The 143,567-nt window shown below is 36.9% G+C and overlaps 1 protein-coding gene, 1 long non-coding RNA gene and 1 pseudogene across 3 annotated transcripts; 2 read left to right on the top strand and 1 right to left on the bottom strand.

The window, feature by feature from the left end:
* Positions 1-69,940: 69,940 nt before the first annotated feature.
* On the bottom strand, positions 69,941-76,660 carry LOC115899565. The gene is made up of 3 exons (XR_004059205.1): positions 76,502-76,660; positions 70,727-70,821; positions 69,941-70,059 (listed from the first exon to the last, which is right to left on the bottom strand). It is a non-coding gene; the product is annotated as an uncharacterized LOC115899565 (long non-coding RNA).
* Positions 76,661-81,897: 5,237 nt separating this feature from the next.
* On the top strand, positions 81,898-132,659 carry VGLL3 (vestigial like family member 3). Of its 2 annotated transcripts, none has more exons than XM_030939712.1 (4): positions 81,898-82,525; positions 94,752-95,031; positions 104,411-104,941; positions 126,190-132,659. In XM_030939712.1, exons 1-4 carry the CDS (start codon positions 82,400-82,402, stop codon positions 126,231-126,233), a joined length of 981 nt encoding a protein of 326 aa, XP_030795572.1. In that variant the 5' UTR covers positions 81,898-82,399; the 3' UTR covers positions 126,234-132,659. The 2 variants fall into 2 exon arrangements, with proteins under 2 accessions (XP_030795572.1, XP_030795575.1); XM_030939715.1 differs by having other exon boundaries at positions 81,997-82,525; positions 94,914-95,031.
* Positions 127,186-135,232, top strand: LOC104677666 (annotated as a pseudogene).
* Positions 135,233-143,567: the final 8,335 nt, after the last annotated feature.

The raw sequence follows: 143,567 nt of genomic DNA, 5'->3' as shown, positions 1-143,567 counted from the left end.
ATTCTTCTTTGGAAGAAAGGCAAAAAAAAAAAAAATTGCTGTGTTTCTGAGCCACAGAAGAGTCTTGCGAAGTATCAATCCAAAAATAGTATAATTACACGATCTAAAATTAAAATAAAATAGAAATAATTTACAATCAGATTCACATATATTTATGCATTATAGATTTACATTTATAATATAAATATAAAATATGCATACATTAATAAAGTACTATGCTAATAATGATAACTTTTAAAATTTCCATTTGATTTATCATATAATCTCTTTAACAGTGGTCCTTCATATTGCAAAATAGAAAAACATTAAAATTGTTTTAGAAGATTTTTTAAAAAACCCACTTGCTGTAGACTCATTGAGTAGACTAGTTGAGGATTAGCATCTCCATTTCGTTTGGGAGAGTTAAATCAAAAGAAGGTCCCCAGCAAATGCTAGTACAAGGAGCATCATGATGTACTCTGTCTTTCCTTGTGGAGCACCTGCTGCATCTCCTTCTCCTAGCGTTCTAACCCTGGCGGGGGCGGCATCTGATCTTTAATAGCCCCTAGACCCTCATTTTCTACACCATCACAGCTTTGTGTATTCCTTCCTTGGGATCTAGAGAACATTCCCTGGTGGGCTTCTCGGGCCTCTGCCAAATGTCCAATTTAGAACACCAGGGATATCAAGATACTTCTCAAAATGTTCATATTCAATTCTAACTCAAAAATTTACGTCTAAAGTTGCCATTTTTCCTTCCTGAACTCATCAGTTCCTCTCCATGATCAGTATTCCCAACCTGCTAGCATAAGCTTTGCTCTCATGGGAAACACGCTGATGTTGATACTTGCCAGTGATCATTTCTGCTTTTTCCTGAATGATTTTGCCGGATCTAACTCTTAACATGAAAGGCTGTTTTTTTTTTTTCAATTGCTTTGGTAAGACTATTCTTTATTTTTTGTGGTAAATTTACTCTAAATTTTGTATTTCATGAAAATCTATTTGTTTTCTTGATGTAGTTGAAGAAGGACATGAAAGATCTTCTGGAACTATTGCTTTTTACTTTCTGACCATGATTTCCTGGTTGCAGCAAATCCACTCAGTTTAATACTTTTAATATAATCTTTAGGTACATTGGTTATTTTATCTTCTTCAGTTATTTTAATGTACATTTCATGTATTTCTTCTCTTTTAAAATTAGTGTATGAATTTTCTATGCCTGCTATAACAAATTACCACAAACAGTGGCTTAAAACAACATGAATTTATTATCTTGCATTCTGGACATCAGCAGTCTGGAATCAGTTTCACTGGGGTAAAATCAGTCTATCAACAGGACTGCAGTTCTTTGGGCGGCACTACTGGAGAATCCATCCCTTCTCTCTCACAGCTTCTGGAGGTGGCCTACATTGCTTGATTCACGATCACATCTCTTCAACCTCTGCTTTCATTACATCATTTCCTTCCCAAACTTGGATCTTTCTGTCTCCCTTTTATAAGAACTTATGTGTTTAATTTGGAGCTCACCCGGGTTACCCAGGGTACTCTCCTCATCTCAAGATCCTTAAATTAATTTTATCTGTGCAGTCTCTTTTGACACATAAGTGAATAGAATACATTTACATTTTTGTTCTGGGGCTTAGGACATGGACACCTTTGCCAGGGAGGGTGCGGGACATTATTCAGCACTCCACAGTAAGTTTTACTAGATCACATCAATACATTTCTTCAAAACTTCTAAGAAATCTCCATTTCCTGAAACATTTGTTTTAGGAAATTCCAAGTTCCCACCATCCATGTCGTTTTCTCCAATAACAGCAGTCAGGTCACTGAGCTTCAGCAAGGGTTCACCTAGAAATTTGATCTGATTTTTACTTTTAGAATTGTTCCATACCACTTTAGAGTTTTGTAACATTGCATTTCATTTAGTGTTCACTAACTCTTCTTTCCCATCTTTCTGCTTATAAAAAAGTCTTCATACTTTCCTCATAATTAGAATTTTTATCAAAGCATTTTAATGTCTGAAGTTGTGCTTCATTTTGCTGATGTATAATGAAGAGTGTTTCAGTTGCAGCTACTTGAAATTTTAAATGTTTTGATGCACCATTTGCCATTAAAACACTGAATCTTTCTCATTACATTTGTTATCAGCCCAGTTTGTTCTAAACATTGAGATTTCTCTTTTTTCAGTCTTTTTTCTAGGTAACTTTTTAAAAGCCAATGTAAAGAATTGGAGATTTCCAGGTCTTTGTATTTCTGTTAAAGTGTTCTCAAGTCTGGCTTTCATTGAAGTTACTTCAATTCCTAAAAATTCCTTTTTATGAACTTCAAGCATCTCAAAGATGTGCTCTCTTTCCTTCATAAGGGCAGAAATTTCGATGGCCAGTCAAGGGTGCCACCAGGATGGACCAGGGTGATGTAGAGTTTCAGGGTCATCAGTGGATCTGCAGCTGAGCCCTATCATGCTGCCAGAGTGGAGAACTCTATGAACACTCTGTCTGGAACCATACCAGTGTCTGGCAAATAGGGTAGACCTTAGTGGAGGTAGGAGAGAAGGAATAACTATTGTAGCAAAAACCTTCCAACCTTCCTCAAGCGGTGACAAACATAGGTGGGATAATATCACATTACCCTGGGAGATATGGGCTGGGCCTCTAGAGGCACATGATCATGGCTGGGGGCTCCGAACACGCTAGCCCTGCCATTGGTGCCCCCAAAGGCTCAGGGAATCTGTCTTGTCTCATGTGTAAATCATTTAGAATCACTGGTTGAGATCTCCACGAGTTGCAGAGCACTAGTTGAGAGCATTTACAGGCTGCTAAACCTGGCCAATATTTCATTTCCCTTAAACTTTTCATTCTGTGATCCTTCTAAGATTGCCAGATTTAGCAAGTGAAAATATATGTGTTTAGTTAAATGTGAATCTCAAAAAAAATTAATATAAAGACGTACCGTGTAATAGTTGTGATAGATTTATAATAAAAAATTGCCATTTTGTTTGGTAATTTTTTTTACCTGGGGATTCTGTATTTGTCCAGCCACTCCACTTCCTGGAGGCATCGTTCTCTCCATAATGATGACAGAAAACTCACCGCTCTCAGTGCTCCTGCTCATTTGTTTGTTTGACTAGCTTTGAATATGTATCAAGGAGAGGGTTGTGAAGGGACCCCAAAAAGGGTTTCAACCAGTAGTGTGCTGGAACCAGATTGCACCCACTGGCTAGAGCTGATGGTAAGCAGTTTTTTCCAACCCTGTGTTCAGGAATGTCTCATTGACATGGCTTGAAATGCCATGGTTGGCATTTACACCAAAGACATTTTGCACTCAGCACATAAGTGAATTCTAGAGATGAAGGTTTCTTCTGCCTTTTGCCTCTCCATCCCCCACCCCCAAAAAGCATGTTAAACATTTACTTACACATGACCGATTATGGCCAATTCTCTTGAACTATAAACTTTGCCAGTCTTAGAATGTGGAAAGCAATCTTGGAAGCCAGTTTTCTCCCCTTTGGAGTAAGGGTGAATGAGAAATACCATTGCCACCAGAGGTCGCTCTTAACCTCTTGAATTCAAAAGCACTCAAGCTACATGGAATCACCTCTTGACACAGAATTAGGAAGGGCATTTTCCATACCGTAAAGTAGGTGACTTAAAATTAAATCTACATTTTAACCTGTCTAACTCTATGGAGTTTCCATAGAACATAAACATAGAATATAAAATAGTTAAAACACTAGTAATATAGGTATTGTTTATCACTTTTCTATTAATTGCCAAGCACATAAACTTATTTTATTCAGTGAAGATCTCCTTACTTCAGTGCTATCAAAATAAATATAGAATACTAAGAGATGGAGGAAATGGTACTTTATTAAGTTTTAGCTTTGCATACACATTCTTGGACATAGAGTAAGTTCAAAGAACTAAGAAAATTTCAGTAAAAGTAAAACACCTTGAAGACCACGTGATCAGCGAGAGGTAATTATTCATATAATTTGGCTTAAGAGAGAGCTCTGCTTAAAACATAGTTGTGTTCAACTATTTTTTTTAAAGATGTAATAAAACTACAAATATTTAGTGGACAGTGTCTATACAGTATATGAAATGAGTAGAATATCACTATTCTTTAAGATAAGGGTCTAATGGAATAATTTATATGTATATATAAAATATTAGATATATATATTTCAAAATAGCAAATTATATAGTGGAATTTTCAACAAGTTGCTATGAGAACTTAGAAAAACACAGCTAGTCTTTTAAAATGCTTCTTTTCTCTTAAATTTATTGGCTGATTTATGGCCTAGATGTTCCCTTGGTGGTAGACAAGAAGCTTACATTCTATTAAAGAAATGTTTTAAGGTAAAGAAACAAATAAATAAATTATAAAATTATTTCAAATGGCCTTAAGCTTTATGAAGAACATAATAGAAGATGATGAAATATGGGAAAACTGGGGTGCAGCTGGCATGGTCCGATGAGTTTCTGCTGGGGGAAACTGAACTGAGTCCTGAATGAGGAGTTGGCCTTATGAGATTTAAAGAGAGAATATTCCAGGCAGAAGAATGGAAATTCTAAAAGGCCCATGTGATGAGGATTCTGAAACTCTTACAGACATATAAATGAACAGAGTCAGAACAGTAGTTAAAACACAGGATTTGTTGGTAGGCTTGCCTGAAGGAACATCTTTTCACATATAATGGATGGACCTATTGAACGATCCATCCCTTTTGCAATCTGGACTGCACAGACTATTTGGTTGCTAGGTACAGCCAATCTCCTGCAGGCGCTGAGAGGGGAGTTCAAATGTGCCCCTGAAAGGAAATGTAGAGACACCCTTGTAAGAGAGCAGCTTGCTCCAAAGCACGCCAACCACGAGATCTCAGCATGGAAGACTTATTGCTTTTTAAACAACATGTGGAGGGCTGGGTGTGGTGGCTTACACTTGTAATCCCAGCACTTTGGGAGGCCGAGGCTGGAGGTCTGCTTGGAGCCAGGAGTTCAAGACCAGCCTCGGCAATATAAGAACCTGTTTCTACCCAAATTTTTAAAAATTAGCCAGGTGTGGTGGTGCGCACTTGTCCCAGCTACTCGGGAGGCTGAGGCAGGAGAATCACTTGAACTCAGAAGTTTGAGGCTACAGTGAGCTATAATTACACTACTGCCTCCGCTTCCCAGGTTCAAGCCATTCTTCTGCCGCAGCCTCCTGAGTAGCTGGGATTACAGGCATGCGCCAACATGCCTGGCTAATTTTTGTGTTTTTAGTAGAGATGAGGTTTCACCATGTTAGGCAGGATGGTCTCGAACACCTGACCTCATGATCGGCCTGCCTCAGCCTTCCAAAGTGCTGGGATTACAGGTGTGAGCCACCGAGCCTGGCCTAGATTATTTTTTAAAGACGTATAAAAATGAATTGCTTACTTGATTACAGCTGATGGGGCATTTTTTAAAAACCAGGAAACAATACAATTTGTTTTTTGTTTAGACTAGATTTCATGAATACATTTCTGGAAACAAACTTTTTCTTTGCACTTCCATGCGATGTGTGGTGCAAGTCATTCTTTCCATCTTTCCTGGTCCAGGATGGCTAGAATGTGAGTAAAAGAGACTTCACACACGAAAAGCACATACCTAGAAGTCAGAGAACAGGATCCTTTGTAGGATCTGGCTGTCTCTTCCTCTGTCGTGTGGGCTTACCTTGATTGAATAACCCATTTGTTTCATTCATTCATTCATTCATTCATTCATTCACTTTTGACATCAGACTAACATGAGCTCATATTTATCATATGATGCAACACAAGCTATTTAACTCTAAAATTCAGCAATATCAACAGTAAAATGAAGATAATAAATGATTTAATGGTTACTGAGGTTAAATAAGATTGTGCAATTGCTAACACATGCCATGGACCAGTGGTTTCAGTAAATGATGGACTTGCTATTACTGTTGTTTTTATTGTTCATTTACTAATTCAGAAAACTATTTATTAGCTAAGTTCTTTATTATGAGAACTGTGTTCGATTCTGGGGATAAGGACAATAAATAATTGAGTTTATTTGTCTACTATATACATATATGTGTCTGATATTTGTCTAACGTATTATGCATACATACATATATTATTACTAATCACATGCTATGTAGAAATGTATTCAAAGCAATAGCTATAATATTGATGTCTATCATGAGCAAGCTGAGACTCAGAGAGGGTAATGACTTTCTCAAGATGGCACAGCTCATATCAGAGCTAGAGTTTGATGGTGGTTCACCAGCCCCTTTCTGTTCCTTTAACAACTAGCACCGAAGTGCCTGTCACCTTGGCACAATAAAGAGTGGTTCGTTTTTTTGTAAGGTAACTGTTATTGGGTGTTAGAGAAGGCTCCAAAGAATGGTGTGCTTTAAGTTGGCTTTGGAAAGAAAAGTATGTGTTTATCAGATGGGGAATGGGGAAGAAACATTGGGAGAATAAGTAGCAGAAAGGGGGATTAGCATTTGTTGTTGTTGTTTTTTCCAAGAAGTGAAAAACAAAAAGCTTAGTTCCAGTAGCAACCATGGCATATAATGATATACTAATGTCTTTTTAACTGAAGAAAAGCAGAACTCTATTAAACTATAAAAATCAGTTATAAAGTTATCTTTTACACTCTTGTTAAAAATCTTGTAGAAAAGCACACAGTAAATTCTTATAATAAAAAACAAACTCATGATTTTTAAGAGTGTGGAAAAATAAAAAGGAGATTTTTTTAAAAATTAGAGTTTGTTTTACTGAATGGTTAATAAGGATGAAAATAGAGCTCATATTTCATCCATTCTTAGTGTGTGCATTTTTTGTTTGTTTGGTGGGGCTGCAAAACGACAACTTGCTGACTGGTAGTTCAGTGTCATATGTTATTTACCTTTTACATTCTGAATTCTAATAGGTTATATGAGAACTCTGTGGAGGAAAAATCGTTGTTGCTGTTGGTGAAGAGTTTTAAATCATTCGTTTAAACAATAAGTTTGCTTTAGCATACTGCAGAGCTAAAGCAAAAACGTAAAATGGTTTGACAGAAATATCTTTCGGATAAAGATTATTCCCTTCGTGTTTCTGTAACCTGTCAGTTCTTCAGACTTTTACTTGATTCCTACCCAACTGAGAATCCATGGTCAACTATTCCAACATTGTCTGCTCTTATGTCCTCTTTGATTTTTCTGTGAATATCTTGAAAATATCCTGTCTGAATAGCCGCCCCGCCATTATTCTGCCCTTTAGAGAAGAATTGTTACCATAGCATATTAATATAGCCCCCCAAATAGATCCACTGGAATCTCATATTCTCAGATCACAGATGGGTTCTCTTTATCAGTATGGCCCATTTATTTCTGTCTAACTCCAATCTATTACCCAAACTAATCTTTGCCAGATGTGTTCATTGAACCCAAGTCCCTTACTCTTTTCTTTCCATTTCTGCTTCTGTTACACCTCTCACTCCATTGGTTTTTACATTTTTATCAGAAATCTTTGAGGGTATGTTTCACTATCAACCATTTTCTCTTTAATAAGTATAATTTGGTTTCCACATATTTCATGGCAAGTGGGAGGCAGCATAAGATAGAAACTTTACCTGCATATTAACCACAGCCCACCCTTTCTGGCTCAGGCTTTTGGGCCCTAAATCATCTCATGTATGGAATAACAGTAGTAAAAATGCACTTCATGGTTTGTTGTGAGAGTGAAATCAGATATAGCATGTAAAGAATCCATCATATGGCTGATAGGCACAAGGTGTACAATAAATATTAAATTATTTCTTTTTCCCTTGTTGGGTAGTACATGTTTTGCTTCTTTTCTCACTAGTCTAAGCTTGTATCTCCTTTGTGGATTTTCTCTCTCACCTCGATGTTTTCCTTATAATCTTCATCTCTTCATTGTTTTCTATAATAATTTTACTTGTTAAAACTTCACACCTCATTTTATGCATATCTACCCAATTATATATTTTTGATTTATCAAACTTTGGGTTTGAAAGTAGCCTTATTGACCACCTGATTAAACTTTAGTATTTTGATGAGAGACCCAAGTCTAAGAAACATTAAGGTACTTTCCAGAAACACAAGAATCAGTGACAATAGAACCTCTGTCTTCTGACTTTTGGACAACTGATCTGCCAGTCCTTTCTCCAAAGCTCAATGTTTCATTTGAATCAAGGGTTCATACTGCAGGAATCTTAAATTTTTCACAATTTTCAAAGAGTTTTTCACACCTATTATCTCAGCATCTCCAGTTTTCACTTGAGCATACTGAAGCTCAGTAAATGTAAATACTTTCTCAGGTTGTATGATTAGTTGTGACAGAGCAAGGATTAGATTCCAGTCTTTGACTTTGTTTCTATAAAGTTCAGGTACTTCATTTGCAAGAACTTAAGCCTAAGATCTCCGCTTCGTACTTGTCACGCCTTTTATATGGTTTAGTCATTGTTCTCAACACTGAGAAAATGATTTCTTACTATTACTCTGCTTGGTTGTAAATTTAAAAGATTACACCAAAATCACATGTAAATGTGTTATTAAAATACTTTAAGAGGTTTCTGATTATAATGCATTATTCTCTATACATAAGCACAAGTACACTATTTTTTTGTTTCATTAGTAATCACTTTGTATAATATATACCAGTCAATTTATTCTAAGTCAAAGGAAGCATGTTATTCTTTCTTTTTTTTTTTTTTTTTTCTTTTTCCAGGATTCCTTTGCAGGCAAGGTAAACAATGAGTTGCTATGTGGTAAATCTTCTCAGGGATGACTTAGCTACCCAATTCCCAGACACTCTCATGTAGCACTCAGATATATCGTAATGTGAAGCAATGGCAAAGATAGCTCTACACAGGCTGTTATAAGGTGGCACGAACGAAATATAGCTAACCATAGGGAGTGTATTGGGATGGTTTATGACTAGAAGGAGATTGTAAAAATTATAAGTAGTAGAACTTGTTTGCATTGGAATAGACAAGCCAGCTTCAACAAAAAAAGTCTTTAATATTAATATACCTAAGAGTAATATGACATTCACTAGCATCGTATTCTCCAAATACACCTGTTATTATGTTCAGAGTGAAAGCTTAGAGTCATTTTATTTGAAAATATTTTTATTCTCTCCAAACTAAAGTTGTATGTATTATATTCTCTATCATTTACATTTCACTAAACATGATAAAATTTTATGTAACTTGAGATCATTTTCTCAGGTAGATTATTATACATATGCACATAAAATAATATATGATAATAAATATAATTTTGTGATTAATGTATTACTTATCATTTTAATGAAACAATTTATATATTTGACATATAATTTATTTAATTTACTCCAAATAAGTATTGATTCATTATTAACATATTTAATATATACTTTATTATGTATTAATTTATGTATTTATGAAATATATAACCTGACTAGTTACAATCAGGAAAATTATTCTAACATGGACTGTGGGATTTTTCAAGAAAGTAATAGCATTCAGTTTCAAATTACACAGGCACCTACATAATGTGTTACACTTGCTGGTGAAGCAAACATGATAAACCACATTAATAAATGCATTCAAAGTTTTAAATAAGGTAGGCAATAGTGTCACTCTATACAGCACATAGATCATGTCTAGGTGGTATTGTCTCCAGGAACTACAGTTTTAAAGAAACATTGGGCAAATTGTAATAACTTCTGGTAAAATCTATGAGAATAAGATATTTTTTTATTAGAAATGATGGATGGAATAGAAAATATTAAGCATAAGAAAAAATTGATGCTAAGGTGGGTGGGCAGGGAGGAGACAGGATTGAGAACATACTGGCTATAGTTAGCTTCAGAGATATTAAAGGCATAACATGAAAAGGGAAATTAACCTTGTTTGTATAGCACTAGAAGACAGATTAAGATCACAGGAGTTTTTGGATCATCTTAGGAAGTCAGACTTCAGCTCAATCATATAAAGAAGTTTTTGACAATTAGTGATGCCTAAAAAAGAATAGGCTCCATATAAAATTACTAGTTTTTTTAATTGTTGATTGTTTTAGGTAGAGTTTTTTATACAACATGGACTATTGTGCAGGAGAGGATCAGCATGTACTGGATTTAAATTTAGTGTAATGAACTTTTAAAGAAGGCGATCATATGTCTTATAATCCCAGTAGGACACATTTAAGAATGAAGAGGACAATAATAATAGGTAATAGGTTGGAGCTGGGAGTAGTGGCTCACGCCTGTAATCCCAGCGGTTTGGAAGGCTGAGGCAGGCTGATTGCTTGAGCTCAGGAGTTTGACACCAGCCTGGGCAACATGGTAACACCCTCTCTCTACAAAAATAAAAATAAAAATAATTAAAAAAATTAGTCAAGCATGGTGGTGAGCACCGAGCATGGTCCCAGCTACTCTGGAGGCTGAGGGCTACTCTGGAGGCTGAGGGCTACTCTGGAGGCTGAGGGCTACTCTGGAGGCTGAGGCGAGAGGATCACTTAAGTCCCAGAGGCAGAGGTTGCAATGGGTCAAGACTGTGCCCTTGCACTCCAGCTTGGGCGAAAGAATGAGACCCTGTCTCAATAATAATAGTAATTAACAATAATAATGAAGTAGGTTGGGACAAGACTCCTAAACAGTAACTATCTCTGAAAAACTGGTACTCTGAGGCAAATTCTGAATCAATGATTCCATAAATCATGGAATTCATAATCTTGATAATGATGATGATGATGATGATAAAAACACTTTAATAGCACTTCTTATATGTCAGAAAATGTATTACATTGTTTACATGTAACATAAGGAGTATTATTATCTATGTTTTGCAGATAAGGACAACTGCAGTTCAATTTCCTGGGTTTATCCAAGGTCATACGGCTGGTAAGAAATGAAACCAACTGGTAAAAGGTAAAGCCAGGTTTCCAATCCAGGCAATCTGTTTCTAGAGCTCATGAACTCAACTACTACACTACACTACACTACACTACACTACACTACACTACACTACACTACACCAATTATAGTTTTAAAACTTTATTTTGAATATTATTATTTTGAAATAATAATTGTAGATTTATGAGAAGTTACAAAAGTAGTACAGAGAGGTCTCGTGTTGCCTTCTACCAATTTTCCCCCATGGTTACATCCTACAGAAGCAGAGTAGATATAAGCCAGGAAACTGACATTGTACTATGTGTGTGTGTGGTTCCTATGCTGTTTTATCATATGTGTAGATTCAGATAACCACAACTGCAATCACGATACAGATCCAGTCAATCACCACAAAGACTTTCTTCATGATTAGCCCTTTATAGTCACACATGTCCTCCTTCCCTCACCGTTCCTAACACCTGGCAACTACTGGCCTGTTCATTTCTATAATTTTGTCATTTTGAGAACGTTTTATAAATGTAATCATAAGGTAAGAGGCCTTTGAGATTGACATTTAAAATTTAGCCTGATGCTGAATAGAAATTTAAACATATCGATTGTATAATTTCTATGCACACAATTCCATTTGATTTCATAATAAAACATTTTAATACATAACATAATGCAGGAAATGTATGAGAATTTATAACATTTTTAGAATAAATATATTAAGAACATTGGATAAAAAATAAACATTCACATTGGGTTTACTGTATAAGAATTGACATTTTGGTTGTGCTTATGATTTTTTTAATGATTGGCTGTTTACTTTGAACATCTTAAATGACCTGCTTTGTTGCCTATAAACAGGGAAACAACTTGATACGCTGATGGGGAAGAATATAATTTAGCAATCAACATTCACATTTATTTTAAATTGCATTCCCAGACATAGGGAAATATTAAAAAGGAATTAAGAATTTTTCTCTATTAGAGTTTTAGTTAGAACCACTTCATTAAATGGGAACTTCAAAGTAAATAGGCAGGCAATTATGTATCTTCACTAATCACACTGGCTGGTAAAATTGTTTCCCCCTTCTCATTTCCAATTAGCTCCACGAAATAATGTTATTTATAACATAATGCTTTTGACTGAAGAAAATAAGAAAGGCAAATTAGCGAACCTAATTGCTAATAACATTTACATCTAAAACATTCTGTTACAAAACAGCTTAAAAATTCAACAGCTAACAAGATGAACACTGATTTTTGGAACCATTTTCCTAGTTATTTATTTATTTTTAGTGAAAGAATATGCTAATGCACTCTAAGCTCTCACGCACATATGTGTAAAAATCAATTGACTGTCCTCCAGAAATGCAGTCAAGCAGACGCTGTCATCTGCATGATGCCCCACAGCATGGCACGCTGCTGGCCACATAACCTGTGTTCAGGAGGTGTTTGGACAACAAAATAGAGAAAACAAAGAAAAACTACAATCGAAATTTTTACTAATTTTTTCATCTAAATCCCATCAATGAAAATTTATGTATTTCTCCACATAGAAGATATGCATGAATTGTACAGAAAACTAATGGCAAAGATAATGAATATAAATATTTGTTTTCCGAAGAGTTCATTATGGACAGACAGTCCCACAGAAGTCAAATTCTCTAATTTTTTTATTTTTCAAAATATAATTAAGCTACCTTATCTTGTATATAGAAAAATACCTAAAACACACATATAAATGCTTTATGGGATAACATAAAAATTAAGCCAATGAATGACCAACGTGAACACGAGATCTCTTTTCATACTTATATTTCAATATGAACAAAGAAAGAAAAAAAACCAAAATAAGCAAACAAAAAACAACCAGCAACAAAAAACAAACTCCCCATTCACAAATGTAGTCGCTTTCAACTTTGTACACAGATGTTTTTGTGTCTGTCTACAATTCTTAAAACAAAATCTATCTAGAAAAGGAGTTTTTCCCTTAAATTGGACTGAATATTATCCTGTTAACAAATATGAATTATTCCCTCATATACAGACCAACATTATATAGTTATATGTAATCATTTGTTATTCAACAAGTATTCATTAAGTCTTTAATTATACACAGGCATTGGGAACATAAAAATATTATTTGATTTGCCCTCTAGAATATAATAGATACATACATAAAAAATTAACTCTAATATGTAAGTGCTAGAAATAGAGTCCTTTTGAGCCTTTGAAGTTAGAGTAAAGCTGTTATTACAGAGTGAGGAAGAATGACAGAAAACACAATATGATCCTCTAAGGTTAGTATCAAAAGTGGCTACCCAAATAGTTAAGTCCAAATGTCTAATTTTACTGATAGGGAAACAGCTTTGAAAGCATGCCACAGTGAGTTAGACTATATCTTGACTAGATGCCAGATTTTTAAATATCTTGACTGCTGACTTTACAAGGTTATTGTGAAGAATAAATGAAGTGTAATATATGGAGTCTTTGGCATATAGCAAGGCCTCAAAAAACATCTGGGAAGAAGTCTGCTGCAGTGAAAACAGCATGGACTTGGAATAAAGTATACTTGGACTAAAATTCCATTTCTTCCTAATGTGGCATTTAACTTACCATTGCTTGATCCAATATTACTCTTCTTTAAAATAGAAAAAAGACAAAGATAGTCATTCCAATATTTCATGCTCATTTAGCTAAGTGAGCATTTATTAAGTTTATCATTCAATAAATTTATCATATCATTAATCATTTAATGGCTGATAGATTTTTAAAGAAGAGATTTTTGGCCGGGCGCGGTGGCTCAAGCCTGTAATCCCAGCACTTTGGGAGGCCGAGACGGGCGGATCACGAGGTCAGGAGATGAAGATCATCCTGGCTAACCCGGTGAAACCCCGTCTCTACTGAAAAAATACAAAAAATTAGACGGGCGAGGTGGCAGGCGCCTGTAGTCCCAGCTACTCCGGAGGCTGAGGCAGGAGAATGGCGGGAACCCGGGAGGCGGAGCTTGCAGTGAGCTGAGATCCGGCCACTGCACTCCAGCCTGGGCCACAGAGTGAGACTCCGTCTCAACAACAACAACAACAACAACAACAAAAAAAAAAAAAAAAAAGAGATTTTTTCTTTGGAGGAAGATAAAAACTTGATAAATATTTTGAATTTGAAGATGGTATTCCTAGTAATGCAGCTAAAAGAGAGTTAAGTTGTACAGCATAAGAAAATGTGATGTTTTGATTGTGTTTTGATATTCTGCTCTCTGAATGGAAATTGACCAAGGAGAAGGAGGTAACCACCAGCACACACCCTTTTCATGGCTGCCCTAGTCCAATCAAGAGCATCTCATTCTTGTAACTCTTGTTACAATTACTACACTGTAATTTTTCAATACACGAATTGAAGGACCATTGATGGCCTTATTAAAAATCTCATGAGAGAAATTACAGTGGGATTTGCAGTTGTTTTGCTGTTACGTGACTTTTTCTATATTCCTAAACACTTTGTATGGAGCATGACATATGTAAATAGTTCTGTTTCCTTGAAAATTAAATAAGGGATTGAGCTTTACAGCTGGGTTAGAGTTGAATGGAGCAGAGACACATGTATGGAAACAGGACCCTGTAGATGGAGAATATAAGCCTCTTAAGAATTTACTGACATTTTAGGGAAGAAAACCTTGAACCTCCACAGAGCATGTAATTGGAGCTCCAAGTTAATCATACTTGTAACACAAAGGGTGAGAAGTTCTCAGTTAATACCTTGGTTGCATTTTATGTGAAGCTTTAATGAGATAATGAATATAACTACCTGGGTGTTGAGATAAATAGACAATGATGACCCCTTTTCCTCTTTGACTTCTAGCATTGATTAGTAGCACCCTGGCCCCTGCTAATCAGATTGGAGTTAGAGTCTGATGCCAGCAGGAACACTCAGATATGCTTTCCTAAGAATTTGCAATTGGAACTAAGAGTGTATATATATACACATATACATGATAGCTTGATATATGGATAAGAAGGAAGAAAAGGCAGGCAACAGAGCTGAGATGAAGCATACTCACACAAAAGTACCAATTCTATTTCCATTAAAACATTGTTGTATTTCCTAATGGAAGCATTATTTTCTTGGTAATTAGTTACACTAAGATATCAGCATCCAAATTTCTGGGGACAAGATAAATTTTTTAAGAGACTTAGTAGGGGTGCTAGAGATAGAAGCCACTCCTACCATCTTCCACTCCTTGGTTCCAAGATCCTTTTATTTTAGCTTTAACATATACAACTCCTTTCATTGTTTACAGTATCAAAATAATATTCAAAGCTTATTTTGCATTTGTAGGACAGCCCCCTAGAGACACAGTGTTCTTTCAACTGGCCCCATATCTGAATCTTGGAACAGGACTTCTGACACTGTATAAGGCAGACTATTTCTGGATGAAGGAATACATGTTAGAATTGGAAAGCATTTTCCTCATTTATTTTGCAAGAAAGAATTGAGCTCTTCAGACAGAAACAATATTGTGTAAATTACCATAATCATGAATAAGAGAATGGATAATGATGCTAGAAGAAGCACTGTGGACAAGACAGGCATATCCACACCCAGAATAAGTATGTCTTACAGTGAAGAGAAAATTTGCTCCCTCTATGGTATAAGGATTCCAATTTAATTGTCCTGCCCCTAGGTGACTGGTCAGTCCTTTAGGTAATTGAATTATATTAGAAACTTAGCCTTGATCTCTGCTGTTGGCAGGTTGGGAATACAGCAGGGACAGGAATCAAATAAGGCTTGTTAAAAGGAATGTCATATTGCTAAACCTATACATAACTTTAGCAATCTTGCCAATATAGGTGATTTTTTCATGAACTATAGAAGGAGATTGAGTGATAACACTCAAAACTGATTATATTGTCTACCTGATTATTAAGAACCTCCTCTCCAGTAGGGAAATTTGTTGGATATTGGTTGATGTGGATGAAGATTTTTTTTTTCCTTAACATTCAGTGATCATGGGGACTTACAAAAAGGTGTCCTTTGAGAGTGATGGGATAATGCAGAAGAAACAGGTGCCACAAGACTCTGAACCAAATATATATGAAACTTTCTTATGCTGTCAGACACTGTTAAAGCCTTATCTAACTCCTCTTGAGAATGGAGTGTTGCGATGGACACGCAACTTTATGATTTGGTGGATCAGATAACAATGAGTTCATAGACGGGCAGATTACTTTCAGATGCACCTGCCATTTCACGATAGGAATGCCAGGAACCCAGGCTTTACCAGATCCTAGGAACATGCCCAGGAACTGATTTTCAAAATGTAAATAAGTTATCTGTGTTAAGAAGGCATAGCTGCAATCAAAAGCTGTAGGAGTCTGCATCATGATTCTCCTATCAGGATTCCCAGAGAGCCCATCGCATTTCTATCTGCAATAGACATTTGGAGCACTTTTGAATCTGCTGGGTTTTAAAGCCCAAGCAGGAAAGCAGCTGCACTATACCTGCTCCAGCTTTAGAACCTATTCTTGTTGTGGCCCTGTATTAGTTTTCTATTGTTTTGTAGCATATTACTACAAAGTTGGGGACTAAAACAACAGAAAATGAATTTTATCTTACAATTCCGTAAGTCAGAAATTCAAGATGGTCTTATTGCGCTACAACCAAGGTTTGGCAGAGTTTCATTCCTTTCCGGAGGTTCTAGTTGAGAATCATTTCCTTGCTTTTCCAGCTATTAGAGGGTGCCAACATTCCCTGCTTTATGACCTTCCCTGATTTTCTATCTTCAAATCAAGCCTTGCTACGTCTCTGACTATTCTTCATAGTTACATCTCCTTTTTTTGCAACAGAAAGAAATAGTCTCTGTTTTTTTTTTTTTTTTTTTTTTTTTTTTTTTTTTTTTGAGACAGAGTCTCGCTCTGTCGCCCGGGCTGGAGTGCAGTGGCCAGATCTCAGCTCACTGCAAGCTCCGCCTCCCAGGTTTACGCCATTCTCCTGCCTCAGCCTCCCGAGTAGCTGGGACTACAGGCGCCCGCCACCTTGCCCGGCTAGTTTTTTTTTTTTTTTTTAGAGACGGGGTTTCACTGTGTTAGCCAGAATGGTCTCGATCTCCTGACCTCGTGATCCGTCCGTCTTGGCCTCCCAAAGTGCTGGGATTACAGGCTTGAGCCACCGAGCCCGGCCAGGAAATAGTCTCTGTTTTTAAGAACCCGTTTGCTTATATTGAGTCCACCTAGATAATCCAGCATAATCTCCCCTAACTCAAGGTCCTTAACTTAATCATATTTGCATAATCCCTTTTGCCAGGTAATGCAGCATATGCACAGCTTCCAGAGGACCTGGACATCTATGAAGGGTCATTATCGTGCCTAATGTCAAAACTTCCCGTTACCTGATTCAGAACAGCATATTTTCTGAAGTGCACACTGCCTGCAAGATCTAAAGAAGCTCATTAATCACCTCTTTCTGTGTCATAGAGATGCAAGGCAAAGCACCTTTCTGTTCACTTTGAGAGAAATATCTGGGAATTCCTCAATTCTACTGGATTTCTAGAACCTCGTGAAGATTACAGGTCTCTGAGGTTTCACAGGATTTATTTCTTCCCTCAGGCATGGATATATCTTATCAATACATTTAGGGTATTTGCTGCTTCCTGCTTACCAGGTCTGACCAGAATGATGTCATAAATGTATTGGGCCAGTATAATATCCTGTGGGATGGTGTATGATCAAGTACCCTGAATATTAGAGTATGAAAGACAGTCAGAAAATGGACACATTCCCAAAATAATAGAATAAAGTTTTACTGCTGCCAGCATGGTCTAATAATTACAATCCTGGTGAGGTGCCACTTGCCAGACTAAAAGCTGCACATCTAATGAGAATGGGTGTGTTAATTTGCTCTAGCAAAGAGATCACACTTGGAACACCAGTTGCAATTGGTGTCACTACCTACTCAGCGTCGTTTGCTATTTTTTTCTATGACCTACCTATCTTGTCACAGACTAAAGAGGAAAGTATATAAAGATGTTTCTTTCAATAATTTGATATTATTTTCCCAGTTTGAAGCAAGGAAAAAACAATTAGATCCATTATAATGGATAGGGCCAAGTATAAGAATCTGGAATTTTTTGTCCCTATCAAAATAATAAAAACAAATGTAACACCACATCTCTGGGAAAAACACAGATTAATGCTACCTTTAAAGACTTGGAAGAGAGAGACTGGCAGATCATCTGGATCCACCTCTGATGGATTTGAGCTAAATCTTTATCACATGACTCCTGGAAATACCCTTTTTGACTGGTAGACCATAGAGGCAGTTTCAGTTCCTTGGAAATAGTGTCAACTGAGATTAAACGTCCAATAATCTTTCGAAAGCTTGAGTATTTCCTCCTCCTCAGTGCACAGTGACCATGGCAAATGTCTATAGGTCCCTTTGGGGAAGGTTAGAAAGATGATTTTCAATAAATACTTTTGGCAAATTCTTACAGTTCATTCAAAGGGCTTCAGTTGTTTGAACTGGTTGAGGTATGGAATGTAAGTCAAAGGCGGAGAACTCGCATTTGACAGCTCAGGTTCTGTGCAATGAGTTTTCTTTCAGGTACATTGTGTGTTTTGATCCTAAGCCATGTTCCAGTTATGGTTCTAGAGACAATGAGAGGTGATGAGTGGATGTTGAAGAGATTGGCCGTTCTGTGGGATAACTGCTTCAGATGAGATCAGAAAGGATTTGTCCCCTGACTCAAGGAAGAAGGGACTGCTTCCTCCAGGACACACAGTGGAACTTAGAGGTTCCAATTTAACAGACTTATCTGTCAGCTCAAATGTCCCACATCCAGCTCCCTGTGTCTTATTCCCTTTACTCAATGCAAAATTTTCAAATAAGAGGCCTGTTAATACTCTGAATTAAATTTACATGGTAATTTTTCAAACTCATAGAGTTAAATTTTGGATCTGATTTTTGCCATATTGGCCATCCTATCTCTTGTAAATAAGAGATAAGAGATTATTTTAGGGTGGTAATTGAAATACTCCAGTTCTCTGCTCGTAACTTGACAAGAAGAATTTAAAGCACTGAATGCAAAATTTTCTTTATGTCATTTTCCAGTGTAGCCAGACTCCACCACAGAGCCCTGGCCGTCATTCACTCAATGGTACTTTGTCTAAATGCGATGTATGACTGACAACCCGTTTTACATATATTGGAGTCGAGGTCATAATTCCGATCACACCCATCCAGGACAGAAAATCTCTCCCAGGTTCCCATCTTTGCAGGACAACTTCTTGGAACTACTACTGGACAAAGAAAAATACTGTGTTAGTCAGAGTTCAGTCAGGGAAAAAAAAAATCTATCTATATATTTCAAACAGATTTAATCCAAGATCAGTTATTTGAAATAATGTTGGTGAGGGCAGAGAAGTCACTGTAAGGACTGGGGATGCTACCAAGAAATTACAAAACTGCAAGAAGTCGATGCCAAAATTTCACCCACAAAGCAGGGCATGGCCACTGGAGCTTGGATTTTAAGAAGCGTTCCACTGCCAGCACTCCAGGAGTCTGAGCTGCTGCACTATTGCAGGAGAAATAATGGATTTTAACTCTTTTTCTTCTGAATCTTTGTCAGTGCCTGCAATAGGCAGAGTCTAAAGCGCAGACTTGCTGGTGAGGGGCTTGGGGATAAACCACAGTACAGGGAAGATGGCAGAAGGAAGAGGAAATAACACATCAAAAGATAACCACCAGCCTTTTCATGGCTGCCCAAGTCCAGTCAAGAGCATCTCATTCTTGTACTGTTGTAGCTTCTTAGCAGAACCTTCTTTTGACCACTCATAAGTCATATCCAAAGCAGGAAGCATCATATTTTAAAAATATAGGCCTCAACTCGACATTTTATCCTTATTTGAAACTTTCTGGATACCTTTCATTGTGATAGAAATAAAATCCAAACCCTTACTGTGCCTACAAACCTGTGTATTTTTGGCTTTTGTTGGGCCTCTAACTTTGAAACCTATCACTTTCTACCACACCTACTGCACTTCTCACTCATCAGGGATAACTTCCTAATGTTTCTCAAACACACCAAGCCCATTCCTGCCTATTGCTTCGCACTTGCTATTCCTTCAGCTTGGAAGGATCTTTTCTCACATACTCCTCTATTTGACTACTGTTCATCACTTATATTTCAGCTTAAAGGGCACGTTCAGACCTTATAACTCTTCTACTCTATTATTATTATTATTATTATTATTTTGAGACTGTGTCTCACTCTGTCACCTAGGCTGAAGTGCAGTGGAGCAATTTCAGCTCACTGCAACCTCCACCTCCTGGGTTCAAGTGATTCTTGTGCCTCCCGGGTAGCTGGGATTACAGGCATCCACCACCATGCCCAGCTAATTTTTGTATTTTCAGTAGAGATAGAGTTTTTCCACATTGGCCAGGCTAATCTCGAATTCCTGGCCTCAAGTGATCCACCCACCTTGGGCTCCCAAAGTGCTGAGATTACAGGAGTGAACACCCCACCTGGCCTCTTCTACTCTATACTTAGATAGTAAAATGGTAGAGCAAATGGGGCCCCATCATTTTCATTTTTAATGTTATTGTAATGATTCTTACACAGACAGCTAACCATAGATTTATTGTATTTTACTTATTTTGTGTTTTATGTATTTTTGGAACCACTAGGCAGAAAATTATAATATTTCTATAAAAATAAGATGTCTCTAAGAAAAAAAAAATGAACCTATCATCAAAAATATCTCATGAATCTAGTAAAACTGGCCATCACTAAGAATTTAAGCATATCTTATTGTAAGACTTTTAAAGGAAGGAAAAATACCATCTGAATACAAACTACCAGTAATTAAATAAAGTATACTTTGTTTATAGACTGGCTAACTGTTTAGCATCCTGTAATTGGTCTAATGTTGGACAATTTATGGTTTGTTTTCTTCTTTTGATAGGGTTTCCATCTCACTTACAAAAACGACAACAAGAAGCAACTATCACTTTAGATTAAAAAAAAAAATTGCAATACCGCAGGACTTTTCACAGGGCTCAAATAAGTCATGACAATCATACAGAAACCTGGAGTTATCTCATGACCTTAGCTATTCAGTTAAGGGTATGTGTTAAGCTCTTCTACTCCATTATAAGATGAAAGCTCCATGGATTTTTTTTCCTGTACCTTGTGATGTATCTGCCCCAGAAAGAGTAATGGAACTGAAGAAGAGATAAATGACAGTTCTGTACAAAGAATTCTGACCCTTTCATGAATATACCAAAGTATAACCCAGTTGTGCCCTCTGGCCTTCGGTGGGAGCAAATTTTTCTTTAATTCTTTAATAAAATAATTTGAATTCCAATCTCACTTTAGACTAAAAGAAATTTAGATTCTTCCCAAATATTTCTGCGAATTCTTGGAGATTGTGCTTATATATCTCGGTTGTTAACTTTTCAGCTCCACTGCCAAATTCCTGGTTTTGGCTGGTTTCTCCCTGACCATTCTGGCTACCGCTCCACCACTCTACATGTTCCTCCAGCTTTTCTGGTCGGCCTCACCTCAAATTGTAAATATAGACTTTAGTCTCCAAAGCAAAGGGAGGAGACAGCCATTATTAAGTTAGTAGTTGATAAAGCTGTATTAAAGATTTGGGATTAGGGAAATTACAGCATAGAATAGGAAATTGCTCTTTCTAGATTTACTAATCATTCGCTGTCTCAGGGAATTTTAAAATAATATTGTAGCTATGTTTTTCCTTTGAACTTGATCTGTACCCATGTTGCTGGGACCCATTCTGTCTTTGCAAATTCTTCTCTCCTAGTTATTTTATACTATCCATCCATAACGACCTCATTCCTTCTCCATCCTCCACCACCATTGCTGACCCCACACCCAGCAAAGCTCCAGAAAAGGGGAGAAGAAACTCCCCCGCAGCAAAACAACAATAAAAAACAAACTGCAAAACAAACAATCCAAACACACACACATACACGCATGGACGCACGCACACATACAATCCTGCATTTGGAGCCACCTGCTGAAAGCTGAAATTACTATACCTTAAAGTAATCTCTATGCCAGCAAGAACAAATATGAACTTTATTATGCAAAGCATTTAATTATGGTTAAATGTTTTCTCATTCAGTCTTACACCTTGCCTTTCATAATGAAAAAAAAAAAAATCTTTTCTAAAAGAAAACAAGCCTTTTTCTACCTAAGAGGAATTATACAGGTCCCCCAAATATAGAAAAGTGTGCAATATTTTTCTTTATTTTAAAATAGCCGTATTTCCTTATAGCCATAAATGAACAGTGCATGCTTTTTCTTTTAACTCCGAATGTGCCAGGAGTTATGCATAGACTGACACAGAAAGTGAACACAGCACATTAACTGAGTCAATGACTGAATCCTTCACGTATTTTCAGAACTCAGAGGAATTCTCAACATTAGATATTTCTTAGAACCACCTGGGGAGCTTTAAAAAATTCCAGTGCTGAGGTCCCACAGCAGACCTATAAATCTGACTCTCTGGGGCTAAGACCCAGGCATCAGTAGTTTTACAAGGTCCCCAAGTGATTCCAATAGGCAAAGTTGAGAATGACAGAGAAGCAAAATTTGATACAAGCGTGAGTAGCCAGTGGCCAAGCGTGATCTTGTCAACAAAGCCTTCGAAACTCTTTCAAAAGTAATTTGTTGGGTGAAAAGTTGGAGGAGCTTTCTCATCCATGTTCTTTAGGAAGAGGAGAAATTATTTCTTTAAAAATCCCTACTTATCTATGGACTTTGTAATATAAACGACTAGTAACTAAGGAAGCCATAAAAGACGGGTGGCAGAGGTTCAGAGCTGGGTGAGAGGGAGTTTGTAGTTGCTTTTTAAGTGATTCTCTTTTTCTAAACCATGTCAACTTTATAATACCATTTGAATAATACCTTGTTATTTTTTGCTTTTTCTGGAGTCAAAATCATATGATGCTAGTTATCAATTCTGGAAGACAGACCACCACTACAACTTGTTACTTCATTCACTTTGTAATAATATGGAAAAATATAATTCTAGCATAGGAATGAGCCTCTATACTAAAATTCAACATTCCCATTTAACAGATGAACAAAGTAACTTTGCCACACAAGTGAGAAATGGAAATGAAATTAGACCCAGATTCATTGTCTTTAGTATGTGTGCTACAACATATACCTCACTTGTTCTCTAAGTAACTTTTTTCTGTTTCTAAAACTTGAGCAGCCTGTATAAATATCTAGTGAATTAATATTGAAGGCCTCTAAAATCATCTTTCAACCCTGGCTTAATAATTTCCCATTATGATTATTATATAGAAATAGAAAAAATATAAAGAGAGACTGACAAGATTAATGCATTACAAGGTCTTAGTCTCACTGCCCGGATGAAAAAGTATTAATTAAATCATTGGGAACCAGAGTTATTCTCACATTTTACTATGAATATAAAATGAAAAGTAATGTTAAAAAGGAAAATGGATGTGTTGAGTCAATTATTATTGTATTTAATGTTCTTCTTAGTCAATGTTTGTTGCAGGACTAAGGTGGTATCCAAAATCTATGTTCAATATCTGCAAATGGTAGAACTGTTGACATTCTGTGGGGATAGGCTTGGAATGAAGGGCAAGGTTTTGGAGGGTTTTTTCGTGTGTGTGGCAGGTGAAGAAGTGAATCACAGAAAGTGCTATTCGACTCTGATTGATAAAAGAAGAAATAGGATCATGAGCGGTGATAGACAGAAGAGTAACTAACTGAAAGATTGTGGCAGTATAGAATCATGACTGATATTCTGTAAAATAGCTTTGGGTCAAGAGTATTGGGGTTTGAATTGGCGGTCTGTCACTTATTATTTCTATAACTTAGGACAGATTCTTTACCCTCACTGTACCTCAGTTTCTTCCTCTGTAAAATGGAGGTATATTAAACTTCACTTTATAAGGGTTAATGTGATGTTTAAATAAGTTTATATCTAAAGATCAATCTACTTTTATCTATCTATCTATCTATCATCTATCTATCTAATAAACTTACATCTATGCTTACTAAACTCTCAATATTAGCTATTATTGTAGGGCAATGCATTTATAGTTAGAATGATGTATGCTCTTTTTAGTATGAGAAGTATTTAAGAATGTAGAGAAGTGATCTTTTCCATATCAATAAAAAGTTTATAATTTGGGTAATAAAATGTGATATACTGTATATTAAATTTGAAATTAAGATATGACAAACTGCAGGGGTTATCATTTTGTTACAGTCTGATTTTCAGGTACATTTCAAATGGTATTTGCATTCCTGGTTTCTCTCTGTCTCTTAGACTTTCACTTTGGGGGTGAATAATTTGTATGTGGAAGTAAAGTTTATTATTGTCTTCATGCAACATATCTAAGGAATCAGATAGAGTCAGATGCCAGGACCACTCAAGGTTTGTAGGTAATAACAGGAAATAAGGATGACTGGTTGAACTGTGCTTCTCAGTTTTAAATCATCCCAAAGTATAAGTCTCCAGGGAAATGATTATTTGGCAACCTTTATCGGAAAGCCCCTTTGAGATTGCCTATACCTATGTGACTGAAAGAATAAATCAAAATTATTGTTCCAACCAGAAAATAACTGCAAGCTTGAGTATCACTGGCAAAGAATTTAGGGTTGTGATTCCGTTAGCACAGTTGTCTCCAAGCTTCTCTTTCTGTAACATGAATATGTAGCCCCACGTGGCTCTCATTCTAACAACAGGCAGGCTTGAAAGGCCATAATCTGGAAACTGAGAATGAAGAAGAATAAAATGTGCCAACTACAATAATGATAAATACTGAATCTACGATGAGAAAAGTACAATGCAAACTATGGGAAATATTTGCAAAACAAACCAGATTTTCAAAGTAAAAATTCACAATATTCTAATATAAACATATTTTCTTAACTGCAAAACTAAAAAAATTCTTTTGCACATGAGTGTAAGTAAAGGACAATCTGATACCCTCATGTCTTAATCTCAAATTTTCTGCTAGTCACTGCTCAAATGTCAACCTAACATATAAATCTTCCCTGATTCCCATATCTAAAATAACTCCCCAATTGCTTTTTATTTCTTTACCCTGCTTTACTTTTCTTCATATCTTTTAGCACTACTTGACATATAAATGTATTTATTTTTAATACTTTAGCTTTTCTGTCATTAACAATTCTTGGAATATTCCAACTTCTTAAAATTAAATCAGATAATTTTGAGTTAATTTATTTTAAAACTATATCAACTAGTAGTTATTAACAGGATTGAAGTGAGTAAATAGGTCAAGGATGACATGAGTATGCAATACTTTGAAATGATTTTGTAGTTTGACACAATAATAAAAATTATAAATAATAGGCCATGCCTTAAGCATTTTAATAATGTTTATCTCAGTTTTTCCTTTTATTTTCTTAGGTTCATTCGTTCATTCAGATAACATGTATTGTGTATTTATTAATTAAATAGAAAATACACCTGGCACTGTGCTACAGCTGAAAACAAGATAATCCTGTACTGCTCTCAAGTTGCTTACAATCTAGTAGGATAGACAAAGTTTAAACTAGTAATTTTATTTATTTATTTATTTATTTATTTAGAGACAGAGTCTTGCTCTGTAGCCCAGGCTGCAGTGCAGTGGCACGATCTCGGCTCACTGCAACCTCCACCTCCAGGGTTCATGCCATTCTCCTGCCTCGGCCTCCCTGAGTAGCTGGGACTACAGGTGCCTGCCACCACGCCTGGCTAATTTTTTGTATTTTTTAGTAGAGATGGGATTTCACCATGTTAGCCAGGATGGTCTTGATCTCCTGACCTTGTGATCCACCAGTCTTGGCCTCCCAAAGTGCTGGGATTACAGGCGTGAGCCACCATGCCTGGCCTTTTAAAATATTTTTTAGACGGAGTTTTGCTCTTGTTACCCAGGCTGGAGTGCAATGATGTGATCTCAGCTTCCTGCAATCTCCGCTTCACAAGTTCAAGTGATTCTCCTGCCTCAGCCTCCCAAGTAGGTGGGATTACAGGGGCCAGCCACCATGCCCAGCTAATTTTTGTCGTTTTTGTAGAGACAGGGTTTTGCCATGTTGGCCAAGCTGGTCCCCAGTTCCTGACCTCGTGATCCACTCGCCTCGGCTTCCCAAAGTGCTGGGATTACAGGCATGAGCCACTGCACTGGCTGTAATTATTAAAACAGGTTTAATTCCAATTAATAATCAGAAAAGAAATAGAGAATTTTGGTGAGTGAGTGTAGGGAGATCAAATCTTGTTTGGGAGATTAGGAAAGGCTTCTCTGAGAACCTGACATTTAGAAAGAGACTTGAAATTTAAATTGGGAAGGCAAAAAGGAATCTGGAGGAGGCCGAGGGAGGAGCATGCCTGGTAGATCAAATAGCAGGCATGAGGACTGGATACTGAAGGAAAAAAAAAAAACAATCTAAACTTGCTCAGTGACCTAAAGAAGGCCACTGGCGTGGTTTGGCTCTGTGTCCTCACCCAATCTCATCTTGAATTGTAACTCTCACAATTCCCATGTGTTGTGGGAGGAACCTGGTGAAAGGTGATTGAATTATGGGGGTGGGTCTTTCCTGTGCTGTTCCTGTGATAGTGCATGATTCTCACAAGATCTGATTTAAAAGAAACAAACTAACAAACAAAAAACAGGAGTTTGCCTACACAAGCTCTCTTTCCCTGCTGCCGTGCATGAGACTCGCTCTTTCTTGCCTTCCAGGGTGATTGTGCGGCTTCTCCAGCCATGTGGAACTGTGAGTTGTCCATTAAACCTCTTTCCTTTGGAAATGGCCCAGTCTTTATTAGCAGTATGAAAACAGACTAATACAGTAAATTGGTATCTGTAGAGTGAAGAACTGCTGAAAAGACACCTGAAAATGTGGAAGTGACTTTAGAACTGCATAACAGGCAGAAGTTGGAAAGGTGTGGAGGGTTCAGAAGACAGGAAAATGTGGGGAAGTTTGGAACTTCCTAGAGACTGGTTGAATGGCTTTTACTAAAAGCCTGATTGTGATATGGGCAATAAGGTCTAGGCTGAGGTGGTCTCATGTGGAGATTAGGGACTTGTTGGGAACTGTAGCAAAGGTGACTCTTGTTATGTGTTAGCGAAGAGACTGGCAGCATTTTGTCCCTGCCCTAGAGATTTGTGGAACTTAGAACTTGAGAGAGATGATTTAGGGTATCTGGCGGAAGGAATTTCTAAGCAGCAAAGCATTCAAGGGGTGACTTGGGTGTTGTTAAAAGCATTCAGTGTTATAAGAGAAGTAGAGTATAGAAGTTTGGACAAGTTGCAGCCTGACAATGTGATAGAAAAGAAAAACTCATTTTCTGAGGAGAAATTCAATCCAGTTGCAGAAATTTGCATAAGTAACGAGAAGTCCAATGTTAATCACCAAGACAATGGGGAACTGTCTCCAGGGCATATCAGAGGTCTTCATGGCAGCTTCTCCCATCACAGGCCAAGAGGCCTAGGAGAAAATGGTTTCATGGGCCAGGCCCAGGATTCCTGTGCTGTGTTCAGACTAGGGACTTGGTGCCCCGTGTCCCACTTGCTCCAGTCATGGCTGAAAGGGGCCAATGTCGAGCTCAGGCCATGGCTTAGAGGGTACAAGCCCCAAGGCTCGGTAGCTTCCATGTGGTTTTGAGCCTGCAGGTGCACCGAAGTCAAGAATTGGGGTTTGGGAACATCTGCCTAGATTTCAGATGTATGGAAATGCCTGGATGCCTAGGCAGAAGTTTTTTGTAGGAGTGGGGTGCTCATGGAGAACCTCTGCTAGGGCAGGGAAGAAGGGAAATGTGGGGTTGGAGCCCCGACTCAGAGTCCCTACTGGGGCACCACCTAGTGGAGCTGTGAGAAGAAGGCCGCCATCCTCCAGACCCCAGAATGCTAGATACACTGAGAGCTTGCACTATTCACCTGGAAAAGCCACAGACAATGCAAACCCATGAAAGCAGCCAGGAGGGAGGCTGTACCCTGCAAAGCCACAGGGGTGGAGCTACCCAAGAGCATTGGAACCCAGCTTTTGCATCAGCATGACCTGGATACGAGACATAGAAAGAATGGAGATCGTTTTGGAGCTTTACGATTTGACTGCCTTGCTGGAGTTTGGACTTGCATGAGACCTGTGGCCCCTTTGTTTTGGCCAATTTCTCCCATTTTGAATGGCTGTATCTACCCATTGTCTGTACCCCATTGTATCTAGGAAGTAACTAACTTGTATTTGATTTCACAGGCTCATAGGCCAAAGGGACTTGCCTTGTCTCACATGAGACATTGGACTGTGGACTTTTGATTTAATGTTGAAATGAGTTAAGACGTTGGGAAGGTATAATTGGTTTTGAAATGTGAGGACATGAGATTTTGGAGTGGCCAAGGGCAGAATGTTATGGTTTGGCTTTGTGTCCCTACACAAATCTCATCTTGAATTACAACTCCCACAATTCTCATGTGTCTTGGGAGGAACCTGGTGAGAGGTGATTGAATTATGGGGGCAGGTCTTTCCTGGGCTGCTCTTGTGGTAGTGAATGAGTCTCATGAGATCTGATGGTTTAAAAAAAAAAACAAAAACGGGAGTGTGTCTACGCAAGCTCTCTTTGCCTGCCGCCATCCGTGTAATGTGTGACTCTCTCCTGCTTGACTTCTGCCATAATTGTGAGGCTTCCCTAGCCATGTGGAACTGTGACTTTTTCATTAAGCCTCTTGCTTTGTAAATTGCCCAGTCTCAGATATGTCTTTTTCAGCAGAGTGAAAACGGACTAATACAGCAACTGTGTAGGGTTGCAGAGAAAATATAAGACTTTCAGTTAAGTTTGAATTCCAGATACACAATGCACTTTTAAAAATATAGGTATTTCTCCCAAGTAATAGGTGTATTTTTATTTGTTTATTCTGGCAACCATAGATTAAAGCACAATGAGTAACAGAAAATGGAATAATAGACAAGAGAAGGCAATAACTAGGTCTCAAAAAGTCTTGGAAAATTATGTTATTATTATTTTTTCAGTGCCTAAGAAATTAGGAGGTGATTCAAGGCCTTTAAACAAAGACTAATCTAATTTCTATTTTCCAGATAATAATTTTGTTTGTAGAGTGGAAAAAAGAAATCCAGTTTTAAAAACTGAGTAAAAATGGAAGAATAGACATATAATAGGAAATTTTGTTTTACTGATAAAATTCAGAAAGTTATGAAAAACTGTGAAGGAGATAATAAGCAACAAAATTTTAAAAACTGTGAAGCAGTTGAAAAAGTGGAAACTGACTAACTGGAAAGAAGAATGCTGAATCCTAAACCAGCAGTTAAGATAAGTTAGGAACTGAACAGATTCATACCACAGTTTCTCAGAGTCCAGGAATCAGGCTTTCTAGGTTCTATGGAAGTAGGAATAAAGGAGGAGAACCTAAATATCTCTTCCCATAACAGCAGAAGGATAGAAGTTTATATATTCTGGAGAAATAAACCCAAAATATCTGTACAAAAAAAAAGTCATGCACAGTTGCAAGTATGAATGGAGGTGGTAGAGTCAATACAAAAAAGAAAGTAGTAAAACCAACAAAAACAGATTAGATGTTGAAAATCTCAGCCTTTTTTTTCAACTTGGGTTTTAGTATTCTGTTAGGCTGCTTCTAGCTAAGCACTGAGCATGGGAAATTGTCCTTGGGCAGTATGATAAAACCCAAAGTAAGGACCTAAAAATAGTGCTGTGGGATGCTCCAACAGTATGGTGCAGATTTCTCTACTGAACTACATTGACAATGTCCAACCTGTACACTCTCAGACCTTCCTTTCAGTTTTAGTCTCCATTAGAAGTAAATAAAGAAGTATCAGATATCCGAGGAAAATCCTTACTTAAAAAGAAAAGTCCAAAACAAAGAAATTTAAAAAGCAAACTGAAGAAAATAAAACTATGTAGAAAAAAATAAAGCAATAAAAGCTACGATTAAGAACTTGAGAGATAAAAAAGATGAAGAAACATGAAATAGGAAGAAGATACTCTTAAAGAAAAAGATTAAGATTAATATTTAGAATACAAAAAGTTCTAGTGACATTAAAAATAAAAACATAGAAGAAATAAAAAACAAAATACTAGGCTTGAAATTCAGAGGAGGGTATATATTTCAGATAATAGAGCAAAAACACAAAGTGGGAATATATTCCAGATAATAGAGCAAAAATGTGAAATTAAGGGATAACATAAGAAAATGTGGTGATCAGTCCACAAGAGCCAATATCTAAATAATAGGAGTTTAGCTAGAGAGAATAGGAGAAATGGAGGAAGGAAACCATTAATCGAAGAATTTAAGGGAATTCCAAAGACAGAGAAACATAAATTTACAGATTAAAAAGGTCCACTACATGCCCCCCAAAGTACCACATCATGAAATTTTAGACGGCCAAAATTAAGAAACAACAAACTTCCAGAGAGAAATAGAAAGCAATATTATACAATGACACATTGCCTTCTAATCCTAAAAGACAATCATTTTTCAGCCTAGAATGCTATAGTCAGACACTGGCAATAAATTGCTAAAGTAGAACCCAAAATATTGTGACATGCGAGGTACAAAAACTCACCTCCCAGACACAGTTCCTAAAGAGGCTGTTGCAGGAGATACACTACTAAAACAAAGAAAGGAACCATGGAATTGTTCATTATAAAGAGAAAGTTATGAATATAGCAAACAGGACATAAAGAGACAAGTGAAAGAAGTGCCCAGGAGGGCTTAGAAGGGAGAAGCAAGCCAGTCATGGAAGTCAAGCAGACTAGAACAAGACAATAGGCTGTGTGAGAGGTTTTTCAAAATGCAGAAACTGAAAGAATATCTGATGTATCCGACAACTGGACATTTAGACAACTGGCAAAGAATTTGTGATACATGCAAAAGTAAGCATACTAAAAGAAAAAATTCTAGACAACTAGAGAAAATCTAGCAATACAAAATGTGCAAAAAATTAATGTTCCATTCTGATTCAAGAAACAACAATATTATTTATTTGTGGAGCTGTAGAGGTAAATGCCAAAATCATTAGCTAATAGAATTGAAAATGGTTCACTTGGAGCTGGAAGATGAGAATGTCAGTGTACTCCGGGTGTGTAGCAAGCCTTGAACAAATTTTGTAGAACTATTTGACTTTTTAATCCATGTAGAATTCAGGCATGAATGTAGAATTCTGATAAAAAATAATAAAATAAGTTTAAAAACCAACCCATGGATATTGAAATCATCCAGACAAGAAATCCTAATAACTTGGACTAAGGTAATGAGAGGAGAGATAGTGGAGAATGCATGGATTTGATATAGAAGGTGAGGAATAATGAGTTGTTAAGGGTAGTTTTTAGATCTCTTCACGAGCAACAATGAATTAAATAACATTAGAGTAAGAAAAACAGAAGTATACCAGTTTTCCTTTATAAATGCTTAGCTGGCAATAACATGGATAAATTGAGTAATAACTGTAAAACATTCTGAAACTTAAAGGAAAACCTAGGCTGGCGACAAAAACTAGGAGTCCTCAGTACTGATGTAACTCATTAATTATGACTTCAGCATTTGGAATGATGCACATGTAAAGTCAATTACCGGAAAAAAAACAGCAAATTGACAGTCTTTCCATTAGCTGCTCACGAATATATGTATAGTTTTCTTCCATTCTTTCCCTTCCATGCACATTCTTCCTAGTCTTCCTAAACCTTTGGCCTCTTCTGCACGGTCTAGTTGTTTATGGTCCTGAAAGTCATAAAAATGGTCATTCTTGGCAACATCATGATACAATCTTACTATCCACGCTAAAAGAGGACATTCCAGTGTTTAAACTTCAGTTTGGAGAGTAAGTCAATAGCATTTACTCATGGCCTTGACGACCTCGATGCATTATGGGTTTAATAAATTATCATTTCGGCTGGGCGGGCGCGGTGGCTTGGGCCTGTAATCCCGGCACTTTGGGAGGCCAAGGTGGGCGGGTCACGAGGTCCGGAGATCGAAACCATCCTGGCTAACATGATGAAACCCCGTTTCTACTAAAAATACAAAAAAAGTAAAATAAAATAAAATAAAAAGTAGTCAGGCGTGGTGGCAGGCGCAAACCTGGGAGGTAGAGCTTGCATTGAGCCAGGACAGCGCCACTGCACTCCAGCCTGGGCGACAGTGGGAGACTCCATCTCAAAAAAAAAAAAAAAAAAAAAAAAAAAAAAGGGTATCTTTTCTCTTCTACTCAATTATACTAGATTCCCTTCCCACCAGTAGCAAGAATGTAAAAAAAAAAAAAAAAAAAAAAATACTTGTGGGATGGGATAGTGGGAACTAACTATCTGTTAAATGACACTAAAGGCTGCAAGTTATCCTAGGATGAAAATTTACTTTAAGAACAAAAGAGGTTATGAAGACAAGGCCTGTAAAACTACAACGTTTAAATTTTGGATCGAGGAGAAGCAGACAAATTGTGAAATTGCGACCAAAGAAAGAGAGAAGGAAAGCTGTGAAGATTTAGTGTTGCTGAAACCAAAGTAAGAGAGAGTTTCTAAGATGGAGAAATCAACTATTTGGAAAGTGATAGGAGGCTGTTTGTAAAGTGAATCACTAAGAAGGGAAGTTAGATTTGGCAAAATTGTTTTAGTTGATAATTTTCCAGCACAGGTTAAGTGGAATAGTACAAGCATTAGTGAGCTCGTAGCGTTATTTTGATGGCATCTCTGTCTTCTCACTCTCTCTTTAGACATTTTAAAGTCTTGTGTAATAATTAGTCAAGGCTCAGCCTATCCAGAGGTCATAGTTAGTATTGAGTTTAAAATCAAACGCATTAAACTCTACATTTGAGTTTTCCCCTTTTGTAATTGAAGATAAATAGCTTAAACTGTGTCTTCTTTTTAAATATACAGACATGCAGACACACAAACATGATGGCCAATAACTGAATAAAATATTTTTTAAACAAACAAAAAGCTGTGTTTTTCTGTATTTAACCAAATAAGTTTGCTTCATTTACATCTTACTAATGAAATGCTTGCTTTGCTGTGTGGCACTAACTGTAACACAGACAATACAATTTTAGAGCAATATATTTTGGTATAAGAAACAAAATTGAACATTACTTAAAATCATAGTATCTTACCATTTATCAAGCCCTTATGTAACATCCATTAATTACTATTATTAAGCCCTTACTTAATGTCCATTAATTGTGAAAACATGTAAGGCCAAAAATCTATCCTGAATTCAGAAGAACCTTGACTTTCAATTGTCTGATTTCATATGTATAGTAATCCTACATGTACAAAATAAAAACTTATTGATGAATAGAATTGTAGGGAAATTGAGTGGAATTGTTTTTGAATTTGGAAAGGCTGCTAATAACATTTTTATTTTTTAAACTGACAATGGCAAACTCATTCCTATGAGGGTCTAGAAGCATTCAGGTCACATTGCCTTCGGAATGGTTTGAGATCTTTCTATTTGAACAGTCTTGGTGAGAGTTAGAAGTCTTTAGTTTCCTTCTGTTTGCTTTAGAAGGATGCTTAGCAACCTTGTGGTTGTAATATTTCTGAATCTGTTGGATCACTTTCAGTAAGTATCAGTTCAAACAACACTAGACTTGAGAAGGTTGATTTACATCTTTGCCTTTAGAATGAGACTAGCACACTCCTCCTTTCTGGGCTCAGGAAAGTCATCTTAATTCCTTCTCTCTCTTCCTTACCATATTTCCTTCTGCAAACTCTGGGATCTTGGAGCAAAGATAAGAAGCCCTAAAGTGTCAAACTTTCTTAAGGGCCTTGTATGCTATTCTATTTGGAGCCTCCCTGGAGATGTTTTATCCAGTCCTTTCAGCTAATTCAGAAGGGTCAAGAAGCCTATGCAGGGTCCTCACTTGACCACTGCCAATTCAGGCTTTACTATCTTAGCATAAACTGAACAAAATGAACTTAGAAAAGAGAGAGAGCGATAGTACCAAAATTTTATTTGTTTCTGACCAAAAGTATGGAGAGTGGGTAATTTTTTTACTTACAGAGTATATGGAAAAAGCAAGTTATAATGAGGTTAGGCCAGTTATAATCATTGTGCAGATGCTTCTAGATCTTTATTTAAATCTGTGCTAAGGGGAAGGGATGGTAATAGAGAAGCAAAAGCAACATGAGATAATCTAAAGAATATAAAATCAGCCCAGATCTTCCATGACCTTGGTTGGCCCTTGGATAAATCACTTCACTGGTATGAGTTTTCTTCATCAACAAAATGAGAAGGTCCAACTAAATCGCTCCAGCAGATCCATTCAGCTTTTATATTCAAATATTCTTTTCAGCCTTAGAAGTAAGCTCTGAATATCTATTTGGTGAGAATATTTATCACAATAATTATGATGACTCATCTATGTAAGCCTAAAAATACAGATTTTCAAAAACCATGGTATTCCAATACAGCATTATCCTCTTGACCTCAAATATTTCCTAACTGAATGCCTGTATAGTTATGCAGCAAGATAGGGTATTTTGTTTTACCTTCTTGGATATAATAGTTTCAATTACTTGCTGCATATCTAATATTAAAGGACACTTACTTGCCGCCCCCACAGCACCATGTCATTCATCTTTCTGGCAAATGTCATTGAATTTTGATAGTAGGAAGTAAAAAAAGATACTCTCCTTTTTTAAATATTAAGGGTTTGGGATGAAACAAATAAATGTTTAAGTAAAAAAATGCATTTTTTAATTATGGTAAGTATATATGCAAAGCATAGGAAATTTTTTTTAAATGAAACACAGAATGGATGAGTTTCTTATTTGCAATATGCTAATGTTATGTAAGACACATCCAAATAGTTATCTAGCAAAAATGTGTACACTGTGATTTTTGTATAAGTTTAAATTAACAAAATGCATTTAATTGGTTTCATAAAATCTATCTGTATACGTATATGTTCAACCTGCATATTAATGCAGCATTCTTTCTTTAGGCACGTAAAAAGGTGATGGGCTGTAGCTATTGAAATGTGTTACATTTGCTCCACAACATTCTCTGCTAAAAAGCTGTTGTCTTGAGAGCTCTCATGCTGTGTTGTTAATAACAGTAGGATCTTAAATGAAGCTATTTCCTCCGCTCTATAAATCACAATTGTTTTTAATCAAAGAACATTAAAATGAGCTAGTTGCCACCGAGGGGTTATTCAGTTTAAAAAAGGAACTTTACGCAGTTAGATTTAGAAGAAACATATACAGGCACTTTAAGGACTCATTGCTTTTTGTAGGTAAAGATACGGATCATAAGTCAAGTTGGGGGAAAGTAACTCTACTAGCAAAAGTAAAAGGGCATGATGCAACATTTATAGAAGAGGAGAGGACACAATCTGGGGCAAAATGTAAGTCCTGTCACTGCACTTCTACCATGAGCATGTGTTTTACAAAGTCCTGTTCTGTTGCCCAGAATCCTGGGACCACATGGGAAATAAGAGTTCTGGGGATAGAAATAATATTGCCACATTACTAACCCTACCTTTGGAGATTTGCAGTAGTTGCTAAACTTTTCAACTACCTTTTTTTAAAAGAAAGATAATCTCATATTTAATAAACTCTAATATGATAGTAATTGTATGTTTAATGTCCATTAATTGTGAAAACACATAAGGCCAAAAATCTATCCTGAATTCAGAAACTCTTTAAAAAGTTATCTTAAATCAAAATAGCATTTACACACTCAAATATTATAAAATCTGTGAGATTTATGTGTGACTAATAGTTTATTTTATCTCTAGGCAATTCCTGGTGCATTTATGGATTTGCATGTATCAGGGATGCATAGCCCTCAGGTTCCTTAAGTCAGTAAATCCCGTGCTTTCTACATGGTAGTAGATACAGTGGATGAGTTCCTGTTTACCATGTGCTGTGTAACATTAGACATATCAGATATGTTTTAGGTGATTCATTTTAAAAGCAGTTAATTATTACAGCAATGATAAAAAATAGCTATTTAAATACTTCACTAATATTGCGGGCTATGCACAATTTTTAGATAAGTAGCTGTAATTCTATCCCTTTTCCCTGGCTGAGGAAAGCATCTAATAATGCAGCATAATGAAACTGATTCATTCTTTAGCATCTTTAATCTGCTATAATTTTAGGGATTAATAATACATTTTGTCTTTTTTTATTTTGAAACACAACTTGAAATACTTCACAAATGTAGCTATGTTCCATTTAAAAACCACTAATAAATGACAGGTTTGCTTTTGATGATATAGATATCTACACATTCAGCTGCATGGAACCTGGGCCAAGTTGCACCCCAAATTTCCTACAATAGTCCTGAATCTGCTGAAATTCTCTTAAGCAAAATATAGACGACTCTTTCTAACTACATGGATAAAATTCTAATATTCAGCGAAGATACAAAAGATTCAGTTACGTCTGGTTGACCTAAGTTAAACACATTGGCATGAAGTGCAAAGATACGCTCGTTGATCAGCTATTGCTCAGAGGGCATATAGGAAAAGACATATGCTCATGGAGGGCCAGTTCAATTCTCCGCGTGCTGCCGTAATTACATGCTTCAGTGTGTGCGCTTAATGACAAGAGAAAGAAAACCAGAACTGCCTCAGAGAACACAAGGGTACTGGCTCAACCATCCCCACGTTCTTAGGTGCTAAAGTTTTGATCCTTTTCAGGAGAAAATGGTGCCTTTCAAAAAGATGTTCTTATAAGTGAAATCCCTCTGTCATATCTTACGATAGTCTTTATTGGTTAAAAATCCGTATCTATTTATTTTCATAATATATTTCAGCAAGTTATTTGCCTACTTAATTTAGGGCCTCAGGATTCTAGGTTGACAGGTGGCTGGATAATATCATCTTCTGCACGGGATCAATAATGATGAGGCCTTCAAAGGAAAGGGGTGAAGATTTAACTGTGAGATAGGTAGAGTCTGTCACTGGTAACACAGTCCCTTCCATCAATTCCCACTGTTTGACTGTTTAACATGTTATGGAAATCTCATTGCTCATACAAATTCAGGTATTCTAAGCCTTGAGGTCATCTATCTTTTGTTTCATGAATGATCTTAGTGAAACAAGAGAAATTCATCCTCTTTTTTGATACTGAGGTGAATTTACTGTCAAGCTCCTTACAGCTTAGCTTCAGATCCCATCTCTTGCATGCCTCCTTTTGAAGTCTTTTACCTACTTTTCATCCATGATTGTGCAGTGTTGTTTATTGTAAGGAGAATTGCAGGATCTACAAAACCCAAATCAGACCCCACTCGCATAGTTTAGCATGGCAGTTGTCCCAAAGATGCTGCCCTTGAACAGCACCAAAGCCTTAGGAGAAAAAGTTGCAATTATCAAGACTGAATTTCAGGTACGTGGCAATGAGTAGCAAGAAACCTTTCCTATGTCTGAAATCAAGTTTTCCTGCCACTATATATTGATATTTCAGTGGACTTAATTTACATGGGAGTCTTCTGAGTTTCTTGAATTTTCTGTGGCATGTCCAGACTTCTTATATTTGCAAAAAAATTGGCAAACAACAACAATAGCAATGGTGACAATAATAATTAGACCAGGGGTGTCCAAGGGTTCTCTTTCTGGTTGGGCCAGTAAAGCCCCTTTCTCATCCCTCTTTTCCACTTATCACTAAAGATGGAAACTAAAAGCGATGGCTTCAGGCTGCTAAAAGCCTAAAACAAAACAAAATAGAACAACAACAGCAAAATAAGGCAGGTTAGACCTCATTGACCACTGAATGAATGACAGGATCTTTGCTAAATTGTGACTTCCACTACAAAAGTTAAGTATACTTACTGAAGATGTTATCTGAAGTCAGATATAAATCAGAATGTAAAGAAGAATTCAGGTTTTTAAGGTAGCTTTCAGGTTTAGAAAAATGTAAAAATACAGATTTTTTTATAAATATTGAAAAAAATAGTCAATATTTTGAGCCAAATGAAAAAATAATATTTTAAATAACGAAAATATTATCTTTTAATCCCCTACATTTCATAACAGAACAATATCAGAGCAATAAGACCTTTAAATTGGAAGTCATCTTGGGTCACCATTTTCAGTTTCTCATCCATTGCAAAAATCCTCCTTACCATCTTAACAGAGAGCCTATTTTACTTCAGTTACATTGCTGTGAACATCATTGCTTTCAGCTGAAATTGGCCTTAGTGCCAAATGCTGCTTTGCATCCCATTTTTCTATGACTTGCAAACTAAGAATAGATTTTACATTTTTAAATGGTTTTTAAGATTTAACAAAAGCAGAGTATGTCATAATACATGACAATTATATGAAACTCATATTTTAGTTTCTATAAATAAAGTTTTATTGGGGCACAGCCATGGTTATTATTTATGTATTGGTGATGGCTGCTTTCATGCTACGATGGCAGAGATGAGTAGTTTCAAGAGACAGAAAGGCCCACAAGCCTATAATATTTACTGTCTTGCCCTTTATAGAAGTTTCCTGATTACTCAAGAAACACACAATATAAATTTCTTTCTTATTTTCCTTAAGAGAATGGCAAATAGTTTAGGTTCTTCTCTCTCTCTCTTTCTCTTTCTTTTTAAGTTGGTGATTATCATTATTTTGCCTTCACATTTTTTTCTTAATTGGGATAATTATAGATTCACAAGCAGTTGTAAGAAATAATCAGAGATTACATCTACATTTAACCTAGTTTCCATAAATAACATTTTGCAAAACTATAGTAGGAGAATAACCAAGATATTGACAGTGATCTTATCAATCTTACTCAAGTTTCCCATTTCACTTGTACTCATTTGTACATATGTGCATGTTTGTGTGCATGCGTATTAGTTTCTTTTTCTTTTTTTTTTTTTTTTTTTTTTTTTTTTTTGAGATGGAGTTTTGCTTTTGTCGCCCAGACTGGAATGAAATGGCACAATCTCAGCTCACTGCAACCTCCACCTCCCGGGTTCAAGCAATTCTCCTACCTCAGCCTCCCAAGTAGCTGGGATTGCAGACATGTACCACCACACCTGGCTAATTTTTGCATTTTGAGTAGAGATGGGGTTTCCCCATGTTGGTCAGACAGGTCTCAAACTCCTGACCTCACGTGATCTGTCCACCTCGGTCTCCCAAAGGGCTGAACTTACAGGTGTGAGCCACCGCGCCTGCCTGTTTATAAGTTCTCTACAGATTTTATCACTTGTGTACATTTGTGTATCTTCCACCATACTAAAGATATTAAACAGATTTCCCTCTTTTATTCTTAAATCCTTTCATACTTTTATCATTCTCATCAGACATATTTTGAACACTTCTGTCCACCTTTTGTTAACTTCTGATAGCCTTGCAGCTTATTGATATCTCATTTGAAGTGTCTGTTTGTACTCCCAGTTATGTTGCGTACAGGGAGTTGCAAAATCTTAGAAGATAACAAAGAACTTTAAAGTAAGATAAGAAACATATTTCTGGCAACCTCAGAAAGTAGTACAGTCTTACTAAGTAACAAACAATTATGATGTGTTAAAGCAAAATTGAAAAGTAATGCAATAGCCAAATTAAAATCTGCCTCTAACACAGTAAAAGCCAGAAGGCAAGCAATCTGAATCAGTAATAAAGTATAAAAATTTATCAAACTCTCTGAAATTCAGAAGGACAAATACTGATACAATAAAAAAAAGAAGAGAGAGAAACAGAGACAGAAACAAGAAAGGGATACTGTCAGCGAAAGTGCTAGGGATGGGAGAGGAGGAGGGAGAGGAAGAGGAAGGTGGGGCAAAGGTGTAGGGGAGGAAAAGAGGAGGAGGGATAGGAAGAGGAAGGTGGGGCAAAGGTGTAGGGGAGGAAAAGAGAAGGAGGGAGAAAAAGAAGGAAGAGAGAATGGAAAGAAGGAAGAGAGTTGTACCATAATCAAAATCAGGAAATTAATATTTGTACTTAACAGTCAAGTAAATTCCACACATTATTCAGATTTCACCAGTTGTTCAATTAAGTTTTTCTTTTGTTCCAGATTTGGATTCTGGCTCCAGCATTGCATTTTTTTAATTTGTTTTAGTCTCTTCCAGTGAGTAACAGTTGTAACAGTCGGTCTTTTTTTGCTGTTATTGTTGTTGTTTTTTGCAACTTTTTAGCACTTTTGAAGAACATTGGTTAGGTATTCCTTCTAACTTCAACAGGTAACTCTGTGAGATCAATCAGAATGAATACAGAAAAATAGAAGTCTTGTTTTGAAAAATATGAAAGTGAGACCCATCTAGTGGACAAAATATTGCATCACACAATAACCAAATGCCACTCTCTCTCTATGTGTATAGAAATATATATGTAGGACAAATATAATTTAAAATGTCAATGAAATATTGTCTTCTTTGAATTTTCTCCTGTAACAAAAATTGTAGTAACCAATGTTAAAAGCCAATATCAGCAATCTTATAAAACCAAGTACACATCCAGAAAACTCTAATGCTTGTTTTGAAAATATGAATCTCAATTTAAAGCAACATAAATCCAGTATTTACTTATCTATGTGTGTTCCTAGTATCTTCCAGGTAATGCCTAGTCAGTTTTGGAAATTAAACTGAGTAGGACCCTGGCAGTTTACATATTATTTGACAACTTTGTATCACCCTGTGGCAAATCTAATCTTCTTGCTGGTTGGCCAGGGTCAAACAATAAGGGAAACCTACCAGGATAAGGCAACCTGTTTTTACTCCAGATAACTAGCCTTCTGAATGAAATGGTACCTACTCATAAATTTGTTTGGTAAGTGATTTGAACTCCTCTGTTGAAGGTGGGAAATAGAGCATGTTAATATTTTTACTAAGTGTGGAAGCTGTATGAGAACCAATGTATGTTTCTGTCTTTTGAGTGGAACAGCTTCGACTGAGCAAGTGGCGAATCAGGGGAAGAAAATATTTAAGTCCACAAACACTGGACTCAATGTAACATTCAAAAACTTTTCAATAGTCACAGTACCTGAACTATGGATTAAGAGAAAGGAATCATGAAGCACAGACAAAGAAGGCAAATGGAAGTGGAAGACATTCAAGTCAAAATTAGATGACTTAAAAAAAAAAAGAATTTTGTAAATGAAACTTCCCCTTCAGCTAAACTCTGAAGTGCAAAGTGTACCTTCTGTTTTCATTTACATCCAAATTTACCAAAAGTAGTTTTCTATCAGAAAATACAATATTTTTCCTTTCAGTGAAATCTTTAAAGTGTACACTGTTAGATATCTGTAGGCTCTTCTAGAATGCACAGCTGAAAAAACAAGATATTTAAACCCTCAAATGGTTTGGGTCTATTTCAAGGTTTTGTTCTTGGCCTTATTATGCAGAATACAAAAAGTTGCCCTTGGCCTCTAAATTTCGGAATGACAATTTAAAATGTTTAAATACCAAAGTATTTTATTGGTGGAAATTATATATAGTCTTTATTCGTTTTTAAGAACACTTAATATTTAGCAACTTTAATAAAGGACTAGAAATATTAATATATACTTTGCTGAATATTCATAATATTTAGTTTCTTTTCCTATGGAAGTAAAATTTTGTCCTAAGTCTGGACATTGCTTACAATTGCATCTTTAGGCACATAATTTTGTCAGAAAATTGATAATTTTCAGTTTACTATTTCCCCATGTACTTAAAAAAATAATGTTTTGATATATTTAAAATGTATCATTTTACCAAGATAGTACAAAAAAGATTTATGCATAAACATTCATATGGTAATAATTTTTAAAATGATATTATCTTCTGTAACTATGTAAATCAAACCTGGCAGCTGATGCTTGGCAGTTGAAGAAGACCCACAAAATTATTCTTGCAAATTATGATGAGTAACTGAACCTAAAGCGACCCCTGGCACAACTGGATAACGAATTAGTCAAAGAATTACTAGCAATTATATTTTCTGATTGCCTACAAGCAGACAACAAAATTTGGTATAGTCTCATGTATGTCTGTTTTCTTAGCTAGCTTCTTGGTCTGGTCCCTGAAAGCATCATAGACAAAAGAAACAGATCTTTTTTTTTTTTTTTTTTTTTTTTTTTTTTTTTGATAATCAGAATGTATGTTTGCCTTAAAATATCTCCCTACCCCCTTCCATTTTAGCATATGACTATAAGTTCTGTAATGTATATGAGATTAACATACAAAACTCAACTGTTTTAAACATACTACTCTCAGAATTATTTATTAATAGTAAATAACTGCTAAGTGAACCTTTCTTGATAACATATTTTGATGGATTAAGGAGGAAATGAGTGAACCAAAATGAGAAGAGAGAAAATTGGAAAGATATGATGTCTAAAGACTAACTTCTTCTACGTTGCAAATTGCCTTAACAACAGCCACAGCAGAAATTAGTGTTTTTGGACTCTGTCTTTGGCTCCTATGCCAGTTGTGGTATGGGAGAGGATAATACAGTAAAGATATATTTCCATTTGTCTTTCCCATCTGGATTTATTCTCTCTTTTTCTCCCCGCTCCTGTGGATAGACTGCTATGTTCACTACTTACAAAGGGAAAAGTTAAAATAGAAACACAATGACCACAATAGCCCCAATAACAATAGAAACAATAACCAAAAAAAAAAAAAAAAAAAAAAGAAAAAGCTGGAATTTTACTGTGGCTTTGCTTTTTAGATACTTAAGGCCTTGAGGGAATGAAGAAGAGTTGAAATGCAGACTGAAAATACATGAAATGAAAATGACCTCATTTCCTACTAATCCTCCCAACCGGCGGGTGGGTATAGAGGGAGAAGACAGAGGAATTATGGGAGTATTAAGGAGTTAGCCTGGGTAGGCATTATAAAGCCAGTACACAGACAGTACCACAGCCCTGCAGACCTGTGCAGATGCCTATGGAGAATGAAGGTAGATTACCAGGAATTGAATAAGATGGTCCTCCCCAATGTATGCAGCTGCACCCAATATTGCCTCCCTTCTGATGAAGATAGGAGTAGGAGAGGTCTGGCCACCTACTCTTTTATTATGGATTTAGCCAATGCTTTCTTCAGCATCTCCTCTGCCCCATGGAGTCAAGGTCAATTTGCACTGGACCTTTACTTTCTTGCCCTGTGGATACCACCCGGGGGAGTTGCATGTTTTCGATCACATTGATGATATCATGCCAACTTCAGAGTCCAGCTTACAAACTGCAACCCCCACCCAGCTGCCCCAACAGAGGATAGGTGGTCATCACAGACAAAGTCCAAGGTCCAGGCTTGGGGGCACATACTTGGGTGTCATCTGGTCAGGTAACAGCAAAGTCTTTCAGTCTATCATTATGGGTAAGGTTCAGGCCTTCCCATGTCCTACCACACCAAAGCAGTTGCGAGTTTTCTTAGGCCTTTTAAGGTATTGGCATCCTCCTATTCCCCATTTGGCCCAATTCCTTAGGCCCCCATAGCACTTAGTCAGGAAGTGGCCCACTGAGATGGGTCCACAAAGGAGGATGAGGTCTTCAAACAAGCTATAAGTCGCAGTGAAACAAATAAAAGCCTCGAGGGTTCCAGTGCAGGGACAGTTTTGTGAATTAGGCATAGCCCAAGCCCCTGAGAGGTTTGGGTGGGGCCTGTGGCAAGGACATAAATGGGTGAATTCAGGATTCAGCTCCCTACTATGGAAGGGGGCTGAAGGTGGATTATGGTGCCATGGAGCAAGAACTCTGAGCTGCATATTGTGCTTTGCAGCAGGTAGAGGACACTGTAGAGGGGGTCCTGGTGCTAGTGCATAGCCAGTACTCCATGACAGGTTGACTCAAGAATGCTTTCCCAGAGACTGAGGTCTGGGAATTCTCAGACACAGACTGTGGCCAGAGGGCATGCATGCCTGCAACAGAGGAGCACATTGACTGGTAGCCCCTTGAACACAAAGCTCCATTGGATGCTTGACCCTGTCACCTATATGACAACTGAAGGACAGTCTTTGATGGAGGCCACTAGACCTCTGTGGATTCCTTCCTTCATATAGGAGGGACTGGGTCCCATTCCTGACTCACCTTTGCCCTACCCTGGGACTCAAGGTAACCTACTATTGCCCTTGCCACAGGAGCGACCCACCACGGAACCCATCATTACATGGTCCTGGAAGTGGCAAATCAGCCATGGTTTGTTTTTTCTGCTCCATAGGGAAAAGGCCTAGAACAGGGTATACACGTCACAGTTGTTTTGCACCCTACTTCCCCTCGTACTTCTAGGATGGTGGGTCCTGGTCCTCTCTTGTGCAGGGGGATGATCGTTCTCTTGTTCTGGAAAAATCATCCTCTTATTGTGGAACATTGTGGTGCCCCTAGTGTCTTACTCTGGCCTCCTGCAGTGCAGAGGGGGGCTAATCCATTTGGTATCATAAACCAGGTACAAGTCCTCTGCCAGAAGTGGTGCTCTCAGAATGACACAACTTCCTGTATCTTGATTGCTCATGAGTACCCTTTCTTATACCACTAAACATCTCACCTTCCACCCACAGATGGTGTACAGCAAACCTCTTTACCAACTGGGCACAACTGGTGGCCTTTCTGTAGAACAAGGTAGACTGTTGGGCCTGCAGAGAGCTTCCCCTGTCCTCCACCACAGGCCTGCTGTGGCGCATCCAGGATCAACTTCCAAGCATTTGGAAGAGCTTTATGATTATCATTATATTTGTTGTTGTAGTTTATATTGTTGCTGGTATCTACTGCGATGCTCCTTTGCATACCTGGCCCCAGGGAAAATCACAGACCACAGGCGTGATAAGAATGTGAGGGTCATTCAAGGGTATGCTGGAGTGGAGGGTAGGGCAAATGAACCTGAGAGCAAAAAGTTAAACATACCCTTAGGATGGCCCTGTATGGCAGACACACCCGAATGTATAGAGTGGTCAACCCAGAGATTCATTCCTTGTCTATGAGGAACGTCTGAGTCTCTGTCTCATCCAGTGGAACACAGGCCACACAGAGGATTGAAGCCCTGAGTTTTGGGTTGGATGAAGGTTGCCAGGTGGGATCGTCAAAGAGAGAGTGTTAAGTAAAAATGCTATATAAACTACACGTTGTTGCCATTTTCCTGCCCAGCCTGCCGCTGTGGCCACTGGGCCCTGTGGTTATCTTGTCTAGCCCACCTCCACTGGATGGTATGTAAGGCAGATATCTTGTCTGGCCTGCTGCCACAGGACGATTTCTATATGTAAGCCTGGTTCTCCTGTTCTGCCTACTGCCATTGGACTCTCTACCCTGTTTGTAACCCCCTAAAAAAACCCCACGACTTGTTTTCTGACTCTGCATCTCTTCTTCCACTCTTGAACCTGGTACCTTCCCTATTGAGGTTAATAGGGATTCATTACAACACCTGTCCCTAAGTACTGGAATTATTTGAGTCTCCTAGAATTGAAACCCAGCCTCAGAAAAAAAAGCAGGAGGCCCAAATTAATTTAGGACAATTTTCTGCTACAATGGCAAAATGAGAGCTGAAAGTAAAATTAATTTGTGTCACAGAAAAAGAAAGAATGTTTCTCCCACAAGTTCTTGCACACTTATTGAGCTTCATACCCGCTATGAACACACACATGCAGCAAATACTTTGCAGTAAGAAAAAGCTTCACGTTATTTGTCAATATGATAATATTTAAGCAAAGTTTGAAGGATGAACAAGAATATGTCAGGTGAATAATAGATGAGGTGCATTTAGGGAAATGAAGAGTATATGCAAAGATATGGAAGCATGAAAAGTAACTCTGTGCTTGGGTAGGATCTAGAGATAATTCACAGATGACTGGCACTTAAGAATTAGTAAACAGAGCCACGACAATGGAAAAAGCAGATCTAGCTAGAACATAAAAGTCTTTGCTAAGAAATGTTGGTTTTGTTCTATAGTTGAAAAAGATCTATCAAAATATTTTAAACATAAGAATGGCAGGAGCAAATTCAAACTACTATCAAGATGATTTAGGCAGAGTGTATAGGATGAGTTGAAACATGGTGACAATAGAAGCAGACAGACCGTTTAGGAAGCTAGTGAGAAATTATTAGGGTCTAAACCATGGGGGTGGAGACAGAAGACTAATTGAGGCTTACTTGACATGTAGAATTGATGGGATTTGGCCAGTTAGATATTAGCTATGAGGGAGAGGTTGATGATTGTTTCCAGTTTCTGTGTGGAATGTTAGTATCATTAATCAAGCAAGATAAGGACTATGGGGAGGAGATATGAAGAGATGACCAGTTGACTATTAGAAAGAGGTACTTGAATCTCTGGAGAGATTTCTGGACTAAAAGTAGATTAGGGAAATTCCATAACCTCAAACTCATAATGATGGTTTGGGGAAATTTATATAGACTTCCATATGTTCAGTCTCTCCCATGAATTGTCTCCTTCTCTGTCATCTTCCGCCTTCGACCTTGGATCAAGCAGCATAATCTGATATCATCAATGCTGCTCAAATTTGACATCATTTGTGACTCTGACTTTATATTTGGTCCCAGGTTGCCTTTTATTGCAGTAGCCCCCTCTATTGATTTAATTTTGGAATCTTGAACTTAGTTCCCTTGACTCTTGCCTCAGAATGATTTGAAATGACCCCCTGTCCTTCTTTATAGTGGGCAATAGGTCGTGAGTTATACAGCAAAACAGGAAAATAATAGAGCAGGGGGCAATGTATTTCCATACAGTGTAGAGAGAAAATCACTTGGCCAATAGACCAAGCTGCCATTCATGTATTAACATAGCAGGTGGCAGCTATGCAGGAATTACATAAGAGTTACCGATTAATGGCCAGGTGCGGTGACTCATGCCTGTAATCCTAGCACTTTGGGAGACCGAGGCGGGCAGATCACCTGAGGTCGGGAGTTTGAGACCACCCTGACCAACATGGAGAAAACCCATCTCTACTAAAAATACAAAATTAGCTGGGTGTGGTGGTGCATGCCTGTAATCCCAGCTACTCGGGAGGCTGAGGCAGGAGAATCGCTTGAACCTGGGAGGCAGAGGTTGCAATGAGCCAAGATCACGCCACTGCACTCTAGCCTGGGCAACAAAAGCAAAAAACTCCATCTCGAAAAATACAAAAAACAAAACAAAACAAAACAAAACACAAACAAACAAGAGTTACTGATTAACTCTCAGATATGCCAGTTGCTCCAATGCTAAACATAATGCATAATACATATACAGTGATTCTTCATTTAAGGCTCATATTTATGTTTTACACATATTAGTTAATTTAATCCTTGCCTCAACCCTCTGAAATAATTACCATTATTATTCCTATTCTACTGATGAAGAAACTGAGACAGAAAAATTAAATTGAACAATATCACACAGAGATGTGGATTCAAACCCAAACAATCTAGCTCCAGAGATTTCTCTCTTATTTAATTTGTAAACCCATTTGCATTAGTTTCCCGTTGATGCTGTATCTAATTACTACCAACTTAAGGACTTAAAAACAACACAAATTTATTATCTCATAGCTCTGGAGGTCAGAAGTCTGAAAGGGTCTTATGGGCTAAAAGCAAGGGCTACACTCCTTCTGGACTGTAGAGACTAATCTCTTCCTGGTTTCTTTCCATTTCTAGAGGCAATCTGCATTCCTTGTCTTGTAGCCTTTTCATCTTTGAAGTCAGCAATGTAGCATCTTCAAATCTCTCTGACACTGCTTTCATCCTCACATCTCCTTCTCTGACTCTGATTATCCTGAATTCTTCTTATAAGGACAGGTGTGATTACACTGGACCCATCCAGATAACCAAGGTTAATCTCCCTAGGTCAAGATCCTTAACTTAGTCATGTTTGCAAAATACCTTTTGCCACATAAGATAACATATTCGCAGGTTTCAGAGATTAACATATGGACATCTTTGGAAAGCATTGTTTTATTCTATTATATTATTCTTGATATTTTCATAGATAGAGGAGATATATTTTACCTGGAAAATCTCAATATTAACTTTCTACTTTGTCTGCAATTATTTCCTCTAAAAATAACACACATAAAGACATGAAGACACTTGCCCACTTTTACAGCATACTTTTTCAGTGTGCAAAAGAAGTTTGCATTAAACACTTGAAACAACATTGATGATGAGACCTGTACCCCCTAATGATCAAGACCTATACTCTTTCCTAGATACTCAAAGAGTACCAGAAAATTCAGTTTGCAACCAGTGTGGAGGACCAATTTCATCAATTGTTACTCCGCATGTATTTATCACGCCAGATCCCTTGCAAATTATTTTGGTTTATTTATATATTTTACCCTATTCTGCTTTCCAATGAATTTAAAATGTTGAATCACTACTGAAGCTAGTTAAGAATTAAATTTTTCCGTGCTATTATAGTCTTCCTCAACATGTAGGAGTATACCAAATAAGTAATGATTTGGAGTTGTCCGTGATTGATTCAAGGCTCCTTATAGTTGAGTCAAAGGTAAAAAGATACGTCAGGAATCACCCCATAGCTCTTTCATATGGCATAAAGTTATAGTATCTAGCTGAGGAAGTGTTGGTAAGAGACCAAGGTCATGGATTCCACGGCCTTTGTTTTATGATAGGTAGCGCTTAGCTGCCATTTGCTTTAATAAGTTTCTCACAGGTTTATTGCATTCCCAGATGAAACACAGCATAGAATTATATGTTTAAATCAAGTAGTAAAATCTCAAATGTTTTAGTAGTAATCATTGTTTTAAGTATTTCCCTTACTTGGGAATATTTACAGAAGATTGAAGTTCTAGATCTTTTCATCTTTTTCATTTAAATAAGTTGAAATGAATCTACATTGAACCATTATTTTGGTTGGGTACAGTCTTGGGTTATGACTCTCTTTGAATGGGCTCAGACCTGAGCTTTATGTTTATCCATCTATAGAATTTTCCTTTTTATATATACATATTACATTCAGCCCCCACTACCAAGTGAAAAGAGTCTCCTTTTGCTCTTAGTACTGTTAGAAAAATATAGGGGGTTTTTGGACATGAATGTATCTTATTCATGTCCATTAATCTGGCAAATTGGTACAATTCCATGTTATTTTTAACTCCCCTTCCTAGAATCTACTTATCTATTTTGAAACATTTAGACAATTTTTCTTTCTTTATGGATTGACAATTCTTGTACATATTCACTTGCTAAATACTTGGGAAAACAAAATGTCAGATTAGAATCTTTCGCATTGCTGGGGTACAGCTGGTTTTCTACATTCATGGAGAAAACAGGTAGCACTTGTTAACTAAAAGAAGGCTAAATTCTTTGACTTTCAGTTTTAAAAAAAAACAATTGGGAAATAGGCAAAGCAAGTTATCTATTTTTTCTCCAAACTGCTTAGATTTAAACGTATGTCCTAAATCCAGGTTTAAAAAACATCTTTTAAGTTACTTTGGAGAACAAGAAGGTACTAGGCCAATACAAGACCATATTGACTCTATGAAGTGTGGATTTAGAGATTAAGGCAAGTTATTGGATATTAAGATTGGCAGAGATGATTCTCTTATGTCTTGCTCTACTTCCAGGAGGTAACAAAATCTAGTACTAAGAATACAACATACTTGTTTTAGCTGATGGGATGGATGGAGATTTCCTGGCCTTTTATAAACTTCCTCACACAACTTACCCAAATTCAGATGTTTGAGCAGGAAATATTGTGAGCATTGCAAATTAGTGCACATATGGACCAGACTCTCATTACACACTTGTTGACTGAGTTGCTAGCTGGAGGAAGAACTGACATTCGAAATATGGCCTGGGAAAAGACTTGAGGAAACTGGTTAAGGAAGAAAAGCAGGGAGCTGTTGGAAAGTATGTTTCTTAGAGCAGAATAAAGCTTCAGACTGAGTATGGATTTGTGGTCTAAGTGAGAGGAAGAGCGAAAAGGAGTTTTTTGGTTTGTTTAAAGTCTTTTTTTAAAGAATTTCTCTTTGCAAAATTGGGCCACAACTGGCACTAGACTTGAGCCACAAGATAATTGGATTTTTACAAATTTGAAAGCAGCTGAGTTGTAACCTGGAGCAATCTGATTCACCAGCACTGAGTCCAGCTCTTAGCTTTTTATGACTCCACAGGCTGGTGTATTTCTCCGGAAGAACACCCCAAGCCCTCAGGGTGGCTGTCTCTCTGAGAATAAGCAGCTGGCACTGAAAATCTCTGGGCATCAAACTTTTCATCAAAACAAAAAGGTTGAAATTGATATGATCTAAAGTTATTCACAAATTGTTTGACGTAAAAATGAATAAATATCAATGAATCCTGAAATTCTGCTTAATCAATTAGTCAGGTGATATGTGTTCTTTCATTCAGTCATTCATTCTTCAAATATTCATTAAGTGCCTACTATGTGCCAGATATTTTGGCAGCAGTGAAAATATATTTATGGGTCATAAACAAAAGGCTCCTTTCATTTATTATACAAATAAAAGTATTTATTATATGAATATGCTTTGGTAGGGCCTCTGAGAAGAATTTTGATTCTTCCTTCTGCTTCAGACAGCCAGAATCCAGACACCATCCTCATCCTGAAGAGCTACTTTAATGCGTTTGAGCCAGGTAACCAAGAACAATAAACGAAGAAATAACTTAGAAGTGTGGATCTGTTAAAAACATTTCTATGCTCTTCCCTAAAGGAATTTTGGACGAGAATAACCTGAGATCCTTCATTCTTCTTACCTGTAAGTCTCCAGTGTGTTGCTGGGGAGTTTTGCTAGTTTACTTACAGAAAAAAAATATGTTTCTTCAACTGACTTGGAAACATCTTTTTGTAGTACTAGCCAAGTTAGCTGGTGCAAAAAGTTCTGAAAACTTGTAATTAGAGTTTGCTTCATTGAACAGTGAAACAAAGATACCCAGGTATGACAACACTGGTAAATACAACTGGAATAGCATAAAATGATAAAATTCAAGCATACAAATAAATGTGGATCATTTGTAAATATATGTAGGGTGACAACAAATGCATACATTGTCTGGTTTCTTTACCATTTTTCTTCTCAATATTTCTAAGCAGTTTTACTAATCATTTTGGGCTTGGGCATGGGGGAGCATAGCGTAGCTACAGGTTTTTGGATTTGTCTTGCATCATGAAGAGTTGCCTTTGCTCTGCTATCCTCATTTAGCATGAACCAGGAGGGAATTTCAAAGTTCTGCTCATTACTTTCTTGGCTCATCACAGTACTTCATAGGGAATAGCAAAATTCCTGAGCCAAGCAACTCAGTCTACAGAAGAGGTCAACTTCAGGAGGGGTGTGTTATTCAGTGTTTAAGTATTTATAGTCCACACGTGAAATGGCCAACACCATGAGGTAAAGAACATGTGTGGCTATGTGCTGATGCTTTTTCCATAGTGTGATCTTGTCAAACTCTCCTCTAGTCTCTAGAAGGATGCTTCTAAGAGGAGAGAGAAAGAAACAGAGAGAGAGAGAGAGAGAGAGAGAGAGAGAAATAGAGAGAGAGTGGTGTGGGTCACAGGAAGAAAATAAATCTGTAGATTATGTTTCTAAAAGCATCATATACAGAATATATTATCAATACTTACATTTTAATTTAAATCAATAAATAGACATATCTAAAGTAATGTAAATCCTGAAAGTAAAGATGATAACAGTCTTTGTGGACTGACATAGAATACAGAAAATAATGAATGGCTTTTCTTGAGAGTTCTATCGGGGTTTTCTTTACAACAGTCTGTGATCTTAGGCCCTAGCAATATGGTTTACCAAAAATATACCAATTGACATATAGATAAATAGATAGATAGACCTAGCAATACGATTTATCAAAAATACAAAAATTGACATATATATATATATATATATATATATATAGAGAGAGAGAGAGAGAGAGAGAGAGAGAGAGAGAGATGGAAAGAGATGGGTCTCACTCTGTCACACAGGCTGGAGTGCAGTGGCATGATCACAGCTCACTGAAGTCTCAACTGCCTGGGTTTGAGTGATCCTCCCACCTCAGCCTCCTGAGTAGCTGAAACCACAGGTGCACACCGCCACGCCTGGATAATTTTTTTATTATATTTATTTGTAGAGACACAGTCTCACTGTTTTCCAGGCTGGAAATATTTTTTATGAAAGTGTCAAACTATAAAATCTTGGGAGAATTTAAAAGTAAATATTGTATCACAACATAGTCATAATTATAGCTATCACTTGTAGAGCTTATCCAATATTTTAAATACTATAAAAAGTTTTATTCAAGCATTGATCCATTATTAACTCCTTTGATTCAAATGAGTATACAGTCATTGACTCAACACATATCATACAAGGGTTCCTCTATATGAGATACGGTGAATACTGGGACTACAGAAGGAACCAAGCAACACACCTTTATAGAACTTATAGTTCTGGAGTTAAATGACACATCCCAAATGCATGAGGCAGATAATTATCAGTACTCATATTTGTAAAAATGGAACCTAAGGCTTCCAGGGAGCAAGTAATTCTCCAAGGATACTTGACTGGTTGGCGGAACCCATGAAGTTTGAAGTCAGCTTGTTAGCTCAAAGAGCCGTCTTCATGGTCTATGCCTCCTTAAACCTTAGTACACAAAGAAGCAGTGCAATTCAGATTCTAGAATAAAAATAGAAGTGCTTTATTAATGGTTAGCTTAAAAAGAAGTGAGAATCTGAAATGTCTTGGATAAATGTTGACAGTCAAAACATAATAGCAATTTCATTCTTGGCTATCAGAGTCTGGGTTAGAAAAAGGAAAAGTTTTACAACCAGTGGAAAGCAAGATCTATTTCACTGATAACCCTAAGAAAGATCTCCCCAAATGAATTTATTTTCAAATAAAACTTAAAAGAAGTTAAAAATCAATATGTCATTATAAAAATTGCTGAATAAAATAGAAAAAATATAAGTGTTCTTTTGGCTGTTCAGTCTATTCAATGATTAGCCTCTAAAATTAGAAACACATGGAAGTCTAAGTTTTTAAAAAATTTTTACTTGGATTTTTTGACATTGGTATAACTTTTTGGTGATAGTTTTGAAGTTAGAGGAAATATATTTTTAAATTCCTTTTATATTTAAAACATCACCATATAACACATGAAATCATGAAAATGTAGTCAAAAAGGGAAAACTTAGCCATATTTCTTGGAAAAAGGAATGACTTGGAAAATAATATAAACAAACACTGCATTTTTAGTAAAATTGAGTCCATGTGCGACATTGTTTTCCAAAAGATAGAAACTAAACCATCTTTTCTGGATATAAATTAAATGCAGAAGAGGAAAATATTCTCTATTATACCCCATTTCTCTTTATGGTTTATATAAAACTAATTTTGAAGTCTTTCTATTTTATTGTAATTGCCTGACATTAAATGGAAGCATACTTGTGCTTCAAGTGTTGTTGATTGTTTTAAAAATAACCCTTCTATCGGGCATATTAATGTAATCGATTTTTGGAAACCATACTTTTATGGCCTGATATTAGACTTGTAATGGACGTGTGTTTTCTCCTAAATAAAATAGAATTATGAAATGTATGTGTTGAACTTAGTCAGCCGAGGCTATGCTACCCTGTGTTAACAAATAACCCCCAAATCGGCCAGGCGCGGTGGCTCACGCCTGTAATCCCAGCACTTTGGGAAACCGAGGAGGGAGGATCCCGAGGTCAGGAGATCAAGACCTTCCTGGCTAACATGGTGAAACCTCATCTCTGCTAAAAATACAAAAAACTAGCCAGGCGAGGTGGCGGCGCCTGTAGTCCCAGCTACTCGGGTGGCTGAGGCAGGAGAATGGCGGGAACCCGGGAGGCGGAGCTTGCAGTGAGCCGAGATCTCGCCACTCACTCCAGCCTGGGGGACAGAGCGAGATTCTGTCTCAAAAAAACAGCAAAAAACAAAACAAAACAAAAACCCCAAATCTGAAAAACAACAAACATTTTCACTCATGCTGTTTGTCCGACACAGTCCATTGTGGTTCATTGCTCCACCTCAATCCCTTCCTCCAGTCACCACAAGGGAGGGAGAAAGAAGGAAAGAGTGAACATTGCAGTATCTTACATTGACAAGGGGCATATGTCACCTCTGCTAAAGTCACATGATCGTGCCACACTTCAGACTAATATGGGCCTGGTAGGTGGAGCACCACAATATTTATGAACAAGGCTAATGGCTACCATAAAAGAAATTGTTGAGATCCTCTTGTTCATACTCATTTTACAGATGTGAAAACTTACTCCTAGCAGAAGGAAAAAGTTTGCTTAAATCATACATCAAATTAACTTAAAATAGTGGTCTTAACCAAGAGTTTCCTTGGTTCATTTGGAAGGTTTGTATTAAATAGCTTTTATATAGCAGCTCTGGCTTAGGATCTTGAAATTAAGAAAGAAGAGCCTCAGAGAGACTGGAGGGTATGGACACGCTATCAACGGAAAACAAGATAAAATGAGACTACAGGGAGAAGTACAACCTGTATATAGTTATTGAAGCAACTTTCGCAGAAGAGGTGACTTGAGAGTGACAGTTTGAAGGAAAAATGAAGGTTCAGAGAAATACAAAAACAAACAAATGAAAAAACTAGGAGTGAAAGAGAATGTTTACGTAGGCAGAAGTGAATCAGAAAACAAGCATGAAATAGCAGCGTGTTTTCACTGAGCCACACATAGTTTAGTATGGATGACTGCCAAGGTATAAATGAGACTCTGGTCAGTTAGAAGGAAGAAGGACTCTCATATGAGGGAAATGCTAGGAGCTTGAATGCATTTGGTGATCTACTGGTAGGGAGGGTCCTTCTGACTTCCAATCCGACACTACTTTAAAACTTCATGTTACTACCAAATGTAGGTTAATGACCTGATTTTTTCCTAAGGCAGAAGGCTATTTCGGGGACTCTATTCTAGTGTCATTTGCATCTGGTTGATACAAGAGAGGTAGGGTTGAATCCATCTTCTGTAACTAGATTTTTTTGGTGTTTCACAGGCTGCAAGAGTTAATCAGTGATTCAAAAGGTCAACTGGCATAGGCCCAGACTCACAGTCCCTAAACAGGGTTCCACAGAGTGGGAATGGACACCCCTGAGATTATGCATTATGCCACAGGCTTTGCCGGCTCTTCTGCATTTCAGAACCAGAGAAAAGCCATGCATCCACTTCATATGTATTTAGGAGGTTTCCCTCTTCGAATTGCATGCTCCTTGCTTGATGAAAAAAGGGCTTGATGTTTTCCTCAGCAGGGCCTGGACCCAGCTTGATTAAAGAACTCGGTGGCTCATTTAAAGGAAGCTCTCTGCATTTTGCCTTGTATTTCATCCAAACCACATGCTGGGAGGGTATCATTGATTTTCTTGAAAAACAGGGGAAATATGTACGCAGAAAAATGCTAATGTCAGAGAAGCAGAAAAACTGGCTCAAAATATAGTTGTCATGAAACTGACTCTCTATGGACTTTAATATTTGGAAAAGTACGACTCCTGTTTTTTTTTTTTTTTTTTTTTTTTTTTTTTTTTTTTTTTTTTTCAGACCTGAAACTTTCTTTGTGGTAGGCAGTTTTATACATTTGATAATATATTATTAACAAACATGGTTGAAACTTTAAAACAACAGAACAAAACAAAGCCCCAAAGAAACCTTTCTGCAGCAGTCCAAATACCCCAGACTGCAACAAACTTTAACTCTGACCACATGCAAAGCATGTTGCCTGGAAACCCACAGCAAAGAAGTTGCCCAGCAACTTTAGATCCCACCAGCTGCCCTGGTGATGAAACTGATGTTGGTCACCACAACATTAAAACTAGGTATAAATTGAAGTCATCTGAAGAGGATAATAAAAGTAACATAAGCAGGTCTAAACAATTTAGCTTTTGTTTGATGTTTAAGAAATGATACAAAATCTGAAGCCCTGACTTCAGTGTTTGGGTGTAAGATCAAATTCATACTGCTTATGAGGGTTACAATCTGTTATGGCTTTCGGCCTCCCTGGTCAGAAACTGTTCACTCTTGACACTAATTTTAAATAGTCAAATTGGGGGTATATTTAAGTATTTTTTGTCTCACATAGTCTCACAATCCTATACGGTACTACATGTGGTTATAAACGTCCCTGTGACTTCCTATTAGGAATAACCGTAACCCAGATGTAATAATCAAAGGTTATAGGTTATGTGGAGTGAAGCCATCTCTTAGCCAGATTATCACAGTAGTTCCATCTATTTGATGGTGGTCTGTCCAGTCCTCAGGTCACAGTTTACATTAATAGTAGAGAAAACTTTCTAAAATGCAAATCTGATCTTGTCACTTAGCTACCTGGAAATTGCTGTTGGTTCACCCATTAAAACACAATCAAATCTAAACTCTTTAATATAGCATACAAAATGCTGCTATTGCTTCTCAATAATCCCTCCTAGTTTCACTGCCCTGTGAACATGCAATGTCCTTTCAAATGTCCATATATTTTTTCCAAGCTGTTTTATAGCCCTGGAATGTCTCTCCCCCTGCTCTCAGACTGATGAGCACCTACTCACACTAAAACCCAAGTAAAATATTATTCCTTTGGGGAAAGGCTTCCTGATTTTCCCCAGAGAAACACAGTGTTACCACAAACACAAAACACCTTGGATATGGCCCAATGGAGGAGCTTAATAAAATGTATTAGCTTGTGAGCGAGATTCCTTTTCCATCACACATTTGACTTTCAGATATCGGTAATCTTTCAGTCATAATGGTAACTTCATTACATGTGTTACAGTCTGGAAATAGCTGTAGTTAAAGAAAGTTAACCGGGCATCACTGTATCAAATAATATCTTCTCATTGACTTACACTTAAATTTTGAAACTGTGATCCTTCCAAAGGAGTTATGACCTACTCCCAAATTGATAAAGATAGTACAATATTGTTAAATACATTCTTTTCTTCAAGTAGCTTTCTGGCTTAATCCAGGTATAATATCGATCACTCCCATTGTCTTTAATTATTTATATGTTTGGTTAATTAAATAAACACATATTAAAAATCAATTTTTATTTATGAAGATTTAGACCATGTGATTATCTGGTCATTCTTATTTTATTTGACGTGAGAATTCTGGGTCTTTATATTTCATTGATTTACCCTCATTCTGCATCCAGTCCATCAGACACTCTCATAGAACCAACTGACTTCTTCATAGAGTTATACAAATAAAATGATAATTATTTATTTGATATGGATTTTTTTTCCTTTAAAATACACAATACATAAATACTGTGACCTGGATATGATATCTTGCTCCACAGTCTAGCCTTAGTAATTTATCCACAGTGAGAAGCACATGAGTCGCTTAACAAATGTTTATTGAAGGAATGAAAACAAGGATTGGATGCTTAACACATGTATTCAATTTTCCTTTCTTGAAAATATTAAGCACAGAGTTTTAGCATAAAGGACATTGTGAATATTTACTTTAATTGACACAGTATAACTTGCTAATAATCCCACCCTCTCAAATATTATTAATTGATTTTTCCAAACAGATAGTTTCAAGTACTTATTATTTATTAAGAACAGCATTTATAATAAAGACTAGACCAAATAGAGACGATAATACCATCACCATAAGCAGCAATTTCAGCGATTTGTGAGCCTGCAATGAATTTTGCAGATGATGAATGCTTTAAAAGTTTCTTTTGTGGCAAACTCTCTGCTGCTAAAAGCACTGGGAGGTTTTTTCTTTTCAGACATGTGAAACTTTACTAAATGAATGGGCAAATATGGACTTTCACAATCTCTGTTGGTGTAGGAGATAAATGGATGCTTAAACATGAGGAAAAGTTAACTAAATCCACTGTTGCAAATACTACCAGGAAGAAAAGATTAGGTTTTTGTTTAGGAAGAGAGTGGTGTGTTGAAGGCAATGAGGTCTAAAAACAGAGGGTAGAGGGACTGAGTCTGAAAGAGAGGCCAAGCGGGTGGTTGGAGGGTTGAAGAGAGAAAGAAAGGGTAAGAGAGAGAAAGGGAGAGGCAGAGAGAGAAAAAGAGAAAGAGAGATCAAGACAGTTTTGATCTGAGTAATTATATTTCAAACATGGTGTATTTTTTTATGAAAGTATTAATGGATGGGAAATTTTTCATCAAGCTGAAAAAATAAAGAAAACACGGGAGAGGTGGTGTGGGGGGCATTCAATAAGAAAAAAGAACATCAATATATTTGTAATTAGAGAGCACTAAGATTCCACATACTTTGAAAAAAACCAGTGGTAATGCTTTTAGCAGAATAAGAGATATTTGCTCTGATTCTGTCTTCTAAATCAAGGAAGCATTTTATTCAGAAAGAATGTACCTTTAGTAATTTAGTAGTTGAAGAGTCTAACATGTAAGGAATGGCTGGATGTGAACATGATCAGCAATGTGTTCTGCACTGCATTTTTCCCTGCTACTATAAACTTGAATAGCTTTTGTGTATTGCATTTTTAAGGCTAAAAACGTATTTACATTAAATGCAACTTATTAATAGGAAAATTGACGGGGAAATTAGAGTGTAGTCTAACAGGAAAGTAAAAACTGAGGCTTTTTTTTTTTCTTTCATGTTTACAATGGCATATTCTGCACATGTTTTCTAACATGAAATGCTAGTAATACTGATTAGTTAACATTTTGGTTAAATAAACAGCCCTAGGTTACACAGCTAAGAAATAAAGTTGGGATTTGAACTCAAGTTGGTCTGACTCGAGAGCTTGCACTGTTGACTTTGTGACATTGTCACCACATAAGTAAAATGAGGCAGCTTGTCCCTAGGTGTGCTGAGTGACCAGATCCCAGGGGAGTGATGTGAAGATGGCGAGAAAAAGCAAGAGAGCTAAGTTAAGTGAACCAAGGAGAGAACATGGATGGACTCAGTGTGGAATAGAGCCGTTTTATGTCTGTGTCTAAGTTCCCCACTTAGTGAAAGTTACATAATGATGAAGGAGCAGAGGTTTACTTTGCATGAAACCCAATAGTCACATTTTCCTTGAAGGAAGACTGTAAAGAAATGATGGAATGCACAACACCTTGAAAGCCCAACATTCTTGACATATGATATACTTTAAATTTTTTCTTTACCATCTTTCAAGCTGATATTTAAACTCTGCACAAGAATCACTTAATCCATTACTATGCCCAAGCTGCCTTTTGCATAGAACTCAGGGATTAAGTCACCTAACAATTTAATTTAAAGAGAGGAAATTTAAAGTTAATACTTATGCAAAGTAATAACTCATTCACATAATGTTTATGTGGTTACAGTGGAAAGCACTGGGTGGTCTGATAATATTGAAAGTTACCATTGGAATAAAATGGCAAGTATAGTGCAAACCTTTATAAATCCTCAAAGAAAATATGGTTTTGGAGATATTTCTGTCGCTGGCAAGGTATCCATTAAATTCATCTAAGGACATGAAAGCTGTATCTAGATTTTTTAATGTCATAGAAAATTCTCAAACAGTTAACTCATGAGCAACTAAACACAACATTATAACTTACACAAATAGTGATACTCTAACACCCTTATGTCAATTCAGAACCCCTACAGTTGATAAACTACCTGAAACTTCCTAAGGAGTGTCAGAAACACATTTGCAGTTTTACAAATCTGATGCTGGGTTTTACATTAGGATCTCTGGATGATTACAGTTAAAAGATACTTGAAACACTTGATGACAAAAGTCCCCCTGTTGATTTCACTGTTGCTGAGGGTATGCGCAGTAGCTTAGACTGTGTTAGATGAGGTGGTATTTTATAATGGTTAGTAGTGCAGGCTCTAAGTTCTTGTACATCTCAAGACATAAACCAGAGTTGTCACTTGATAGTTTTGTGACTCTGAGCAAGTTCTTTAATTTGTGCCTTAGTTTTTTCATGTGCCCAAAGTAAATATTCATAGACCCCTCATCAGTAGACAACACTTGGTACCATATGTGACTGACAGTCAGTGCTCAGTGAAGAACAACCGTTATCATTTCAGTGAGTATCAGAGTTATAGTTGCAAGATTTAGTCAATAAAAATAAAAGATTCCCAGTTAAACTTGAATTTCAGAGAAACAAGTCATAAATTTACTATAATTGTGTCCTAGGCTATACAGAAAGCATACACTGAAAAATTATTCATGGCTGAGATTTTATCTGGCAATCCTAATCATAGTGCTGGGGATGGTAAGTGCTCAGGAGTTTTTGCTTGAATAGTTTTGTTTATATAAATGATACTATGGACTAAATTTTTTAAAATAGCAAGATGTTGATGAATTTTAATATATAAATCTGGCTGCATCTACTAACCTTCAGTTGGTGAGTACTCTTATTCACTAGTAGCCAGAAAGTATGCATTTATTCAACTAATAACTTAGGACCCTTGGATGTATTTGTTGGTATAGCAGTGATGCAAACAAAAAAATTAGCAAGGAGGAGTGACAAAGGCTTAAATTACAAATCAATACAAGACTGTCAGTCGGTATGATAATGCCTAACAAATGAAAGATAAAGACAGAAGGAAGGGCCCAGGCATCATGGAATTCAAATTTTTGAGTAACTGTCAACAAATATTTATTGAGGGTATACAGCATGCCGGATACTGTTTCGTGGGTAGGGCAGGTCTATATTGCTGAAGTCCAAGCAGGTAGATAATGTAATAATTAAAAAATAAATACAAAATTACAGCAATACTGCGTACTCTGAAGGAGGAGTTGATAAATCATGCTATAAAGGCATGATCCAAATAAAAAGTTTGGACCTGCACAGGGAGGTCAGAGGTTTCTCTTTGGAAGTAATAAGAGAATTAAGAACTGAAGGACAAGAAGGAGTGAACTAGAGAATGACAAAAGAATCACATTATAGAGCAAATAACAAGCACTAAGATCCTGTGGTGGGAGGGAATATGGTGTTCAATAGAGCCACAAGATGATACCTGTGGCCAGAATGCTAGAGAGAGAGTAAAACAGACAATACTTCTGTAGATTCTTCAAGATTTTTAGTATTTTTTTCCCTGAATGCCCAGTGAAATAATTTAAGTAGGGTAGATAGAAGGGATGAAGGATATGTGTCATTGAAAGGTCATTCTTGCAGCTTTGCAGAGAGTGGCTTGAAGGGGTCAATGGTAACTCAATGAAATCAGTAGAAATAATTTCTTGGAAAGAATGGAATTTAAGATATATGTCTTGGAGGATTTCAAATGATGGAAAGAAATAGGGTTCGAAAGAGACTGAAATATATGCCGCAAATCCTGAAATGAGGAGTATACCCGTACAGTTTGAAGAGTGTTAATTCAATAGAGAAATGGAAGATGCTTGCAGTGGTAGAAGTGGTAGGAAAGGCAGTTCAGAAACTAACTGAAGGACCTTGTTAACAAAGGTGAGATGGTCAGATTAACCTTATAAGTAATGAGTGGTTACTAATGATTTTTAGTAGAAACATAATATAAGGCAAATATTATTCTTAAAGTTAAATCAAATACCACAAATAGATAGTCCAAGCTAGGGCATTAATAGATTCAAAACTGTGAAACCATTGAACAATTACTACAGTACAAGTAGTGTGTGGAGGTAAAGGTGTGATTTACAGATTTAGTTTTATAGAGAATGGCAGTAGAAAGAAAATCCAATGAAAATAAGAATGAAAAGAGCAAAGAAGAGGTTAGAAAAGAAAAAAGAAAACAAGTCATAGATCAAGTTAAAGGGAATAAAGAAAGAAGTTCAAGGAAGTGGGTTTCAAATGATACATGAAGCTAAGTGGAGTAGAAAGGAGTTTCCAAAGGTTATCAGTTAGCTTTGGCTAGGTCATGGTGACAAACTCAAAGGTTCAGTTATACACGACGGCAGATGTTTGTTTCTCACTCAGGTTACATGGAAGCTGTGGATTGATTGTGGTTCTGCTTCATCTATCACCTTCATTCCTAGATCCAGGATGAAAGAGCAACTTTATTAGGTACCTGTGGTTCTCTCAGTAGAGAAAAAAGCATGAGGAAGAATATTGCATTCTTTTCTCTTTTTTTTTAATTTTAATAGAATTTGTTCTTTAGAGCAATTGTAGGATCACAGCAAAATTGAGAGAAAATCACAGAGATTTCCCATATATCCCCTTCCTCTCACATGCATAGCCTCCTCTATTATCAACACCATCCACATAATGGTATGTTTCTTACAATTGATGAACATACAATGAGACATCATATTCACCAATGTCCACAGTTTACATCAGGGTATTCTTTTGTTGTTGTACATTCTATGGGTTTGGACGAATTTATAATAGCGTTTATGGACCATTGTAGTATCATACAGAGTATTTTCACTGCCCTAAAAATCTTCTGTGGTCTGTCTATTCATCCTCTACTTTTGTATTACCCCAGACCCTGGCAACAACTGATCTTCTGTCTCTGTATTTTTTTCTTTTTTGGAATGTCATGAAGTTGGGATCATATAGTATGTAGGCTTTGCAGATTGACTTCTTCCACTTAACACATGCATATAAGTTTTCTCCAAGTATTTTGAGGGCTTGACAGCTCATATCGTTTTGGTGCTGATGGGATTTTCTTGTCTGGATGTATCACAGTTTATTTATTCTTTCCTACTGAAGGACAGTTTGGTTGCTTCAAAGGTTTGGCAACTGTAATTAAAGCTGCCATTAACATTTATGTGTAGGTTTCTGTGTGGACATACGTTTTCAACTCCTTTCAGTGAATACCAAAGAATAGGATTGCTGGATCATATGCTCAGAGCATGTTTAGTTTTATAGGAAACGCTCAACTGTCTTCCAAAGTGACTATACCATTTTGCATTCCCATCAGCAATGGGAGTTCCTGTTGCTCTACATCTTTGCCAGTATTTGATGTTATCAGTGCTTCGAATTTCTGCCCTTCTAACAGTTGTAGTTGTGTGGTGGTTTCTCATTGTTGTTTTAATTTGCATTTCTGATGATATATGATGTGGAGTATATTTTCATATGCCATTTGTCAGCTGAATATCTTCTTTGGTGAGGTATCTTTTAAGGTATCTTTTTGCTCATTTTTTGTTTTCAGGTTGTTTGTATTTTTCATTGTTGAGTTTTAAGAGTTCTTTGCATATTTTGGATAACAGATTTTTATCAGATACTTCTGCTCTGTGAAAGATACTGTCAAGAAATTTCATTTACAAAAGCTACAAAAAAATCTAGGAATAAATTTAAGCAACGAAATGAAATATTTTCACAAGGAAAACTATAAAACACTTATAAAAGAAATTGAAGAACACACAAAAATGAAAACTATATCTCATGCTTATGGATTAGAAGAACTAATATTGTAAAAATTTCCATACTATCCAAAGCAATCTAAGGATTCAATGCAACCTGTATCTAAATACCAATGACCTTACTCACAGAATTAGAAAAAACAATCATGAAATCTGTATGGAAACTCAAAAGACCCTGAGTGGCTAAAGCAATCCTGTGCAAAAAAACAAAACTGGAGGCACTACACTACCTGACTTCACATTATACTACAAATCTGTAGTAACCAAACAGCATAGTACTGGTATAAAAACAGACATGTAGACCAATGGAACAGAATACAGAACCTAGAAATAAATTCACTCATTTATAACCAACACATTTTCGACAAAAGCACAAAGAACACACACTGCGAAAATAGCAGTCCCTTTAATAAATGGTAATGGGAAAACTGTATGTTCATATGCAGAAAAAATAAACTACATCTTATCTTTCACCATATAAAAAATTAGCTCAAAAGGGGTAAAGACTTAAATGTAAGACCTAAAACTATGAAACTACTGGTAAAATACTTCGAGGAAACACTGCAGATTTTTTGGATAAGACCTCAAAACCATAGGCAGCAATCGCAAAAATAGACAAATGAGATTACATAAAACTGAAAAGCTTCTCCACAGCAAAAGGATCAACATTGTGAAGAGATGGCTTAGAGAATGGGAGACAACATTTGCAAACTATCCATCTGACAGTGGATTGATATGTGGAGTATATAATGTGCTCAAATAATTCAATAGCAGTAAAACCAAATAATCCCATTTAAAAATGGACAAAGGACCTGAATAGACATTTTTCAAAAGAAGACATACAAATAGTCAATGAGAAAAAAAAAAAAATGCTCAGCACCACTAATCATCAGAGACATGCAAATCAGAACCACAATGAGATAGCATCTCACCCAATTAAAATGGTTGTGATCGAAAGGAAAAAAAAATACAAAAAGAAAAAAAATAATAACAGATGAATGAGAGTGGGGAAAAGGGAGAATGCTCTCATACACTCTTGGTAGAAATTTAAAGTAGTACAGCCACTTTGGAGAACAGTATGGAGGTTCCTCAAAAAACTAAAAATAAAACTACTCTATGACTCAGCAATTTTACTGCTGGGTATATATCCAAAAGAAAGGAAATCAGTATATTGGAGAGATATCTGCATGCTCATGTTTATTGTAGCACTAGTCACAATAGCCAAAATACGGAATCAACCTTCATGTCTATCAATGGATGAAATGATACAGAAAATATTGTATATATACACAATGGAATGCTATTCAGCTGTAAAAAAAGAATACGATTCTGTCATTTGCAGCAACATGGATAGAACTGGGAGTCATTATGTTAAACAAAATTAGCCTGGCACAGGAAGACAAATATTGCATGTTTTCACTCATATGTGGGAGCTAAAAAAGTGGATCTCATGAAAGTAGAGATGAGAAGAATGGTTACCAGGGGAAAGGGTAGAGAGAAGGGGTGATGAAGAGAAGTTGGTTAATAGGTATAAAAATACAGTTAGAAAGAAGAAATAAATTCAGTATTCAGTAGTATAGTAGGGAGATTAATGGTTAAAAATTTATTTTATATTTAAAAATAGTTAGAAGAGGAGGATTGCAATGTCTCAACAGGAAGAAAAGAGATGGCAGGTATCCCAATTACCCTGATTTGATCATTATACATTATATACACAAAATATCACATGTACCTCAAAGATATATACAATTGTTATACATCAATTAAAAACAAGTAAGAAAAACTAATAGATACTTGAAAATATGTAATCAAACTAATAAAGACAAAGCAATGTATTCATTTATATATTGTTTTGGAGAAGCAGTAATTTATGAATCTAAATATAACCTTTGATAACTACCACTTAGATATGAAATTTTGCAATTAAAATTTTAATTTTTATTTTCTTTTTAAAGAAATAATACTTAGCATGTAATGCCTATCATAGATTTTATGTTCTGTGTGTTTTACAAAAATAGGTCTCAGTAAATAATTATAAAATGCTTTTGAGTCACTCCCATTACTTAAGAAATACTGCATAACCTAAATAAAGAATGTTACACTTCAATGGGCATACTATTTTAATTAGACAGTTTTACAAAATTGTGTTCTGGCAGTTTATAAACTATACAAGCAAATGCAGATTCAACTGGCATGCATTATTCAAGAACAAATATTCAGAAATATGAGTGGAGAAAAAAGAATGAACTATGACCTCTCTCCCTCTCTCTCTCTAAGATAGCATAGTAAATGTAGAAAAAAGGGGGAAATATTATTTATTTATTTTCAGTAACAGTCCAAGTATGAGGAAAAATAGTTCAAATCTTTGATTCAGTCTAAAGTAGAATCATAAAGTGTCTTAGTCCATTCTGGCTACTATAACAAAATACCATAAACTGGGTGGCTTGGAAACACCACAGATTGATTTGTTTCTCACAGTTCTGGAGGCTGGGAAGTCCAAGATCAAAGTGCTAGCAGAGTCGTGGTCTGGTGAGGGCCTTCTCTCTGGTTCATAGATGGCACAGTCTAACTCTGTCTTTATATGGTAGAAGGGGCAGGGCAGCTTTCTAGGGTACCTTCTGTAATGGCACCAACTCCATTAATGAGGGCTTCACCATCTAACTACTAATTACACCTCCTGCAAAACTCTCACCTCCCAACACCACGACACTGGTGATTAAATTCCAACATATGGGTTTTGGAGGCACACAAACATTTAACTCTAGCATGGAATAAGCAAATATGTTTCCTAAGAAGACAAAAATAATGTGAGAAAGCCATTGATCTCAATCATCTGAAGCCTAAACTGACAGCAGGGAAGGGACACATTTCCTTCATGTAATGACAGGGAAGTTGACTGAAATTCAGTTTTTTTGTCCAGCCCAGCTCCTGGACATTAGAATAGTGCTTTTTATAAGGTCTTCATCCCCACTTCCTTGCCCCGGGAATTGCTGATCAGTAGATTCACGATAGGACTATATCTAGACTCACTTGACATTTGTTTTCTACACTCCTCTAGGTAGTTTTTCCAACTTCCAGTTTCCAAGGATTTTCACTCACACCCTTTTGCTCCCTTATAAATATATGGATTATTTTTCTGCCTTTTGTTCTCCCATGTTAGGATGGACAGACTCTTAGAGAGGAGCATAACCACGCATTAGAATAAAGCCCAAATCCATTAGTAATTTAAAACAAGTATTTATTTTTCATTAAAGATAAAGAAAACTTTGTTTTAAGAAAATTGATTCTCATGCTTAGCTCAAGTCTTAACAGGAAAAAATAGATACTTCATGTTATTCTGGGAAGGAAGTATGCCCTCAAAGTTGAGACTGAATGGCTCCTTCTAGTGGAATACAAGGGAAACTGGAACTTTTATATAAAACACACGTTGAAGTGTTATATATTATCAGGAGAAGGTCAGAATTCACTCAATTTACTTTAAAATTGTTGCTTCATTCTATTTTTTCTTTTTTTTTTATCTTTTTCCTTTCTATTTCACATTTTCATAATGTATGTCCACAAAGCAGTTTAGAAAAATTATTGAGATTCTAAGTGAAAAGGAAAAATACACAATTAAGCACAATTAAGCAAGAGCATCTATCGATACACTTTCCTTCAAAAAGCTGAAAAATATTGAGTTTTTGAAAGGCCATTATAAAATATCCAAATGCTCATTAAAGCATAGAGGCAGTAAACACAAACTGAAAGGATACTAGAATGGAGATATTGTTCTATTTTTATGACTCAGTTAAATCTCTCAGTTTCTTTAGTCCTCGGCTTCTCCACTTGAAAATCAAATAACTATACTAGAAAAGAATACAGTGCTAATAATCTACGAGCCTACCCCATTCCCAGCTTATTCTCATCCTTAATCATTATAACAGTCTGACAGTATATAAAATCCCTCCTATTTATTGACTATAGACAACTAAAACACTGCACTGATGAGATTCACACCTGATCCCTTTACCCAGCCAATTACACATGAGCTTACAGTTGGACAGATGTTCTTAATGTCAGATAATCCCATACTAGGTATTTCATAGCAACGATGAAGCAAGAAATAACATTCATATATCCATATATAAAAATGAACTTGCCTGAATTGCATGCATAGGACAAAATGCGCACCATTAGTTTTCTGCCTTCTTCTTCTGCTCTATCAGACCTGCTCCTTCTTTGTTCTTATAAATGCATAGATGATTGTAGTAAGGCTAGGTTTTAGTATTGCAGTGGTGTGCACATTTTGAAGGAGGACAGATGTGAAACTCTAAACTTGACATTTCAAAAATCAGCTATCGGTAAAGGAAATCCCAGGAGAATCATTCTTTGGGAGCTCTGGAATTATTCAATGACAATTCTGCATCAGAGAATTTGATGTGTTAACATTCAGGCTCTGTAATGTGAATCTTGCCCAAAAAGGCGAAGGGTGTCTAAACGCACTATGCACAAGTCCAGAGGAAATGTGAGCGGAAAGAACACACTTGTGTAAAATACAGAGAAAAAAGCAGTCCTACAAGATGTTCAGTATGAGGCTATTTGCTAAAAAATGTTTTAAATAAAAATAAGGAAGGAAGAAAGGAAAGAAGAAAAGGAAACTGAAAACAGCAAATACAACAACCATAAAAAAAGTAGTTGAAATCATCGGCTATTTTGTTAAGATCATTCAGTCCTTTAAAAATTATGGTTATGAAAACCAAAGAGTCACCTGGGAAAATGATTAAAAGTTTAAAAGATAGCATTCAAAGTTTTATGTATATTATCTAGAAAACCATCTCTAGAATATATGCAGGAATATCTGTTTTATTTTATATACTGCTATATGCCCAGCACCTTAAACAGTATCTGACATGTAGTAGGCTCTCAATAAATATGTGTTGTGTGAATTTGTTGATGAATTACTTAAATATTGGAGAAAAATATACAAATTAATATGATAATGGTTCTACACTGGGATGTGGAATTATGTGTACATTTATTTAATTTCCTGATTTTCCAAACTCTTTCCTCTTTTTTCCCACCTTTTTCTCCATTGTATCCCCGCTGATATGCAGTAATACGTATTTTTCGGTCTCCTTCTGCCCAAATGCATGCCACTTTATATTTACAACCTGGAAAAATGAGATCATTCTATGAAGAGGGGGACTAGAAATGAACAGAGTGTAATTTCTGAAAAACAAAAATGAAGACATGGAGCAGTATATACTTTGTGTAGCTACAGTCGTGTCTATATCCAGGGACGGCTACATAGCACAGAAATGACTTCTCTCTCTTTTAAGCATGAGCTAGTTTTTCCATTGTACATTTATTCCACAGCTAATAAAACAGAGCCATTCTTCTTGTTTTTTAATGTTCTGCCAATGGACATACTGCTAAGAACAATCAGTATGAAATAAATTCTTGTGTTTTTCAGATAGAATTAGTCTTTTACCATGAAGTTTGGCCAAGTCAGGCAAATTAAACCTAGACACTAAAGCTTCCATTAGATATGTTACAGCACAGGCATCCTTGTAGATTCCCTGAGCAGACTGCAGTTACAGAAATCAACAAATAGTAAAACAATATGCATTAGCCTCTGATTTTAATAGTATGTGAGGTCTGGAGAAAGAACTGCACTGTGTTCAAACTCATAATTGCAGCCTGATACATAGCTCGATGCATACAATCACAGAGGTTTCTTTTCCATTTCATAATTTTCCAGTCTTCTGTCAATCCAATTTATTTATTCTAGAAATATATATATTTATGTTCAACACTTGTTAGTTGTTTGGTCGTAGATAAGTTTCTAAATTCTTTTGACTTGGTGCCAAATGAAGGTAACGTTTGTAACTACATAATAGTAGTTAGAATTGAGTTTACATACACAAGGTTTGAAAAGTCTGACATATGATGAGACCTCAGTAAGTCTTAGCTCCTTATACTGTGCACTAGGCAGTGGGGAAGAAATTGAACATGGTGATGAAAAAGATAGGATCTAGTTCGTGGTAATTTGAAATCTAGCAGGTATGATTATTGCAAGGCAATTTCTGTGAATCTCTAGTGTTTCTGTGTGTCTTGGGAACGGAAGTATTGACAGCCTTTTGTTCTATTTTTTCAGATAAGTTTCAGGTTTGTATAGAAGACAACTTGGGAAGATAGAGAGTGTCTCCTTTGAGGGCAGAGACCAGGCTTGTTTGCTATCCATTATGAAAATAAGTAATGTTTCCCTCTGGGACAATGTTTGGGCAGGCTTGCTTGCAGCCCATTCTACAAGCCTGAGATTTCCTAAATTTGGTATTCCTCCCTGTAATCTAATGCAACCCGTTGCATGTGCAGGTGCCACATGGCCCTCATCACATCTATTTATAGGAATTGGGACTCAGGCAACCAGTGTAAATGCTGATATTTTGGTTACTGCTATTGATGTAAGCGATAAACTGTCCTTTGTTTCTGATTCAGGAGTCTTTTGCCTTCTGTTAGCATCCATGAAACTAGGGCAAGCTAACTTGTTATCTTACAAGTAGGATAAAAATCTCAGATTATTTACAATTCTTAAAAATCATTAGGCAAGTTATCAGAAGCATAAAATTGTGTTTAAATAAAAATGCATAAATATGCATATACACTAATGTATATGGAAAAAATGGGATGGCTGAATATTATAGGAACTTTAATGGTGCGGTAGGATTTAGGAGTAGCAGTATCCTGTTAAATTATTAAATTGATCCTAAAACTTTGAGGATCAGAAGCAAACGTAAAAATCACCTAATCGGAACAACCAGTCAATTTTGAGAGGCCAGGCTGATCTTGCCTCCAATTTTTCTTCATCGTATACTAGAATAACGGGCACATATTATGTACTCAATGAAGATACATATTTTGAGAAATGTAAAAATAAATTTAAGGAAACATTTACTGAATAAATGTATCCTTTTTACTGCTCAATAATTTCCATAATAGAATAGGTGCTGCTGCACGGGAAAATCCAGTTCATTGATGAATATCTGTCCCAGAAAATTCTTCCTTACTGTACGATTCAAGGTAGGAGAATATGCTGTGATAAAATAAAAATCACAAAATATTACTGATGGCATTACATAATAAAAATTTTATTTCTCCTTCATATCGCCATTTGAAATGTGTAAAATGCCTGCCTTTCTGGTGGCTTTTCCCTTCAAATCATGTCTCAGGAATTGGGGTTTTTCTATAATGTTGCTCCATCCAGAAGTAAAATGCAAACGGCAATGTTTTCTCTGCCATACTTAATTTGAACTAAAGTTAGATTTCTTAAATTTAATTCACCAATTCTAATTCATTCTGCTCTTGGAACAAGCAATAACAATAGCAAAAGCTTACTTACTTTTCCCCGTAAATATGATAGATGTTTAAATATTTATTTCCTCTTAGTCTATTTTTTCTAGGCTAAATAATTGTACTTCATATAATCGGACCTCACAGGAGATCATTCCCAGACACCTTTCCATTTTGATTCTTTTCCTAAGACCATCCGTTAGGTTGACAATGACATTTAAAGAGTGGTACTAAGAACTGAATTCAGTAACTAAGATATTCTCAGACGAACAGATTAGATGAGCCTAAGTTTCCATGGTTTAAACTCTAGAAAGTCCAGTGCTCTAGAGGTTCATATATCTCATGAGAATTACAGGTCACCAGAAAGGACAATATTTATATTTTTAAATATTAACCAATGCTTGCCATACCTCATTCCATTTTACCCTGTTACCTCTCCTCCATTTAGGTCACCAGACAGACTTGAAGCAGGCGTTGCCTTAAGGGGAAGTGGCAGCTATGGAAACTGAAAAACAAAACCATCCAAATCCTGACTTTTAAGCTTTAAAATAAAAGCCACATAAAAATACCCGAAGATCTAGTTTTTCTTGCCTTTGAAGAGATAAGAACTCTCTGGGCTAAAAGAAATAGGGAAGAGTTGTACAGAAAACAAGAGTAGAGAATTGGTGAAAATATATGAGAGGGGGCACCTCTGGCCTGTCCACTCCTCTCCTGTCCCCACCCTTGCAGTTGGATCCTAAAAGGGAAGAGGAGAAACAGAAGTTGATCGTAAGTGGAATTTGAAAGGATGGAATGCCTGTGCCTCTGCTCCCTGCCTAGCTTACCAAGAGGCGGCAATCTCCCAAGAATGTCACCATGGAAAGGGGAAAGAGTAGAGATGGCTACGTGGGGTGTCAGGACTAAGAACCTGAGGCAACCACAGCGTCTCCTCCATACCATGTCCTCACATATGCACCCCCCTACCCCACCAAATAGCCTAATAACATTTCAGGCAGAAGAAGAAGAGAAACATCTGAAATGTCTAGTTTAACCTCAAACCATTGTGTTTATCCAGAAAATGTCAAGAAAATCTTAGAGTGACATGGTTTCCTTGTGCTTGACTAAATCACCTTTTCTACCTTCATGAAGACTGGAAATTGTATTGGGAAAACATTGTGCCTTAGAAAAATAGACCGTCAATCCTTCAGCATTTCCTGAACACAACTTAAGAATGCTCTGACAACTGCAGATGCTTGTCTCGGGAATGGAAAAGGCCTCACCATGTCTCAAAGGTGAGACAGTTAAAGTGGATCTGGATTTACAAGATCAAGGTTTAAATTACCACCTCTATGTATTTGTCCCTATGATAATTTCTCTCTTAGCAACAGTTTACCATTAAAAACATGTACATATTCTGAATTTCTCAAAGGCAGAATAAGGATGAGGTAAGTGCCTGGGAAAGGGTTTTATAGATTTAAATTGCCATAAATATGTCATAGTCTATTTTTTAAGGTGGCTATGGTCTAAAAATTAGGCTAAAAGGTAATATAAGTGATGTGATGTTACATTTTGATATTGGGTATAGAGAAGACACCTTAGTTCAGTGAATATCCAATTTTAATGTGCTTGAAAGATCTTATCAAAATGCAGATTCAGATTCAGCAGATTTGGGTTGGGACCCTGAGATGATTCGTTTCTAACTCAGATAATAACAATCCTGCTGGACCATAGACCACAACTTGAGTAGCAACATTCTAGTTAATGACTAATTTTTGCACATTTTCTGAGCTTAAAAGTAACAATTAATATTCAACATCATATCTCACATCGTCCAAGAACAGCTCCCACATTTCTTTATCTCTCCCATTTGTTCACATTGAGTTCCTCATATTCTCACCATACCTGAAGTTGATGATGCCATGACCTGATTACCAAATGCTCTGAAATTTCTTTTAGGTTTCCTTTTCAAATTGTTATTATCTATACAGAACATGGTGTGCTCTCAAGGGAAATATAAACAAGCAGTTCAGTCTTTGAGAATTTATGAGATTTAATCTCACAAAGTTGGCAGCAGGCATGCCATTATTTCAGTTACTCACTTTTAAGAAAGAATAAAATTTATATTTGGATTCTACAAATAAGAGAACTAGGCAAGTATTATATTGAGGCATTAGGTGTTGTTTTATTTTAGTTGGTTTGTTTACTTTCCTGTCCCTGTCCCCTTGAGATTCGAAGAAGGTGGCATATGTAGGGGACAGGTTATTATCACCCGCAGTTTTTCCTTTTAGTGAAGATCATTGTTATCTAGAGTACAGAACATCATCTTAGATTTCAGAGATGATGTTATCTACCCAGTTTCTAAGAACAAACTGTAGACAAGAGACTATGACTTTTTATAATAGAATGGGTAAAATGATCTAGAACTGGCAAAATTACACGTCAGCTTTCTTCAACACCCTCACCTTTGAGAGATAGTATGCACACTGGTTAAGGGCTAAACTGTGGAAACAGGCTGCCTGGCTGCATAACGTTGAGAAAATCATTTAACCACTTAGTGCCTCAATTTTCTAATTTGTATGATGGGAAAAATTATTGTTCTTACCTCATGAGGTTGTTGTGAGGAATAATTGAGTTAGTATGTGTAAAGCACTTAAGACCTGCCTACAATATTGTAGGCACTCTAAAGGTTAACTATTATCATCATTATTACTATTGATTGCTATTATTGCTGTTACTTATTCCTTTATATTCATCAAGTTTATGTTATGGCTACATGATTTCAAGAAGTCTGCCCCTTACTATACCACCAAGATGAACTTGATTTTGCAAGGCCTCAAGATACGAAGATGAGCTGCTAATGCTGATATTTATAGTTACTGAAGGTGATGCATAGCTTCTGAAATAATTTATTTTATATTTTTCAGTTTTATTATAATTGTATTATACTAAAGAAACTGCTGTAGTTAGAATTCTTAGAAAGTAAAAAAAAACTTCAAAAGTATTGTCCATCACATTCAACATTTTGACATTATTCTGTAGATACTTTTTTTCAAAAGAGACACCTACTTGAAGACATAATTTATTCATAAAAGTAAATTAGGCAACTAAGCTAAAGCATAATGCAAAGTGTATTTCTTATATAATGTTCACATAAAATTCTTAGCATCTCAGTTCTTCTTATTTGGTGTTGAAAGAGACCAAAGCAAGAACATCTGTAGATTGACAATCCCACAATATTCACAGATCACAGGTATAATTGCTAAATTCAAATTAAATTCAGCAGATAGAAACTTTGTGCCTACCTTTTGTGCTGTGTGAGTCATCCAAGAGGTATCCAACTCTGCCTTTTCCTTTAAGGAATTTGTCTTCTCATTAGGGAGACAATTATGATAATGGAAATGATTGGAGCAAAATAAGGAGCAACAATAATAATTACATACAATCAAGTCTCCAAATATAAGATGCAGGCAACACAAATTATAACAGTATAGGGAAGTCAATTTTCAGATGTTAAGATGCACTTCCTAAAGGAGGTACTACTTACAATGGGCTTTGGAAGTAGATAGGATTTTGAACATATTCTCCAGGAATAAAAATCCACAGGGACAATAATGTTAAGACATCCTCTCCAGTGACCTATTTATACAAGGAGAATGAATTGGGCAGTTGGGATGCAACTAAGTTACTTTTAGGATGTGAAAATACATGCATACCTCATTTTTGGATCAAACACAAAACTGACAATCTGGAAACAGCAACAACAGAGCAGAAAATTTTTGTTTTTCATAACAGTACTTTTTTTTTCATAAAACTTATTGGCCTTCAAAGTGGTTCAGAAAAGTTTTCCTTAAATACAAAGCCTCTTTTGTGCTTCTTAAACATAAATTACTTGAAAGAATTGTGAGTTTCTTTTAACATTCTCAGCTGACACCTCTCGTACAAAGTGAGAGCACATCTCATAGTCTTACTTTGTGCTGGGATTTCATGTGGGATAGCTTTTCCTGGGATAGCTTTTCCTCCCTGCTTTCTCGCTTCTGAATGATGGCAACACTGCCTTTGGCTTCGTTTCTTCCAAAGTTTATTTTTTCTTTTCTCTTTTTACATTTTTAATTTTAAAATATTTAAATCAAATTATAAAAATAATGCATTGAAAATGAGATATAAATGCAAACCAGATACTTCTGGCTGCTGTGATTTATTCGTCCAATTGGTCTTTGTCTGTGGCTACTTAGCCTGGTGGGTTAGAACACAGTGCTAATGATGCCAAGATCAAGGGTTTAATCCCCCTGGCCTACTTCACTTTATTCCATTCCATGGACAGAACTGTACTCATACCCAGGCCAGATTTCGTGTGAACACATTCCTCTGGTCAGAGGCTGCGAGAGACAATGTAGTTACATTAGCCCAGATCTGTCATTACTATGAGGAAAACTAGCAAAGAAACAAACAACAAACTCAAAGTATGCATTGAACTCAAGGCCTGTCATTTGTGATGACAGATAACCCTATTATACAGTTAAGTACATATTCTTTGCTAATATTTAAAAAATAATTAACATTTTAACAGCACATAGTTAAATGATGAGTTGATATTATCTGAATATTTCTCAGACTAACCTGTATTTTTTAAAATTTCATTTTAATTGACAAATAATCATGGTATACACTGAAGGGTGTACAATGTGATGTTATGATATATTGTAGAATATAGAATATGTATATATTTTGGAATGATTAAATCAGGTCAATTAACATATCTATCACCTCACTCTGCTGATAGATCCTAAATAGTGTCTTGACATCTTTTAATCTCACCTCACGATTTATCATCTTGGATTCCTCTATGTTTAAGTATCTATAAAATATACTAATAATATAGTATCATACACATATATTTGCATATGTGTGTGTATGCCTTCTAGTGAAATCCTGTAACTCCAGCCAAATTCATTAAAAAAATGAAAATTTTTTTATGAAATTATGAGAACAAAAACACTTAACAGAAAGAGTGTGCTGACTCTTTCAGGAGTGTGTGCTAATGGTAGACAGAGGTGCTAAGAGAGGGTCCTGGCCAACCCTGGCTGGGATCCCAGCGAATGAGAATCTTGTGTGAAGCAGGTGCTACTATTTGCTATGTGTCTCTGCTGAGTCAACCAGAAATATTTAAAGTCTCATTTTTCATTAAATAAATCAAACCATGAAGATTGAAAGTAGCCCATCATTAATCGTTACAGTTGAAAACCCAGCCTCAGAATCTTTATATCAGGTGTACTCTAATCTAAAAACCTTATAAGAGTCATTAATAAGAGAAGGGAGTATTTCACTAGATGTTGTAAACTCATCAGGAAAAAAAATATACTACCTTGAATTAGAGTACATATAAAATATCTTCAAGAAGTACTATCTAAGGCTGAGAAAAGGGTACAGGACCAAATACTAAGACACTCAGTGTTTAAAGTTTAGGTAGAGGAGGGTGTAGCAGAGCAAACAGGAAGAACAGCCAAAGTATAAAGAAACAGATGCAGACAGGAGGATATCATGAAAGGATGTAATTTAAAGAAGGGATTAATTCACAATGGCAAAGTTTATAAAGCATCGATTAGGATGAGGTTTTAACAGTTAACTTTGAATTGGACAACATGGTCAGTACTACTGACCTTAATATATGTTGGTGGGGTGATGGAGACAAATAGAGAACAGAGATGGAGAAAGTGGATAAAATTGAATTGGAGAGATTTGAGAATGGTGGACAAGACAGGAAGCAGTAGTTACAAGATGACATGGGTAAGCACATTTAGAGAAACAGTAAAGTTGCAGTGCCATTGAGGAGGGCAGGTGATCCTGAATGACAACTGATTAAAATGATCTTCATTCTTACATGCAAGTATTGACCTCCTGTTTTTACTTCTATCCCACTGGCACAATTGATACCATTCTTAGATCCAGGCAACTAGAGTCCCTCCCTGGCCCTGAGTTTTACAGGACCCCTCATTAGCCCTCTTCCTGCGGTGCCTTTCTCCATAGGAAATTGTAGGGCAAAGGGGAATTGCTCACCAAAACCTCTTCCAGCATCTCCTTCCCCATCCTACCACTGTATTTGGGTTCTATTGTTACTGTCATCAATTATCACAAACTTAGTGGCTTTAAATAAGGTAAATTTATTATCTTATGGTTCTGGACATCAGAAGTACAAAAACAGGGCTGACTTGTGTCAGCAGGGCTGTGTTCTTTCTGGAGACTTTAGGAAAACCCATTTTCTCGCCTTTTTCAGCTTCTGAAGGCTGTCTGCATTCCTTGGATCATGATTCGAATCCCTTCCGTTTTCAAAACTAGCAATGGCCTGCAAAGTCGTTTTTCTTTCTTTGCATCAATATGGGAGACTCCTCTGTCCCTTGCCTCCCTTCTATGAGGAGTCCCACCTCATAATGATTACATTGGGCCCGTCCAGAGAATCAGGCTTATCTTCTTAAAATCCTCTCATTAGCAAGCCTTAATTCCATCTGCAATCTTAACTCCCCTTTTCTAAGTAACAGAACATTCAAGAGTTCCAGGAATTAGAATGTGGACATCTTTAGGGAGGGGCATAATTCTGCCTAGAACAACTATGTTTCTTTACTCAAGACCTGACAATTTCCTGCACAGATGACGCAGGCCCATTTCCTCAGAGCCACGGTTCCTAGAGCAGGTTGCATTATCAGTGGGCTCAGCTTAGGGTAAAGGGCTGGTCAAAACTCAACTGTTTGGTAGCAGGGGGCAGATAGAGGAGATTTAAATACTTAGTTTGAGATGTCTACATGCATGTACTGCAGGGTCCAGGGAGTTCTCTTACATTGGGATCCCAAGTTAAAGGCAGGTGTGGCTGTCACCACTCAAAAAATAAGCTGCCCCCGTTTTTTACCCTATCTTATTCCAAAATATATTAGGAAAACCCACTTCAAGTTATCCCTCCAAATAAAACTAGATGTGGGGGGGTGGTCCACCTCACTAAACTCTAGCTGGAAAATTTGGAAACAAGCATTTTGAGAAATTTGGTGGTGGGGGAAAAATGTAGTGACCGTAAACCCACAATTCAGAAGATTTGGGAATGTTTCAGGGCAAACTTTGAGGAACTTTAGCTCAGAACTATATAAAATTGAATTCCATACCATTGCTGCTTTTTCCAAGTAATTGTGACACACTTACATAGTAGAGATGACAATGAGTACACCAGTGGTCAGATCACATTCTCTGATCTGAGTGACTCACTCTTGCTAAATGCAATTGGCCTGCATCCCCACCCCATTCACATACTGCTCTTCTTCAACTCCAAGTTGACCCAAGGAGGATCTGATCAAAAACTTCTTCCTTTGTGTATGTCTGTGGGCGTGTGTGTGTGTGTGTATGCATATGTAAATATCTAGGAATATGTACACACATGTATAATGCATGTGTGCGTATACATATGCATATGTATTTGTTATATATCTTTATTATGCAATTATGGAAAGAGAACTAAATCAAGAGTCAAAAGAAATGAGACTTTGGCTTTAGTTCTGCCACTGGTTCTCTAGAAGACATCAATCAGATCATATATTTACTTATTTATGAAAAAGGATGTTTTAAACTTGATGATCCTTTTTATTATTTTCCATTCTAAAACCCTAAATAGCTACCCAGGGGAAGTCAGGTACATCTGCTTTCTTACTAGAACTCAAATGTAGATTTCCCTAACATTAATTATCAGAATTTTTATTAATGACCTCACTAAGACTGCAGCTTTTGACAAACTATTTTCTTTCTCTGTCCATTTCTCTAGATTCTAAGGCTAGGTAGAATTAATCTTTACTCTCTTATTTTCTTCCAGCAGTACAATATAGAAACAAAGAGAGGTATCAAAAAAGATACTGCATTGTAGGAAGATTTTGCCAAACACCTACAGACTTTTGTGTCCATGAGTTATTAGTAGCAAATAACTTTTTTTGTCATAAAATAAATATTTGCAACACTAGAGGCCATATGGAGCATTGAAGATGCAGCAATGAGGGGTATGGACATGTTGAATCAAGTTCTGGCTTTATTTTATCATTCAGAAAACATATAGAATGTCTTCTAAGTGTTAGATATGGAGATGAACAAGATATAAATAATCTCTGTCAAAGTCCAGCTAAATAGACAGATACTGAACTCATAATTGTACAAAAAAATCAACTACAGATATAAGTTATTTGAAAAAAGTTGGAGACATTAAACATTTGACCAGCAGGTGTGGCTCTGATAAGCGACTGTCCTCACAAACTTCCTCTGGACTAATTCAGTCACTTTATATTCTAAGTCCTTTTTTTTTTTTTTTTAACATCTTAAGGATTTTCTCAATCTAACATACAGTAGAAAGCCTAAAACAGAGTTTGAAATGATATTCTACATTATAGCCTTCACTGATTTCATGTGTGCTCAGATCCCCCCAAGAATTTGTAAGTTATTCTAATAGTTTTGTTTCTCCTCCTATTATATGCTTTACTTATTCAAATAATGTTTACTAAGCCAGACACAATATGATTGAAATTTAGAGATAAAAGTCAGTCTCTCCTCTCAAACAGCCATGATCATATTGGGGAGACAAGCAAATAAGCAACTTCAAATCAAGTAGTTAACTATTAGTATGATGGGAGCAGATTTCTTAGAAGTAGGAGAGCTGGTGAAAATAGGGGCATTAAAGCTGATCCTCAGCGAATGTTTTGGAGGACAATTACATGAAGAGCAAGAAGGAGTTAACAAGTGAAGAGGGTGGGGGATGTGTGGGTGCACATATGTAAAATGACATGCTGGTAGAAAGTACCACAGCTTCGCAGAATGCAGATCTCAGTTCGGATAGCTGGTAAACATTCGCAGGAGGTAGTGACATAGGCAGGGATCAGAATCTGAAGGTTAAAGAGTGGTTTCTACAGACTGTGGGATGTGACTGTGAAATTTTTAGAAGAAGAATGAATCATCATTGCACAGTTGGATTTGCAGTGTCATTAAAGAGCAGTAGTACCAACTATGCAGAACAGGAACAGGGTTCGTCCTAGGGCCCGGAAATCACTCAGGGTCTCTTGCAGGAGTCTGAGTGAGAGATGCTGAGTGAACTAACGATTATAGCAACAGAGATAAGGAGAGAGTCAGTAGAAATGGAAAATTGAGGTTCAACTTGACTCCAAGACCATGTGTGGGGACTGTGAGGAGAAGGAAGGAGTGCCAGAAGATTCCCACATTTCCAGCTAGGGCAACTGGTAGTGAGGGAGTTTCAGTAGAGATGAAGATTAACGAAGAGGATCAAACTGGGGACACGAGACGATCAGGAGTATTGGGATTGAGGTCCTTATGTAACACCTATGTGGACCTGCCTAGAAAGAACTGAATACTGGAGCACAGGAAAGGGATCTAATCAAAGGATATCAATTAGGGAAAAGACAATAATAGACATTTAAAGTAAATTATGAAACATATCATTGCTGGAAATACCGTTGCACTACAAAGGGCGCAATTTAAAGTGCAAAAACTATGCAAACCCTTAATAAATATGCTTTTAATTTTCAGTGGATAAAATGAGTGCATAAAAGCTGTTGTGGTGGAGTGAAAAGTTCCTATCCAATTTTTATAGTGTGAGTGTGTGTGTGTATGCTTGTGTGTTTATACATGTGTATGTATCTGTGTAGCTAGACATGCACACAGACACTTATGCAAACATTAACAATATATGAGAGCTGTATATCTGTATTAGTCTGGTAGGCCTGTCATAAATACCACAAACTAGGTGACCTAAAAAAACAAATTAAGCTGGGCACCCTGGCTCACGTCTGTAATCCCAGCACTTCGGGAGGCCGAGGCGGGCAGATCTCCTGAGGTCAGGAGTTCAAGACCATCCTGGCCAACATGGTGAAACCCTGTCTCTACAAAAATACAAAAAAATTAGCCAGGCATGATGGCAGGTGCCTGAAATCCCAGTTATTACTGAGGCTGGGGCAGAAGAATCGCTTGAACCGGGGAGGCGGAGGTTGCAGTGAGCCGAGATCATGACATTGCACTCCAGCCTGGGCAACAGAGTGAGACTTCGTCTCAAAAAAAAAAAAAAAAAAAAAAAAAAAGTTAATTTTTTCATAGTTCTGGAGGCTAGAAGCATAATAAGATGTGGTCAGTGTTGGTTTCAAAGTGAGACCTTTCTTCTTGGCTTGTAGGCAACTCAGATGTAGCTTGTAGGACTTCAGATGATCTTTCCTCTTTGGCAGAGCAGAGAGAGAGGGAGTGCTGCTTGGGGGACAGACAGATGTATCTGGTGTGTTTTGTCTTCTTGTAAGGAACCTAGTCCTATTAGATTAGGGCCCAACCTTTTACATATCATTTAACCTTATCACCTCTTTCTATGTCCTGTCTTCAAATACAGCCTTATTGTGGGTTAAGGTTTCAATATATAAATTTTTGGGAAGATATAATTCAATCTATAAAAACATTAGTACATTTGACTTTCAAATTGACTTTTTCTCTGAGAAAAGATAGACTGTGAAAATGAGAGATTGCTTTGAGTCATAAAAGAGGATGCCTACGTATAAGGAAAGATGTGTTTGCTGAAACTCAGAACTAGAGTTTGCTCATTTATAAAATGAGGCCCAGTACGGTGCATCATGCCTGTTATCCCAGCACTTTGGAAGACCGAGGCAGGAGGATCACTTGAGCCCAGGAGCTAGAGACCCCCCTAGGTAACATAGCAAGACCCTCTACAAAAATTAAAAAAAAAAAAAAAAAGTAGCTGGGCGTGGTACTGCAGGCTTGTAGTCCCAGCTACTCCAGAGGCTGAGATGGGAGGATCTCTTGAGCGTGGGGATGGTTAGCTGCAGTGAGCTGTGCTCATGCCTCTGCACTCTAGCTTGGGCAACAGAGGGAAATCCTGTCTCAAAATAAATAAAATAATGTGAGTATAATTATTTCTACTGATTATGTCAGAATGCAAGTATATTCTCACAGATTTCTCCCCCCATTTGGAGAGGGTGAGATCCAATTACAAATAGATAAATCTTTATTAGCTGAACGGGCTTAATCAACTACCTTTTATTGCTCTATGAAAACCAGGCTGTAAAAGCCAGAAATGGTGGACGTCCCACAGCAGTGTCATACCATGAAGATGTAAACTTAAAGCAGAGATTGCTTGTGGAAAACTGTGTTGCATTCTTGGCATGTGCGCACTTGTAGTCATGTTAACTTTCACTTATGATTATTTTAATGTAGGAGCTAATCCCCGTGTATTCTGCGCCTGCTCTGTTTTACCCCTTTGTACACTTGGCTTTTGTTTGGCCGCAGCCTCTGAGTTGGTGTGCCCTGTAAAATCTCCTTGGAGTTGGGAAGCCCTTGCCCTGGCGGCCAGGTGACAGAGACAGGGTGGGAACCTGCCGAGCATTGAGGGCACGGAGCCTCTGCATACCATTCCCCTCCCACCACCATCCAGTGCTGAGAGGCGGAGAGGGCTGCAAACTTCGCTCCAATCCGCAGCCAGCCTTCCCCGGGGTCCCCCTGCAGGGTGACCCGCCGGCTGCAAAGCAAGTTGGAGAAACTTCGCAAAGTTCCGCGTCAGAGCGTGGGGAGGCGAAGTGCTCCCCCTCCTCCCCGGCGTTCCCCCTCCCTCTGCCCCCGCCTCCCGGTCCTCGCACAGCCGCGAGCACTGGTGATAGGACGAGCCCCGGGCGTGCATTGTGTATATGCAAACCAGAACCGGGCTCCCCACGGCTGGCCGACCCGGGCCTGGGCTGTGGCTGTGACTGGCGCTGCCGTGGGAGCCGCAGCCCTCGCGGGAGCCGGACGCGGTAATGCCCCAGCGGCGCAGCGGGCGGCTGCGTCCCTGAGCCGCTATATAAGCGCGGCAGGGGACACCCGGAGGGGCTGAAGATGAAGGTGCCCGCGCACGGGCCCCCGCTGATTGCCTGTCCCTCCCGAGCCCGCGCCCCGCACGGAGCCCGAGGCCGCCGAGGACCCGCCTTCGCCGCAGTAGCAGCTGGAGCAGCGACAGAGGCGGCAGCTGCGACGGCGGCGCCCGCGCCCCTCGCGCCAGCGCGTAGAGCGGCGGCCGCAGCTCGGGGGCCGCCACTGCCCCGGCTGCCATGAGTTGTGCGGAGGTGATGTATCACCCCCAGCCGTATGGAGCGTCCCAGTATCTGCCCAACCCCATGGCAGCGACAACCTGCCCCACAGCCTACTACCAGCCGGCGCCCCAACCTGGCCAGCAGGTGAGTCACCGGCCGGGCAGCCTGCCGGGGGCGGGGGCGAAGGGCATCGAGAGTATCGGTCTGGGGCTCAGCGACGTCCCGCCGGCACGCGTGGCGCGGAGGATGCTCCGGGACCTGCGGGAGCGTCCTTGAGCAGAAAGCCATCCCGAGAGAGCCGGGAAGGGAGAGCAGCGGGGTGTACGGGTGGGTGAGGCATGACCTGGCTGGGGGCTTCATTGAGCTGTGGTCACCGGAGCTCAGAGGCTGCTCCTCATAGCCACCCTAGCTCTTAGGACTCAGTTCTCTGAAGCTCACCAAGGGCATCTATCTTAGGACTATGTGAGTAAACTTCCTTTAAACCAACTATTTTGTTTGTTTGGAAAGGTGGAATGTTTCAGGGTTTTATTGAGGAGGAAGAGGAAGTGCGCTGACAGAGGTAGGGGAGGCTATCTGGAGAGTGAGTTCACGAAATGATCTGGGACTTTCATGGGGGAACATTGGTCTAGCATAATGTCTATCGGGTGTTACTAGAACTTCTCCACAGTGTTTCTCCCTGTGACTGTGACTTAGAGGACAGGGATGGATTCCAAGGTTCTTCATTCATTTTTTCATCCCAGCAAAGCACAGAGCTTGTTATATAGTGCGTGTTCAGTCTGTTGACAGTGTGTCCCTAGGTCAAAAGGTTACCTTGGATCTCTGGATGCTGGGTCTCCACTCTTCCCAGAGTGACTGAAGATGTCCATAATAAGGGGTCGTGAACTGAGGAGATGATATCGTTACTTTAGAAGGAACAGTAGAGTTCTGGGGAATTTGGCACGAGGCGCCCTTGGACATTACTCTCTGGATACAACGGAGAGTGTGCCAAGGCTTAGTTAGTGCTACATTAAAATAAAAAATGTATGTGGCAAGGGCTGTACCAAAATAGAGTCCACCTCAGACTATGGGAATTAGGGTGGGTGGATTTGGAGAAACTTAAAAATATATAACTAGATTTGGTTAGGAAATTACCATCTGTAGACTATATTGGTTTATTTCTTTTTACTTTTTTAGGAACCACATGTTTTATTGCAAACCTTCACAGGTTTGGGCTGTTAATTAATCTGACCTTTTACTTTCTGTATTTCCCCTACCTCTGTCTCTTTGCTAGAATCACAGTGCTATGCTTTAGAAAGAAAAATAACTTTCTGTTTAGAATTTAGGAACTATGAAATTCAGCTAACTCTGGAAGGGTACATGTCCCAGATTCATCTGCTGAATAGTACCAGCTTCACTAGGACCAATTAGGGCAAAAGAGAAAGGAGCCCTACTTTCCTGCTATCCTGTTTAAAAAAAAAAAAAAATATTCAGCAGCACCAGCATTTCAAAGCATCTCTGATATTATAGAGGCCTTCAATTATCATTTGGAATGTGGATGAGCAGCAAACTAAAACTTCTCTACGTATTCAGAAAGCTACTTTCCTCCTTTATAAAATAACAAACTAGTAGAAGCTGTTTCAAATACGGCTTCATTTTTTTAGGGTTGTGAAAGTAATGAATCTGTGGTGGAGTTAATACTATAACGCTTTTTTTTTTTTTTTTTTTTTTTTTTTTTTGAACTAGAAAATAACATTCGGTATCAGAGAAAATGGCAAATTACCAATCATAAAAGTTTTCAATAAGAAATGACTCCAAATACTTTATATAATGTTTGCAATGGCCCTGAGACTCTGTCCCCAATTCATTTCTTTTGCTACAACCATCAGCATACTGAAGACAGCAATTTTAAAAAGTAAACAATAAAATAAAATAAAAATTAGAAAAACTCTGACCAATGAGCTTCTTAAAAAGAAAACAATTTATCTACATTGATTAGTTCAACTTCTATATTTTGGACTTTTGTAGACATTGCTTAGCTAGATTAACTAGATGTTTGGCTGAGTCAACCATAAGAATGTAGTCGAGAGATATGCTTGGAAATTTTCATATTGCTTTTACTAAAGCAGCTTGTTCAAGATTTCTTTCTTTCTTCTTCTTTTTCTTCTTCTTTTTTTTTTTTTTTTTCTTATGTAAAGAAACTATTTGACCATAACTGGCTAGTGAAAAAAAAAAAAAAAAAAAAAAAAAGACTTGACGGTGTAACTGTTCTTTTACTGTCAGAAGTTTATTTTGATGACCTACATTTTCTATTGGAAAAGAGAGTAAATCAGGAAATTCTTATCAGGCTGACAGCATTTTTAGACTATGTGATGCGTGGGTGAAGTGGGACTAATATTGACTTGGCCCTAATGCAGTCATCCGAGAATACATATTTTGGTTGTTTTTGCATTCCATAAGGTTTTATCATTATTATCCATGAAGATTGCTTTCTCCGTACATGGGAAGTGACCGCTAAGAGAATCTTGCCTGGGAGACAAAAGTAAGGGCTACAACTCCTACTGAATTTGAAAAATTGATTTTTTGAGAAGGAAAAAATGGAAAAGGAGCAAAGAAAAGTAACAGTAATCAACAAATTTTAATGGTCATTTAAGGAAATGCTAGAAAAGACAGCATTAAAGTTTTGTATTACTTCTGTATCCAGTTGTAATAGTGTATCTGTCAACTAATTTTCCCCGCAAACTGGGTAGCTCTGAAGTCCTTATTAATTACTATATCAGAATGATTCATTATGATGGATTTTCAACACAGGTATATTTTGCCTCTTAACAAATGATCATATAATGTTGAGAATTATTTTGGAAATAACAGAATTTCGTTATCCAGGCACGTGTACTCTCACCTGTTTCCCTATAAGCACAAATGTGCACTTGAAATTTAAGTTTAGGCTTTCGTTGAACATATTGTACGTTGTAGGTGGGTAATAAGTGAATGTCATTTTAAAAACCTAGTGAACTGTGTGTGTGTGTGTGTGTGTGTGTATATATATATATAAGCTTGCACTGCAGTGTGTTACTTAGGTATACATTGGGCTAAAAATTCAAAGTAAGCTAAAATATGTCCAAAGTATAAATTTTATAGTCCCTGACATCAATTACTAGAGATTGCATGTCTGGGAATAAATCATACAGTGGGGTTTATAGAGCCAAAATTGCTGAGGGATGCTGGGTGACCTGTTTCCCGTGCCCACCATCTCTTCCTGGCTTTAATATGTCAGTCTCTAACATCTCTTCAGTAGAACTCTTGACTCGGTCTCTCAGCACATGCTGTCAAATGTTTCAGAATCATGCAGTTTATAGATGAGGCAGAGAACAGTCACCGGTTTTCTAATTGCACATGGGGATTTTGAACAGTCACACTTTGGGCTTCATATAAAATATTTACTCTGTCCTCTTCCAGGGTAACAGCTGGATGAATCTGCATGCGTGCTTTCACTTGAAAAAATTAAGTGCTCTTGGAGGCAGAACTTGAGTTATAAGTTTTGTAAGGTGTTTTTTCAAACTCTGTCTGGACTCTGCTACCTTGGTTGAGTCATACAATTGTTCTGAGATTCAGTTTGTCAGAGAAAAAAGCCCTGGAAAAACATAACTTCAACTCTTCCTTTTACAAGTGAGAAAATGGATTTTTATAGGACTGAAATGCCTGGCTAAAGATTTCAAAGCTGGTGACAAAATTAGGACCACCAGATCTCCCTTTCTCCAGTGTAGCATCTTTGCACAATGCCGTGAAGTTGCCTAAAGCTTTTTTAACTTTTTTAATGTTTTGCTATTGCACAATAGGCTTATTTTTGTCTTTAGATCCCCAATCAATTTGTTTTGATAATGAAGATTAATATGCAGTAGATTCTTTGGCCTTGGAGTGCGAGATGCTTTCCAAGTCCTTGGTAGTGTACTTTCTTAAGTTTAGGCATTCCAAGGCCTTTAGCAAGCATTTGGATTATGCTAATGACTTATGCTATCCATGTTGCACCCCTTGTTGATGAAATAGTATATCCACTTAACAAATGAATATTTATTTATCTAAAATAAAATACAGGAAGTGGTATTAGCAGTTAATTTTAAGTGCCTCTTCTATTATTGCTATTCCAATGTAAGTTTAGATTCATTAAGAGAAAATAATACAATTATAACCCAAGTAGTTTCCATTCACAGACAACTTATTTGAGGCAGAGGATCTATTTTTCTTGCAACTGTAAGTAAAGACTTAAGTGGATTTATAAAAATTCATACAGGATTTCTTTGAAAAAGAACAGCCCCTATAACTTCACACTACACAAATTAACTTCACTGTAGAGACTTAGAGACTTGAAGTGCCCCAGAGCTTCATGCTCCCGATGACTTCCCAGCCAGAAAATTCAAAACCGGAGGAAAAATTAACTGTTAACATAACTGAACTGTTGACATAACATAACTGAACTATTATCGCTGGCGGTCAACCAGAATGGAGATTACAATAATGATGGTAAGGGCAAGACTGAGATCCATAGAATCATGCATAGTGAGGATGTATTCACCAAGAAACCAAATGCCAGGACAAGGTGACTCTCTGGAAATCCATGTAAAGGGTATTTTGACTAAATGCAACGAAGTCCTACCTTATCTAGCTCTTAGTAAAATTTCACATCTCACAAAGCCGGAGATGGCAAGGAGACCTATAAGATGGTAAAAGAGGTGCTGAGAGTGGAAAGTCTTGTTCTCCTATGCACTGTTTCTTCAGGCTACCGCAGAAGAGGCTGGGCTATGTGTGTGTGTGTGTGTATATATATATATATATACACACACACACACGTACATATATATTTGTTATATCTATCTGTGCAAAGCGATTTTTCAGTGGAAATAAAATTCTTAAGCTTATGATACCTAAGACAGATCTTGAAGCAAACTTGTAAGCTAGGTGACTGTCATTGTAAGACCTGAGTGCTTAGCTTGGATCTCATTTCCATAGGCTCTGTGTCCAACTAACTTTTTAAAAATCTGAAAATGAATATATCCTGTAATAGATAATACGTTAGGGTATTAGTTCCAAGAAAACATTTTTATTCAAGAAGCAAAGATTCTCTAAGAGTTGAATTTGAGGCTCTGTCAGGGACAGTGAGAGCAAAACTTTTGAGCTAAGCTCTGCTCTGAACCTTTCAAAACACATCTCTGTAAGCAGCTGGTTTTCTGCTCTGACTACTCATTTAGGAAGACCCTAAGAGTGCCTTGAACCATTAGACCTAAACAGCTGCTGCTAGAACAACTCATAAATCCATATTTACTGATAGTTCAGTGGATAGCAGATTTACTCCAGTAATTTACAAGTGTGGTCTGAACTGGGATAGCTGAACCGCTTTTCACTTGTCTCCTTCTTTAGTAGAAGAAGAAAGAAAAATGACCTAAATTCAACAGGTGTCATTTCTCCTTAAAACTGTATGATTTCAGTATGCCAAAACACTTGTCATTGTAGGATGAAGTAGGGGGACTCTAAAAGTGTGTCCTTTCTTGTTAATATGAAGACAGATAAAGGAAACACTGTAACTAATTCCTAGGAATTGGGCTAGATGACCCATGTCTGAAAATAAATTATTCTTCAATGATCTGTAGGGTTTTTTTTTTTTTTTTTTTGGCTAAATATCAGAAGAGGCAGCCAATCTGAGAAACAAAATTAAGTGTGAATTTGTCTAGAGCTCCAGCATGTTGCTTATTAAGATATAGAGTTGGATGAGAGACCTCTGAGACCATCAAATCAAAGTTTCTTGTTTTCAAAAGAGGAAGCTAAGGGCCAGAAGCTTCAGTGGCTCGCTCAGACTCATGGAAATCATTTTGGTCAAATCTTCTTTCCCATTTCAGTTCTCTTTCTGTTGAATTTCCTTCCCATCGGTGCTGCTTTGTAAACAAGAAAACAGTTAGTAATTAACCTAGTGTTATCTTTTGAGTTTTCTTACTTTTAAATTTTGGAATATTAGCCACTTGGAGAATATAATGCAATCAGCCATGTAAATAAATCATGAGGCTCTCTTTATTTATGATTGCCCTTACCATAGTCTTGCAACTAACTATGAGAAGTTTGAGTTTAGGAACAGGCTATGACTTTCATCTTTGTGACTCCAAGTCTTTGCATAATTTCTGACCCAAAGTAGGTATTAATTGACAATTAGATAAGTTAATGAATAATGGATAAATAACCTTAAAAATGTAATTACACCCTAAGTCTAGTAATAGAATTATACTAACTCACTAGAAATTTATATGTTGGAAACTGTTTTCTCCTTCAAAGTAGTTGGTTTGAGAGAGAACGCATAACCTCATGATATGATCATTGCTTAAAACATTTTGGGAATGTAAATTTTGAAATCGCCTCAAAGCCTGTGGCACATTTTTTTGAACATCATTAAAACTGGAAATTTTTCTTCCTTGGAGGGGTTAGGTTTGATTTTTTGATAATGACAAGAATCGTTTAGAGGCAAATGCACTCGAAAGTAACTCATCATGTTAAGTTATGTGCTTTTTTGGTTTACTCCTCCCTACTGTTAAGAAAAACAGACAAACAAATAGAATCGTGAGGTGTGATTTTGTCTCACAGACTGACTCTTGTCAAATTTCCAAAATGGGATTTTCAGAAAAATTGTAGACAATTGTTTTATGTATCTGATTTGTCAAGGAGATAATATATTCTTAGATATAGAAGTTCAATTTCATCTAGAATTATGTATGTTTTTAAAAGCATGGCATTGATTAACTTCTATTTTTTTTAATGTCATGAGTTTTAGACTGTCCTGGTTAGTATGTGATGCCATGATGACTGATGTTTTCTGCTTGTTTATTCAGTTAAAATAAATACCATAGAGACACATTTTCTTTAGTCTATTTTCTGGGTACCTGCTTTGTAAACAAACAGAAATAGGTTCTAATCCTATCTCTGCCACTTACTATTATAATTAGACCATCCTGACCCAGTAATTTGCATATTAACTTATTACTTGGGAGTACTTATTCTGACAAAATATTTGTGTGGGGGAGGACAGTTATGTGAAACGAAGTATACAAAAGGTTTGTGACGTATGTTCCTTAACTTGACCCAACCTCACATAAGCTGACCTAGCCTTCTCCAAATAGGCGAAGAAGCAAAAGCTGTTATCCAAGTAAATTAAGAAATAATGTGGCCAGGCATGGTGGCTCATGTTTGTAACCCCAACACTTCTGGGAGGCTGAGGCAGGAGGATCACTTAAGGCTAGGAATTTGAGACCAACGCTGGCAACATTGTGAGATCCTGTCACTACAAAAAAAAAAATAAGAATAAGAATAAAAAATAAGGCCAGCATGGTGGCACGCATCTGTAGTCCCAACTGAAGTGGGATAGCCATTTGAGCCTGAGAGGTGGAGGCTGCAGAGAGCTGTGGTCAAGCCGTTGCACTCCAGCCTGGGCGACAGAGCGAGAACCTGTCTCAAAAGAAAAAAATGCATATGGTCAAAGAGCAATGTGCTGCTTTTATGGCCTCTACGATTTTGAAACATTTACCCTGGGAGAGTGATTTCTTCTTATAGCTCCAATCGTGTTTTTGAATGTAAAAAAATCATTGTATTTTAAAAAGATACCCAGTAGATTTTCTTTTTGAATCTGTTTCTAAATATCCAAAGACTCCAGTGATTCATTAAAATACTTTTGTTTCCCTAGGAAAAAAAGTTTCCACATATGCACGGTAATCATTTGGCATTTTGTAGGCTTAAGCCTTGGGGAGTTAGTGGTATTTGGCTCCTGACATGGAAGTCTTTCTCTTGTCAGACAAATCCTTCCCCTGCACATTCCTGCTGAAAAGTTTGTTGCTGTTGTGCCTAATGGCAAGCAGCGTGGTGGTTGGATATTGTCTGTACTGCCCAAGCGAACTCTCCACATTGATACTTTAACTTCTTTGTGAGTTAGTGTTCACTTTATAGCTATTAACTCATTTGTTGTTTCATCTTACTCCAGAGTCATTTTACCGAGGGAAAAATTGTCATAACTATATTGTGGTGAAGAGACATAAATGTGCATTAAAAAAAAAAAAAAAAAAAAAAAAACAACTTGCAGTCTTTAAAGTCCCTTTAGATGACTTTATTTTTGTTAACATTTCTTCAGGGTCTTCTAAGCAAAACATAAATATTTCTGAGAAATCTGAATATTTTTAGGAAGTGATTGTGCATTTTGAGAAAAATACCAATTAGATTACATTTTGACCTTGAATCAGGAAATCTGGGTTCTGATGATTTGATATTTAGTCTCAATGTTTTGAATTTTATATGTTATTTCCAAGAAAGAATGTAACACTAGGAATGTTTCACTGAAGGAGCAAAGACCAAGTGAATACAGAATGTGGCAGAAGTGCTCATGAGCAAAAGACTTAGTTTAAAAAAAAAAAAAAAAAAAAGCAGAGCTGGACGCCGTGGCTCACGCCTGTAATCCCAGCACTTTGGGAGACTGAGGCGGGTGAATCACCTGAGGTCAGGAGTTTGAGACCAGCCTGGCCAACATAGTGAAACCCCGTCTCTACTAAAAATACAAAACATTAGCTGGGTATCATGGCGGACCCCTGTAATCCCAGCTACTAGGGAGGCTGAGGCAGGAGAATCACTTGAACCCGGGAGGCGGAGGTTGCAGTGAGCCAAGAACGCACTATCGCACTCCAGCCTGGGCAACAAGAGCAAAAGTCAGTCTCAAAAAAGAAAAAGAAAAACCCAAACAAAACAAAAAAAAACAATAAATTGATTTACAGTCAACAAAACACAGACATTAGAAAGTAGTTGAGGCAGGAGAGTCTATAGAGAATGGAGAATGAAATTAAGATGGTATGAATGGCACCATTTGAAACAATTGCTGTTTAAATGTTGTATTTCTGTTTTCTTCATGATCACATTTAATGTTAAAACAAAAGTATGCAAATTCAACCTTGGCACATTAGTTAGTTATCAGGTCATTTGATACTTTGAAATTCTTATTTTAACCAGGACTGTTGATTGTGAGGCTGTGTCTGTGTGTGTGTGTGTATATGTGTGGTAAACGTAAATGTTTAAATTGGTTCATTATAATCTGCGAAAACTAACAGAACTTTATCTTTTTTTTTTTTTTTTGAGACGGAATGGCGCGATCTCCGCTCACTGCAAGCTCCGCCTCCCGAATGCGTGCCATTCTCCTGCCTCAGCCTCCCGAGTAGCTGGGACTACAGGCGCTGCCACCACGCCCGGCTAATTTTTTGTATTTTTTAGTAGAGACGGGGTTTCACCGTGTTAGCCAGGATGGTCTCGATCTCCTGACCTCGTGATCCACCCGCCTCGGCCTCCTAAAATGCTGGGATTACAGGCTTGAGCCACTGAGCCCGGCCGAATCTAGCTTTATCTAAAAAAAAAGTGCAAGTGGCAATGGTAGACATTCTTGTGTCCTGCCTGTTGGTAGATGTAAGCTTTTTTCATTTTATTTGTTTGATAGTTTTCTAGCAAATTTATTTAATTAGTAAAAGAACTGGCTTAAAGAACCCAGAGAGAGAAAAAGAAAACAGAAAGTATATTTTATAATCATTCCAAAAATATTTATTTAATTAGAGGAATCAGTATAGATATTTTAAAGAACCATATATGTTTGTCATATCAAAAAGGAATATTTCAGTATATGTATTTATGTAAATATAGATATATTACATATATGAAATAAAAATATAAAGAATGCATACATTGAGATAATTCTTTTTCTAAAATAAACTGATGATGAGCGTTTTAATGCAGGGGCAGCTTTCGCTCACTATTTCCCATTGCATATTGAAAAATATAATTTTTAGGTTAGTTTATTTCTATCCAACCATTCAAAAATTGGTAGGAAAGGTAACACAATATTATGAAGCATTTAGAAAACTGAAATCTTAAATAGATTGAAATTCTATAGTTTAAATACAATAGTTTAATTGATTGCTACTATTGATCAGAATACTATTTGACATTTGTATCAGGATTCATGGCTTTCAAATCCTTTATATACATATATATAAAAATATATATATATAAAACTTCACTTTTATTTCATCTAAGAATTAATTGCTGTCAATAAAGGATAAAATAAAACGTTGACTTTATTTGGATTGTTAACATAGCCAGGCTCTACTATTTAAAGAATGAATGTTACAATTAAACAAATAAAGCATTTATATGCAGAGCCCCACTCTCACAAACTGATGCTGAGCTGGACAATAACAGAAAAAAGAAATTAGTTTCACGAATAATAATGAACACTTGTGGACAATGATGCCACCATGTAGATAGGTTTTAGGGTTTTTATTTTCATGTAAATACAGAGCTGCTTTTCTAATGTGCCAGAATATTCAACAGAGAGTGTGTGCATACGGTTAAAACAGTACATGTTTTAGGTAAATATACATGCACCCAAAGAAGCAGCACTGTGATTTGACTAATAAATTATAATATTCATTTAATTTTGGAATGGAATTTAAAACTAGGAGTAGCTTTAGAGGTTATTTAGCTCGATTCCCTAATTTTACACATACCATATGTTTCTATGGTGTTTTTACTATTGAAGTTAAATATAAAAATGTTCAAATCTGTGCAGAAGTAGATTATGAGAAATAAAAGCACTCGGTCATTGCAATTACCTATTCATCAGCAAGGCACACTTACAAAGAATGAATTATCTATTCATCAACAAATCATAACCATACTGACACAAATTTTAAATAAAAGCAAAATATATATTTATAAATAACCATCCTGAAATGATAACTAGAAGCTCATAGTATTTCTGAATATTTCACTACTCACCTTATACAAGAGCAACATATTCACTGCTAGGGGAAAGAGGCCAAATTGTTGAATGATGCATTTATAATTTGGAGCTATAGATATTGAAGCTAGTAATTACATTAAAAATATAGAGTCTGGGGTATGTATTTTGCTAACATATGAAAAATTACTGGGTATTCTGGAGTGATTTATCTTTTTCTATTCACATTCATTTTCCAGCCTGCATTTTTTTCAAAGTAAAAAAAAATGGTATGATCAAGGATCAGGTTTTGCAGACATAAGGATGACAGAGAAAGCTCGTTTGGTCACTAGAATAATACATTTCACAATCTTTAGCATTATCTTCTTATATGTAATTCGCATTGAAGTTGATAATAAATGTAATATGTGCTCAGTGAAAAATGTTTGGAAATATTGAAAAGCAGGAATAATAAAATGTCTATTAACTATAAATGTGTTACACAGAAAAACAATACAAAATACATTTTTGTAATTGTTTTACTCTTGATGTCCCTCCCTGCCTTTCCCCACCACATGTATGCACATGCATATCTATACTCTAGATATCCCTCCCTGCCATTCCCCAGCACATATGTGTGCACACACGTGTCTATGCCTGTATGATTTTCTTATGCATTCTGACTCTGCAGCTTACATGGTTTGTGACTTTTGGCAAGTAACTTAAGTTTTCTGTGCTTTAGCTTTTTAATCTTTACAATATTGATAGTATTAATAGCCGTGTTACAGAATTATAAAGATTAAATGAGGTGATAAATAGAAAGTTTTAGAAGCATGTCTGACATAATGTATATTATTATGAGAGTTATCATATATTTTAAACATCTTAAATTAACAAATCTTTCTCATTTTTATTTGAAAGATTAACCCGCTACTAGCATTTTATAATATTTTCAGCAAGCCATAATAAAACTTTTTCCCCTCATGATAATGATGGTAAGTGGAACATCTGAAAAATATGTTCCATGTAAAATGCATCTTCACACAGACTTATTTTGTCATTTTAGTTTGATTTTTGAGAAATGAGCTCAGCACATCTGCCAAATCCTTTTATAAGATGCTACATTCCTGTTTTTATTTTAGTTTATTTTATTTATGAAAAGTTCTTTTCTTCTCCACCCCACCCCCAGACAGTCGTTCCTCTCTATCCTAAACTGTAACACTGCTGTACATTACATTTTTAAAAGTAAACCAAAACTAGGAAGAAAAACTTTTTCTAAAATGTCATTCTCCTGTTGGCCTCGCTAGATGAAAAAACAAAAAGCAAAAACAAAAACAAAATCCTATTTTGAAAAGATGCTATTTGATAATGGGCTTTTATGTTTGTTTGCCAAATGTAGAATCACAGACTTTTTATTATTATTATTATTATTTTTAGTGTGGGAAGGAGGCAAGTGGTTTGGGGAGGAAAAAGATGGAACAAAGCAGATGAAGTAGAATCAGTTTGCAAACATATGTTAATATTTAGATTGTTTCTTTTTAAAGTGAAAACTTAACTAGTGAATGCCTTTTTACAAACTGTCTTTGATACTGTGTTTTGTTTATTCCATCCCAGAAGAAGTTAGCGGTATTCAGCAAGATGCAGGACTCTCTGGAAGTCACCCTTCCCAGCAAACAAGAGGAGGAGGATGAGGAGGAGGAGGAGGAGGAGGAGAAAGACCAGCCTGCCGAGATGGAGTACCTTAACTCTCGCTGTGTCCTTTTCACTTATTTCCAGGGAGACATTGGGTCAGTAGTGGATGAACACTTCTCAAGAGCTTTGGGCCAAGCCATCACCCTCCATCCAGAATCTGCCATTTCAAAAAGCAAGATGGGGCTAACCCCCCTATGGCGAGGTAAGAATTCAAAAACAGATGCTCTCCAGGGCACTGTCTTTGTTTCGCAACTGCCCGTACCAGGTTCCAGCTGGAGACTTGCCCTGAGGATGGATATCCACTTGCTTTTTAATATTTAAGGACAGCGAGGAATTTCTTTCAGACAAACAGCTGGATCGGTTTTGTCACATGTGGAATGCAGGGTTGGAAAGGATGCAGTCACACCCCTTAAATTCCTCATGGAAAGGAGTGATACAACCGGCTTGAGTTTATAGTGGCTGCATTGAGCTGCGAAGCATCATTCCTAAAGCCCCAGTGGCCCAATTTGGATCTCTAAAAAATAGGCGTGTCTAAATCAGCCTTTAAAAAATTAGCTCTTGCTCATTCCAGTAGGTGCTACGTGGTGACATACCAGAGACCTGAGTCTGACCCAGGAATACAGACATTGAAAACTGTCTATGTTGTTTTAATAGACTTCTCTATCCTGATTGGTTGTTGTATTAACTCTTTGTAGTATACAATCTAGGCATTTTTGGCAGCATCTACATGGTTTAAAGTAGCGTTTTTACCTTGATAAAGAAAGAGCTGCACGTTGGACTCCCTTATTTCTCTCTATATTGAGGTCACAGAGATGTGTTCGAAACTGATTTCTGACTCACAGAAAATTATTGGTAACATCTAAATCAGGGTAATTACAGGGTTAGAGAAAAACATCGTATGTCATTCCAATGACAGCTTTAGAGAAATTTGTTACAGTGATGATTTCCTCCAAACTCACCTGGTTATAGGAATGATCTAGTAAAATGGTTCTCGAGGTATGATTTTCCTGACCAGGAACATCGGTGCCACATGGGAGCTTGTTAGAAGTGCAAATTCTTGGGCTCTACCCCAGACCTGCAGAATCAGAAACTCTGGGATGGGGCACTCTGTGTTTTAACCAGCCCTCCCAGTGACTCCAATGCAGGCTTGAGTTTGATAATCATTGATCTCGTCCTGTTAAGGACAGTTTGCAGGACCCCCTTATCTCGAGTCTATTGAACTGGAATCTTCATAGGAAGGTGTGGGAATCACACTTGAACAAGGGCTCTGGGTGATTCCTGTCATGAGGAAAAGCTGGCCACCTGTGGGCAGGGCCAGGTGAGCAATGAGCAGTGACTAGTGGTACCTTCTCTGAAGCACTGGAATGGTTCTGCTTCACTGTAGAAGTCCTGGACACGTGGAATTGCTGGGCCTGAGCTTTTCTTACCTACTTTGTCTTTCTTTTCTTCTCTCCCTCCCTCCCTTCTTACCTTCTCTCCTTCATTCCCTCCCTGCTTGCCTCCTCTCCTCTCCTCTTTTTTTTTCTTTCCTTCCTTCTTTATTTTTCTCTTCAGTAAATGTAAACAACACTAAACAGTGACTATAAAGGGTAAGGTGGATTACAGATAAAATATCCAAGGCCTTGATGGAAATGAATTGAAAAATGTTCTACTTATTTCATTAGTAAATATTGTGGACTTACTATGAGAACTGAGACTTAGTCCTTGGAAGCCTATGATGCTTGTGTAATAGACTAATGTCCTATTTAACAGGATGTGATGAATCATTTTAATAATTTGTAGAGGAAGAAAATAGGAAAACACTAGTGAATTAGATGGCTTTAATAAATAATTTGATATATTAATAATGAATCCTATTAAGATAATCAGTCCCAAGAGACTAATACATATAATGTCTACTTCTTTTAGCACACGGGCATATGCAACCTTGTTATCATTTAACCTGAAAAATCAGAATTAATGTCCTAAATGATTTCTTGGTGCCAGAGTGATTATCTATGGTATCATATTCAAAATCATTTTCAGTGGGATGTTGTGAATGTGTGGAAACCCTGCAGCACTTAAGCATTTTCCCTGTAATTTGCATAACACATTACACAAGGTCCTTTAGCAGATGTTACATTATAACATAGAAAGGGCTAATCAAGGCAATGTTTTCATAACTATTACTAAAATTTTCTTGGAACCATCTTAAATTTGATCTTCAAATATGTCACCTGTTTTATTCATTGACATACTCAGCAAACATTTATTAACCTCCTGCTATGTGTTAGGCAATGTGCTAAGTCCTGAGACAGCCCAAGGCTCTACCCTCATGGAGCTGACGTTCTGGGGTAGAAACAGGAAACAAACAATTGTTACAAAAGATGTTGTTTTACATAAGGTGATAACAAAAGCCCTGTGGGGCACAGTTACGTTTGAGCAGATAGCTGAAGGCAATAAGAATACTCATCATGTGGTTACCTAGGGGAAAATAATTCTACACACAGGGGACAGACAGTACAAAGGCCCTAAGGATGGAATGAGCTTAGAATATTTAATGAGAAGCAAAGATGCTGATGTGAGGAGAATGGAATGCAAAGTGATAGGTGGAGAACAGATGTTTTAGAACTTTTTTTTTTGAGGAGTTTCGGTCTTGTCACCCAGGCTGAAGTGCTTTGGCGCTATCCCGGCTCACTGCAACCTCTGCCTCCCCGGTTCCAGAGATTCTCCTGCCTCAGCCTCCAGAGTAGCTGGGATTACAGGGGCCCTCCACCATGCTCAGCTAATTTTTGTATTTTTTTGGTAGAGACAGGGTTTCACCATGTTGGCCAGGCTGGTCTTGAACTCCTGACCTCAGGTGATCCACCTGCCTTGGCCTCCCAAAGTGCTAGGATGACAGGCGCGAGCTACCGCGCCCAGCTATTTGAGAGCTTTTTCCATCAGTTTTTCAGAGTATACCAGGAGAACACAGCATGCACTTCAATTTTTAGCTCCTATTCTCCCACTAAGTCTACAAATACCGTATCTTCTTATTGTACCTCATTTTTTCTGATGTTCACGACAATGTGTTTCTATGTGGGAAATCTGAAATAGATATTAATTTGATGATTAAGTGACTGAATTAAATGAACCAATTTCATACCATGTATCCAGAATTAGAAGACAAAAGAGTCTTTAATAGCGAATTTCTTGGAAATCAGTTATATGAAATCTTTGGGTACAGTTTTCTTATTTATAAAATAAGGGGGTTGAAGTAAAGAATTGGTAAAAATCTTTTCTTCTGTAAAGTTCTATAATTTCAAAGGTATTATTTGCCTTTCTTAGTTCTTTGCCATAATTGTCTTCAGTTGTGAATTAGTCAGATTTAGATAAATATATAAAACTTGTGTAGGATTTATAGGACAGCCACAAACGATAATTAAAGATATAGAAAATGTCTTGAAGAAGAGGTTCAATAAAATGAGATTCACATTTTTATTCTTATAAAATAGGAGAGTTGGTGGCAATTTAATATTAATTGGCAAGGCTACACAGAATTGGAAAATGCAGTCTTTGGAGTCCATTTGTTTTAGATTCATGTTCCAGCCTTTACCTTCTGCTTGCAATGTGATCTTGGATTACTAAATTGAAATCTCTTACGTCGACTTCTTCAACTGTAATATGTGTTTATTGATACCCATCTCCTAGAGTTATTGTAAATATTTTTAAATAATGTATATGAATAATTTAGCATAGAGCTTGACTCAAGGTGCTAAATGAAAGTCAGATGCCTTTTCTCTTTTCTTTAAGTAAGTTTCCACTCATTTGGCGCATAGAAAACAAACCCTGAGTCTTTATCCAGGAACATTGTTTTCTGGAACTTTGTGTTTTTGGTAGAAAACACAGAGTCTTAGATAATAGTAGATACTAAAGGCTAATGATAATGTTAGTGGCCATGGTGATGATGCTTAGAAAGGAACTGCTGACCAAGTGTTAAAGGGTCTAGTTTACAGCATAAAGTTATTACAGTGCCACAGAAGTACTACCATACCACAAACAAATTAAATAACTGAATCAAGTTTAACTGCAGAATAGATTTCCATGGTAAATCTTTAGACAAAGAATAGTGTGTGTCAGTTAATAATGGAATAATGGTTATACTTTGAATGTATATCTCCTTGATGAAGCTAGGAAAGTTTTTTTAGGTGTTTTTCAGCTGTAAGGCAAACACTTAATGACAGGAAGTACATGTATTTTATTTGGCAATGTCTTACGAGTTACCTCTAATCCTGCTATATGTTCTAACAGGGTTGAAAGAATTTCATTTCTTTCCGTCAAGAAAACCTAATGAGCCAGGCGTGGTGGCTCATGCCTGTAATCCCAGCACTTTGGGAGTCCGAGGCGGGCGGATCACCTGAGGTCAGGAGTTTGAGACCAGTCTGGGCAACATTGTGAAACCTCGTCTCTACTAAAAATACAAAAAATTAGCCAGGCATGGTGGCAGCCACCTGTAATCTCAGCTACTTGGGAGGCTGAGACAGGGGAATCACTTGAACCCGGGAGGCAGAGGTTGCAGTGAGTTGAGATTGTGCCATTGCACTCCAGCCTGGGTGACAGGGCAATACTCCATCACAAAAAAAAAAAAAAAGAAAAAAGAAAACCTAATGAATATGATTGTTCCCTTATCTCCATACAAATATGTGTTTATTGATACCCTTCTCCTAGTGTTATCATAAAGATTTAAAAAATAATCTATATGATTAATTTGGCACAGAGCCAAACATTGCTTCAAATATGTCTATGCACTGATCTTTACAGAAATGAGTGTGTGTGTACCTGTGGAAAAGGGCAGGAGTTAATGTCAAGCCATAGCAGAGTAGATCACCGACTTAAAACCATATTGAATGCTAATCTTACTGGTATTGTAGTTGCAACGAAAATTATCTGTTGGCTCATTGATGTACGTAGGGTCTGCTTGAGCAATTCATTATCATGGGAAAAAAAAAAATCTCGAAATAAATACGAAACCTAAATAGTCGAATGGAGAAAGGAAAAGAAGGGCCTGTCTGATGAGCTGGCTGATACTGGAAATGAACAGAATGTCCACAGGACCAAGACATGGGGAAAAAAGTGAGGCGTGACTAACCTCACCCTGCTGGCTCCAAGGAGTATCAGCCTCTGACATCATCCCTTGAAACTCTTATGGTGGAGTCACAAGGCCCATTTTGAGCAACTCTAGAAGAAAGTAACTAGAGGGCAATCTTCGGACATAATGGTAATGCATAATTACTGAATGACAGAAAACACTGGAACACATGTCATTTCACCTCTGACCCAGACATTTATTTTCGTGGGAAGAGCAACAAGAGAATAGCAATGAAATTACAGCAAGAACACTTTAGGTTAAGAATTGAGTAGAATTTTGTTTTTTAACTGATATTAATAAAAAACGTAAAAATGTTACCTTTTAACATTTAATAATGATGTTTTAATCAATATTGATTCTAATGTGTTTTCTGGAAAATTTTAAGATGACTTAGAGTTTCTACCACACTTCATTGTCCTATTTTCCTTTTAATTTAGTTGCTGTTATTTTCAAAATTAATAAGCTGTATCATTCTTTAAATTTGGAATCTTATCTTTCTTAACTTTTTTACCCTGAGATTTTTTAAAATTGTTTTTTGGGTGTGTGTGTGTGTGTGTGTGTGTGTGTGTTTTAAAAAGACATTGAGAATCAATGTAAAAAGTATCCCAGCTATTATGAAATTGAAAGAGACACCTGGTGTACCATGTTCCAGTCTAAATCAGATAGTGAGATTACTAGGTTTGCTTTGAGTGGATTGTATTAGACAATGTATCAATATTACCATTTTCTTTTTTGTCTAGAAATAAACTTGTGTGTATGTATGTGTGTGTAATATTTTTAACCCCAAATGCATATTGAGTCAAAATTATAGTTGGGCTTTTTGTATGTGTTAGACTGTCAGTGTCAACATCATCCAAATATCGGTTAACATCATCTGTGTATCAGGTAATATTGAATCCAAAGTCACCACATAGTGCTAATAGCATAAAGTACTGTATTGCCTTCACTAACTTGAAATGTAATATTGCATAGAAATAGCTCATATAGCTTTTCATATGTTTTCTTCATCCAACAAATATGGCTGTGATTATGTACTCATAAGCAAAGGATCATGTAATGAAAAAAATTTACATACATATGAAATAAGCACACTGATTCTCAGGCATGAAACAAAGCATATCATCTTTTCCTTTGCATCAAGACTTTTTTCTTTAAACAAGCAAGACACCAAATAGTGATTCTGAAGTATAAACTTCTTCATAAACTTATTTTCAATTCAATATTGTTTCAATTGTAAATGCAACAGATTTTTTTTTAAGGGCTGCATAGATCTTTGCAAACTTCATATTAATCTCAAGAGAAATATTGACTGGGAAAATATTAAGTTCCTTTTAATTTTATTTTTCCCTGGAGCATTTTTAAACTCTGTTCATTCTTTATGGAGTGCATTTTCAAAAATAGATTTCTACTTTCAATAATGATGTATTCACTAATCATGGTACAGTGCTTCATAAATAGACCAATAATATTTTTGATAAGGAATTCATTCATTATTCCCTTTTGTGCCTGCATATTCAAACTGCATAAGCATCTATAAAATAAGATTGGCTCCATGTACACATATAAATGAGACTAAAAGCATACAGGGAAATGGTATATACTCTGTACTTTTGACATCTTGATAGTGGATTTTAATAAGGGGAATTCTGTATCCCTGGCACTTACTTGTGGTTGGGGTTACCTAGTTTTCATAATAGGATTCTAGCCCCTCAGGAGATGGAAGTTAGGAGCAGAATGAAGGCTTTGGTCCCACAAGATGGGGGTTGTGAGAGCAAAGTAGCAGACGTGTGGTAGCAGGGATGAACTATGTAGAATAAGGAGCCTCTCTAAACTCTGTGCATGGGTTTTAAGCTTTAAATATTGATGGCTTTCATTGTGGGTGTGATTGAAATATTCTACAAATGACCATCACCTAAGGCACATTGAATTTTCTTCTTGCAACTTATATGACTTTCCTTCTTGTCATTAATAGTATTTTTCATATGTTGCAAAGAGACAATTGTTAATTCAAGAAAACATATTTACCTCAATGCCAGTAAGGTTGATTTTAGGGTGTGTTTTTGGATAGATTTTGATTTTAACAAAACCATTCAATTACAAGTTTCCTGAGGTTTGTTGAAGACTTAAAGTGTGCACTTCCATTCTTTGCTTTTTGAAGAACATCATCTCCTAGATTTCCTCTGCGTGTTTTGAGATCGATGAAGATGTTGTGAGGGAGGGAATTGACTGTGAATAGCTGTTTGACCACAGGAGAGATGGGATAAATGATCATAGTGCTGGTGCCCATGCCTGGCTGAAGGGGAGAGAATAGAAGAGCTTGCAGTGCTGCTGCCACAGCCTTTAGGGGAGAGGAGATGTTCAAACACCACATTAATAGCCTAATTATGTTAACCAAATAATATACGTGGTGGTTGATTGAAGTTTTTTAAGCTTTCCCTGAGGTAAGAAAAGTATGGCCTGGAAATTTATAAAGTGAGAACATAGATAATGTTTTGAATGTTCTTATTTTAAAATACTTCCTAAGATATCCTCCATTCTTACCCTTCATTCAATGGAAAGATCTAGCAAGTTTCTTTTATGTGGAACTCAGTATACAAATACTCTCTTTAAACTTGCATAACTAATGTCTTTAGAAGATATCTTCTTCTATAGTTAAAAATAATCCATAAGGCACTTCACAGACTGTTAGCAGTATTAAGCCAGTAGATAATTTGAATTAATGGATTCAAATACTTCATTTTCTTAGTGAAAGAAAGTAAGCCATGGAAAGACCAATGGGTCCATACGGGGTGATAAAATGAGAGTCCTAGGGTAAGACCTAGGATGAAAGCTGGGCTCCTTGGTCTCCCAGCCCAGTGCTTGTTCAGTTACACAACACTGTAGGCAGCAGGCTACAGGTGGAGGCACTGACCTTTCTACAAATGGATTTGACTATGCCACTTCCTAGATTAAAACCCTTCAAAGCCCATTGAGACCCTACCACCTCAGAATAGAATTTACATTCAGTACCTTGGCCAGCAAGTCACACCCGTCTGGGTCTTTATTTCAGTAGTCTCATTTTTTTCTTTTGCCACCTTCTGCCTACCGAACTCTTTTTGTCTTTCAAATGCTGCTGTTGTCCTGTGTGTGTGTGTGTGCGCGCGTGTGTGTGTGATACATGGCCTTTCCTTATGTGCTGATCCATTTGCCTAAAGCTCTCTTCCCAGGGCTAGCCCCTACTCAGCCTGTCAGCTTCCACTTACCTATCACTTTCTAAGCTGGGTCGGTGCTCTCTGTGCTTCCTGTTGGGAGAATACCTACCGTGTCACCTTGCACATGTCTGTTTTTACTTATCTATCCTTCTGCAGACTGTGACTAAAAATGGTGTCCATTTGGTCATCGCTGGAGCCTACGTTTGATACGTAGTAGGTCATGTGTAAACGTGTTATGATCGAGTAGGAAATTGAATTGATGAAGAGTTAGGGGAGGATTTTCTTTCTTATTTGTCTCTAAGTGCTATTCTTTGATATTTCCGTCTCCCCAAAACAGTTCCTCAAACCCGTGACCTCTACTTGAATTTCCTCCACTGATCATTTCCATAGGATCTTCACCAAATTCGAGATGTTGAGGTTCATAGTTTCAATTGTGCCCTCTTGTGGCACTTTATGAAGAGGACCAGCCATTGGCCATTTAGGCCACCTGGCTTCAAAGCCTACAACCATTCTTGCTATCTTAGGCCTTAGGCTTCTCTGCTGGGATTTTCTCATCATGGGGATAATAACAATAATTACCCCGTAGGTCTGGAATGAAACTCCTATGAGATTATCCATGAAAAGCCCATGGCATAGTGTTGGACATTTGATACTCTATTAAATATTGACTATTGTTGTTCTCGGTCTAGAGACTCCCAGATCTCCACAGAAAATAAAAAGAAAAAAAAAAAAAAAAAAAAAAAAAAGAGGCTGGAATACACTCTTCTTAATGGAAAATGAGTGTTAGTGAGTATAAGTAATTCTGATCTTACTTTCATTGTTACCTTCGGCATTAAAATCTTTGCTTTAAATGAAAATCGTATTTGCATTTAGAAGTTGGTAAAAATGATCATTTCCAACTTATATAAACCTCATTTATGGCATAAGCTTTCTTTACCAGTGAAGTGGGTAGCTATGACCTCCTCTTAGGCCTAATGGCTGCAAGGTACTCAGAAGGAAATGAAATTTTTCAATCCCCAAATTGCAAACCTTAGCACAGACTGTGACGGCATAAGCCAAGCAAAGCAAATGGAGGGAGGCTCATTCAACACTTTGGATCCTGCACACGGGCCCATTGACTTGCGAGCCCAGAGGCCAACCTGGTATCGGTTCACCCCTGTTTGGGAAGAATAAGAGTGCATGCTCATTTGACTGCTTGTAAAATATTATTGGACAATTAGAGGCAAGTCTATCCCAAAACTGAGTCTTATGTTAATCACATTTTTTATTTTCTGTCTTCTCAGACAGCTCAGCTCTCTCAAGCCAACGGAATAGTTTCCCAACTTCCTTTTGGACCAGCTCTTACCAGCCCCCACCTGCACCTTGTCTGGGGGGAGTTCATCCTGACTTCCAGGTCACTGGACCCCCTGGCACCTTTTCTGCAGCTGATCCCAGTCCTTGGCCAGGACACAGCCTGCATCAGACTGGCCCAGCCCCTCCCCCTGCTGTGTCTGAGTCCTGGCCTTATCCTTTGACATCTCAGGTGAGCCCATCCTACAGCCATATGCATGACGTGTACATGCGGCACCACCACCCTCATGCCCACATGCGCCACCGCCACCATCATCACCACCATCACCACCCTCCTGCTGGTTCTGCCCTGGATCCATCCTATGGGCCTCTGCTGATGCCTTCAGTGCATGCGGCCAGGATTCCTGCTCCCCAGTGTGACATCACAAAGACAGAACCGACTACAGTCACCTCTGCTACCTCAGCATGGGCTGGAGCCTTTCATGGAACAGTAGACATAGTGCCAAGTGTGGGATTTGATACAGGTAAGCTGCTGGATTTCTTTCTTTCTCTAACAAGATAAAATTTAAGAAATTTTAAAATTTAAAATTTAAGAAAAGGTGGAAATTTGTTTTGAAGTTATTTTTTCTTATCTGTAAAGTTAAGCTTTACCAACATGTTTATGGAACCTAGCCATTTTGCAATAATTTCTGCATTCCTGCAGAAACTGGTATGACTAGCTCATGCAATACAGCCTGAGAAAGGTCTCAGAGCTCTTCTCTCATCTCTTAGGCTAGTAGTCTGTTCCTTTGAAATGGAATCTCTGGTACCTTCTGTTTACAAAGAACTGAGCCCGTTATTTAAATCTCCCATGTCTCTGTGCATTACACCATGTGTCAGGCCTAATAGAATTCAGAAATAGTACACTTCAGTAATTTTTCTTTCCTTCCTTTTTTTTGTTAGGCCTCATGTATGACTTATAAAAACTGCTTTCTGAAATATAGTCTATAGTGTAGCCTTTTGAACAAGAATTAGGGAACTAAATAAGAACAAGAATTAGGGAATTAAAATAATGATTTTTTTCTTCATTTTATTCCTCCCCTCCCCTCCATTGCCCTCCTTTCCCTGATTTTACCCTCCTTTGCCTTCCCTTCTTTTCTCTTTCCTATTCCTCCTCCTTTGTTCCTCTCCTCTCTTCCTGTCTCTGATTTAAATAATACAAGACTTAAAAGACTACTATAAAATTTATATTCAACAGATTTAGAAACCAATAGTAAGGAAATAATTTCTTCACAGAACATTCATCTCCTCTCTGGAATTCGCTAGTTCTGAAGGTCATGTGTTAACTATCTAAGCTTGATTTTTGAACCAGACTAGTCATGTTAATAGTATTCATAGTTCTGAGCTCATGAAATCACAGGCATCAGAGCCCAAAACGACAAATTGATCATTGCATCCCTAGAGTCCAAAGTGGTGGGTCCCAGATTCTTTTGCTAGAACATTTTGTGGCACACTGGAACTCTCTTTCCAAAAGCTTAAAGAAATTCTTTCCTTCGTTAGCTTTTGTGTAGTATGGAGAACCCTGAGTCATGTGCTGGTTCACAACAAATAATTCCCCAGAGTCATAAATGCTCAGCTTTATTTTACCTCTCACGTGACGTGAGTGGAACATTCTTATTTTGGTTAACTTTTCTCCACTGAACTTTCCATTGTTGATCATTGCCCCATCTAACCCATTTCAGCTTCCTCTTGAGACTGGGTTCAAGCTGCTTTTCTAAACAAAGTGTCAGGGGACTCGGTACTCCCTCTGCAGGAGAGTGTGTGATGGGACAGCCAGCGCAGACTTCCCTTCTTTCTTTGCCACATACTAACAGAGTGAAGACAACTTGGGAGTCATGTGATGCCTGAAGCCAGATCTTATTAGAGTTCCCAATTTGGCAGCTGCCTTCATGGACAGCCGGTCTCAGGAGGCTCTTCTATGTCTTATGTGGTACCTATGTGGCAACAGTAACAATGCTCTTAGCAGGTAAAGGGCATGTTCTTCCCTCTATGAATTCTACCAATAAGGGGGAAATGGATGTGATTATTGCTCTTTCATTTTGATGGCCTGCTTTGTACTTGTTCACTTCAGTGTGAGCTTGATTCACTGACTTGTTACAGAATTTCAGCTTGAAATAATCTCATCAAGATGAAAAGCCATTCTCACACCTTTTGGAAGTAGATGAGAGGGTTTTTTTTTCCCCTGGAAATTCTTGAGAGGACCCAGTTGGATATCATTTATGATAAGTCTTCATACTTACAGAGCTATGAATGAGCATTTATTACTCACAACATGAGGCATTACCTGGGGTACTTTATATATATGCACGCACACATACACACACACACACTATTACTTTAAATTCTTAAACTAAATCTGAGATAGTTCTTGTTAGTTTCATTTATGAATAAGAAACCTGAGGCTCAGAAAACTACTTGCTTAAATTGCATTGTTATGTGTCCAAGCTGAAGTTTGGACTAAGACGTGTCCGTCTCTCAGGGATTACTGGGATAACATCTCCTTGTATAAGTAAATCAGGTAAAATTAGGTGAATTCGACTATTAAAATGGTTAATAGTGAAAGATAAAAGTTTTCCTATTGCCTGTGTGGCGTGCTGCCCTTTGTCAGTATGGGTTTAGGACAGCAATCAAGATTCGTTTCACAAATTTTGACCCAATTGAGAAAACAAAGGAATCATGAAAATAAAGATAAAATTATTAGCATAATCATTGATTAGGCAGAATTGGAGATTCTAGATTAGACTTAATGCCACAATTAGACCTCCTGCTGCCTTCAGCTAAATTTAGATTCTGGTACATGCAGTTCTGGGGAAAATCTTAACTTCAGAGAAGATTCCCATGGACACCTTCCTTGTTATACAGCTTAGAGCTCCATTACTATGAAGAGATTGATGATTGATCAGATTTTTCTCTGAAAAACATAATCTGAGGCCTAACTCTTGTACAGTTTCCCTACAAAAGGCACAAGCAGGACAGTGCACCATCATGCATCAAGGCTGGCCTGAAAAAGAGTGAGTGGATGGGGCTGAGCCATATGTGGTCATTTTATTCTGCTAAACTCAGATATAATAACAAATATTACATCTCTCTTTCTTTGAGAGGAGTTAGAGAGAGGTGTTGTAGGTCAATCTTTCTAGGAAACAGATTCTGAGACTCAGATTTGCTTGTAGACAATTTATGGGGTAATGTTCTCAGGGCAACATCTTTGGAGGATAAGAGATTTGGGCAGAAGAAGTCTCACCGATGAAGTGAATAGAGGCCTGGATTCTACAAGGTGCTCCAGAGTGAGATGGTTCTTCATAACTTTTCTGCCTGGGGTCAAGGGGGTTGTGCTTTTACACTCCTGAATTGACCAGTTAGAAGTTGTGATCTGCTTCTGGGAAGAGGACATGATATTGGGCAAGGTGGGTTTGTTCAGCTGAAGACAATTCCCAAAGAGAGAAGCAACTGAGACTCAGGAATTGCCAGCAACAGGAGAATAAATGCTTCGGTCCTAAAGAGACAGGGATCTGGTTGTACACCACACTATCCTCTAAAGAGGGACAGCAAAAGGGTAGTAGCCACTCTACCACTTTTCCAACTACTTTTAAATGAACAGAAGTTTCTGCATAATAGGACCAAGCTAGGAAGGGGTACTAGAGCAGTTGAGCACAGTGAAACTTGGGTCCCTCTCTATAACCTCTGCCACACTGGCCTGACCACACAGCCTGAAACAGTGATTCAGCTGAAAACTCAGCATCAACAATTGGTGACTACGAAGCAGCCAAGAGAAGAACCTTCATACAGTCATAAAACTTCTCAAAGTCCTGGTGACCTGGACCATTAAGATATAGGTCATTTTCACATCCATTAGAAAATAAATACATTAATCCAATTATTTTTAGTGGAACTTGGTAAAAACGTGAAATTTTCTTTTTCTTTTTCTTTTTTTTTTTTTTTTTGAGACAGAGTCTTGCTCTGTCTGTCGCCCAGGCTGCAGTGCAGTGGTGCGATCTCAGCTCACCACAACCTCCACTCCCCAGGTTCAAGCAATTTTCCTGTCTCAGCCTCCTGAGTAGCTGGGACTACAGGTACATGCCACCCTGCCCAGCTAATTTTTGTATTTTTAGTAGAGATGGGGTTTCACTGTGTTGGCCAGGCTGGTCTTGAGCTCCTGACCTCGTGATCCACCCATCATGGCCTCCCAAAGTGCTGGGATTAAGGCATGAGCCACTGCGCCCCGTCTAAAAACACAAAATTTTCATTAGTAGAGAAATGATGTCTTAGTGCTTTCAAGCTGTTATAATAAAATACCATACACTGGGTAGCTTGTAAACAACAGAAATTTATTGTCATCGTTTTGGAGACTGCGAAATCCAAGATCACGGTTCTAAAAGATTTGATGTCTGGTAGGGGCCTGTTTTCTAGATGCCCATCTTTTCATTGCAACCTCATATGATGAAACGGGCAAAGTAACCTTAAAGATCTCTTTTATAAGGACAATAATGCCATTCACGAGGACTCCACCTTCATAACCTAATTACCTTCTAAGGCTCCCTTTCTTATACCATCACCTTGGGGGTTAGGATTTCAACATCTGAATGTATTTGGAGGGGAGTCATAAACATTCAATTCATTGCAAATGGTTTAATAATTTTAGGTGCTTTTTTTCATTGTATCTACTTAAAGAAAGTAAGGAAACCTTGAAATCTAGAAGGTGGAACATAATATAATGTGTAGTGACAAACAAAAGTTTTATAGTATCATGTATGGCATAATTCAGGGGTTAGCAAAATTTTTCTGTAAAGAAACAGATCAAAATATTTTATGCTTTGCCGTGCCATACAGGTCTCTTGTTGCCACTGCCTAATTCTACTCTGCTCATGTGGTGCAGAAACAGCTGTAGACAAAACTGGTATGAAGATGGTTTTGTTCCAATAAAACTTTATTGATTTGCACTGAAATTTGAGTTTTATATATTTCTCACGTGTCATCAAATGCTACTCTGCTTTTTTGCTTCTTTTCTTCCAACCACTGAAAAATTCACTCTTACATTCTTAACTCGTGGGTGTACAGAAACAAGTGATGCCGAATTTGGTCTGTGGGTAGTTGCTGACCCTCAGTATCATCCGTGTATAACTGTTATCTTCTACACACACTCATGCGTGTGGGCGCATGCACTCCCCAGTGAAAGTTATCCTGAAGTGTTTATCCCAACTTTTAATGGTAGTTACTCATGGTAAGTTCGTGGATAGCATGAGCTTGGAAGCCAGACTGCCTGATTTTCTAAGCCCAGCTTTGCCACTTACAAAAGAAGCAGACTTTTGACCAATGACTTTGCCCTCCTTCTACTTCGACTTCTTTATTGGTAAACGATGTCTAAATAGGATTGTTCTGAGATTAAATTAGTTCATTCGTTAAAGCATTTACAAATATACCCGGCATATAACAAGTACTCTGTAAATTCTAGCTATGTAAGAGAAGATGGACAGACTTTCACTTTTTTAACTTCTAAAAATTTATTATTTAGATATATTTCACAATAGCATATGCTTCACCATTTTCATAAATATAACTGATGGGTCTTATATTCACAATATTGTGCAACCTTCTGATTACAGAACATTCCATCACTTCAACAAGAACTCCTATTCCTCTTAGGAATCTCTCCCAATTTTCCCTATCCCCTATGCCTGGCAAATATTAGTCTGCTTTCTACTTCTGTGGAATTTTTTATTTTGGACGTTTCATACAAATGGAATTGTATGATATGTGGCTTTTTGTGTCTTTTTTCACTTAGTATAACGTTTTCCAGTTTCATGCGTGTTGTAGCATTTATCACAAAGTCCTTCTTTTTTGGAGCTGGGTACAATTTCATTGTGTGGATAATACTACATTTTGCTTATGCATTTGATGCATAAACAAATGCATATGGACATTTGATTTGTTTCTACTTTTTGGCTAACAGGAATAATACTGCGATGAACACTCATGTGCAAGATTTTGTTTTATTTTGTTTTGTTTTGTTTTGTGACAGAGTTTCAGTCTTATTGCCCAGGCTGGAGTGCAATGGCAAGATCTCGGCTCACTGCAGCCTCTGTCTCCCGAGTTCAACCGATTGTCCTGCCTCAGCCTCCTGAGTAGCTAGAATTACAGGTGTCTGCCACCACGCCCGGCTGATTTTTTGCATTTTTAGTAGAGACGGGGTTTCACTATGTTGGCCAGGCTGGTCTCAAACTCCTGACCTCGTGATCTGCCTGCCTCGAACTCCCAAAGTGCTGGGATTACAGGTGTGAGCCACCGCATCCGGCCCTCATGTACAAGTGTTTATGTAAATGTGTGTTTAGTTCTCTTGGAAATATATCTAGGAGTATAACTGTGGGGTTGAGAGAACCTCACTTTTTATTTTATATATTTCTGTATTTTTGGAATCTTTTTTTTTTTTCAAAGAGCATATATCTGCAATTTTTAAAATATTTACATTTAAATTTTTAATTTTTAAATTTTTTTTAAGTATTTAAATTGTTAAGATTCATTACAACATATTATAATAGGGTTTGAGGTTTGGTAGGCAAAACTGCCATAGGAATGAAGTAAGGTGGTCCATTTTTTCTGATGGGCTGAGTGGTGGTGAAGGGAGTGAGGTGCCTCTGGAACAAAATTTAAAGGGATCCATACTGTCAGGGCTGTGCAAGTGTATGCCACCTCATATTTCGCACCCTGGGCTCCTTATTCCTCTAACCTTTGTCTTGGTATTGCTTTGTTGTCATGCTAGCTCACTCTTATTTCTTGCTCCCTCTGTTAAACAGGTATTACATACAGGTACCTTGGAATGATCAGTATGGTATGATCATAAATCATTTGTATTTGCCCTCCGTGCCACGTGAAAAATGCCCATCTTTACCAAGAGGGTGTTATCACAAGTCTCACATTAGGCTTTTTTCCCTTTCCTTTATCAATCTTTAAACTGAGTTCCATGGTTTCCATAGGAAAAATACTCCGAATGTGATAATACAGGCTTAATTGAGAAAACAAAAGATCTATTATCAACTGAATTTATTTACATTGCCTACATATACCTCTTAGAGATCACAGTTCCCTATAGCATATAAAATGTTTTATGTATTCTTCAGTAAAAAGGCATTTTAAATTGTGTTTAGCAGGAGATTTTTCCACTCCACTCTGCTTTTATTATGAACACATTTTTGGGGGGTATACTTATTAAATTCTCATTTAACTTTGTTTCTTTCCCATAATAGAAGCCATGGTTTTCAACCTTTTGAATGACTTTCACCTTACTTTAAGCTGCGTGTAACCTAGGTTAACAAGGGTAGGTGGGGCCAGAGATAACACCTAGAATAGTACAGTGAATAAGGAAGGGTCACAGGATGTGGAGGACTGATTGCAGCTATCTCAGAGTATTATACTGGGCCCCTTTGTGTGTAAGGAGGGGGAGAGTTAAATGTGGAAATATTTGTGATCATGTACAACATATTACCAGGCATTCACGTGTGAATGCCAGAATATGTCTCCTCTTATCATCCTCAGATTTTTTAGTGATGACATTAAGTAAATTCTGACATAGTAATCTTCTTTCAGTGGTCACAATCATTCCGCGCATTCTCCTGAAATGTTGTCATTCTTACTTCCTGTTACTGCCAATAATTTACCTAATGTAAGACATACAACCTTGTACATTCCAGCCAAGTTTAAATTAATTTTTCAAGTGAAGACTTGTTAATAAGAGCTTTTTACTGAAATTTAAACTCGACTTTCACAATTTCCACTTCATCCACTTTATTTAAATGTACCCAAAACAAAAGTAGTCATGCTTTGTGGTGTGACTTCTTTATAAACACAAGCTGCTCATGGCATGAGATTGTATTCCTCTGTAGATCCACAGATTTATTTTTCTTGGTATCCCTCATGTTATTTTAGCTACAATTTTGTTATAAATATCTATTTTTACTTTGAAGAATGTCACAATAATGCAATATACAGTATACATAAACAACTTAGAATTGAGATATTCATATACTTTTTGCTAGGATACATTTAGGTAACCTAATATTAAACAAACAAAACAACATGATATGCATATATATATATGTATATATATATATATAACAATTACTTTTTCTATAACCTAATATTTCTCAGGTCCATGAAATCTAGAGCTTAGAGGGAGTAAACATATGCTGATGTGCCTTTTGCTTCTCAAAAAAACACATCTTAATTACTAGCCATTAATTTGCGTAAGTAGCCACCTAATAGTGGATTCTCTCAGTGAGTCATTATATGAGCTGGCCCCAAATGTGATTATGTCCAGATATTAAACACTATCTTGTTCATCTCTCACTTAGCAAGATATCTTTAGCTATCAAGTGAAATCAAGACTGTGTGTCACAGACTGGGGCAATGTTTTTCTGCCAGAGAGAGGAAACAAAACTACAATAGCTACTAGTCCACAAATTACTTGCAAAGTACAGACTGAGAAGTTTGTCATAAGTACAGAAGGTTGTTTCTAGTATTCTCTCTGAAGAGATTCTCATAGCAATAAGCTTTGCTCTCTAACCTGTGAATGAAGTTCATCTGTTAAGAAAACTGGAAAAAAATGGTTTGAGGCTCTCCATTTTGATATTAGATAGGAAGCACTGGGTACTACAGAGGAAGTCAGGAGTGGATAAATGTCCTAATCTACCCTTTTCTCTTCGTGGACAGCTTGTGCCTGATGATATCGTAAAAGCAGAATCATATTAAATGGTATTATGAAATGGTATTCCGAATTATTTATGGTTTAAGGCCAGTAAGCTATATTTAAAAACAACATTCCGGTTTAATCTGAATATTCTGTGAAAGGGACATTATTCACAAGTGACAAAAATTATATTTTAATGGATTTAAGTTGTAATCATCATTGCTCAAAATTGTTATATAGTATTCACTTTGGAACAGACTAAACTACTTTAGTGTTTAAGATTATGGTGGCTGGCACTACAATGATGCTTTATAATGAAGTCTGTTAGTTAAAAACATAAATATCTTGGTTTTGTTAGGTACAGTAAATACAAAAAACAGGGTGAGAATAGCAAATATACTAGAGAAGCAAATGGAGAGGCAGTTTCTCTCCATGAAAGAGAGATTTATTTACTTCTTACTTTTCCATTCCACCCATAAATTTGCCAAAACTTACTCACATCTCAAGACCCATGATTTCTTTTAGGTGGTCTGGCGCTAACCCAGCTGGATAAAAATCACTAGTTGCATGAAAGTTCTACAAATAACCTTGCTAAATAACACTCTTTAAAAGTTACTGTTAAGTTAACTTCATTGGGGTACTAATGTTATTCAAATTACGGAGTTTTATACCCAGTAACATCTTAGAAATAATTTCTCTCTCTAAACATTTACATTTACAAAAAGGATTAAAGGAAACCTAGATTTACAACTCAAGATGCTTGAATATTTAAATATTATAATGCTCCAATTCCAGGCTTTACAATGAAAGCAGGATGCAATAAATTTGGAGATGAATCATTAGAGAGCCGCAAGAATAATAAACAGAATAGTTTGATTTATGTTAAAATATTAAAGCACTGTGATATTTTTCACCCTAAAGATTAGAGGGCATCAAAATATCATATATTGTAGATATTCAACTAAAAATAGTTTCCCTCCTTTCTACTTCACTTCTCAGGGAGCATACATTAGCCATCTGAATCCTGAGGGTTATGGCATTAGGGATTCATTGAAGCCTTTCTTGACAATATTAATAATTTATATACATGATTAGGAAATTATGAAGATGTTTAAAAATGGTATTAAAATATAATAGGTGTAAAAGTTTACTTAAAATCATTTGATCTCAGTATGTAGACAGATAAAATGACATTTCTATCTGGAAGCCAGCCTAGGACTATATGATGTTTTTCCATCTCATTATTATGGTTCAAAAAAGATTTATAGAATTTTGTATACCTACCCTGAGGGCATTATCTCAGCTAGGAAAGTTAAACATCACAAAGCAATAGGTGCAGATTAATTTTAAAAATACCAGGCAGAATGTTTATGAATAATGGAAATACTTTTTCTGGACTTTGTTGTCATTGTTGAGTTTATGATGATTTGGTAACAATGAAAATTTTTCTAATCAACACCCAATTGCTTCACACTTTCTACAAAACTTTTTCTTTTTCTCTGGCATATGTCATAAGCCTATTACTGAGGAAAAAAACATCAAAGTTATGTTAAAATATTTACAAACTCTTGATTGGTGTTAGTTGTGTAGGGCACATGTCCAGAATGACAATTTCATGACCAGAAGGGTAATGGAAACCATCTTTGAGATGCATGCAAAATGCCAGGAGATCCCAGCCAGTGAGATCTGCATGAAAAGTAACTGGATGATGAATAAGAGGGGAGAAATGCATTCCAGAACATTGCTGTCAGTTTCAAATATTCAAAGCTGGATGCTGCAGGACCATAATGAAATTCCCCTGTCCTCTGACAGCCATGTAGCTATCATGCCCATGGGCTTCTGTGGGCTTTCCTCCATAAAATGGTGCCATAATGTCGCAATGCCTAAACTATGGGGATTTGCCTCAGATTCTTCTCCTACTTGGTAGAACAGGTGCAGGAGCTTTCTAAAAGTGTGTGTTTTAGGATGTGTCTGCATAATAAAACAAATAGTTATGTGGCGTAAATTTGAGTCATTGTAAAAGATGTCTTGCTAAGAGAAAATGCTATTTCTCATATATTACTGCTAGAAAATTAGAGTTTTAGTTTTTTAAAGAAGTAGACTGGAAAATGTAGTAACAGTAATAATATTCATAAACTTTGGCTGAACATTCTTACTCCTATGAGTCTACCTTCCATAAATACAAGCCGCAGCATATGATATATGTACAAAATGTTTATTGTGACAATGTTTGCAGTAAGAAAAAAAGTGGAATTGAGCGATTACCATCAAGAGGTGGGATCTATGAGTGAACTGTGTTCCATATGGTATTGCTAACTGAAAAAGAAAAGCTCAGGAAAAGCACATATATGTCCTTTTTTGAAAATAATAACAAAAAGTTTGCATGTTTTTCTGTATCATATGTGCACATACATATCATTCAATGAAAGCAGAGAAGACTAGTTTGTCAAATCGTGTTTTCTTTTGGAACAGCAGGTATTGAGGTCAGTAATATGAGTTTGAGGAGGAAAGAATGAGAAGGACTTTAGAAGAAGAATATATATACATATTTATTTATGTACATATCCATATGTATGCATTGAAAGAGAGAGAAGGGCAGACAGGGAAAAAGAGAAAAGAGATACATTAATTTCATTAGTAATTTATTCCCCCCCCTCCCAAATTCACTTAGGGGCTCATAAAAATCCTGGTCAATATAGGCATCTTTAAAATTTGCAGAGATGTAGAAATGTCTGCCCAGATATATGTAGGGAAAAACGGGACTGAAAAACTGATTCTGGACACGTATCACCACTTATTAGTTGTGTTATGTTGAGTAAACCTATAACCCCTCAGCTCCTCCTCTTCCTTAGATGCAAAATGGAGAGGACACTTCCTCCCCTGACACAGCTGGGAGAACCCAATGAGCTTGTGTTTTCTAGATGGTGATACATGATACAGAATGAAAACTGTCATGATTCTGAATCTGAGATATGGTTCACTGTAACAAAAAATTAATTTACACTGGAGGTTTGAGGCATCCTAAAAAATTGAGGTGCAAGCTGTGAATGCATCTGTCATTTTTGTTTTGTCTGTATCTGACTTAATCCTTTCCTGTTCTTGAAGATTAGCTGTGATATTTGTCACAGTTAAATTTCTTGATAGTGATTTTGCTGATACTGGCCATATAGTGAAAACTGGGTGCTTTTGTATTGATTGGGCAGACAATGGAAAAGAAGATAAAAATATTGAAGGATTAACATTAACATCTTCAAGACATTTTTAAACATTTAAACATTTTCTCTATCTAGAATATCCTGCCATGTGGAATGAGAGGGTACTAATAAAAAAAACACCTATTCCTTTATGCTTATGTATTGAGATATTCATCCTTGTCATGCATATAAAACAAAAGAAAATTTTAAGTACAAAAAAGGAAGTTAGACTATGAATTAGGCTCAACAAAACTCCAATAATAAATGCTAATCCTTAAAAGTTGCAAATCTAATCAGTTTTTTTATCTTAGCATTAATTTTATGAAGGAGTTTTAAAGTTCCTTTACCATATAAATTACTATGTAAATTGGATAGCATCCCTTGTTAGCTTAAGTATTTTCTTAAAAACTGCAAACAAGATTAGGCAATGCCATCATCGTTTGACCCTTTTCTTAAAGGAATTGTCATCAACTACCTGTGGTTGGGAGATGGAGACCTTTTCAAAGTAAAACTTGCCTTCCCAAAAGAAACTCGTGTGCTCACGATAGAAGGAAGTCATAACTCCCAGGTTGTCCTGATATGACTCCTAGTAGAGAATTACACAAAGCACTGAAAAGCCTGTTTCAGCGGTCAGGTTCTTATCAGCAAATACTACTTTCAGCTTTGCTGTTTCTCATCTCTCATATAGGGGTGCATCTAAGAGAACAGATCAAATGAAGAAATCTGTTTCAGAACTTGTTCCCAGACAATTTTATATCCATTTTTCAACAGTCTGCAAAGATTATATACAAAAATTCTATATGGCCTGAGGAATTTACAAATACAGTTTACTCCCTTTCAGGCTGCCTAACTATTCTTTTCTTGTTCTCTTTATCAATAATATAAGGTTTCACAAACAGTTGTCTGCAGGCAACATGTTCTGAATTTCTTGGCAAAAAGGACTGATGAGAAACAAAATATGCTGGGAATTTTTTTTTATTTTTGGGATACAGTCTGATATGCTGGGGATTTAACTTCGTAATTTTTTTTTAATGCAATTATGTTTTGTAGTGTTTATTTTCATGCCTGGTTTACTTGAGCACTATTAGGTGATGCTTAGCATCTTCATAATCATTGAAGCCGTATTTATGTTTGCTCGAATTGGACAGTCTCTTTTGGAAAATGTCAGAGAGTGATCTTCTGTTCATGCCACATAAAAGTGAGATGAGGCTGGGTGATGTGGCTCATGCCTGTGATCCCAGCACTTTGGGAGGCCAAGGTGGGTGGATCACCTGAGGTCAGGAGTTTGAGACCAGTCTGGACAGCATGGTGAAATTCCGTCTCTACTAAAAATACAAAAGATTAGCCAGGCATGGTGGTGCACACCTATAGTCTCAGCTACTGGGGAGGCTGAGGCACGAGAATCACTTGAACCTGGGAGGCAGAGGTTGCAGTGAGCCAGGATCGCGCCTTGCACTCCAGCCTGGGTGACAGAGTGAGGTTTTGTCTCAAAGAAAAAAAAAGAGAGAGAGAGAGATGAATATTTTCTGATGTCAACTCAAAAATTGATATACATGCAACATATCTCATTCTAATGGAATGCTTTCCAATATATCTTGCATTTGTAGAGAGATTGATTGGCATTAAATCCAGTACATTTACACCAAATAGGCATTAAAATGCAAGTATATTTCAGCAGTTTTTAAGCATCTTTGAAAAATTTTAGAATAGTAAATGTTACAATTCATACTTCTAGGTATCATGTTTCCTATGTTGGTGTTATGTCCTTAATTATGTTTTTCTTTTGGGGTGAGAAATGGATCCAGATTAGCTCTTTCTCTGATTGGATTATCTGTTTTCTGGACTGTAAAGCTGTCACTGCATAACCTAGAAACCTCTTTAAAGATGCATGTTTGGCTACATTTGTTATCCAACAGATGGCTGGATAGTTAGGATCTCTTGAGAGTATTATAACTTGTGGTTTTGGTTACAATAAGTGATCTAAGCTTTTTATTTTTTTATTTTTTTTATTATTATTTTTTTGATTTTGCTCCTCCCCAGTTCTGGGAGAAAGTCTGTAGAAGAAATTACAGAGTATTCCATTTCATTTTCCCCACTCCCTTCCGCCTTTGCTTTATTCTTTGTCTCTGGCTTCAAAGTTTCTTTATATCTGCTTTTGAAATGGAAGTCACTGAATTGGTAAGCAGTGTCTAAATTCCATATCGTTCCATATAGTCAGTCCCCAGTCACCCAAGAGGTTATTGGCCACATTGACATTCAAATTTTGATACCGGTAAATTGCCACTATGATACACAACAACAACAACAACAAAACAAAAAACAAAAACAAACACACAAAAAAACAAAACTACCTAACTCTACGATTTATATTTTATATATAATCACAAGGTCAGTTTTTAAACAACTGGTTCAGATTTGTAACTTTATATCCTGATGTTTTAAGTACTTGCCAATTTACCCTCCAGCTGTGCATTTTAATATGCATATGTCTGAGGAAGTGGATGTCACTAAAGGCAAAGGCTAGAGATTCTGTGCAAAGGAGGTTTTGGAGGGAGGTAGGTACTGAGAGAGCAAACAGAATAAAGTGGCTTGCTGTCTGAGTCTGGGAAACACCAGCAAGCAGAAACACCTGGGTGGCTGAACTTTTGTCACCTGCGTGTTTGCCTCAGGTGAGCAGGTGCTGTACTTCTTAAAATAGCATAGTGAATTATGGTTTTCTAGTAACATCAGGTTCAGTGGGTTTTCTATTCTACCCTCTTTTGAATCTGAGCTTAAAGACATTTTGACAAGTTCAGACAGTTTTCAACCTCGCTGTTTCTGACAATACTAGTATGTGGAGATTTTAAGTGCATTCTAAATGTGCCTGGAGAAGATACCTCTATACACGGAAAATCTCCCTCTGCCAGAAAATTATTATGCTGCCATACTAGATATCTTTTGTAATGATTTTGGTGTGCAAGAATTGTAATTATAAGAGAATAATTGCACTTGAAATATCATAATAAATTTAACCTTTGGTCTGGTTTAAGAAAATACATCTTATTTGTGATTACTTTAAAGAGAATTGTTGTTCAAAATTTGCATATTAAATATGGAGAGAAGTCATCAAACTGGCAAAAATATTTGTAATACATGGGAAAAAATGCTAGGATACCTAAAAGTATACTAAATGCTAGTATACAGAAAGCATTTAAAAGTCAACGAGAAAATTACTTTTTGAAAAGCATAAGCATTTGGCCAGAGTTAAAACACAGAGGAATAAATGCCATAGTCACACAATATCCAGCCTCACTAACAGTGAAAGAAACTCACATTGAAACAATTAGATGCTTTTAATCTGTAATATTGATCATACATAGTGAAAAATATAAATATGGGTACAAATTTCCTGAGCACATTTAGTCACCACAATTAAATATGTAAATGTCAAGGTTCACATGCTTGGATTCAGCAATTATACATATGTGTATTTTTCTAAGAAATTTAACTCCTAAATATTCACACAAGTAACAGCAACTTTGTACACCTCTTTGTGTGTGTGTGTGTGTACAAATGATGTACATCTATAGAGAACTGGGTAATAGTATACTATAGAATAAATATTGTGCTGCCTTCCAAAAGGATGGGGTCGAGGTACACATACTGACATCATATGATTTTCCAAGATAATACTGCTGGTGAAATAGGCAAATGGTATGTGTGTGTATACGTAGATTGGGTACACTTAGCAAATTGTCTGATGATAGGTGATCTTATGTAGGCTTTTTACTTTCTAAATACTGTTTAACTTCATTTTTAAGCAAGAATTCCATGATGTTTCAAGAGTTTTAAAAATGTTTTAAAATGTGGCACCTACATGTTAATCTTGATATTCACCTGCAATGAAATCATAGTTCTCAGATTGGGTAGCCTTCTCTGTTACATTTTTCTCTTGCAAGCATTAAGGTGCTACCCCTACATAGATCTTATTTAGAAATTCTTAGCTAGTATTGAAAGTGATTGCCCCAGGGCTCAGACAAACAAATGCAATTCTACGATCATTAATGATGATAATTTCATAAAGCAATAGAAAATAGTATGACTGTCTCTTGCACCTTTTTGTGATCATATATCAATGTGTCAGTGTTAGCTGTCAAGTTGCTGGCGAAGTTTGGATATTTTGATGTAGCATCTGACACAGTGTTGTATAATTTAGCTTTGTAATAAGTATTTCTTATCTTTATTAAAGGATGATTGAAAGGGAGATCTATTTTTTAAATATAGAAATGTTACTAGGTTCTTAGCCTAATAGTAAGCATTCTAATCCACATGACTTCTTGACTTTTAATATGTATGAAATGAAAAGTTTACATTTACCCATATAAATGCTGTCTTTACTTTTAGATCTTCAAAGTTTCTACACACACTTTCAGGCTTTATGTTCCTATTTATGTTCCTTTTTTTTTCAATCAACAGCATGTTTCCCATTGTATGGTTACCTCTTTTATCTCCCACAATAAAATTAATTGAAAGCATATTCAGCTTACTTAAAGAGCCATGATCAGTGGTGTTGTCAAATGACTATGCTTTCTCAGAAGTAGAACATGTTTATTTAGTAGGTTATGACTGACAAACAAATAGTACCTAAAACTCAGCTGTATATTAGTGTCACTTTTTTGTTACCCAATGTTTATTTATTATTTCTATCTAATAGTCAAAGACTTACCCTCATCAATTATGTTTATTCTTAGTTCAATCCACTGGCAGCTCCATTATTCTCAGTTTAAAACAAAATCCCATTTGAATTGAAATCTCTTCTCAGATTCTTTCCTCATTTTTTCCTTGGGGTTCCTAGAAAGTTATTCACATCACAAAAACTGTCCAGTTTTAAGTTGTTGTCTGCTTTTTGGTTCTGTCTTTTCATTCTTACCCTGGACTGCTGTTTCCAACATACCCTCCTCCTCTAATCTGTTTCTCCAGCCGTTCTCTATACAATATTCTTTCTAATGTGCTTTCTAATAATGGTCTACTTAACTTGGCCTGTTTGAATTCAGTTCTTAGTGTTTGTGATCCCTCCAAGATGCTCATCTGGGGTGGCCCATGCTATTTCTTCTGCTGTGGGATACCCATATCACAGCTGATACTGACAGGACCCCAGAATTCTCACTGAACTGTCTCCTTTACCATTTGTGGGGAGTGTAGGCGAGCTTTAAGACTTTTTGGGGAAAAATAAAAATAGGGCTTGAGGGAAACTAAGGAGGGGGAAGTCTCTAGGCTCTTCACGCTCAGACCTACCATGTCGCCATTTCTATTTTCTTATTTCTTTTTTTTTTTTTTTTTTTTGAGACGGAGTCTCGCTCTGTCGCCCGGGCTGGAGTGCAGTGGCCGGATCTCAGCTCACTGCAAGCTCCGCCTCCCGGGTTCCCGCCATTCTCCTGCCTCAGCCTCCCGAGTAGCTGGGACTACAGGCGCCTGCCACCTCGCCCGGCTAGTTTTTTTGTATTTTTTAGTAGAGACGGGGTTTCACCATGTTAGCCAGGATGGTCTCGATCTCCTGACCTCGTGATCCGCCCGTCTCGGCCTTCCAAAGGGCCGGGATTACAGGCTTGAGCCACCGCGCCCGACCTCTATTTTCTTATTTCTATAGCATTTTACAAGAGGTGAATCTGTGAAGCCGCTGCCTCCCTGAGTCTCCGCTAGAATATGAGTCATGATGCCTTGTTATATACAGTCAGTGCTATGATCTGAATAACTACATCTCCCCCAGATTCGTAGGTTGAAATCCCAGCCCCCAGGTCATGGTATTAGAAGGCTGGGCCTTTGGGAGGTGATCAGGTCATGGAGGCAGAGCTTTCATGAGTGCAAATCAATGCCCTTATAAAAGAGATCTGAGAGAGATCTCAGGTGATCACACAGCAGAAGGCACTCTCTGTGAACCAGAAAACAGGCTCTCACCGAACACCAAATCTGCTGGCACCTTGGTCTTAGATTTCCCAGCCTTCAGAACTGTGGTAAATAGGATTTGGTTGTTTATAAGCTATCTAGTTTATGGTATTTTGGTATAGCAGCCCAAATGGACTAAGACTGTTTAGAATCTTCAAATTTTTAAGGAAAATCATGTTCTCATCCTCTTCCTTGACCAAGACTTCTCACTTGCCCTTATCCAAAGGTTTTTGTTGTTGTTATTGTTGTTGTTTTTGTTGCTTTTTGTTGTGGTGGTGGGTTTTTTGTTTGTTTTATTACTATTATTATTTTTTGGTATGTTCATATTTCCTTTACTCTCATCCTGGCTCTGAATAGTTTTTTTTTTTTTTCCTTTTCTTTTGGTGGTCAGGCAGTAGTGGTGTTGTAATTGAAGTAAAGAAATGGGTCTGTCTATGGACCTTCAGTTTCTTTCAGGCTTTTGTCCTAACTGAATTTCAAACTCAGACACTGGAGTATAAAATTGATATCTTTGTTTCTTAGTTCATTTTTGACAACCACCTCAAGAGCCAACTGACCACTCTATGTTTTTAAAGTTCACACTAGAGAAGTCTGGCAGGGGGTATGGTGGTTAAATTAAAGACACATATGGAGGCACACATCAGTTAAATATGACACATCCTATCACACCATTGAAGTGGTCTTCATCAAAAGTGTAACAGACTACTATGTCATCATTTATGTCATCTTAGGAAAAATGTGACAAATGGAGAATTTTTTAAAAATCACTGAGGGCCATTTTGTTAATCTTGATCAGTTCTGTTACATCAGGGTGTTTCTAAGCAGTGCAAAAAGGAGTATAAAAATACTCCTTTTTATAGTTTTCCTTGAATTGATTTTGTGATAATTTTGACTTAGGCTACAGCCAGTATAATTCTCATAAGGTGAACACATATATGATGTTTAAGACCCTTGACTCTGACATCAGATCACCTCTTTTAAAATCCTATTTCTCTCACTTAATAATTGCATAAAGTATCTTAACTTAAATTTTCTCATTTGTAAAATGGATATTATTTCAGCATGATTAGGAGCATGAAGTATGATGTTTCATATAAAGTACTTAGCACCATTCCTAATATAATCATTAAGGCCCTAAGAAAATGTTAGCTCACCTCATTTTTGTGATTTTTTTTCCTTTCTACTGAAAAATCTCATGGTCTGAACAATAGAACTAAAAGAAAATGGCTACCATAAAGAAGGTAAACAGATGTGGTTTCAGACAGCCAGTGGGGAAATCTCAGGATATGTTACGAATTAATTTCAAGTAGGTTTGATTTGGGTAAGTGAGGAAGCAGGAAAGTCTGAATAGGAGCAGAACCTGTAGCAGAGTGGATTTTGTTCCAGCAAGAAGAATCATTGGAAATCCCAAAATGTAGACCACATAAGATTCATGGGTTAACAATTTTGCCCCACTCCACCCTCGCTGGGAAAAACTAAATGTACTTGTTGACTCTTAATTATCCCGATCTACCATTACCAGTTGTCTTAATAAAAAAAAATTGTAGCCCTGCTTTTCTTTTGCAACTTATTAGTAGGGTTTTTTGTTTGTAGTTGCTCATTTTCTTGTGCTTTACGTATGCCTATTTTGAGATTTACAAATGAATGCCTGGTAATTAAAGCAAAGTTTTTTATGTTCCATCACCAAGAAGTTTAACCACAAGGATCCATTAGATATCTGATACATTTCAGGCCACAGAGGAATTAACTTTTTAAGATTCACATTGTAGAAATGCAGAGACATGGAAACAAGAAATTGAATAGATGAATTTATAACGAGAGAATGACTTCTGTTATTCTGATTGGAAAATCTGGGGCGATCTTAAGTAATGCAATACTTGTCCGCAGCAAAAGGCTCAGGTGATTTTGAAAGAGTCATATGTCTTTGCAAAGCAAATAAGAAATTGACTTTATTTAAAAGCAAAAATAAGACAGGCAAACCACTTGATGATTACAACAGTATTCATGACTTGCAGCGCTGACATTCTGTAGATTGATGCAGTCTTCAAGTGTGGAAATCCTGAGTCATACAGAAGATGAGATGTTTTAATAATGAAAAAAATATTTATATAGTCAGCAGATTGTCAGTAAAGGTGGTTTAGATTACAAGAGTTACCCAACAGAGACTATGTCAGGTTGCAAATTATTCTAACCAGAAAACCATGTGAAAATGAATAAAGCAAACTTAGAGTGGATTGACATACCCCAGATCCTTTTATTTTTTTTTTTCTCTCCCTCATTGTCCTCTTTTATACTTCTCCTCCTCTTCTTTCGAAATGGGAAGGGAAAACTATGGCCTCTTTATCAAGCGTAATACCAGTTATGCTTGTGGAAAAAAAGAAAAGTGGAGCCAATCTGTTGGCATTCAGGAAGCGTTGCTTGTTGCCGGTATACAAATGCTACATAGTACACAGATTGTGACTTGTAATTTTGTGAGGTGCTTCTTTATCTCCTTCTATTTGTTCTTTTGCCCTTTGTGTAGTCTGTTTTGTAGATTGTCTTAATGTCTCCAAACACTAATTGTGTCCGATTTCGTAACGGCATCCATATTTTACAAAATTATTTTACTAGTTGAGGGATAAGAAATGTTCTTTAATAATAGAAAAACTTTGAACCAAATTGGCTCATTTAGCTATTCAGTTTCTGATATCCATCTTGGATTAGAACAGTTTTAGATCAAAGGCCAAGAAAACAACTTGAGATCCTTGCACCTACACAACAGCAACCTTGCCGCATTTCTACCTACACGTTTAAAGAGTTTTGCTTCATGTTTTGTTAATTTAGTTTTAAACAACATAAAAGCACCTATTACCCTGTGTTTTCGCTCTTCCAAGCAACTATACTTCAGGTACAACAACAAAGGGAACTAAAACGGGTGCCAGATGTATTAACTAACTTCATTGAGGTAATAATTTCACAATATATAAGTTCATCAAAATATCTTGTTACACACCTTAAGTATAGATAATTTTAATTTTCAATTATACGTCAATGAAACTGAAAAGAAAAAAACAAAAGTAACTTCGAGTAGGTGCAAACTGAAGACGCCATGTGAATAGCCCATATCAGATACTAGTAAATTAACTGTATTAGACACAGATAAAAGTCACATTTCCTGTTTTCTCTTTGATAAATTATTACTGATTTTAGCTTTGAGTTCGAATTACTCTATGTCCTATTAATCTATGTATACCTTCCTTTCGTCACTATTTTTAACTTTTAAATTTTAATTTTTGCTATCTGGTATGATTTTTTAAATCTACTTTAAATATTTTTTGGAAGAAGATAAGATAAAATAAGTAAATTAATAAATAGAACATAGGTCTGGACTGTTAGTTATAAACCAACTATATTTATCTTACCGACAATAGTAGACTCAGTTTTTAACCATTTAATTCCTCACATAGTTTATAGTAATCCCATTGTGGAGTACATTTCAAAATAACAACCGAATTTATTTGTCACGTTAGTCTAAAAGAATAATTTTGATTGTTACTGAAAGTATTAATTGAAGCACTGCATAAATGCTCCAAAGATTATTTACATCTTTTTTCTCCCAATATCACCTGCTTTTGAAATTACAAATAAAATGTTTCATTTTTTTCTATTTTGCTATCCACTCATACTCCAAGAAAATAAAAAAATATAGCAACAAATTTGTATTGTATAAATAGCACTCTTCTAGTCTTGTGTTTTTGTCACATACTGTGTTCGTTGGCTTTTTGAAAATTGTGAGCTCTAGCACAGAATTTGCTTAGAGATCATGTTGTCTTCAGGTCAGACCTCACAGTTGCCTGGATTATCTTTTTGGTTTCTACATCCAATGTATTGCAGATTATGCTAATTTTTGGTACTATATGTATTAATGTTCTTTATTTTTTCTCATTGTCATTTGTTCCAGGTCTACAGCATCAAGACAAGAGTAAGGAATCACCATGGTACTGAAATACACAATCTTAGTGAGTTAAGTTGCAGCATAAATCCAAGGGCCCACTGGGAAAACATACCGTCGGGATTTTCCATTCAGCAATAGGACATGAAGAAAGGCACGGAAGGAGAAGACAAAGTGCCACGCAGTTGACTGGGTTTCGGCCTTTCTTGAGAAAGCAAAGTGGGTCCTAGACATTGAAGAAAAGCATTTTTATTTGTTTTTTTCCTCATCTGAGCCTTTGCCAACTGTGCAACTCTCTCCTTTTGTTATCTTGCTTTTATCAGTATATAGCTAATTTTTTGTTTCATTTTGATTTTTTTTTTTTTCACCAACCACCTTTTCAGGAAAGGATGAACCACACATTAAAATGCTCATTTTTTCAGGAATACAAGTTTGCAGCTCTATGTGCATCTATTTTTGTAGAAATACAAAAAAGTTGGTTTAGCATTGATGGGCTATTTTTGAGGGATGTATTTTTTTTAATATTGTAAAAATTGTTGAGTTCTGTTTAAAGAACTTGCTCTCAGAGAAGCACTGGCAAAAATTTTTAAAATGCTTATCTCTCAGATGTCTATTATATGCTCTGTCTGTGCTTTCTAAGTTACCTCAAATGTTTTGTGTTTTGTCCTTTTTACAAAAGTAGCTATACCGTAGACAAACCAATGCAGTATTGTTTTTACATTGAATCGCAGTAAAGATTTAATTCCATGCTAGCTCAATTAGTTTTAAATTATATGTATAGCTTGAAAAGTTTTTTTTAAATGACCATACTAAAGAAATGATATTTCATTGCTTTGATTTCTCCCAAAGAATAACTTGGAGGTTGACTAATAAGAAAGTTGACATAAACTTTCGATTAGATGAAGAATTTGCCCACAGGAGACTAATAATCTTTCTAGCCCATCCAAATTTGATAAATGGAACCAGAGGTTATATACAACTACAAGGAAAAAACTGCATTTAACCATGCTACCTGTGAGTGCCAGTGACTTATTTTACTTGTTTCTGATTGTTCATTCATGGCAATTTAAAAAGTCGTATTTTAAGTATTTAAATACGTATTTAAGGGGTTTGTTTTTCCTGAAGAGCATTTGAAGGAACAATATCTGGGAAGGCACTAGAGAAATTACAAAGCCCTAGCTCTTTCTTATAATGCCACCTATCACTGTAAACTAAAACAAACAAACACAAAATTCTATATGTAATAGTTTAAACACAGAACTTAACAAGTCTTTTTGTTTGTTTGTTTAAATCTGGCTTTACTTGATTTAATTATTTTTAGAAAGAAATTTAGGGCAAAATAAAGTGTATATTAGGATTTAAATTTATGCCACAATTTAAAAATAAAACCAGAGGTCATACACAATTTAAATTGGGCTAAAAATTAAAAATTTGAGAATTGAACTTGATATGACTCTCAGGATCTAAATAAAGTTGAAATTGTCATTAAGACACTGCGAGGAGAAGATTAAGATTATGAAAGTAGCAGTTATTGATACTGTTGAGACTTAAAGGCAAAGTTCATTTCTTCCATCAACTGCTTCCAGAGATGTCATGTAAAAAAGTTAGTGTAATATGGAAGTTTTTTAGTTTTATGAAGAGATTTTTTCAAATTTGTCCCATTTTTCTCTACACCACATAAAATAGTATGTTCAGTGAAATGCCACTTTCTATCTTTAATTACTCATATGTTATATGTGAGCTTTTTAGACATGAACATGGCGTGTTCAAATAGGCAGAGTTATCATAGATAATTTTCAAATATTTTCCTTGGCTGTAATTTACGTATTCATTTATACACTATCCATCGGATTTGAGTTTCAGATCTATATATTCTCTTGTACTGTCATCACTCCACACTTTGCTGTTTCTTACCTACACTTTCTTTTACACAATATGCACATTTTTACCAATGTGGGGTCCAAATTTAAGATACCTTCCACTCACTAATAATATGAACTTACATTTCCTGGGAGTAGCCTGGTTAAATTTTCTATACTTTGGTCCATAATTTGATTTGATATGATTGTTTCATTTATAATTTGCCCAAATACATGGAGCACAAAATTGTGTGAATTTATAAATCTGGTTTTGCCTTGTGTCCTTCTGAATTTTCAAAGACAGGTGTTCAACAGTTCCCATGTGATGACCCATAGGGTTATTTACCTCATCCGCATCCACCTTTGGACTACATTAACTTCCTTTGTAATTTATTTGAAAGTAGTGTTATACTCAAACTCATTCAGATCATTCAGTTGGATTTTCCCAGTGAAGAGGAGAAGGAAAGTAGTTACTCCTTGCTCCATTTCTTATTTTCCACCAAATTTAATTGAAGGGCATTACTTAGATGTCTTCACCCTGAATTTAGACTTTGCTCTGTGTCTCTCCTGATAACTGTCAGACAAAAAATTTATTGGCTCTGAGGACCAGAGAAATGTTGGGAACCTGGTTTCTGCTGTACAGAGGAAAGATGTGTAAGTAAGCTCTCTCTTTGAAAACAGGACCTAGGCTGGGCACGGCGGCTCATGCCTATAATCCTAGCATTATGGGAGGCAGAGGCTCAGGAGGATTGCTTGAGCCCAAGAGTTCAAGATCGGCCTGGGCAGCATGGGGAGACCCTATCCCCACAAAAAATTTCTGAAAAACTACCTGGGCATTGTGGTGCACAACTCTTCTCCCAGCTACTCTGGAGGCTGAGTCAGGAGGACCATTTGAGCCTGGGAGTTTGAGTTTGCAGTTTGCAGTGAGCTGTGATTGCACCACTATACTCCAACTTGGACAACAGAGCAAGATCTTGTCTCAAAAAGAAAAAGGAAAAAGAAAACAGGCCCTAGGTGTTTGGGATACACTGCCACCCAGAGAGTAGATCAAGAATATAAATAGAGAATGAGCATGTCTCTACAATTGTCTTCTAGGACCATATTGCTGTTACCACCAGAAGTCCTAAAAGAGGATGGGTTGTAATTTAGCATAATATTCTGAATTCATTCCAAGTTTAAAATTCTTTCATTCTCTGGCTCTTCTTTTTTCACATCAAAATGATGCTGTTGGACTTAGAGGCTGCTGAATTGTTTTTATGAGGGCTGCCATCTGCCTCCACAATTTTATTAAAACCACTCCACCTTTAGACAAAGGTGACTTTTGTCTGATTTTACAAATCAGATTTATTCAAGCTTTCTAAATATCTGTGAACTAGAGCCTAGAAAATCATCTCATTTATTTTAAATAGAATATGTGCTTCCACCAATAAACCATCGGGAGCTAAGAAACAACATAATGTTGACAAATCAGGAACCTAACAGATTATTTTGTCTCTCATTGCTAATTTGAAAGAGCCTCTGAACTTTTGAGAAATCAATGTGTCTTCTTAAGAAAGTTAAGCACCCTCTCTTAACTTTTCCCTCTATTTGCTTTCTTTTCTCTTTCTTCTTAAGAGTATTTGTATTATTTTGTTAAGCAAAAATGGCCAAAATTGCTCTAAAATTTGCAAAATGAGAACGAATGGTTTGCAAATAATTGAGGGATTTACTTCTTTAACTTTATAAGACTTAAAAAAAAAAAAAAAACCCAAATTCTAGGCACTGACATAAAAGTTGCCTTTGAGAAGCGTGTTATTCATTTTGCAAAAAGTATTTGCCCATTCCTATTCTAAGATTTGCAGAATATGTCACACTATCTGGCTTTTGAGTTTGCTATCTGGTTTAATGTTGTATTTATAATTTAAAGTGGCAATCAGAAACTGTATTTCAAAGACCTGTATTCTATCCCTTACTGAGCGTCCCTTCTTTAAATAGTGTTTGCTGAATCAAGCCGGTGGGGGCAGTGGCATTAAGTGGTGGAAAAAGGAAAGTACATATGTTAGAGTTTTGACTGACGGATAAATAGAAAGCAGAATGCAATAATGGAAAAGAGTTTGGCTGTTAGGCCATTCTTTAAATTCTAGTTTAGCCACAATTTTATGTGTGGTTTGGGGCGTTATTTATTTATCTCATGAGTAAAATGGGATAATACCTAACAGGCAGGCTGTGGAAGTTGTAAATCACATACACGCACACACAGACACACACACACACACAAACACACACACACGATCAATCATCTGGCTCATATTAGAAGTTCAATAAATAACAGCTACTAGAGATGCCTATCAGTTGAGTAAGTAGTTCCTTAAATGGAGCTCCCAAAGGTCTCTTCTCTTCACGTCCATATTCGTTTCTGCAGCAATCAAATAGATACGTGATTGTTTTTCTGTAAGAAATTACTACAAAGAGAATCTTTGTCTCCTACTAACTGTCCCTTCTACCTGGTATAGGAGATAAATGTACATTTCTTAATTAGCTGACTTTTTAGTGTATCATTTCTGAAGGAAACATAAATTAATCTTACAGTGGCGTGTAGGTCCAACTCAGTTTTCTTACATGTTCCAAAATGTTATTTAAATTACTGTGTCCAAAATTGTGAGGACAGTGTCATTCATTCACCATGGTTTATATTTTTAGTTATATATCGAAATTCCTTGGCACCTAGGATAAGAACATTTCTTTTGAAGTTCTCCGTTTTTTTTATTTTTACTTGACTTGAAGGAAAGTTGCAAAATATGGTGGAAAAAATCTTCCGCATTAAAAGGGGGAAAAAACACAACCATTTATGATCTCAGTCAGCAGATTTACTCTACTCAAGGAAAAAAGAAACCACCTTATTGGAAGCAGATGTTGACACTGTGTCAGTTATTGAAGATGGAAGGAGTTCACTTGAGCCATTGCAGTTACAAAGGGGTATTGATGGCAGTTCGAATTCCTGATTGATCACCTTTGCAGCCAAGGGAAAGACAGCAGAAACTGTATGGGATCAGAAATGAAATCAGCCTGCCAGTTTAATGGAGAGGCTCCTAGAAACTCATTTTTTTTTTCTTTCCTGTAAGATAAAAGACATCTTTCAGAATAAGAAAGGCTTGTTTGAGAGAGAAATTACAGTTTATTCTCTGAAAATATTTAAAGGCCAAAGTGCCCTTTAAATCTATTATTAAAGCATTAAAAGTATTATTAAAATCATTTTAGAAAAATTAGGCAAAAATTTTAGCCTTTCAACATCCATTGGATGTTGAAAGCAAACATAGAACCTATAAAAAAGTGAATGGTTCTGGCAAGTGGGGGCATGAGTGGAGCCTATAAGGAAACCTCAGTCTCGATAACTTCAAAATGTTACTTTCCTTAGTAATTTGATCATGGAGATTGGTAGACATTTAGATCGCAGACATTTAGAATTTTTTAGCAGGTTTTTTTTTTTTTCTTTTTAATCTTGTAGTGCTCTCTGGGAATTGCACCATGTACACTTTTCCAACCTATAGAAATTATCATTATTGTTAAATTATCTCAATTTTTCTATTTCTCTTATTGTCTATTGTGCTTTTATGTTTAAAAATACTGTTATCGTTTTAAAGTATTGATCAAAGTAGTATTCTCTTGAAGTCGTAGTCAATTTAATTTGATCCAGTAAGTTTTTCTGAATCTCCTTTTTACGTTCCAATAAATTCTATTATAATTAAGTGTACTTTTATCAATTCCATTGTATAAGCAAACAGACACCTTTTAGAAAAGGATAAGTAATCATCAATTTGTTTTTTAAGAAAAAAACAATTTCTAGACTACTAAATTTGGTATAAGAATAATGCTTTTAAAATGCAAATACTTTAATTAGTTTTTGGGTATACACATAAGATGTGAACTTTCCTATTGATATCTCTTTATATTAATAGAGATGTACATTTCTTTCTATGCTGTGGCTAGAGCAAAAGTTAATAATGATTATTTACACAATTGATTTAATTTCTTAAGATATGTACAATATTGGATATTATATCTGATTTAAAAATACTATTCCGTACATTTTCTTCAGGAAATAGAAAAATAGAGAAAGGTTTTCATGTGAATTCTTTGTATCATCTTAAAGTACATATATTTAAAGGGAAGATATGGATACAATTTGTTTTTATTATATAAATCTAGGTAAGGTGAAATGCTTTTGTGAACAAAAATACAGTGTAGTGAATTTTATATCTGTCACTTGATTAGATAAACTGAAAACTAATAGAAACATTATTTTAGTGCATTGCAATACCATGAAATTTCAGACTTGTTAGTTCTACAAGCAGCTATGCTACCTTAATTTTGTGTTTCCAGAAATAAAAATTAACCTTAGTTGTGCTGTCATTCTGAATTAATAAAAAATGTATAACTCATAAAATTTTTGGCTTTAGATAATTATGAAATTATATATTTTTTCTGTTTTTGTGGGGCTGGGAAAACATTTTCTTATTTCTGTTCACTCTTCAAATGCAGGTCTCATAACGTGTCAATGATACCAGATGATGGAAGACTTTGTAATAAAAACAGATGTCATTATCTTCAATTTGTTCAATAAATAATTTAATGTGAATTGAATGTTTATATTTTAATGTAGCATTTGTATTTGGTCTGCATTTCTTGAGAATTTAAAGCACTTTTTGTTTCCTACTTATTCAGTTAAGCATCTTATAGATATTTTGGAAATTACAACATCTTAGATGTTTTTAATTAAGAAGTTAATTTCTAGGGCCAAGAAGTCTATATGTTACAGCAAGGAATAGATTATAAAACACATGTTTATATTGGAAAAGCAAATGAAATGGGGTATATTAATTACATAACAGCAAGAGTCTTGAGAATTTTATAATACAATGCTTCTAAGGATATTGGTTGACCAAGGTGTATTTTATTGTTTTTACATTTGTTGACAGGGACCCTGCCATCAGTAATATGAAAAAACAAACAAAAACTTTTCTACGATGCATTAACATTGAAAAGAGAATACAAGACCGTGTATTCTGAAGAAAGCTAGACTTTCTCTATGTGGGCCCTCAATTTTCTTATTACACGTATCTTTAATGTGAAAGTACTAAAGTCTGAAAATCAGCATTTAAATAATAGACTTTCCAGCATTATAGGTGAAATAATTTGGCACAGGCTTTTTAACTGTCGACCACATTTAGAATGTGGTGTCAAAACGAGCTTTTTAGAACTGCTGTAAAATATTACTACATTGCTACAACGATAATGGCCTAAAACAACACAAATTTATTATCTTACAGCTCTTGTGGGTCAGACATTTGGCGAAGATCTTAGTCTTGGTGGGCCACAAAATGTAGGCGGCATTTCTTCTGCATGCTTCCTAGAGAGAATCGTGCTGTTCCCTGCTTCTAGAGTCCTTTGCTTAGCTTCCTTCCATCTTCAAATCCAGCAGCCTGGTCAAGGCCTTCTCACATGGCATCATTGACTTTCTCTTCTTCCTCTCCCGTGCATGTGTAAGGACTCATGTGATTACAATAGCTGCATCTGTATAATCCAGAATAATCTCAGCATCTCAAGGTTTTGTTTTGTTTTGTTTTGTTTTGTTTTGATGGCGTCTTGCTCTGTTGTCAGGCTGGAGTTCTGTGGCGAGATCTCGGCTCACTCCGACCTCCGCCTCCTGGGTTCAAAGGATCCCCCTGCCTCAGCCTCCCGAGTAGCTGGGACTACAGATGTTGCTACCACACACGGCTCATATTTTGTATTTTAGTAGAGACGGGGTTTCACCATGTTGGCCAGGATGGTCTCCAACTCCTGACCTCCTGATCTACCCGCCCTGGTCTTCCAAAGTGCTGGGATTACAGGCGAATGCCACCGTGCCCAGCTCAAGGTTCTTAATTACATCTTTAAAGTCCCCTTTTCCATGTAAAATAACATATTCAATGGTTCTGGGGATTAGGACTTGGAGCCATTATTCTACCTACAACAATTAGTATTGGACTTCCATCATTTTCTATCACTCTTGTAATCAAGAAGGACTATTTCACTGGGAGTAGCAAGTCATAATGCTTGCGTTGGCATTTGTGTGGGGGCTTGTCTTCATTCATCAAATCATTGCATATAAAGAATATTTCTGTCACTATTTCAAATGTTTCATGTCGTTTTTATAGTATTTCAGAATCCAAAGGGTTATGTGTTACTTATGTAAGATGAGCAGCCTGGGGGGTGGAGAGCAGGTCATCTAGTGCAGATTCTTCCTAGCTGAAGTGTGTTTTCTCTGGGGACAACCAAGTACGATTTAATTGTTTTGCTTCCTTTTTTGGGAACATAGGCCCATCTTGTGATGCCCTAAGTCTCCAAGCATCTTATTTGACCTGCTTACACACATTTGACTAAATAGCTAAATATGACCACATTGACGTGGTAAAGCTTTAACACTTTTGTCCAGATTGAATCACTCCATCTGCTATCAGTTAAGCAGTGGAAAAACTTATGGAAAAGCAAACATGTTTTGATAGATTTAATGTGTAAAGAGGGTATCCACAGTCTGGAATGCTGCTGATCAATAAATGAACTGCAAGACTTTGTTCGAAACAACACTCAAGCACAACTGTTTTATTTTCTATACCAAGTTTGGCTGTGACTGAATGAAGAACACCAGCATTGATCTTTGCTTTGCACTTGTACAAGAGGCTATTTGCAGAGAGCCAAATATAGCAACAGAGGATTTAATATCTTGCCAAAAAATACAAAATCTGTTCCCCTTTAAGCATGACACTCTATCCTTTCTTGTGGATCTTGCTAAAAGGAAAATACAGCTTTAAACTCCCCGACTTTTTCTCTTGAAAACTCATGAATCTTTTTCAAATGAGCTCTGTATGGTTTTGTGGTGTTTTATGTTTCCAGAAGAAAATGGCTACACGAGAAATCTGTCCAATGTTATTTTTCTTACAAAAAATACGTCTGGTGATGGCTGTGTTAATTAATTTGATTGTGTTTACACAATGTTTACCCATGTCAAACCATTGTATGGTATACCTTAAATATATACAACTTTTATTTGTCAATGATAACTCAGTAAGTCTGGGAAAATATCTTTAAGTCAAAGGTTAGAGTCATCAGAAATAAAGAAAAATCATACTTCAATAACTTCAGGACGAATCAAGGATAATTGGGTGATATGATATCATGCTGTGTGCCATTTTGTATTAAACAAATTACACCAACAATAAAAAAAAGCAATTGGCTTCAATCAACGAGGTGCTTTCTTTGTCTTAGAACATGGATGTTTTGTTCTGAGTGTTGTCTGATGGGAAGGCAGATTACTTCAGATTTCTCTATAATGTGGTTAATGACAATAGCTCTTCTGCTCAGTTTATGATGCATATAAAGAATTTTGAAAATAGTCTTGCAAACTTCACCATGAAGTTTCCACAGTGACAGCTTTACCAGACATCTCCGTGTGGGATTTTAAAACAAACACAAGGCTGTTTGGAAATACTTGGTATATGTAAATATGCAAAATATGCTGAACAGTGCTAACAGCTGTAGGGTGTACTCCCTCATCCTTGAGCAGAATATTTTGGTGGCAGTGTGGTTATTTTTTCCATCTTTGCTTTTAATTCCCCCCCTCTTGTCTCCACCCACTCACCCATCTACAATCCGCTCCAAAAGCACAAATTTAACACCCTTCCCCCTACTTCCACACTGCTTCCAAGAGCATCATTTTAGTGAATTCCCACTGGAAAAGGTGGGTGGTGGCTTGATGGAATGTTTCTGAGTTACAAGATGTTGTAAAGCCTGAGCTTCGGGGAACTTGCTTGGACTTGATCTGACACCAAGCTCACACACAGCCCAGACACTCTGCAGGCCAGATTCCATTAAGGCTTATCATTGCAAGAAGAGGAAAAGTCCTGTTGTGAGTGGCCCTTCAACCATGATGATTCCAAAGATCGCAAAGTAATCATTTTAAGTGTGCGCTATCAGGTTCTGTAACATCCTTTTATGAAAATAAGCATATGCCCTATTTTCATATGCCTTTCCTCAAAGCCCCAAATGGAGGGAGGACACAAGAAAAGCTAAAATTCAAAGTCTCTTCTTATGACATCTTGAGGGATTGAAGGTTTGAAGGAAAAAATATACCAAATATGAAGAGAGAAGGCCCACATCCTAGGACGATTTCCACTGGTGATTTGTTGATATCATTTAATCTTATATTTCTGTTTATCTGTCCAAGGAAGATCAAGTGAAATAAGAAAATCTAAATGGATTTGGGAAAAATAAAGTACTATACAAATACAAATAAATAGGAACCAATATTTAATGAAAGTCCTTGATCTATCATGAGTATTACGTGAATTCATCTCAAGTAACTCTCACAAATAGTAATATGCAGATAGCATTATTTGGGAAGCTGTTAGCAATATAAAAATGGGGGTTGAGTTGCAGCAATGCTACTTAGAAACTGTATATTTTGGATAATTTTCTTGACCTCTTTAAATCACAGGGTGGTCAACTGTATGTAAAATGAAGTTTTCCTTTGTTTTGTTTTGTTTTTTTGAACTGGAGTCTAGCTCTGTCACCCAGGCTGGAGTGCAGTTGTTTGATCTCGGCTCACTGCAACCTCCGCCTCCTGAATTCAAGGGATTCTCCTGCCTCAGCCTCCCAAGTAGCTGGGATTACAGGTGCCTGCCACAATGCCCAGCTAATTGTGATATTTTTAGTAGAGACTGGGTTTCACTGGCCAGACTGGTCTCGAACTCCTGATCTCATGATCTGCCCGCCTCAGCCTCCCAAAGTGCTGGGACTACAAGCATGAGCCACAGTGCCCGGCTATAAAATGCAGATATTAAAGGAAACTGCTTCACAGAGTTGTTACAGGGATTAACTATTTAATTTACTTATCACTAAGTAAATATTGTTGTTTCTCTTTAATTAATCTAACTTTTCAGTAATTGAGGAAATCATCAGTAATGTCCATTCCAAAAGGCACTGATATAATTTGGCTCTGTGTTCCCACTCAAATCTCATCTTGTAGCTCCCATAATTACCAAGAGTTGTGGAAGGGACCCAGTGGGAGATATTGAATCATGGAGGCAGGTCTTTCCCTTGCTCTTCTTCTGATAGTGAATGAGTCTCACAAAATCTGATGGTTTTAAAAAGGGGAGTTTCCCTGCACAAGCTCTCTGTCTGCTGCCATCCATGTAAGATGTAACTTGCTCCTCCTTGCCTTCAACCATGATTATGAGGCCTCCCCAATCATGTGGAAGTGTAAGTTCATTAAACCTCTTTCTTTTGTAAATTGCCCAGTCTCGGATATGTCTTTATCAGCAGCATGAAAATGTCCTAATACAGTAAATTGGTACCAGTAGAGTGGGGGCACTGCTGAAAAGATACCCAATAATGTGGAAACAACTTTGGAAATGGGTAACAGGCATAGGTTGGAACAGTTTGGAGGGATCAGAAGAAGACAGAAAAATATGGGAAAGTTTGGAACTTCCTAGAGATTTGTTGACTAGCTTTGACCAAAAGGCTGATAGTGATATGGACAATGAAATCCAAGATGAGATGGTCTCAGATGGAGAGGAGGAACTTGTTGGGAATTGGCGCAAAGGTGACTCTTGTTATGTTTTAGTAAAAAGACTGAAGGAATTTTGTCCCCGCCCTAGAGATTTGTGGAACTTTGAACTTGAGAGAGATGATTTAGAGTACCTGGTGGAATAAATTTCTAAGCAGCGAAGCATTCAAGAGGTGACTTGTGTGCTGTTAAAGGCATTCAGTTTTATAAGGGAAGCAGAGTATAAAAGTTCAGAAAATTTGCAGCCTGACAATATGATAGAAAAGGAAAATCCATTTTCTGAGGAGAAATTCAAGCTGGCTGCAGAAATTTGCATAAACAACAAGGAGCTGAATGTTAATCCCCAAGCCAATGGGGAAAATGTCTCCAGGGCATATCAGAGGTCTTCACAGCAGTCCCTCCCATCTCAGGAGGCTTAGGGAGAAAACGTGGTTTTATGGGCTGGGCCCAGGGTCCCTGTGCTGTGTGCAGCCTAAGGTCTTGGTGCATCCTAGCTGCTCTAACAGTGGCTGAAAGGGCCCAACGTAGAGGCTGGGCTGTGACTTAAAGCCTTCGCAGCTTCTATGTGAGTGCACAGAAGTCAAGAGCTGATGGTTGGATAACTCCACCAGGGGAAAAAACCATGACGTGCCAAGGTGCTTGCTAAAGGCAAAGGAATACAGAATGGGTAGCAGAAGAAGGTAGTCATCGATACCAGCTAAGACCACGTGGCCAGTTGCAGAAACGGGGACTGTAATTGTCATGAGTATTTCCTTCTCCTTTTGTTAGAAACATGTTTGTCAACGTATACACTTGTATTAAGAAAATATCTTCATTTGTTTTTCCTTTTTCCTTTATCATGTGATGTAAGATTTACTGACTTCATATCAGCATTTAAGTTTATGTAATAGCATTTGGGTTGGGGACTGTTGCATTTCTGGTTGTATGAAGGAGAGTTATGTTAGGTCTAATTATGACCTTATTATTGGCTTTATTTGAAGTTATGTGTGATTTCTGGAGACGTGTATGGGTTTAAGTCGACAAGCAGTGGACTTGTGATGGCTAATACTGAGTGTCAACTTGAATGGATTGAAAGATGCAAAGTATTGATCCTGGATGTGTCTGTGAGGTGCTGCCAAAAGAGATTAACATTTGAGTCAGTGGGCTGGGATATATATATATAAATACATATAAATATATAAAATATATTTATTATATATAAATATATAATAAATATTTTTATATAAATATATGATATAATATTTATAGTATATTGTATTGTATTATATTATATATTTATAATTATATGATTATAATTATATATAAATCATATATATTTTTATATTATTATATATTATATAAATATATGTGATAATTATATATTATATACATATATTATATATATGTGTATATATATCCTATTAGTTCTTCTCCTCTAGATAATCCTAATATAGGCACTCAGCTGGGAGTGACAGAGCCAGGATCCAAACCCAGATTTAGCCAAACAGAAATCTCAGAACTCCATACCACCCCCAAATTTTTGCTGTTGTCACATCTGAATGTATTTGCTGTGAGAAGATTTTATAATCTCATAGTCAACTGGGATAAAAAGAGACAGTAGGGGGAGGTAAAAATGGACAGAAAGGGTAGGGCACTTTGGAAGAGTGAGGGAGAGTAATGTGGCTTTCACGAATGAGAGTTATGAGAGACTTTGGAGTTGTAGAACATTATTTGCAACTTGGCAATACAGAATAAATTCATCTGACATATTCTTCTGGTCTCAAGGAATATGATTATTCCTTTACTCAGTTCATCCTCAAATCTCATTAAAATAGTGAATAATGGATTGGAAGAATTATAGCTTCTTGATGCTGACATCTTATTTTTCATCTAAAACTGTCAACTCCCTAATCTCTGTAAGTGTTCAGTGCTTGTTTTGTCTGCTAGAAAAAAAATCAAAATTACATTTTAGTCCTGAAATTTTTTTTTAATGAAGTACCCTCATTTCTCACACTTAGAGTACATGTTTTGGCAAGACTTTAATAAACATGAACAGAATAAATCATCTGAAAACACTTATCTTAACCTGCAGCTTCTGTGTCAGAAAGCTGAGAGGCTATAAGATTCTAGCGTCATCTTACTCCTCATTTGCCAGTTGTTTGACATGGGAAATGTTCCTTTCTTCATTAGTAAAAAGGAGATGGCAATACCTATATTATAGGATAGATATGTGGATTAAATGGGATAATGTGTAAGTACCTGTTAACTACTAGACTTCCCAGGAAGATTAGAATTTTACACATCAATTGGTATTGGCTAAAATTTACTAGGCATCTATAATCAGGAACTTTACAAAAGTCACCTCTTTGAATCCTCAGAACAACTTTTCAAGGCGGGTTTCCTTATTTTCATATTAGAGATGAAAAACTGAGTTGCAGGGATTTTAAATAACATGACAAAGAAGAATCAGGATTAAAAGTCCAGTGTAATTTCACATCTTGTGTACTTTCCGCTACACCAACCTCCATCTCAATCTACTATACAATTAACATTGAGTGCCTAATGTTTGCTCACATTCACATATAAAATATAAGTAAGGCAGCAGTCTACTTAAAATATAAGTAAGACAGAGATCCTACTACGGGTAACTGAAAGCCTGGTTTTTAACCTGTTTATACCACAAATTAGCTGTACTCTGCACTACTGTCTTACTTTCTTTCTTTTTTTTTTTTTTTTTGAGACGGAGTCTCGCTCTGTCGCCCGGGCTGGAGTGCAGTGGCCGGATCTCAGCTCACTGCAAGCTCCGCCTCCCGGGTTTACGCCATTCTCCTGCCTCAGCCTCCCGAGTAGCTGGGACTACAGGCGCCCGCCACCTCGCCCGGCTAGTTTTTTGTATTTTTTAGTAGAGACGGGGTTTCACTGTGTTAACCAGGATGGTCTCTATCTCCTGACCTCGTGATCCACCCGTCTCGGCCTCCCAAAGTGCTGGGATTACAGGCTTGAGCCACCGCGCCCGGCCCTTACTTTCTTAAAATTGAATTATGAGACTGACACATCATAAGTAATTGGACAATCTAGTTCCACTTCTGCATGAAAATTCAGATTACTGTGAATTATAATCCCCATTTCCTTCTTTCTCTAAACTCATGAAAATAAAGTAGGAGAAATCATCCTACCCCCAGAACTTGTGTGTGTGTGAGTGTGTGTATGTGTGTGAGTGTGTGTGTGCGAGTGTGTATCATATTTTTTTCTCTTTATTTAGACTTTCTATAGGGTCAACTATATGTGGCAAAAATACTAATAGAAATAAAACAAAGTAGTGATTTCAATCCCTAGAAGTCCTGATTTGAAGTCATATCGATGTTTAATCCATTTCCCTTGTCAATGTCGACAGCGAATATGGTGTCTGTACTGACTATTTGTAATAGGCTAAATCACTCTCTGATCAGGCAGTGCACATTCATAGAAACATGTCTCAGAAATGACAGCTTTTTCATGGAAATATTTTTTGATGCAACCACTGCACCTTGCTCTCTGCTGTGGACCTGTGAGGCTTCTAAACTTCTCCATGTTCGGTGGCCCTATGACAGTTCTCTTAGCCTTGTCAAAAGAATTCAGCTTCTCTGCTGTGGAACTTTTCATTGCATGCCACAGAAGAGACTTTTACCTGCTTTTATTTCTTGATTGTTCTGCTAGGTCTTTGCTATCCCAGCCCTGCTAAACTTTGGCGGCGAGAGCGAGCCAGGAACAGACCTTCCCTCTGAAGTCTAAAAGGATTAGCTTCGGAAAGTTAATCACCTAGTGGCAGATCCAGGATTTGTGGGGCCTGAGACTTATGAAAGCTGGGGAGAGGATGACCTTTTAAGAAAAAGAATACCAAATGAATACTAAGTTATGTACATAAGTGAATACTGAAAATGAGAAATCACAATGGATAAATTTTGAAAAGAAAATCAATGCCATAAAACACAAAATTCAGAAAAATAATGTACATTTTCATTAATTACTTGTTTAAAGATGCATATGTGATGCACTGTATTTCTAACAACTAGTTTTAATCCTCTGCACACTTTAAACCTGCTTTTTACTTTTTTTTCACTACACTCTTGTGCTTGCTGAGAGAACACTGATAGGATATGTTCATAGAGAGAGGTCGTCTCAGGCCCATTTGAAACATTGCAATGGAGGGGTTGAAGTATTCCTAGAAGCCATTTCTACACCAGCAAATGATTATTTAATCGTACATAGATATATTTGAAAATGGCATAAATACATCCACTAAATCTCAGTTGTATGTATTGACCAACTCAACCTTGCCTTAATTTCACCCCTACCGCCCCATAACTGGAACATGTGATGGAAAAGACAGTGTATGTGAGTGAAGGAGACAATGTTCTTAAACAATAGTGCTTAAAACGGCTAATTTTTGAGAAAATTACAAAAACGTATGTCAACATGAGCTCTAGATTCATCCCAAGACCTGGGAAAGGGCCTGTGCAAGTGAGACCTGCAAGCTTTAGCTGGTTAGCCTCACGGCAACTCTCCTACGCACATGTCACTTAAGCATGACTCCCATGATAAAAACGGAAGTTCTGCTTAGAAAGGCATCAGATTGTGGCTTTACACCTTTAATCTCTGGTTCCTATCTGTTGCAGTACATTAAACTGAAAATTCAAAGATAATAAGGTGGAGTGTGGTGCCTCACACCTGTAATTCCAGCACTTTGGGAGGCCAAGGGGGCAGATCACTTGCGGTCAGGAGTTCGAGGCCAACCTGGACAAAATGATGAAACCTTGTCTCTATGTCTCTACAAAAAAATACAAAAAGTAGCCAGGTGTGGTGATGCATGCGTGTAACTCCAGCTACTTGGGAGGCTGAAGTGGGAGGATCACTAGAGCCCGGGAGGCAGAGGTCGAAGTGAGCCAAGATTGTGTCACTGCACTCCAGGCTAGGTGACAGAGCAAGACCCTGCCTCAAACAAAACCCTAAGATGACAAGAGAGTTACATACTGAATAACTAAGATGTAACAAGACCAGGTTGAGGGGAAGGGAAAATTAAAGATGTTTGCAATAAATTTTAAGTAGACAAACAAGGAAAAAGTCTGTAAGATGATGCTGAACTGGGCTGGGGGCGGTGGCTCACGCCTGTAATCCCAGCACGTTGGGAGGCCGAGGGGGGCAGGTCACGAGGTCAGGAGATCGAGACCATCGTGGCTAACATGGTGAAACCCGTCTCTACTAAAAATACAAAAAACTAGCCCGGCGTGGTGGCGGCGCCTGTGGTCGCAGTTACTCGGGAGGCTGAGGCAGGAGAATGGCGGGAACCCAGGAGATGGAGCTTGCGGTGAGCCCAGATTGTGCCACTGCACTCCAGCCTGGGCGACAGAGTGAGACTCCATCTCAAAAAAAAAAAAAAAAAAAAAAGGGCTCTGAGCTGAAGAACTTGTGTGTAAATAACCTGATGCTGAGAACTATGAGGAATGAGTTATCCTCTGGATAAAGCAGTCTTGTTGTTCTTAAGAATAAAACTATATGTTGTTTGCAACTATGCGTGATCTTGAACCAGAACTACATCACATGTTAAAGTAATGGAATCTTACTGAACAATGAAGAGTTACCTAAAGAATGCTTCCTTAGATTATCTGAAAGAAAATCTATTCCTGACCTGTTTTTGTCACTAACAACCTGTGTGCTCCTAGAAAAAAAAAAGTCACTAAACTTCTTTGGTGTGTTTTCTTCTCTATAAAATAGGAACAATACTACTAGACAATCTTTAAGGCTTCTTCTAGTTCTAAAAGTTTTTGTACATGTATTTTCTTTAAATATGACAACGTACCCTATTTAGACATCACCATTCATATTTTCCTGGAGCTAGAATTGTTTGGAAAAAATAATCTAATTGGAAAATATTATTTAACAACTTCTTCAGATGTTAATGCAAGTTGGAGCTGTAAAAATTCAATAATGAC

Source organism: Rhinopithecus roxellana, chromosome 1, assembly GCF_007565055.1.
Source record: "Rhinopithecus roxellana isolate Shanxi Qingling chromosome 1, ASM756505v1, whole genome shotgun sequence".
Classification (NCBI taxonomy): Eukaryota; Metazoa; Chordata; class Mammalia; order Primates; family Cercopithecidae; genus Rhinopithecus; species Rhinopithecus roxellana.
This window is presented reverse-complemented; position numbering and strand designations above follow the sequence as displayed.

Excerpts from the sequence above, each read along its gene's own strand:
- VGLL3 (XM_030939712.1), top strand. The coding sequence starts at position 82,400 with ATGAGTTGTGCGGAGGTGATGTATCACCCCCAGCCGTATGGAGCGTCC. Across the intron at positions 82,526-94,751 it reads CGCCCCAACCTGGCCAGCAG|AAGAAGTTAGCGGTATTCAG; the intron begins GTGAGTCACCGG and ends ATTCCATCCCAG. Across the intron at positions 104,942-126,189 it reads AAGTGTGGGATTTGATACAG|GTCTACAGCATCAAGACAAG; the intron begins GTAAGCTGCTGG and ends CATTTGTTCCAG.